The sequence below is a fragment of the Conger conger genome, chromosome 3, assembly GCF_963514075.1.
Source record: "Conger conger chromosome 3, fConCon1.1, whole genome shotgun sequence".
Classification (NCBI taxonomy): domain Eukaryota; kingdom Metazoa; phylum Chordata; class Actinopteri; order Anguilliformes; family Congridae; genus Conger; species Conger conger.
Window position 1 is genome coordinate 51,734,784 of NC_083762.1, and position 144,179 is coordinate 51,878,962.

The 144,179-nt window shown below is 41.5% G+C and overlaps 4 protein-coding genes across 9 annotated transcripts in view; 2 read left to right on the forward strand and 2 right to left on the reverse strand.

The window, feature by feature from the left end:
• rpgrb (retinitis pigmentosa GTPase regulator b) overlaps positions 1–17,058 on the forward strand; it is a 25,592-nt gene extending 8,534 nt beyond the window's left edge. The window contains exons 5-17 of one of the 3 annotated variants that reach the window (XM_061235762.1): positions 1–115; positions 662–811; positions 1,547–1,705; positions 2,800–2,955; positions 3,766–3,890; positions 4,309–4,500; positions 7,559–7,745; positions 8,287–8,405; positions 10,723–10,788; positions 13,034–13,291; positions 14,506–14,554; positions 14,861–14,979; positions 16,058–17,058. The exon at positions 1–115 is cut by the window's left edge and continues 44 nt beyond it. In XM_061235762.1, the coding sequence (XP_061091746.1) occupies positions 1–115; positions 662–811; positions 1,547–1,705; positions 2,800–2,955; positions 3,766–3,890; positions 4,309–4,500; positions 7,559–7,745; positions 8,287–8,405; positions 10,723–10,788; positions 13,034–13,291; positions 14,506–14,554; positions 14,861–14,979; positions 16,058–16,291 (1,929 nt within the window). In that variant the 3' untranslated portion in view covers positions 16,292–17,058. The remainder of the gene's footprint in view (positions 116–661; positions 812–1,546; positions 1,706–2,799; positions 2,956–3,765; positions 3,891–4,308; positions 4,501–7,558; positions 7,746–8,286; positions 8,406–10,722; positions 10,789–13,033; positions 13,292–14,505; positions 14,555–14,860; positions 14,980–16,057) is intronic. The other 2 variants (XM_061235764.1, XM_061235765.1) reach the window with 2 other exon arrangements.
• Positions 17,059–30,309: 13,251 nt separating this feature from the next.
• Positions 30,310–58,145, reverse strand: LOC133124230 (synaptotagmin-like protein 5). Of its 2 annotated transcripts, XM_061235230.1 has the most exons (18): positions 58,025–58,145; positions 53,784–54,203; positions 51,327–51,539; positions 49,701–49,816; positions 48,433–48,553; positions 47,582–47,731; positions 44,631–44,760; positions 44,099–44,228; positions 43,223–43,326; positions 42,026–42,121; positions 40,974–41,039; positions 38,613–38,791; positions 37,295–37,397; positions 35,756–35,917; positions 35,061–35,169; positions 34,841–34,976; positions 34,234–34,442; positions 30,310–33,602 (listed from the first exon to the last, which is right to left on the reverse strand). In XM_061235230.1, exons 2-18 carry the CDS (start codon positions 53,912–53,914, stop codon positions 33,460–33,462), a joined length of 2,298 nt encoding a protein of 765 aa, XP_061091214.1. In that variant the 5' UTR covers positions 53,915–54,203; positions 58,025–58,145; the 3' UTR covers positions 30,310–33,459. The 2 variants fall into 2 exon arrangements, with proteins under 2 accessions (XP_061091214.1, XP_061091215.1); XM_061235231.1 differs by lacking the exon at positions 40,974–41,039.
• Positions 58,146–90,733: 32,588 nt separating this feature from the next.
• dynlt3 (dynein light chain Tctex-type 3) lies at positions 90,734–96,731 on the forward strand. 2 transcript variants are annotated; one of them, XM_061236930.1, is made up of 5 exons: positions 90,734–90,890; positions 91,744–91,785; positions 92,115–92,238; positions 92,642–92,719; positions 93,654–96,731. In XM_061236930.1, the coding sequence occupies exons 1-5, from the start codon at positions 90,864–90,866 to the stop codon at positions 93,728–93,730; spliced, it is 348 nt and encodes a 115-aa protein (XP_061092914.1). In that variant the 5' UTR covers positions 90,734–90,863; the 3' UTR covers positions 93,731–96,731. The 2 variants fall into 2 exon arrangements, with proteins under 2 accessions (XP_061092914.1, XP_061092915.1); XM_061236931.1 differs by having other exon boundaries at positions 90,777–90,910.
• A 5,606-nt stretch (positions 96,732–102,337) lies between these two features.
• Positions 102,338–119,621, reverse strand: LOC133125323 (endoplasmic reticulum membrane adapter protein XK-like). Of its 2 annotated transcripts, XM_061237154.1 has the most exons (4): positions 119,241–119,621; positions 111,291–111,409; positions 109,235–109,497; positions 102,338–104,896 (listed from the first exon to the last, which is right to left on the reverse strand). In XM_061237154.1, the coding sequence occupies exons 1-4, from the start codon at positions 119,483–119,485 to the stop codon at positions 104,345–104,347; spliced, it is 1,179 nt and encodes a 392-aa protein (XP_061093138.1). In that variant the 5' UTR covers positions 119,486–119,621; the 3' UTR covers positions 102,338–104,344. The 2 variants fall into 2 exon arrangements, with proteins under 2 accessions (XP_061093138.1, XP_061093137.1); XM_061237153.1 differs by lacking the exon at positions 111,291–111,409 and having other exon boundaries at positions 102,338–105,162.
• Between the last annotated feature and the right edge of the window lie 24,558 nt (positions 119,622–144,179).

The following is a 144,179-nucleotide window of genomic DNA, read 5'->3' on the forward strand; positions in this document are numbered from 1 at the left end:
CTGGGCCTTGGGGACTGCGAGGAGAGGACGTCCTTCCAGCGGTTAGACTTCTTCAGCAGCCGCAGTCCTATTAAAATGCTAGCAGCAGGATCCAACACCTCTGCGGCTCTCACAGGTAAGACCTTGTCTCTTGCCTTGGGCTCTTCTTAGATTGGAAAAAGGAAATGCTAGCCACCCACCACATTTGCTGCTTCCTAAACCAGCGGCTTATTAGTCGTCACAGCAACATGATCAAGGTTTCGACCAGCACCCGGGTCTTCATTAGGACCAACAAACTGTGGTTTCCTTTCCCCTGCCTTGCAAAGCAACATTATCTTTTTATGTAAAACCTACACGTTGCCAAGAGACCTTGGAGAAGCAGGAAATGTGGATTTAAAAAAACATGAAAACATATTGCTCGCTAAGTTGTTTCTCTTTACTATTATTTTATGATATTGTCTTAGGTTGCTGTTATGACTACAGGCTTTATTGTTTTGTATTGTGTTTTATTTATCACTGGGATCTGACTACCTCACACCTGCCATGTTTCTTTATGTACTTTGTCTCTGAAAGCACTTAGGACTGGAGTATATTGCATGAAAGATGTCACTTGTTATTATTATTAGGGGTATGAATATGATGTGGATTGATTGTTATTATTTTATTCTGATTTGTTCTCCAGAGGAAGGGAGACTGTACATGTGGGGTGATAACTCAGAGGGTCAGATTGGCCTGGGGACTGAGGGTGGTGCTCTGACCCCTCAGGAGGTGACAGTGGGGAGACCTGTGTCCTGGGTGTCCTGTGGATACTACCACTCTGCCTTTGTCACCGGTGCGTCCCTCCGCTTTCGCCCATCTCCGCCGCCTCCGTCAGGCCCTGCAACATTGTTTTACGTGCCATAGTAGAGCTGCTTGTTACGTGCATGTGGGAAATTGATGAGTATAGTGTTATACCTTTTCCGGGGAGAATATGGATCTACCCACACACTCTGTAAATGTCCCCAGTGATTTATTGACTCTAGGAGTGTTATTGAAGGAAACTTAACAGCCTTCAGATACATTCTTTATCCTCACCTGGCACTATAATTTACCCTGCCGTTACCATGCATGCTGCTGGATGTGTGTCATTGTTTAGTGGCCTAATGGATTATAAGCACACTACAGCAGTGTTTGAGTTAAGCCTTGTCCTGGATCCCTGTGTATGCTGGCTTTCATTTTGACCTTTATTGCAATTCCTCAAGTGTAAAGTGTCGTTAGCTGATTTTGAAATCAGTTTCAAATATCTAATGAGGTATTATTTACCACCTTAATTCCACATTCTGCCAGACACAGATACTTGTATTGCAAAAATGAATAGTGCATATTCTTTGAAAGACTCCCATCAGTTCAGTGTAATCAGATCATCTGAGGATTACATTTCATGTAATATGCTGTGGCAAATGACGCCTTTTGTGCAGATTAAATGTCTTTGATTAGTCCTGAGATCGTTTGGTAGCAAAGCCAGCATACATGTGGCTCCTGCTGTACCAGGGTTGAATCCCTGTTTCCGTTTCCTGTCACGCTGCAGCTGATGGGGACCTGTACACGTTTGGAGAATGCGACAACGGGAAGCTCGGCCTACCTCCTGAATTGCTGGACAGCCACAGGGTCCCGCAGATGGTGCCTGCGATTTCAGACAGGGTCATCCAGGTGGCCTGTGGAGGCGGGCACACTGTGGTGCTCACAGGTAGAGTAAAGGCCGGTAAAAATGAGCTTAAATTTTTTTTGGCTGCTTCTGTGGTCTCCAAGATTCAGCTTGTCAAATTTTGAGTCAAGGTTAAAAAAGATGGATCTGCTTGGCCATCTCGTATTTCATTGTTAGAGAGTTATTTGAGGGGCGGCACAGATGGTGCAGTGGGTAGCACTGCCGCCTCACAGCAAGGAGGTTCAAATCCTGGTCGGCCGGGGCCTCTCTGTGTGGAGTTTGCATGTTCTCCCTGGTTTGCGTGGGTTTCCTCTGGGTACGCCGGTTTCCTCCCACAGTCCAAAGACATGCAGGTTAGGCTGATTGGAGAGTCTAAATTGCCCATGGGTATGAGTGTGTGAGTGAATGGTGTGTGTGCCCTGCGATGGACTGGCGACCTGTCCAGGGTGTATTCCTGCCTTTCGCCCAATGTATGCTGGGATAGGCTCCAGCCCCCCTGCATCCCTGTTCAGGATAAGCGGGTTAAGATAATGGATGGTTGGATGGATCGGAGTTATTTGATTGGCTTACTGCTGCTTTAATGCCTTTCATGCATTCATAATGGCTTTAAACCCTCTGAACAGCTTTTAAACGGATCCTTACTGCAAAACTAATTAAGGTTCCCAGCACGTGCTGGAACACTATTGTAAAAGTATCTGGGTCACTGAAAGGAATAGCGCTATTACATTTGGTTAGATGACTTGCAAATGTTACTCACTCCTCCGGCAATAAAAATGATACCAGTTGGCCAGTTCGTGGTGCTATAACGGCTAGTTTGCATTCATAAGAGTCAGAGTCCGGTGTTTTGTGTCATTCATTGCATCGAGACATTTGAAATGTAAGATTTTGTGCCTCATTTCACCAGTAGTGCATGTAAGGTCCTAGCAGCGAAAATAATGTGCTGCATAAGTGTACGTAATCTACATAATGGTACATAATGACATGACCAGGCCTTTCTCCCATCCAAGCTTGTCAATAACCGATGGACCAGAGAGTATCCAGCACTGTGCCAGGCTGGAAGCGAGCAGCCCAAGGGGTATACAGTAATTAACAAAACCCTTGACCAATCCCAGGTTTCTGCTAATTTTCTGTTCCAGAGGATGACGTGTACTCGTTTGGGCTCGGTCAGTTCGGGCAGCTGGGCCACGGGACCTTCACCTTCGAGTCCCCGCTGCCCAGAGTGGTGGAGCACTTCCGGAAGGGCCGCGTCAAGCACGCGGTCTGCGGAGAGAACCACACTGCGGTGATCACAGGCAAGCAGCCGCCCTACACCGCTGTGCTTCGGACCGTGGCTGTCATACGGTCTGAAGTCAATCACTATACACTATTTTGGGTCATTGTCTTGCTGACAGGTGAACCGTCACCCCAGTCTGAGGTCGCGTGGACTCTGGAGCACCGTTTAAAATTAAGTCCGCAATGTACATAAGGCGGCTTTAGTGTACAAGTAATTTTAACTACGTTCTGCTGAGCTTAGTTAAAGGTAGTACTCGCATTTAAATTGTTCATTTCTTTCCCTGCATTGATTTGAACAGCACCCTCCTGCTTGTCAGGGTTGTGACCTAGCACAATACACTGTTGTACCAGTGTAGTGACCAGTGTTCGCATGCTATGACATTTCACTGAATCTAGTGTGATATCCGGGCAATTTTAACACACTATTTTATGCAGCTATTGTTTTGGACTAAATGGAAAACTAGCTTGTGATTTCGGACGCAGTGGGTGCCTCTCGGTGCCGTCTAATCTACGACTCCCCTACATTTACCCAGCTTGCATACCCCAGAGAGACATTCAAATTGAATTAATTACCGTAATTGCTGATTCAATTACTGTTGGCAGTTAAGAATACAGGTAACGGGGGGCAGTGCCGGGGAAGCTCTCTCGTTGCTCCATTAGTGAGCGTTTAGTGGCGTGGAAAACCAATCTGTGGCGTTTAACTGTTATTGAAAACAATCATTCTAGAGTCATTTGCCAAATGAAAGAGAAGGAGTGGCAGGTGCATGTAAGACTTACTGACGGTTTGGGTAAATTTTCGTCTTATTTTCATCTTGTGATCCTGGTTGCAGACAAAGGCCTTCTCTACACGTTTGGGGATGGACGGCATGGAAAACTGGGTTTGGGGGAAGAGAATTTTACCAACCAGTTTAAGCCAACGCTTTGCACACGTTTCCTGAGATACTATGTGCAGATGGTAAGAGTCTCTCTTTCCCAACTGCCAGCAAAATCTTTATTATTTATACTATTTATTATTAATTTGGCCTTCCAGAATCAGAAGTAGAATTCTGACTCTTTTACAGGTTAGCTCAGTGTAAAGAATATGTACACACTATAGTGGACATTGATGATAAACATCTAAACCATAATAGTTGCATGCTTTCTGCAGTGGTTCCAGGGTTATTGATTTAAGTGAAATGAAGGTAACTGTGCCTAAGCAAACAGATCTGTTCTTGGCAGCTTTTAAACATTCTGGGCGGTGTTCAGAACAATGTACTCTGGGTAGCCAGTAAGCTCCACTGCAATTCATGCAGGTCGTTTTATGGTAAGAACCATCGGTTACCATGCTGACTGGTGTGTGTTTCGTTTCTGTGTGTGTGGCACACGCGCTCCAGGTGACGTGCGGTGGCTGTCACATGCTGGTGCTGGCCACGCCCAGGCCCAAAGACGCGCAGGACTTGTCTCTAGAGGAGGACGATGTAACTGAGAGCTACCTGGAGAAGTCTTACACGGAGGTCCTGGGGGACAGCACTGTCTCCAGCACCCTCAACCGGAGCCTGTCCGCACGGGTCAGGCGTAGGGAGAGGGTGGGTCCCGTTCCCGGTCCTGCCCCGCTTGGGTCTCTGTCGGTATCTTCACTTGTCATCACAGCAGACCACAATTTGCTATGAGCAGACCATGATACACATACCCAGAGTATGATACATTAACATCCCCTTAACGCTTGGGCTAACTGTGGTCCTGGGCCCTATTTCATATAAGTTGCTTACTCGGGTCACCCGATTAGATTGTTGATGTTTTGGTAAAGTCAGGATGTTCAATTTCATTAAGGGATTTCACAATTTAGATGGGCTTGTTGCTAAGACAACCGTGTCTTAAGCACAAGTTTGGAATTGCACTCAGATGGCAGAAATGAGCTCAACTTTTGCAGGTGAGGTTCTAAAGAGCATTTAGAAGGGGACATGTTTTTTTCAGACGGAGAACTTTTAAGGCTGTCTTTACGAGTCAGTTTAGTTGTGAAGGAATCATTTACCAGATACTGTTTTACATAATGACACATTTTACATAATAAACTTTATTTGTCCACTTGTTTCATAGATGACTGAAATGCACAATGTAGGTAAAAAAGTACAATGATGAAGCCAAAGCTGACAGCAAAAAAAGTATTAGTGAAGTTAACAGGCGAGTCCCAGATAGCAAGGTCCAAGAGCCGGTCCGGAGTTGCTTGCTATCTGGGCCTGAAACTGAACCATATCCTGGAATGAATTTGATGACACTGACTTTTCTATTGGGTGTGGCACGGCACTTCAATGTAATAGCCTACGGTGGGGTGTAAAAATGTGGCCACCCCTGGTTTAAATGTCTGTTACAATGAATCTGTATTTGATCAAAAGCAAACCTGAACTCTAAATTGTAGTTAAACATGAGACTGTTCTGCAAATTTTAAAGCTTTTTATTTAAAATTTTTACCGTTTATAAATCGTAAAAAACAGGGCCCTGTGCAAAAGTTTGCAAACTCTTTTGGATTATTCTTTGTTACTTTTTAAAAAGATGATTACTAAGGCCCAGACACCGATGATTTACTCATTAGGGCTTCAATGAGTCAGGTGAGTATAATTCCTGGGCTGAACTTTTTATTATGAAGTAACTTTTTATTCTGAAGTAACAACCATGGGTTCCTCTAAACAATTGTCAAAATAAAGATGGTTAATTTCCACCAAGAAGGAGAAGGCTACAAAAACTCAATGTTCCAAACTACCCATTTCCACTGTCAGAAACATTATTTGAAAATTTAAGATAAATGGAACAGTTGAAGTCAAGGAAGACTCAGTCTGGAAGACCAAGAAAGATTTCAGACCGAATGGCCGAGACCTGGTGAGAAGATAATGATCCAAAGCATACCTCGAAATCAACCATGAAGTACCTCCAGGAATGTTTGATGAAGGTTTTGGAATGGCCATCGCAGTCCCCAGGCTTCAATATTATTGAAAATCTGTGGAGAGATCTCAAACATGTCGTACATGCAAGGAGACCGAAGAATATTTCTGAGCTAGAGAAATTCTGCCAGGAGGAACAGGGGAAAATTCCAAAAGCAATAATTAAAAGAAAGACTCTTTACAAGCTGTTATAGCTGCCAGAGGAGGAGTTACAAAGTACTAACTGACAGGGTTCCCAGACCTTTTGCACAGGGCCTTTGTCCTTTTTTTAAAATTTAAGATAAAAAATACTTTTTGGAACTTTGTGGGCTCCAGAGCCTACTTTTATCAGTTGTGACATGGACACCCCCCGCACCTCCCTGTGTTCATATAGGGTGTATGATCTAGTTTTTGGCATGCCATTCATCTACCCTTTGTAGCAGAGCAGGGGCACATAGTTATCCGAGATAATTCAATGCTAGGTTCACTAAACAAATCGTAGTTTACATGAATGAAATGGAATAAGGCTGAATTTAATTAATCAAATGATTTCACACAAGGCGCATTAAAGTATCCTAGATTGTTCAAGCGGGGCCCTGGTCTAGCTAGCTTTCTTTAACCCTGGGCTAACCAGCAGGTTAGTCTCGTAAGCAGGGGAGCACAGGGAGGTAGTTTCATTTTGGGATTTCATGCTGGCCGCCATTTAAAATTTTTCATTAGGCCTGTCATTGAATCAATCTGCCATTTTTAATAAAATCTACATTTAATGAAATGCAGCTGCAGACTGAATATGTATGCTTGGTGAAAACAATTCACTGTAGTTTGGTATAGGAGTGATTAGCATAGTAAAATTAGCATAAACATCTGTTTAGGTCCTTAAGTCCAAGTAACTGCATAAATAAAAAGTATGCCCTTGCCCTCCATGACTGGAGTTGTGTTCCCCTGCTCTTAAACATTTTGTAAGTTTTCACCAAAAAGTTCAGATCACCCCAGGGTAAGGTCAGTGGGATACAATTTTGCATTGAAGATTAGGAGCTAATGGCTCCTGTAGCCCAGGGCCATGAATGTTCTGGAATACTCATACCCCAGGGTTAGATTCATAGACATAGACATAGACAGGGTGTGAAAACCCTGTCTGTTACCTGATTCTGTATGTGATGGTCCTGGATGTTTGGGGAATGTGGCAGGGAATCGAGAGTGAGGGCGTTATTGAAGAAGGGCTCTGGCATTGAGAATAATCTGACAGTCACTGTGCGAAATGACTTCAATTCATTTTTTTCCACAAGGGGTCAGTATTCCATCACTCTAGTCATTCCATTGGCAGGTGCACTGTTCTGTGAATTGCTGCACCGCATGACCTCAGACCTCAAAACTACACATTTATAGAACTATGTTCATGCATTTTGGTTAGTATTTTAGTTAATACACTCATGTAATATTGTAATAAGTCTAGGTAAGTGTTCTGTGAATGTGCTTCTAAGTCTTCTATTTAGTTGTTTTGGGTATTCTTTAAGGGTGAGATTTGTGCAAAAATTGGTTGTGCTGTGCGATTACACTCTTACCATATCTTTCAGTTGGTGCTTATTTTCTATGTTGCTAAACATTGCAGGGAAAGTTCTTGTTGTTCTTGTCAAGCCTCCAAAACGGCTCTGGTCTAAAATGGCTGGCCGATGATGATGAGAATAATAATAGTAATAATGATTATTACAATGCTGTAATGTGTTTTCAGGAGCGATCTCCAGAGCAGCATACGATGATGTTCCGAACCTTGCCACCTCTGACCTCCACCAACCTGAATTCCTCCCTGCCCACGGCCAGCCGGACCATCCCCCCCAGACGCCTCCCTCGGGACCTGCCTGATGGAAAGATCCGGAATGGCATTCACCGCATAAAGGACCTCGTGTCTACTAAGAATGGTACTGCATTTGTCACCAATGTTGGAGTTAGCTTGGTTCTCATTTGTTTAAGTATCACGTTGCAGGTATCCTGAGGAAAGCTTGTTTGTTGACACACGTAGGTGTGCTCCTACAGCTGTTGAATAAAAGCTTTTTAAACTTTTGTGACAGCGACCTGAGTGCCATGTATTTTTTGTTGTGCTTTTCCTGCCTACAATGTGTTTTATTTTTATTTTATTGATATTCATTTAAACCAGACAAGTAGGCTTCTATGTTCTTATTAGGTGGCCAGTATGTTCTGGATCCTACCCGAGATTCATGCCTGTGTGTTTGTTTCAAATTTCAGGGTCGATTTCATGTCAAGTCAGTGAGTTGAGGAAATTCATTTAAATGTAATTCATGCATTGGAAATCCCCTTAATATTGTAGAATTTTCTTTGAGAACCGTTGACTCAAGCTAATCTGATTTCACATGAAATTTTGCCCACCCGGTTAAAATAATCTGTTGTCTCACTGCTGTGTCGTTGGTGCCTGTTACCAGAAATACATTATTCCAATTACAGAAAAGTTGGAAAACTTGCGTCTTGTAAAAGCCACAAGTGAGAAGCCCCCTGTTGGTGAAAATGCAGAAAACAATGAGAGCTTGAAAGATTTCGGGAACACCACTGACCTGCTTAACATGGTAAGCACTGTATCTGCTTTGATTTTTCATTTTATCTAGTAGACACAAGATTCCTAATGGCTAAGTAGGCTTCTCTAAATTAGTGTGTTTCCTGTGGATTTGCATGAACATGGCTGAGACTTGCCAATGAGGCAGCGGGCTTGTACAATTTCAAAGTAATAAAAAAATTGCAAAATGTAAATCTCGGCTATTTGTGGGCAAATGTTGTGGCTCACAATAAAAATGTGGTGGATTTAGGCGCACCTTACTGTAAAGTGTATCGTTTAGCACGTCATTTTCAACTGCAGATATTTTCATTATCACAACCAGGCAAGTCAACCAGGCAAGTCAACCTGAATGTTGAAGGCTTATCAAGGATTATTTTTATTTGTTTATTTGTTTATTTTTTCTTACAATTGATAAGGTTAGGATATGGACAGGGGAAAACTGAGGAGTTGATGTTATATTGACTTATTCACTGCCACCTGAGCCCCCATTCATTTTTTTAAAGTTTTTTTTTGAGAGAAATAAGTCATTCTTATTAATTGGAAAAACTTTCTTAACCATATCTATCTAACAAACCTGAAGTCAATTTGCAATATTTGTGGCAGGTTTTTAATCGAACCGACACTCTCAGTCTTTAGCTCACTTGGTTTATCGCCTAATGATCAGTTAAGTGGCCAGGATGCTCCGAAATTGCTGTACTAAGGAGAACATGATTTAATGATTTAAAAATGTGCTTCTGCTGAGGAAAGTCATTTCTTTGCCCAGGAGTACTCTTAACTGTCAGTAACCATGGCGTTCAATACTTAATCCCCCCCAATAGGGGGTGGCTTATACCAGTTGTTCGGTTTCTTTCTTCATTGATTTCCGGAGGGATTATATACGTCATCAGACTCCATGTCCACTTACTAGTCAAAAACCTTTAAAAAAATATTTTATATTTCATCTTTTTATTTTATTATTTACATTTTTTCTCCCCTCTTCTGGCCGGGCAGTGGAATCTCAGAAACCACAAGGCCCTGGAACTAGTCCTTGTACATCAGAGATGTATGTTTAATTAAGTTGTGGAACATCTATTTGTTTTGTAATGTGCTGACATTAAGTAGGGTGTGTTATTTAAAAAAAGATACATATTTTGATATAATATTATTTATGTAGAGTTTAGTAAAACATTTTTATGTAATACTAGGCGTTGGATTTCAAATTCAGCAATTACCTATCCTAATTTTTAAGCATCATTAAAAATGTACATTTTTTTAATGCATATTACCTGTAGAAAGGCCGCACTTCCTCGATCCCCCAAATCTGATGCACAGGGCCGTAAATACCAGGAAATACAAGTTCAGAATTTCAGCTTTTGTCTTGTGTTCATCTTTTTATCTGAACCCCAAATGTAACCCCACTATGTTTCACAGGGGAAACTTTGGTTCTTGGGCAGTTCCCTTTGGACTCCACACTTTGCTCTTGGCATCACTTGCCCACCCTGTTCTTGCAGCTAACTAGTGGTTTGCATCTTGCAGTGTAGACTTATATGGAGAGTTGTCACTCACGCATCCATGTCTACCTCCTGAAGAGTGTTTATAGTCTCTCGGACAGGTGTTTTCATCATTATGGTGAGAATTGTCATCAACTGTAGAGGTCTTCTTTGGCCCACTAGCCCCTTTGAAATTACTGAGCTAATCAGTGCTCTCTTTCTTCTTTATGATGTTCCAAACTGTCTATTTTCTTAAGCCTATTGTTTGGCCTATGTCTCTGACTTAGCACTTATAACAGACTCCAAAGGCAATCAAAAGACTGGATACTGAAAGCTTTCCTATACATGCGCTAAGGAAGCAAATTAATACACGACTAGAAGTCAACTGTCCAATTACTTTTGGTCCCATAAAATGGGGGACAGGATGTAATTCCCACAAGGATCACCTGATTTGGATGTAAATACACTCAATTTAAAGGTGACAGTCTGTACTTTAATCTATTCATTGTTTCATTTCAAATCCAATCTGCCAGAGTGCTGAGCCAAAAGAACACAAATTGTACCACTATCCAAATACTTATGGACTGCACTGTATATCTGACAAAATCTATTTTAGCTACTTTACTGTGTGATATAGAAATGTTTAATTTAAAGATTACAATGCTTCATTTCTTTCACAGCAGTTTATTAAATAAAATGAATGAATGCATCCATTTGTATATTTGTAATGTGATTATTGTCATGATGTACTTTAGTTCAGTATCTTGTTGTGCATTCTATTTAGGTAAATTACAGAAATTGACTATGGTTCTTAGCCATTGACAGTGATTCTAAATTCCAATTACCACTGTGTTGGGACAGACCCATGTGAGGAAGATCGACCCCAGGGACAATACTGCGACCTTCTCTCCTGTTCGCAAGGAGAAGGTGAGTCTGAATATCTGTGCTGCTGATACTGTTGCTGTGATTTGTACAACCAGACCGGATTGGTATTGCAGACTATATACTCTTCGTTAAACCCATGATGAACAATGGTTGTGTTGATTCAACTGGTTGCTTGGTACTCAGTTTGCTGTTTGTATTGAGGAAAGATTTTTAGTGTCTTATGAAGTCATACACTTATATACACTTTACTGCAATGTATACACCATACACTGTCAGCATAGCCGGTTAAAAACATATAAACATTAGATTATATAATGACAAGAAAATTCCTTTTAACCCATCTAGGCTCATCACTTGCCTACATATGTGGTGGATTGAACTTGGTGGATGTAACTTATCCTGTAAATCCTGTTGCAGTTTTGTTGTCAGGCGTTTCAACCAAAGGCATGCATCTGACCCAGCTCAGTGACATGAAAAGCATGCCTGTAAAAGCTAAGAAACTTAGGGAAGTCCAGAAGTGAAAGTGAAAAGCAGATCAAAAGAAGCAAAGTGAAAGCCCACAGATGCCTGTACAGACAGAAAGTGAACAGTTCAAGTACAACGCACAGCTGGAAGACTTTTAGAAGTTAAATGTACGTCAGTAAGACAAGCATCCAAAAGTCTATGACCACCAGTGAAAATGCTTCTATTTTGTACTTGACTAGATTGACAGAGCCACCAGTGGGTGAAATATTGGTTAAAGATGAGATTGTAGCTGGGGCTGCAACAATAACTGCCGCATCGCCACACATCGCGGCGATGGGAAGGCTTACCGCGGGTTTGGGCACTTGACCACCATTAAATCTATTGGCACTGCAGTATGGGAAATTCCATATAATTACAGCCCTTATTGTAGCAGAGGATGGTGCAAAAGATAAAGATGGTGATGATTTGATACCAGGTGGAATAAGAAATTGAAGGATTATGATGGGACCATGGATAAACTGGAGAGTGGGAGAAGAAGAGAAGGACAGAAGTAGGAGAGAAAGATGGGAGTGAGTTTGAGGCTAGATGAAAGGGGAATGAGGAAGATGTAAATGTGGCAGAATGAGAGGAAGGGAAACGTGTTTCAGAGGAGGAGAAAGGTAGATGAAGTAGAGGGAGGTGGAGAAGAGCATGCAGACAATGGAGACAGTGAGGAAGAGGGGGAGGAAGCAGAAGATAAAAGAGGCTTTCCACCCAGACCTCGCATATTTACGAGGCCACTGAAATGAAAATTCACTTTAATCCAGTTTGTTTCATTGAAATCTAGCTCATTAAGGTTTTACTGGATAAATGCACACAAATATCAGTTTTCCCTTTATTTTACTGTTAATGGTATTTTTCTTCTCTTTTGGCAGTGTGTAGTTTAAACCTGCTGTTCTTTCAAGTTTCAAGCCTACCCATCAATCTTCATAACGAGGAATATGTATACTGCTGTTTTGAACTTGCAGTTTGTAAAGAATGAACCCTTTAGTGGAAGCAACTGCTTAATGCAAACATTAACCAATGTACTCGGGTCTACTCTTTTTTGAATGAGGGTATTGTTCAACACTGGTGAGTGATACTGGACTGGGTCCACTGAGAAGAGCAGGGAGTGATATAGTGGGGAATCCAAACTCTTGGGGTCTGGGGACTAGACTAAATTCAATTTTGAATGTAGATTATCCAAACAAAACTCAATTTAGTCTAAGGGTAAGCTTAATTTTTGTCTGTGGTCCGGCCCCATATCTAGTTTTATGTCAAGTCGTATTTTTCCTTCCTGTGTGACCTGTGCAATACCCCATGAAGGATCTGCCCTTCTATTTGTTCTCATTTGTCTTCTTTGGCAGCCAGCTCCCAGTGCAAGATGCATGTAATTTATTAGAGTTCCTTAAAGTACTAATTACTTGTGATGATATTGGTGAGAAGAACTCTCCTCTTATTTAATATGAAAAGTAGAATAATATATACTTATAATTATAGCCTGCTCTTGTGGCTGTTTGTCATTATTTTCACAATTTCGAAAATTGTTTATACATTAGCATTGTGCATACATGCAAATATTTGTTAGTCGAGCAGGTTGGCGTTTCAGTAGTGTTCCTATGAAGTATGTTGTTGTTCAAGGGTGTACACCAGCTGTGCTCTTTGTCAAACCTCCCAGGTCTCTCACCATTAAACCACAATGAACTTAAGTAACAGTATGCATCTAGTAAAATGAGTGTTTCCTTTTTCCTTTTGGTTGTTGCTGTTGTCTGTAGTGACCAATGATTGCTGCTGCTTTAAACAGGATATTAGGCACAGGACAACTGAGGAGAGTGAGGAAAATGAAGAGGTTGAGGAAGATAGAGAGGAAGAAGAAAAGGCGGAAGAAGAAGAAGAAGAAGAGGAGGAGGAGGATGAGGATGAGGATGAGGAAGAAGATGTAGATGATGAGGTGGCGGAGAAGGAAAATGAGAAGGAAACCAAGGCACCTCAGGATAAATCTAGAGATACGGGCACACGACCAGTTCAGGACGGGGACCGTTCTCTCGGAACTAAAACCCAGGTACAGGGCACAGCTCCCCTCTCCAAGTGTTCTTCTCAATGTGTACACCAGGGTGATGCCTTCTCTTACACTGTCATACCAACTTCCAATAATAGTTCATGATCTCAAACAATAAAGTTTTCTTCAGCTGGCAACACAGATATGGTGTCTGTTAAATGTTAAGCAAAAACAAGTGGTTCACCCGTACAAACCCACAAGGAAATGGTTGACTAGTCAATCGCAATGTTTTCGTTGATGATATAACTGCTGATGGTACAAGCAAAATGAATGAATTCTGAAGTGTATTGACACATCCTATCTGCTCAAGCTCAAGCTAATGCCGCAAAACTCATTGGCTGGCGGTTCATTCTACAGCAAGACAATGATACCAAACATACTACTAAACCAACAGAGGAGTTTGAGCAGTGGCCTGTAGCGTGCGTAGTGGTTAAGGTACAGGGGGTGTAGCTGCATAGCCACTGGGCCCTTGAGCAAGGCCCTTAACCCTGCATTGCTCAAGGAATGTCTCCTGCTTAGTCTAATCTAATGTACGTCGCTCTGGATAAGACGTCTGGACATCTCTGGATAAGACGTCTGCCATTAATGTAATGTAAATATAATGTAATGAGTTTTTCAAAGCTAAGAAAATGATAAATTACCCCCCATCACCCGATCCCCAATTGTGCATGCCTATCATATGCTGAAGAGAACTTAAGGGGACATGCCAGGTAGAGTATCACAGAGAAGAGACCCAGCAACTGCTGATGTTCATGAATCGCAGACTTCAAGCAGTCATTGCATGCAAAGGATATGCAACAAAATACTAAACATGGCTACTTTCATTTACATAACATTGCTGTGTCCCAAACATCATGGTGCCCTGAAATGGAGGGGGGGGGGGGGGCAATGTATGTACGCTGCTGTAATTTCTACATGGTGAAACCAAAATGTATTAAAATGGCGTTTATTAAAATCAGGCAATGTCCAATGTAACCACATGTGATCTGAAATTGTGGAGTACAGAGGCAAATAAATAAATAATGGTTTTTTGTCCCAAACATGAAGGGCACTGTATGTGTGATGTCCATATGAGAATAATGGATACTGTACATGTAAATGGCTACATTTTCCCCATTCAACCTGGCATTACATTTAAATATTAACACAAGGCCTGATCATGACAGTTCCTGTTTTGATTTATTTGAGTTTCTACAAATGTATCATCTTTTCGTTAGGAATCTGAAGTCATAAAAGAGGAAACAGTTGTGGATGGTGTGCAGAAAGGTAAGCTGTATGATATTTGTGTATTTTTGTATAACATTTTTATACATTTAGCAATTTGTCAACTTGAAGGGAAGGTCAAGTTTCATCACATTGTGTGTCTCAGAATGAGGGCAACATGAGAATTTAGGACTTACGTCACTGTGAATGAGTTTCTGGCTTTCCTTTCCGAAAATGAAATTCACTGAAATTTAAAAATATGTTGAAATAAAATATTACAGTCTCTGTAAACCTGTTGTTGGAATATCATCAGCATTTTACAGCCCCATCATTGTGAGATCAAAATGGTAATGTATCCCTTTTTTGTAGCATCTGAAGTTGAAGAGAATAGTGCTTCACAAACACAAGTAAAGCCAAACTCCAATAACAGATCGGATAATGGGACAAAAGAGGGGAAATCACTGGGCCTTTTTGGGACTACTCGAAAGGTTGGTTTTTCTAAATTATATAGTACAAACAGTTGATTCATTTGGCTTATGTTCATTTCCTTCCTCGGAAATTGAGAAGAATTGTATTTCGCATGATCCTATTAATTACCCCCTTCCAAAAATGTCATTAATATTGCAGCACAAAAAAATAATTTTGTGAACCATTTTGTCTCTTGCAATAATTTTATTTTTGAAATGCTTTGCTGTGATATATACACTCACTGAGCACTTTATTAGGGACACTATACTAATACTTTAAATACTTTAATACTGCTCTAAAAACGGTCTCAATTCTTAGCCATTACAAAATAAGTACATTGTGGCCATGAAGGGATGCTCAGCAACAATTCTCAAATCGGCTGTGGCATTCAAGGGATGATTGATTGGTATTAACGGGTCCAAAGTGTGCTAAGAAAACATTCTCCACACCATTACTCCACCGCCACCAGTCAGGACTGTTAACAGAGCAGGCTGGGTCCATGGATTCATGCTGTTGGTGTCCAATTCTGACCCTACCATCTGTATGCCTCAGCGGAAATCGAGATTCATCAGAACAGGCTACGTTTTTCTGGTCTTCCACTATCCAGTTTTGGTGAGCCTGTGCTTACTGCAGCCTCAGCTTTCTGCTCTTGGCTGACAAAAGTTTTTTGTTTTTCGCACCATTCTGAGTAAACTCTAGAGACTGTTGTGCGTGAAAATCTCAGACGATCAGCAGTTACCAAACTACTCAAACCAACTTGTCTGGCACCAACAATCATGCCACGGTCGAAATCACTGAGATGACACTTTTTCCCCCATTCTGATGGTTAAGGTGAATATTAACTGAAGCTCCTGACCCATATCTGCATGATTTTATGCATTGCACTTCTGCCACATGATTGGCTAATTAGATAATCACATGAATAAGTAGGTATACAGGTGTTCCTAATAGTGCTCAGTGAGTCATTATACTTTCCAAAAAGTCAATTTATTTGGTGTTTATTGCAGCATATTGCGTTCTGCGAGGGAGTGTGTCAGGGACATAACCACTGGTCATGGAGCTTTCCTCTCAGTCTCCTCTCTCCTCTCTCTGGGGCAGATCGCTCTGTTCAAACGGCCATCAGCGTCCATGCGAGGCAAGCGGGAGGGTGAGACTACGGTTGGGGGTGACGGTCAGGAGAGGAGACCAGCTGATGGCCCGTCCGGCCAGGAGAAGAGCGAGGAGCTGCTGGGGAAGACTGGCCGCAGTGACACTCAGCTTCTGCCTAGAGGGCAGCAGAGAGCACCGGGTGGCAGGCCAGGCTCCCACTCCGCAACCTGCGCTCTGCTCTGACCAGAGGAGCCACGGACCCACGTATTCAACTCCATGTGCCTTGTGGGGAAAGAGTAAAACAAAAAGCCACTTTCCTGGACTGTTCATGACTACAATGTAATTATTACAATCGGTGGTGCTGTTTCAACGATTGAAAGCATAAGATCGTCCTGCTAAATCCTGCAAAGTCCTTAAGTTTGTAAGCAGTTGCACATTAGTCATTCACAAAACTGAAGACATTCTGGAAGATCATAAAATCCAACCATAATTCAATGGTGACCAGTACCCATTACCCACAGAAAAATGCACTACTCTTTTAATGCTTTTTTTGTTTTGTTTGATATGGGTTTGTGTAAACTGTATATATGTACAATACCCAAGAACAGTGGTCATTGTATAGGTTAGTGACTCGTGTATGCTGTATTTTTTTAATTGTGAAACTTTTCAAGAGGACAGATTTATTTATACTGGATTTGAACAATCTTGATGCACAATGGCACTTTATACTTTGTATTTGATCCTTTTTCAGGGAAACATAATTAGAATTTTTGCTTTTGTTTGTGACCAGTCAAAAAGTATTTTTGATTAATCATCTCACAAATTTATTTATTCCGTTTGGATGCGTTTCATTGTGGTAACAGTAAAATACTTAATACTCAATTCACACCATGCTTGTTCTATTTTATTCTGCTCTTGAACTCGACACACAGTGAGTGATATCGATACACAGTGAATGCTAGGCTAGGTACAGGCATGCGGTTATCCCTTTTTATTTTTCTCTCAAATTTTCACAGAATCGGTTCAGTATACTGCTCGCTTTACCAAAGGAATTGAAAACTCAATACTACCTAATTAATTTGTTCAAATAAAAAGTTGATGAAAGATTCTTTACATTGGGTGTGACTCCTCTGCTGACCTTTTTGTCCTTTGGAGCCCCCTAGTGGTAAGCCTGCAGTACATACAGGTTTCTAGGATGGTTGGCATTTATATAGCGCCTTTATCCAGAGCGCTGTACAATTGATGCTTCTCATTCACCCATTCATACACTCACACACCGACGGCGATTGGCTGCCATGCAAGGCGCCGACCAGCTCGTCAGGAGCATTTGGGGGTTAGGTGTTTTGCTCAGGGACACTTCGACACAGCCCGGGCGGGGGATCGAACCGGTAACCCTCCAACTGCCAGACGACTGCTCTTACTGCCTGAGCCATGTCGCCCCCATAGGATGATTTCTAACAAAGGGCAAATTTGAATGCTCTCAAGGTTGTTCTCACAATTGCATGGCTACAAGCTTGGAAAACCCTTGGAGTAACTTAATGGCTTCAGCTGGACAGTGGCTACCTTTTCTGTGCCCATGGAAGAAATTCTAATGGGCAAGGCACTGTTAACTAAGAACAAGTCATGCTTCACAGTCCATTACTGTATGAAGGCAATTCCCTTCTAGTCAAGGGCCTCTTGAGAGTACAGTGTAGGAAGTTACAGGTGTTTTATGAATTCCACTTGCCTGTGGAGGTCTTTGGTGCACAAGATCCGGCAGCAGATCTGATGGCTGCATTTCAGAAGGTCTTGTGCGGGGTCCACAGGCCTGGCTCTACCTTCAACAACAAAGTTAACCGTGCCATTAGAATTATTCCCCAGGGGAAATGGATAGGGGAATGGATAGGGGTGGCCTGTAGTGTAGTGGTTAAGGTAAATGACTGGGACACGCAAGGTTGGTGGTTCTAATCCCGGTGTGTCCACAATAAGAATCACACAGCCGTTGGGCCCTTAACCAAGGCCCTTAACCCTGCATTGCTCCAGGGGAGTATTGTCTCCTGCTTAGTCTATTCAACTGTACGTCGCTCTGGATAAGAGCGTCTGCCAAATGCCAATAATTTAATGTAATGTAATGTAATGTAATGTAATGCCATGAGAAGAGAAATCGGCTTTTGGGAAATGCTTTCAGTCAATGATTAGTTATTCCTCATGTTGAAATGAAGTGCAGAGTGGTTTAGTATTGTGTTGATGAGAAATGTGCACTGTGCATAAACTATGTCCCATTGTGTACTCTAATCCCAAGATATGTCCTAAGACAGGTATCCCCATTCAATTCTACATGATTAAATATTTCAGTGGTATAGATGAGCAGGCTTCCAAGCTTCATTGCTACTGTGGGTTTGCTGCAATAGCTGTGTTGTTATGTTGTCTTTTGTTTGCTTCTGGGATAGCTGTGAGATTACAGTTTAATTTCAGTTTGATTAAGAGGTGCTAAAAACCATCTCACACGAGGCTTCTGTCTACAGCACTAGTCCTGGCTGGCAGGCCACAGCTTTTGTTGTAGGAGGAGCCAATACTTTGCACCCTGCTCAGGGTATAATTACTGGCTCACCTGAACTCACTTCAGTGTGCATTAGTGTTCTGCAGTGGGTTGGTTGCATTTTCTGTATTCAGTGTCAGTGTTATTTAAGCAGTTGTGTAGCGCACCAGCGGCAGCTGTGTGCGGCAGCCTCGGCTACTTGCCTCGGCGTACGAAGTCGCAGGTGTACAAAGTCGGGGGTGTCTACCTACGGGTGTCCATCGAGGCTGTCCGAGAGCCTGATGTTTGATTTTGTTTTTGCTGCCTGCCCTCATTCCACTGTGTAGTATTCCTCTTGTCCTCCCTAGTTCCCTCCATGTGTTTCCTTCCCATCCCTGTCCTCTCTCCTCTCCCCAGGTCCCAGTCAGGTAGGAGGTTCGCCTCCCGCCAACATGGGCAGAATATCTCTAACCTCATCTTCCCTCCCAGATCCCCTGGTATTGATCTCTGTGTGGCTGGTGGCCTCTGGAACTGCCAGTCCGCCGTCCAGAAAGCAGACTTCATATCTGCCTATGCCTCCCACCTCAACCTTGACTTTCTTGCTTTAACTGAAACGTGGCTCTCACCAGAGAACACGGCCACCCCGGCTGCCCTTTCCTCTGCCTTCTCTTTTTCCCACACACCCAGATCCTCTGGCAGAGGAGGTGGCACAGGTCTCCTAATCTCATCCTCATGGAGATCTAGTGTCTTCTCCTCATCCCTCTCCTTCTCCTCTTTCATGCGGTTTCTGTTACTTTGCCGTGCAAACTGTTTATTATTGTTGTTTATCGCCCCCCGGGTCCTCTGGGGAACTTCTTGGATGAGATGGACATCCTCCTCAGCTCCTCACCAGTCAATGACACCCCCCTGGTCCTCCTGGGTGACTTCAACCTCAACTCAGAGTCCACCCAGTCTACCTTTCTCTCCCTCCTCTCTTCTTTTGACCTTACCCTCACTCTTTCCCCTCCCACCCACAAAGCAGGCAACCTTCTTGACCTCATCTTCACAAGGAGCTGCACAACAACCAACCACTCTGTAACACCACTCCATATATCTGACCACTCCTTCATCTCTTTCTCTCTTCCACTCTCCTCTTACACCCATCCATCTCTCTCAACATCCACTGTCACCTGTCGACGGAACCTACGCCACCTGTCTTCCTCCACCCTCTCATCTACAATCCTCTCCTCCCTACCATCCGCGGAGTCTTTCTCTCGACTGTCTCCCGATGATGCGGCTACAACTCTCATGTCCTCCCTCTCATCTTCCTTTGACTCTCTGTGTCCCCTCACCACCAAACTAGCTCGGGCCTCCCCCCCCAGTCCTTGGCTTTCTGATGCTCTACGAGCTGTCCGAACCGAACTGCGGGCAGCAGAGAGAAAATGGAAAAGGTCCTGTCTCCCCAGTGATATGGCTTCCTTCCATGCCCTCTTATCATCATTGGTTTTCCTCCTACCTCTCTGGTCGCTCCTACCAGGTGACTTGGAGGGGCTCAGTCTCCGACCCTCACCCCCTATGAACTGGAGTCCCGCAGGGCTCGGTTCTTAGGCCTCTCCTCTTCTCGCTATACACCATGTCTCTTGGTTCTGTTATCTCTTCCCATGGCTTTTCTTATCATTCCTACGCTGATGACACCCAACTCTTCATTTCCTTCCCCCCCGACACCCAAGTCACCACACGGATCTCTGCCTGCTTGGCTGATATCTCTGCGTGGATGACTTCCCATCACCTGAAGCTCAACCTTGCCAAAACTGAGCTTCTCTACATCCCTGCTAAGTCCTCTCCGTCAATCGACCTCTCATTAACTGCTGAGGACTTTTTAGTTTCCTCCTCCCGCACGGCAAAGAATCTTGGGGTGACCCTTGATAACTGCCTCACCCTGGCTCCACAAGTATCCTCCACTGCCAGAACCTGCAGGTTCTTTCTGTATAATATACGCTGTATCCATCATCTCCTGACTGAGAAAGCCGCCCAGCTCCTAGTCCAGGCGCTCGTCATTTCTCCCTCCTAGCCGGTCTCCCAGCGTGTGCCATCAAGCCCCTCCAGCTGGTCCAGAATGCTGCAGCCCGCCTGATCACCAGTCAGCCCAGGTCGGCTCATGTCACCCCGCTTCTCATTGGCCTCCACTGGCTTCCTATTGCCGCACGCATCCGTTTCAAGGCCCTAGTGTTGGCATTTCAGGCTGCTAAGGGGACTGCCCCACCTTACATACAATCCCTGATCACTCCCTACTCCCCAGCTAGACCACTCCGGTCTGCCAGCTCTGGTCGCCTTACGGTTCCCTCTCTACGTGCACCTAGCGGTCGAGCTGCACGTTCACGCCTGTTTTCCGTTCTGGTTCCTCAGTGGTGAAATGACTTGCCTACCACTGTCAGAACAGCAGAATCCCTCCCCCTATTTCGACGCAGACTCCAGGAATACACCCTGGACAGGTCGCCAGTCCATCGCAGGGCACACACACCATTCACTCACACACTCATACCTACGGGCAATTTAGACTCTCCAATCAGCCTAACCTGCATGTCTTTGGACTGTGGGAGGAAACCGGAGTACTCGGAGGAAACCCACGCAGACACGGGGAGAACATGCAAACTCCACGCAGAGAGACCCCGGCCGACGGGGATTCGAACCCAGGACCTCCTTGCTGTGAGGCGGCAGTGCTACCCACTGCACCATCCGTGCCGCCTCAGTTGCAGTACATGCAGGTAATATTTGAATAGCTCTTTGAAGCAGCTCCTTTGCAGTCAGAACGGGTAGTTGGTAGTCAAATTTACCCTTTCAAGCACTGTTAAATGGCAGTAGAGCTGCTAGCGAGGTGATAATACTTAGACTGACTGTCCTTCACACTCTGTAAAGCAGGTCAGAAAAGCTGCAGGCAATCGGATATTCAACAATGGTGTGAAGACAAGCTGTCAGGCAGAAGTTGACAGTGTATTGAATTTTTGCAATCTCTTGCTGGCAAGCTCATTCTTGGTGACAGTGTCTCTCAGTAAAATGCAAGCAATTTCTGTGCTGTTCCCTGCTGGGAGATGCACATGTCAATCTGTATGGCAATGAACTTTCACTTTTCTTTTCCTGAGAAATTAGTACCAGAGGACTAAAGGAATAAATTAAATAAAGGACTAAAGAATAATTAATTGGAAATTACTTGCCTTGTACTTGTGTCATCTTTAGAAAGTGACAGATACAAAATACAAAGCATTATATTATTGTTAAGACTTTATCATTTTATATCAGCTATACAGTAAGGAATCCATTTAAGGTATTGATAGATATTCTTGAGAGAGAGAGAGCGCAGGGAGAGGGAAAGGGAGAGAAAGATCAAGAATGTCTGTCAGACACTGTGATATTACTGGGTTGACAGCATTTGCAGCCTGATATTATATCTTGCGTATGTCAATAAAATTTATGATCTCAAGTTAACAGAAAAGAGAACCATCAGTAAAAGCGCATGTACATTAACCTCTACCAAAGTGATGGAAAGACCAAAGTGTGAGCATGCATTTCACCTCCTGAAGAGGAGACTGAAGGGAAAACCCCCCCAAAACAAACAACAACAGTAACAGTAAAGGCCTGGAAAAGCCTGGAATGCAACAATTTGGTGATGTCAATGGGTCACAGGCTTGATGCAGTTATTGCAAGCGAGGGATTTGCTACCAAATATTAATTGCTATTACCTTTCATTTGCTTAAATACTCTCTGTTCCAAAGCTTTTGCTCACTGAAAGATTGGGTGGTCTGATACCAAAGGTGCTACATTTTAAGTAGTTTAACACATCTAGGTGTAAATACCAGGAAATAAAAGCTGAAATTCTGAACTCTTGTCTCATTTTTATCTCAACCCCAAATGTATTCAGTTTATTGCAAAAACAAAGGAACTGGCCTTGCTGTTCCAATACAGGAACATAGGAATTTATGTCAATTAAAGCAATCATGTTTAGAATTTTACTGCATATCCTTTGCATGCCATGACTTCCTGATGTCTGTGACTATAAAAAAACATTTACACAAAGTTTGAGCAAAAATTGAGTGGTCAGCACCCACACATCTGGTTAATTTTAAACCAAATGACCTTTTGGATTTTCTTGGGTTAATAGAGAGTGGATGACTACTCAAGGCCTGGAAAGGCAGCTACGGCACGGATGCCAAGAGCTGAACCCAAAGCTGACAGGTCAGTTTTTACAGAACTGCTTGTTGTGAAAAGCAATCATTTAATTGTTTTGCTGAGTGTGTAAAAAAAGGGAAAAAAATTCTAATTGGGAAAAGTGTTTGTGAAAAAAGTTGTTTTCCTTTCGGTTAATTTGTATGAGCCCCTGCAGACAGATCACAAAACGCATACAGATGGTACAACATACTAACTTCATTCAGTGGCTTCAGAAAGTATTCAGGCCCCTTCAATTTTTGCACACTTTATTGTGTTGTCAATTCAATTTTAAATGGATAAAATTGCCATTTTTGCCTAAACATGTTTTGATATTTGTTTTCTAAAGAATTACAGTTTCGATTCTTCTTGGGTATGTCTCAATAAGCTCCAAACCTGTATTTTGGCAGTTTCTCCCAGTCTTCCTGGCAGGTCCTCTCAAGCTGCATCAGATTTTGATGGGAACTGCCATCTTCGGGTCTCTCCACAGATTTTCTATGGGGTTTAAGTCTGGGCTCAGAACCACCCCAGAGTCTGTGTCAGAGACTCAGAACCGCCCCAGAGTCTGTGTCAGAGACTCAGAACCACCCCAGAATCCTGAGGCTTCCACATTTTCTCATATATTCAGGCCACTGTGCTCCTGGGAATACTCAAAGCTTTAGAAATGGTTTTATACCCATGCCCTGATCTATGCCTCGCCACAATTTTATCTACAGAGAGTTCCCTGGACTTCATGGCTTAGTTTTTTTCCTGATATGTAGTGTGAATTGTGGGACCTTATATAGACTGGTGTGTGCCTTTCTAAACTATGTCCAATCAATTCAATTTGCCATAGGTGTACTCCAATCAAGTTCTATCTCTAGGATAATTAAAGCAAACGGAATGTACCTGACCGCAATTTTGAGGGCCATAGCAAAGGATCTGAATACTTATGTCAATGAAAGAGTTTTTTTATTTTGAATAAATTAGCAAAAATGTCTAAAAATAAGTTTTCACTTTGCAATCATGGGTTATTAAGAGTAAATTGATGGGCAAATATGGCAATTTTCCCCATTTAAAATTAAATCTTCAACACAATAAAGCAAAAAGTGAAAGGCTCTGAATACTTTCTGAAGCTACTGTCTGTATGTACTGTATGTGTCTGTGTGTATATGTGCATGCATGTGTTTGTGTGCTTGTATGTGCATCTGTGTGTTTGCTTGTGTGCTGATCAGTATAAAATATTGGTATATAGAAAAGAGCAGTCGCGTGACACTTTCCTATCAAAAAAGAAAATCAAACTGTGGTTCTCATCTCTTTTCTCAGCATCTTTCGTATTTACACCTGGTCTGAAGTTTTTCAGTCAAAACCTGATGTGCTAAATGTGTATAATGAGTGCACTGAGTTTCCAGCTAAAGCATTTCGATTCTGAACTCTTCTGTTCCTATTATCCGCTGAGAAAACAAAGTCTTCAGTTTGCAGCTGATCTAATTGTCTTAATAATTCATTTCTAACTGCGTAGAAGTTCTTCTGCTCTGTTTCATGTCACACTGATTAGATTTCAATAAAGGATGGTTTTCAAAAAGCACAGCACGATCACTTTCATCGCTTATCTTCAGCACACTGTGAGATACCGCCTGCCGAGAGCTCTTTCAGCACTAACTTGCTGAATTTAGATTTAGAATTTCCTCCATCGTTTCTACGTTGCTCAAGCTGTTGTGTGTATACTTCAACATAACTTCAATGTTTCCACTGGACCTCTCTTAAATATGAACATGTCCACATACTTAAATTCCCATAAGAACAGGAATATGTAAGAAATATATCTCTGGATTCCCTGTGCCTGTTATTGCATGTGAATGAAATTAGGAGCAGGCAGTACTCCCAGACCAACAGAAACCTTGCTGTACAATTCATTATTGGAGAAGGTCAAAACCAGTTACGTTGCTAATATTGTTTTGTCTCAGTTATCCTTCCTCAGAGTTTCCTTGCAGCCAACTTTAATTAAATAAAGTTGAGGGCAATAGACAGATTTAATAAAAATGTGGGGTAATGATCTTTACTCTGTCAGCATCATACACCGGCATAGTTTTGTTCATTAACCACTTGACAAATGTAGCTGTTTTGTCTATTTTTATCAGCCTTACCGCAGTTATTATGCAAAACACTAAGTGGCAGGGGTTTGATGGCAGGAAGGCCAGCAAGGAGAGGGTTACAGTAGTCTAGATAGGAAATGAGCGGTCCCTGGGCAAGAGCTGTGTTGAGTAGGTGGTGAAGTAGTGCTGGTTCTCCAGATGTTTTACACAAATCTACATGTCCAACATGCAACATCAATTTACCTTGATGTTCTTTGAGAGGGACAGTTTGTTGTCTTGTTCCACTCCAAGATTGAAGGAGATGAAGAGGGCAGCACAGTAGTGCCATCAGATGGGGGTGAAAGGTCAAACGGGGAGAACCTGGCTGGGCAGTTTTCAAGTTGAGCTTGAGGCAATATTTTGACATTTGGCTTGTAGAGGAGAAATATACAGTACTGTGCAAAAGTTTTAGGCAGGTGTGAAAAAATGCTGTAAAGTAAGAATGCTTTCAAAAATAGAAATGTTAATACTTTATTTTTTATCAATTAACAAATTGCAAAGTGAGTGAACAGAAGAAAAATCTAAATCAAATCAATATTTGGTGTGAACATCCTTGGCCTTCAAACCAGCATAAATTCTTCTAGGTACACTTGCACAAAGTCAGGGATTTTGTAGGCATATAGTCAGGGGGGAAACGGTAGCAAAACTACCTAAACTGGACAGCTTTTTGAAAAAATAATCGCTCAACTGCTACCATTTTCCCAGTACCCAACGGCAAAAGCTTGCAGGTAGGATAGCAACCTAGATACGTTAGTCTACTTTACTTTTTCAGGAGAAAATTTGGCTACATTTGGCTGAAAAGTGAAAGTTTTCTAGCAACTAGCCATGCTACATCCAGGTAAACCCTGAGCTGTATTGGGGTTAACCTAGTCCGACTATATGTCAAAATGTCTCTCAACCTTTATTTCCCACCCCTAGACATCTAGATTCCAGTTTTGTTCAACGCAGTAATGTTAATGTTAGCTAACTTCATTCTTACATTGCTCAATCTTGTAATCATGAATTAACATCAGTCAAAGTCTGTAAATGTACTTCACTCACATTCCATTCAAAGTAGCCAAGCTGCTAATTCTCCCTGCAGTTACCGTGAATTAGATTTGATTATTCAATTGCTGGACTGGTTTTCTGCGGTAAACTCAGCATTCCACCAATGTTAAGTCAGGGGGCTTTTTTTTAAAACCATACGTCCATAACAAGAATAAGTACCTGCAATAAATATAATTAATTTTTAAATAATAATGACAAGTTGAAAGATAAAACAAAAGCTAATAAAGCAACTGATTTTCATACATTAATTCATATTTTATTGTAAAAAATGCATTCAGTGAATTAGGCATAAGAACACAGTGAACAATGCATTCAGTGAATTTATTGTATTGTACTTTTCCTCTGATACTGACATGAGTATCGTATAGGCCTAAGCTTTAGTTATGTAAACATATGAGTGGAACAGTTACAAACAGGAACAGCACCTGGTTGTGAATGCTTCACTGGAGGTGAAAATGAACACTATTGAAGCCAGACGAGAGTGGTGCTAATCCATCAATGTGTTCCACAGGATCAATATCAGGCTTTCAGCCACATGGCATTACGCCTAGCAGACCTCTCGTCTGGGCAATAAGCAATAAAAATGGCTACATTATTCTGTTACTTTAAGCTGAATTTATATGAGGAACAACATTAGACAATGTTTTATAAACTAATAACATGAAAATATGGGCTTAAAATAGTGTAAAATTGGGCTTTAAATAAGAAGATAGGAATAAAAGTATTTGCTATTATGGAGAGAACCTTTTTTGGTATTTTGCATATTTCTTCAGTCAACATCATAGGCAGTGCCAGGAGGTGGCGTACAGTAGCTATATCCAGCCCTGGAAACCTCCTGGCCACTTCTAGAATATCCATCACAATGAAACTGGCACTCAGTAGAGGTAATTAACCATTAGCAAATGTATGATTGACACTGCAGTCCACCAATCGCTGCTTAGAAATGGTTATATACAACAACTCCAACACTAGGCACATCCCGATACTACATGCGTCCCAATACTAAAACGTATCCTCCTTTCCTCCACTTGATAGGGGAAGGAAACGAGTGGATGATTTATTAATTCCATTCCCCGAGGCGAAGACAAGCTTGCAAAAGTCTTGTGGATAGACGTCTCATGCAGCTTTGTCAATACATTACCGTAGACGGACTGAGATACTGTACATTTGCTCAAGGGATAATACCCTATGGATGAGTCGTTCACGTCAGGGCAATTATTTCCTCATAAATCACTCTTTCATAGAGTATTATCCCGCTTCTAGTACGGGTAAGGACAACTTATTTTTAGTTTAGAAACAAATGTATTCATTAAAACGCAGTGGGAAAGAGAGAAAATTGTCCCACTGAGAAAAAACTTCTACACGCTGCCTAAAAATGCCTGTTGCAACTAAAAGCCAACTGCATCATCGCCAAAGAAAAGTTCACCAGCTCATCATCGCCGAAAGGAAATACAATGTTAGGCTATTAACTTATATTAGCTCGCAAAATAATACAAAAATTAACAGTGAGTTATTCTGGGTAATTCATATTAATTTCGTTGAGTAGTACAGCACAGCTGTCAAAATCAGCTGACATGTCTCGTTCTTGGAGCCAGTCCCACAAAACAACATATTAAATTATTACGGACTTCACGCTATATGTACCTGGATAACAGAGAATATCTGTAACGTAAACTCACCGTGTTCCGAACACCAAGTTACAGTAGCTCAGTTTCATGACGAATAAAAAAAAAAAACACTTCCAGATCAGCTTCGGATTTTGTGTGTGTATAAAGTAAAATTCCTTCCGTTTTCATTAAAACTAGGTCGGAGTCACATACCCGATACTTTTCAGCATACAGAGACATGGTAATGGTGATCTACTGAGGCATTGTGGTGGGAAAGCTGTTGCTAACCAGAGACTATGAACCGGGCAGGCTTATACAGCTCAGGCTCCTAAGTGAAAAGAAGAACATCAGAACAAAAACACATTGGATACAAAACTGTTTCAACTGAAAAAGAAATTATAAAATGGATTCAATCATGGCTCTCTCCTGACAGTTCTTATGCAAAGCACCAAAATCCAGAAGAGAAGAACAGGGCTGAAAAGGTTTTTGTCAAATAGGCCCATTATCAAATGGGGCTGATCCAACTACCAGCTTTCTTCATGTATTCATGTATCCTTTGATCTCAAATTTAACAGTTCATGTAATGCATATATTGATTCTTGGTACAGTAATATGCCAACTCATTGGTTGGAAAATTGCATTACGTGATAAACAAGCATGAGTCAGTGGTGTACACTTTCCATTTTTTGCATTTCCTTAGTAATACCAAGCAGAGAATCAATGGTGCGAGAGCAATCGCTTTACAGGCAATGGCTGTGCCTGATTTGGATGTAGTATGTTGGCATGAGCCCGTGCATTGTTTTTCTTCTGTGTGTTCATGCTTGTGTAAATATAGTGTGTGCCTTAGACTGTGTGTTCATTTGCAGATGTCTCTGTACAGTGGTGTGAAAAAGTGTTTGCCCCCTTCCTGATTTCTTATTTTTTTGCATGTTTGTCACACTTAAATGTTTCAGATCATCAAACAAACTTAAATATTAGTCAAAGACAACACAAGTAAACTCAAAATGCAGTTTTCAAATGAAGGTTTTCATTATTAAAGGAGGAAAAAAATCCAAACCATGGCCCTGTGTGAAAAAGTGATTGCCCCCTAAACCTAATAACTGGTTGGGCCACCCTTAGCAGCAACAACTGCAATCAAGCGTTTGCGATAACTTGCAATGAGTCTCTTACAGCGCTGTGGAGGAATTTTGGCCCACTCATCTTTGCAGAATTGTTGTAATTCAGCCACATTGGAGGGTTTTCGAGCATGAACCGCCTTTTTAAGGTCATGCCACAGCATCTCAATAGGATTCAGGTCAGGGCTTTGACTAGGCCACTCCAAAGTCTTCATTTTGTTTTTCTTCAGCCATTCAGAGGTGGACTTGCTGGTGTGTTTTGGATCATTGTCCTCCTGCAGAACCCAAGTTCGTTTCAGCTTGAGGTCACGAACAGATGGCCGGACATTCTCCTTCAGGATTTTTTGGTAGACAGCAGAATTCATGGTTCTATTTATCACAGCACAGTCTTCCAGGTCCTGAAGCAGAAAACAGCCCCAGACCATCACACTACCACCACCATATTTTACTGTTGGTATGATGTTCTTTTTCTGAAATGCGGTGTTACTTTTACGCCAGATGTAATGGGACACACACCTTCCAAAAAGTTCAACTTTTGTCTCGTCAGACCACAGAGTATTTTCCCAAAAGTCTTGGGGATCATCAAGATGTTTTCTGGCAAAATTGAGACAAGCCTTAATCTTCTTTTTGCTCAGCAGTGGTTTTCGTCTTGGAACTCTGCCATGCAGGCCATTTTTGCCCAGTCTCTTTCTTATGGTGGAGTCATGAACACTGACCTTAACTGAGGCAAGTGAGGCCTGCAGTTCTTTGGATGTTGTTGTGGGGTCTTTTGTGACCTCTTGGATGAGTCGTCGCTGCGCTCTTGGGGTAATTTTGGTCGGCCGGCCACTCCTGGGAAGGTTCACCACTGTTCCATGTTTTCGCCATTTGTGGATAATGGCTCTCACTGTGGTTCGCTGGAGTCCCAAAGCTTTAGAAATGGCTTTATAACCTTTTCCAGACTGATAGATCTCAATTACTTTCTTTCTCATTTGTTCCTGAATTTCTTTAGATCTCGGCATGATGTCTAGCTTTTGAGGATCATTTGGTCTACTTCACTTTGTCAGGCAGGTCCTATTTAAGTGATTTCTTGATTGAGAACAGGTGTGGCAGTAATCAGGCCTGGGTGTGGCTAGAGAAATTGAAATCAGGTTTGATAAACCACAGTTATGTTTTAACAGGGGGGGCAATCACTTTTTCACACAGGGCCATGTAGGTTTGGATTTTTTTTCTCCCTTAATAATAAAAACCTTAATTTAAAAACTGCATTTTGTGTTTACTTGTGTTGTCTTTAGCTAATATTTAAATTTGTTTGATGATCTGAAACATTTAAGTGTGACAAACATAAAAAAAAAAAAAAAAGAAATCAGGAAGGGGGCAAACACTTTTTCACACCACTGTATATGTTATGCATATTTATGTGTTTGTGCAAATATGCAACTGTAGACAGATGTATAAGTGTTGTAAAGTTTAGGAACTGTTACTAGTTGGAGGTCCTCTCAAAATGGTTTATTTGACTGTACTCTCATGAATATGTACAGTGTATATGTATATGTGTCTTTTGGTTCTTCGTGTTTGCATGTGTGCATGTTTGTGTAAATATGCTACTTATGTATGCTCACACAGTGTGGAGTGTGCATGGGAATATCCTATAGTACTGTTCCCAGACTGTGTACATGTATGTGAGTGTGGCTGTTTGTATAAATATAGCTACACAATAATATTTGAATAATGAAATAATTTATTATCATTTTGTTAAAAAAAAACCTTGACAGGTGAATATTTATACTTTTCAATTGCATTTATAATATATTTCTGTATATAAAGCAGAAATCAAACAGCATCACAAGACAAACACAACATAAGCTGATGCTCTGAGGTACAATATGTGCAGTTTATTCTGTTACATTTTTTCTAAGAATATTCTGATTACAAAAACTTTGTAGAACACAATTGACATTATGTTAATTTTATGATAACTGACTCCTGGTTTCAACTCAAAGCACTTAACAGAGCCATTTCATGATGTTAAAAGGTGCATCTTTTTGGAGAGGTGAAATTGCACATAAGACATTTGAAAAGTTGGACAACATAATGGACCCAAAAGCCCAAAGTTATAAAATAAAGGCTGAGAAATGCTAATGTGACATTTGAAAGTAAAATTCACAAAAGTAGGATGACACAAATAATCAGTTCCTGCTGTAAACCCTCCTATTAAATCTCTTTGCTTCAATGCAATTTGTAAACACACAATGTTTGAAGTACATTAAGTTCTTTCTTATTAGCTTCTTATTATAGCCTTAGGAAGCACAACATTGATAAAAGGATCCAGCATTTCAAACTAGCAAAAGGTCAGTGCAAAAAAAAGAAACATTCTTAAAAGCAACTGGATAGTTTAGAGAAATGGCATTGTGAGTTGTGATTACTGAAATTTAATTAAGTTAAAGTAAAATTAAGAAAGTAAAAACTTGCAAAACTGATGTCATTGTTTCTGATCTATGTGCTTTTTTTCACTAACCCAGCAAGCAAACACCTATTGGATCACCATTTGGTGCCAGTTGTTGGTCCACCTGCATAAAAAAAGGGCATTACTCCAGTCATAACTCTTTACCTTTGCGGTTCTAAAATCATGACACTAACTGAATCCAGGTTGGTTTATGTGACTTGAGTGGAAGGAGTGGTCTCCCCTGCTGGTTGTGGGGGATCTGGGGCCTCTGTCGCATGATAGCACAGCTCAGCACATTTCTCCTTCTGTGACTTTTTATTATATTATTTTCCTACTAAAACTAAACACAATGTACACACTGAGGGCCCAACATCATACCACCACTGTGTTTGAGTCCAGTTGGCCACAGCTGTTCTGCAGACCACAATGGCCAGCCATTGATAAGTGAGTGATGCCAATTTCACCCATCTCTGAACCCAACCATAGCTCATTCATTTACGGTGCGTTTGGCAAAGAAATGTTTTTTATCGGAATCACTCGTCATCCCCTTGACTTTTGTATGAGCAAATGTAACGTCTTAGAGTATGTAACATTTTTTGAAAGGTCTTTATTTAGCAAGAGCAGTGCAGATCTATGATACACAGGTTGACCAATAGGGGGCACTGTACATTTTCTGGCTGTGATCTGACATCCTCCTCATAGATCATCCTACTGCATGTGCTTGTTGACACCTGAGACATTTATACAGTGATGTGTCCCTCTCTATCACAGTCACATATTTAGTTCCCAGAGCCACATAGTATATACAATAGCCTATGAAATATCCAGCTTCATTATAAAAATATAAATGCTCCTTATTGGAGAAATGTATACTTAAACTAAGTAACTATCTAACAAAATTTCTTATTACAAAAAGGATGTCTTTCAACATGTTGCAAATAAAAAATGAGCATATTGGTATACATTGTAACATTCATAACAATTAATGCAGAACACACACACACAAATGTTAGCTAACGGTACTGAAGAAATTAAAACTAATTTGCTAATGTTAGCCAACGTTAGCTAACAATCTGACAAACTAAAGCGCAGTATTAAAGGGGAAATTGAAAAAAGATCAAGTTTGCTGACAATCATTTGGCTGTTAGAATTAATTTAAACTTTCACAAAAAGATTTGGGAGTAACTACATGGAGTAACTACATGGTGTAACTACATGGAGTAACTACATGGAGTAACTAAATGGTGTAACTACATGGAGTAACTACATGGTGTAACTACATGGAGTAACTACATGGTGTAACTACATGGTGAAAATGGCTGTCATTGCTGCAGCATCCATCGACATTGGAAAAAAACAAAATGACCTTTGAATACATTTTAAATTATTTAACAAGGAATTGTGGCTCTCTGTGAATATTTTCCTTGTTGAACACACATACATTCTGCAGCCGAGGAAACGTTATGACCACCATGTTATGACCATGTGGCAGCATGCAGCATCTACTTACTGCTATCCAATCTGCAGGCTACACATAGTGCATAAAGTGAAATCCTACATGATGCGTCAGTCATATCTCTTTAGAGTTGCAGCGCTAGGTCTTCAGTGGAAAATAAAGTCTTGAAGCTCAGTGGCATGCAATATTTGGGGTTTTTTCATAGTTTTTTCATCAACTTCTTAAAACACAGTATAGGTTGCTTGTTGCAGTTTTCTTTGTTTTTGAACTCATCTTTTTTGAAAATTATAATTCAGTGACCAGTTGTCGACACTTCCATTAATGAAGACCCCACTATTTTTACCTATAATCTACTGTCACTCTAGAATTGAATGAATTTAAAAAATGTATCCTCTTCATAAAGGAATGATTACATAACAAAAAATGAAACAATTTGTTTCAATGTAGATGTGAATATGGGGACATTTATGTATCATGGCATGCATTGCTATTTCTGCGATTTTGAACTATAGATGTATCTAATTCACACCTGCTGTTGCGGTTGGAATAAAAACCAGGGTACACAGCATCACATTACATTATTGGCATTTGGCAGACGCTCTTATCCAGAGCGACGTACAGTTGATTAGACTAAGCAGGAGACAATCCTCCCCTGGAGCAATGCAGGGTTAAGGGCCTTGCTCAAGGGCCCAACGGCTGTGCGGATCTTATTGTGGCTAGACTGGGATTAGAACCACTGACCTTGCGTGTCCCAGTCATTTACCTTAACCACTACGCTACAGGCCACCCACATTAGAGTGTAGAGGGCATACAGGATAGATGGGGCTTGTGTAAGATGGGTTACGGCTAATTAAGTTTTCCAGAAAAGACCTTGACAGGACAGAGCTGCATCAAGGCCAGATCATGCCTGAGTTTGGGGACGCGGTTGTCGTCACAGGTAGTGGAATGGGAGGTTCATGGATCAGCATCTCTCATGTGCTGCGTTTGCCCATGCTGGACCTCAACATGAGGGTACACTCCTGAGGGACCTCTGGGTTGTCCATCATGCGTTGCCATAACCGCTGCTCCTCCCCTTGGGAATCCATCCAATCAACTTCGTTCCCATAGCTCTGACCTGTGGGAAGCCCCAAAGGTGCAGCACAAATACTTATGTAATGTACCTTGCTTAGGAACCCCTGTACTACCTGTACTACTACCTGTAGACTTCTCAGCAAGTCACAGCCATTCATATGCCAATGCTATCGTACACAGTATATACCTTCATTTCTAAATGACTCATTTCTATGATAATTGTTTAACGACAGTCTTACAATACTGAGAACAATAAGCCTCTATGGATATTGAATATCCAACATCCTTTCACCAGACCCAGACCATAGCAGGGGGCACCTATCCTTCCCCCCGTAATCCCCAAGCCCCCGGTCCTCCAGATAAATTAAATTATCTACCCTGAAGCCCATTAGGACCCCCTTTCCCCATCCTCCAAAGACTCCTTCCCCCCATGTGTTTTTAAAAAATCAAATCAAATTGGCATCCCCAACATGTTGAGCTTAGTGGGCCAAACTGTCAACAGTGATCCCAGGGAAAAATATTCAATTCAATGGTTATGCCATACATATGATTATATCATGGCCTTGGGCCTTGCACAGATTATATTCTTGCGAATATGGCCACAGACAGTAGTGTATGATCAGTATTACGATTCCCCAGCCGCCGTGCCTCCCACAAGGAACCCCCGTGCTCACCGGTCCCTGCTCCGAGCCGCACCCCCCCTAGGAAGACGTTGCTGGAGAGGGGCTCCTTGTCCCAAATCGTGAGCTCCAGGCACACATTGTGGAGGTCCTGGGGCTGCAGGCCACAGTAGGTGAAGGTGTGGTTCCACTGTGGGTTCACACTCTTCTTCACCACGTCGGTCTTGTGCTTTGTGGACTTATTGTTGTCAGGGAGGAGGTACCTGGGATTGAGGTACATCATATCACCATTAAGGTCACCATCAGTAAAGGCTCAAATGAAAACAAAACAAAACATTTGTATGTGCTTGCATGTAAAAACAACTCAGTCAATGCAATGACATCAAGTATTTAAACGTAAAAGTGGTGTTGACCAAGGGTCTTCCATTATGCATTCTGGGTTACAAATTCTCTTTTTAATGCCTCCCCCATTTTAGAATGTCTATCTTTATTCATCAGATGGTCTTATTACTATAACCTCTACTATAAATTCCTGACAGGAAAGATGAGCACATAAGGATGGAGATGGAGGAAAAAACCCTTTCTGTTAGATTCTTTGTAAAAATGGAGCATAAAGGCCAGACATATCTACACAGTATATACTATGTCCTTTCTACTGTACCCTTTAACAAAAGGATCCGATGTCCCTGTCGACTTGACCGCTGTCAGATTCTCAGCTTTTTTGATAAGCAGCTCCACCATGCCTCCTTTTGGCAATTTGATGCTGGACTTCTTACTCTTCAGAAATCCTTTCTTTGCTGGGGAAAAAAGAATTATGCAATAAAATCACATGCAAAGACTCCATTTCCCACTATTCCCAAGGGCGGTATACAGTGTAGCACCTTGCACTTGGTCTAGAGGCAACATGAGGTTCTTCTCAGCCGGGATATATTTGAGCACCACAGTCAGCTCCCCTTTGTACTGCAGCATGGAGTCCATGCTGCTCTCCACCTGCACAGTGCAACACATTTACTTAGACCTGCGTCAAATACATAATTACTTTGGATTAAAATGCTTTTCTATGCTTTACTGAGCTTGTCTTATATATTGGAACTAATTGAAATACTCTCAAAATGTGCAACCCCCCACCTTCTGGTTCTCTTGGTCGGCTCAATTGCACTAGGTAAAATCAATCGAGCACAGAAAATTATTTGAATCCAGAATCTATCTAGGCGCACAGACAGACAGACACACACACACACACACACACACACACACACACACACACACACACACACACACACACACACACACATGCATACTGAATTCACTATTGTGACTTTCACCTTGTTTTCTTGAGTTCGGTGGATACCTGTAACTTTGGTCTCTTGACCAAGCAAACAGAGTAGGTTGTGGAATGTTTCTAAATTTTAGTTCAAAAACACAATTTCATTGTCATTTATTTTATTTTAAAAAGCGCAATGTCACCTATAATTTTAAAAAGGAAAAGTCTATGGTTCACCATATAAAAACTACAAAACAAGAGTAAATCATGCTACCACACATAGTGGTCTGCTTCTGAGGAGCAAATCTGTACCTTTGGCTGCAGTGAGAACCACTCTTCTGACTGCTTCTCAAACTCCCAGGAGTCGAAGGCAACCTCCACCTCCCCCAGGAAGCTGTTGTGGCCAAAGCGGTCGTTGTGCCACACGGACAGCTGGAGGGTTCGAGTCTCCAGCTGAGAGTGGCTCATTACGTACTGAAGAGCAACAGATATGTTCTCAGCCAGGGGACATTTCCATTGATATGTTGTTCCTCCTCCAACATATCAACACACTGAAAGCTTATCATGCACAAGGACACAGGAAATGGGAGAGAGACCGCCTGGGTCAACCCGACTTATTTTCTCCAAGAGGTACATAGTGACACCAGAACACGAGGGGTAGCCTTCTAAATGTATTTTTAAGCAGAACTATTTTCCTTGACTTTGTGAATAAATATTTATAGGATAAGGGAGGAAAAATAAGGTAACCTAATGTATAATCTATGACAGAACAGGAAGCCACAAGCAGTTTCTGGGCAATGTAGGACTGGCACGTTGGAACAACTGGTCACTTTCTCACAGCCTCAAAAACAGTAAGCAAAATGAAGCCATGTACACACATAAAGGCTCTGTGCATGCAAGGTAATTCCAGATCCTAAATAATTTGCTAACATACTTACATCCATCCATCCATCCATCCATTATCCTAACCCGCTTATCCTGAACAGGGTCGCAGGGGGGCTGGAGCCTATCCCAGCATACATTGGGCGAAAGGCAGGAATACACCCTGGACAGGTCGCCAGTCCATCGCAGGGCACACACACCATTCACGCACACACTCATACCTATGGGCAATTTTGACTCTCCAATCAGCCTAACCTGCATGTCTTTGGACTGTGGGAGGAAACCGGAGTACCCGGAGGTACTCCCACGCAGACACGGGGAGAACATGCAAATTCCGCACAGAGAGACCCCGGCCGACGGGGATTCGGACCCAGGACCTCCTTGCTGTGAGGCGGCAGTGCTACCCACTGCACCATCCGTGCCGCCCTAACATACTTACAGAACAGTTTATATCTGTCACCCGTAGTGTGAGGGTATGTACATCCATATTGGATGATCTGTGTAGGAATTATATCCCTTTTAATACATAGTCCCCCCAATTTAGGGGACCAAAAATAATTGGACAATTGGCTTCACAGGTGTTTCTGATTAGTCAGGTTTTCAATTGCTTCCTTAGTGTAGGTATGAGAGGCTTCAGTATCTAGTCTCCCCACATGGATGTACAGCCTCAAATTAAAGGTTACAGTCTTTTACCTCATGATGAACAATGAAATTTTACCTCATGTTCATTTGAAATCCAATCCCAAAAATGTTACTACTGTCCAAATACTTATGGACCTCACTGTATGCTCTTATCCAGAGCAAATAACACAGTTTTCCCTATCTTATTACAATCCATATAATATACACCTGGGAGTGTGAAGAAACTGTGATAACTTGCTCAAGGACACAGCAGCAGTGCCCCTGGGAAATGAACCCCTGTATAAGGAACACAGCTTCCTCACTGTTACACTGCTGCCAGTATCTCACCTTCAGGGTCTCGTTGAACACAGGGTTAGTAGTGTTTGTCTTGATAGTGGTTTTCCGCTTGCACTGGCGAGATTTGTCAGGTAGGAGGTATGCCTTGACATAGCTGCCGATGCCAACAAAACACACACAAGATGGTTATCAAAAGCAGAAAACCCACAATAACAAACACCAGTGGTGAAATTAAATGATATTTTTCTATCAGCAATCAGTGAATTCCGTTTTTTGAGGAATGTTGATTCATCCCTTGACAACTTTGTTTGTACATGTGGCTTTCTTGCCAGGAAGTCAATTGCACTACAATCCATTTCATTTTACAGAGACATTTTTGTATTTAATTTAAAAAGGAGCAAGGAGCCAGTCTGCAGGAGAACTGTGGAAAGTTCTCCAACATGCTTAGAACAACCTCCCTGCTGATTGTCTTATAGAACTGCAGGACAGCATCTCAGAGAAGTGATGCAGTTTTAATGCCGAAGGGTGGTGACAAAAAAATATTGATTTGACTCAGTATTGAACTATTCTGCCAAATTACTAAAATGTATAGTTTATTTAGGACCTTTCATTGAATTATTTCTAAAAGAATCTTATCTGTACAGAATGTTATACAGGTGCCTAAGACTTTTGCACAGAACTGTATATGGAGGCATTTGGTTGAGCTTATTTGAATTAGATGCTTAAATTATGTGTGTAGGCCTTTTTAAAATCGCCATCAGTGTAGCCGTTTGCTAAATATGGGGCAAAACTTGAACAAACACAATCACAATCTCCAGCCTGCCTTTCCCAGAAGGTAACGGAAGGTAGTAGAGAGACTGTTTTATGGGCGGCCACCCATCCAGGCGACACTCCCAGAAAATGTGGTAACGTTTGCAACCTACCTTGGCTAGCCTGAGCGATATGACGGACAGCTCTGACTTAGAGTTCAGCTAGATATTTACTTACTCATCGCTTAGTTGCCCTCCTGGGAAACATACTTTTGTTGAAGTATGCAACAGCGAAATGGACAACAATGTTAATTCCTCCAGATAATTTAAATTTAATTAAAAGTGAACAATGGACATTCTATGCTTTCAAATGTTATATCCTGTTACCATAGAGATTGAAAATTGCACAGTTGAAAAAAAATTAATGCAAAAAAAACCCCAACACCGGCCCAGTCCTGGACTGCTGAGACTTAAGGGGTTAAATTAGTAACAAAACAGCCTTTTTAGCAAAAAATTGCAAATCAAGAATGATAATATGTATCCACATATGGGAACAAAAAAAAGATTTCTTGGTGCGAGCGACTGTTTCATAATGATGGGCCAATCATGGGTGGGCTTACGGGTCAGTACGCTGCCTCTTCTCATCTCCTATGGCCAGGTTCCGGCACTCCTTTACCACGACATTGAGGGCGCCGGTCTTGTAGCTGTAGGAGATGTTGAGCAGGATCTCCCCACTGACGCTGGCATAACCGTAATCGCCCATCTCACTGTACACACTCATCATGCTGTTCAGACTACTCTGAGGGTAGAAACAAAGCAGTACGAGTGTGTGCATACAGTGACCTCAAAAATTATTCACAAAATGATAAAAAATGACTAAGATAACAATACATTACAATACAATACATTATAACAATACAATAATAATATACAATATTTTTATATACACTCGTAGAGCACGTAGTTAGGTGTTTATTAGACTAATTTTTTAGACTTATTACGTCTTCTGCTGCTGTACTTAGAGGTTGTGTGTTCAGAGATGCTCTTCTGCATACCAATGTTGTAAACATTGTAAACCAATGTCGTGATTATTTGCATTATGTGTGTGAATATTAACTGCCCATTTTTCCCCTTTCAAGCTAATTACTCAATTCATTCTAAGTTAGCCATGCTATTGTTGTGATTCAATCGTATGTTATACACTTCATTTCATTACACAGTCATATTACTGCTGTTAATGGGATCATTGGCATTGTTATGATTTAATCATACATTATGATTTATTTCTTTCATTTGAGCAACAGTTCATAACTAAGTAAGTTGCTTTACTTATCGCTTTGTTATGATCTTCCCTGGCTTTATTTTGCTTCAAGATACTGTTGTTTGTATTTCTTAGTTATAACACAGCATGTTTAAACTATGGGTTTAATGGGAAATTAAAACTTGCTCATAATAAATATTAAACGTTTTATTGAAATTCTGTACAAATTTAAATGGATTTCTGTTATTTATGAGATTCATTAGAACTCAAAGTCTTTGACCCAACTTTCCACCTCTCCCAAAATAATGTATTAGGAGAAAGATCTGGTTAGTAGCTTTATCCATATCCTCATTTTCCATTGCTTCCAATGACTACAAAGATTGACAGTACGCCCTGTGCAATGTGCGCAGCTCTAAAAGGGAATTAAAAGAGGAAATTTGATTGCCTATGAATTAATTCAGCATAATCCAGCCCACTTGCCATCTCCACAGCACATTTCAGTCTGTGCGTCTTTGAAAACACCAACATTCAGCAGCCACGTCTAGTGCGCCCATCCCATGCAACATTGATTCTGGAAAATAGAGCCCCATGTTTCTAGTCGGCAGCCCTGATTGCATTGAACAGCAAAGCATTTTTCCAATTCAGGATTGAATCAAACGGCCTGCCAATTAACATGGTTAATGACAAAGGGTCCTAAAGCTAGCATTGGATCCAAGATCAATTTATATTCATATTTAATTATCATGTATAATTTATACAGTAATTCAACTAATGGGAAACAAGTAAACAACTCATTCTTAAAATGCAGGCAAATTTAATAGCAATTTGCTCAGAAAAATAATTCTGTTCAAGGATTTTATTTTACATGTCACCCCAGTTTCCAGTATTCTGTTTGATTGGTGAATGTATAGGATCCATACAGAATGTCCTTTGGATCATTTTGTCTGTGCCTGTGTACTTTCTTAAATTCAAGCCTTAAATCCTTTAAGGCTTGAGTCCTTGACTTAGAAATTGAGATTCAATGTTACACTATAAAAACATTAGACGTATTTTTATGTATATTTTGTGTACATTTGTACACTGTATGTACATGCTCTGACATACATTTGTTCTGTCTCAAATTCATGAACTCATGACAGCTTCTTCTTTAATTTAAGTTCTCAACCATGTGTGTGTAGTAAATATTTATGTTGTTATGATGTTGACACTTTTATAGGGCCAGTACAAAATATGCTGAAATTGCCTTCTTGGGGGCCAAAGTGGAAAGGGTTAATTAGATTAATGTCTAGAGACTGAAATGGCCATTGCAAACCCATAATTTTGTCATCAGTTAACCACTTCTTGGATAATTCTGAGGTATGCTTGGAATAACAGTCTTGCTGAAACCCCCAGGTTGGAACTTCCAAGTTCATGATTCCACTGGCCTCAGCAAGAGCAGTATCAAAACAACCTCATGACATCATATCCACCACCATATTTCACCACACTGGGCTCGTCTACACACAGCACTTGATTCTAATCATAATTTCAATCTAATACAAGGTCTGATGAAGGAGCGCTTTTTTAAAAAGTTTTTTTGTTGCTTCAGAGACAGGGGAATGGATATTGTAACAGCACAAACATCATGAACATCAAGCAACATTTCCAGCACGGTCTGGAAGTGCAGCAGTGAAAAGCAGGGTCAGAGGTTGCAAGAGTAAGCACAGTACACAACACTCACAGTCTCAGCATCCGAGTCGGGAACATTGAGATAGCCCCACTTTCTCTCTGAGCCAGCTGGTGAGGACTGCCAGCCAGATGAGGAGGAGGAGGAGGAGGAGGAAGATAAAGAGAAAGGCCAGAGAGAAAGAAGGATGCATGAGAAGAAACACGAAAGAAAAGTATGAAAACACAGACAGACCAACTCACAGCAAGATAATACAGGCCATCTTTGTGCAAACCCAGCATGCAGTAAAAGACCCTTATCGGCAAGCACCAAAGCTACTAAGCAAGAGGGCACGGTCAAGGTTGCCATGACGATGCATTGTTGGCAGAGGAATATTGGTGGAGCGGACTCACAATAATAATAGAGACATTCACAATGCAAAGGACATGAGTGAATACATTCCACTGTTCCATTTATTTATAAGTAGGAATGAGACAACAGGCCCCATGGCACCACAGGAGAAGTACTGCAACTATCTGTCACAGATGGCAGTGTGTAACCTGCTGTTGGAAGGAAATAACACAGTGGCAACCCAAGGAACCCTGGCCAGCTTAAGCCCTCATTAAGTGACATCATCTTCTCTCTCACTGATTTGGTTTCATTAATCTTGTTGCTATTAATATAGCCTCCTTACATAAAATTGTACCATTTTTTCTCGTCTTAATGGATTGGATATATTACCACATCAATGATGATGGCAGTATGCAAAATGCTTGAATATGTTAGTAGTCTTAACTGAAAATCTAGGAATGTAGTGATGTAATCATGTAGTCTCACAGCCTGTTGTCTCAGTGAGGTTTTGCTGAACACAACCAACTTCAACTTATGAAAAATGGTGTTTCTCTATTTGTCACCGATCGGTATTAAACAGGCCTTAGGCCCCGTCCTTTGATTTCATGAGAAGCAGTGAAGAAACAAGTGAAGACAGCAACATACATGTGGATGACTCACAGGCTATAGATCAAATAAAAACAAACAGGATGAAGCAGGCGCTTCTCTCAACTGTGTGAACAGGCATTATCACCTATGGAACAGTGATGCACATATCTCCATTCACTGAAGCTTACCATTGACAGTGCACTGGTCACATTTCTGTCCATGGCCAAGACATGTGCTGACATAACGGCATCAATGTCTTCATCCCTGTCGTCATCAAATAATTCCTACGGATCAAACCATTTTCTTTAATATGGGGGATATCATGCAATTACTGTCAAAATTGACACAAATGTGAGAAAAATGTACAGAAATGGAATATGCCAAAAAAATATTTAAATAAAATATATTGCCAAGATATTTGACCAAGATTCTGTCCTTTTTATGATGATGATTGTGATAAATATATTATCTTACTGGAGCCATGTAGTCTACAAACTGCATTTACCCTCAGTATTATTAATTAAGTCACGACTCAGGCATATAATTCTTAAAGAAGCAGCCCTGAACAGGAGTGACTACATTTCCAGCCATACTGAATAACCACTCTGATGGAGTGCATGCTGAGCAAATGCACAAAGGCTATCCTCACTTGATTTCTAAAAAAAAAGAAAAGTAACTATATCTAAACACGTTAACTTAAGAATCTGAGTGTTTAGATTCTTCTAGGATAAATAACAAACAGGCTATTTTCTAAATCTGTATAGCCTGTGTCTTTAAATTTTGATTAGTTGTCTTTGTACCATCATAAAAAAGATTAATCACATTCAGATCTCAACAATTGTCATTGTTTGCCGTCTCTCCTACTAGTGTAGGCTACAACTCCTGTTGTATGAAGATTATGCTTTACTACTGTACATGCACAGCTATCAACTATCAAATAATTCACTTTCATCATTTCAAAAGTTCACCTTTAAAGGTTGGTAGCAAACCATGCCAACCATTTGCAGTCAACAGTCTGCAGCCTGTAGTCTAGTGTCTAGTGGGACGACCACTAACTGGAAGGTTAGAGGTTGTACCTGCTTAGTTATTGTAATGTGTAATAATTGCAATGAACTGTAATTTGCTTTGGATAAAAGCATCTGCTAAAGTAGAAATTATATTATTACATACTGCCCTTTTGTCAGAGAAGACTGCCGTTCTAGATGAATTAGCATGTTAACATAATTTGGGTCAGCCACATTACACTGAACTCCCCACAGTCCCATAGGTCCTGTCAGCGAGTATAGGCCTAAAGGAAGAGCAATTAAATTAAGGGGGCTCCATATAATACCATAGGGGTGAGGTTTAATTTCCTTTGAACAATCTCTGTCTGGTGGTGTACTCACTGGGTCATTCAGCTCCCCTGGAACGGACCGTGACCTCACGCTCAGCATGTCGTCGTTGCCCTCATTCTCAGAAGTGCTCAGGTCCATCTCTGACCGACTGCGGTCTGAAGCAGAGAAATAAAATCACCACTGTTGTCACCCTGGCAACACACTAGGGGGATTATTGATGACCATTGATCCACCAGGTTCCTGAACCCTGACCCAACATTCCTTGGAAGGGTAAAGGGAGACATACTGTAATTAACTCTCCATATGTAATGGCATTATTAAGCATTTTGACAGCCTGCGTGGTGACAATTAGTTCCCCAGGGGAACAAAGCACACTGCTGTGCGCTAAATCCAATAATTCCATAAATGGTGACAGAGAAGAAAAGGGCATGACACATCAATCCTCTGTGAGGCCGGTGTCCATCCCCCTTCTGAAAAACACACTGGATTTGCGTAAAGCCTGTGTCAAAGAGTACTGGCCCAGGTTGCCCAAATGCATCGTTATTGTTTATGTCATCCTCTCATTTGAAATATTTTTAAAATGTATTTAATATATGCGTTAGTGGCATATCAAAAAAGCATTTTTGCAAAGTCAAAAACAAGATCACTGCTAACTTTCACCATTTTACATCAAGGTAGCTGTCATAAGGACCATGACCATACCCCTTTAACCATTACGCCCTGGCCATACGAGGATATGAGGACGAAAGACTGAAGACAGTGAGAGTGAGACAAAGCAATGTTGGCAATACTTTCATTGAAACAACATTTAGCAAACTGGCACTACAGTTTTGTATTCTAGCATAAAACAGTGCAGGGATTAAAAAAAAAAAGCTGGTAAATGGAGGACTTTGGAGCCTAGAGATCATTTCTGACTCAACGTGATACCTGACGATAAAGATGCTTTGGACACAGCAATGGTGGGTGGGCTGGAGTCCCTGCCATGATTTCCAGCAGCCATCTTCTCAGGGACGCTCTCACTGCTGTGGAAACTCGCCACGCTCTCTGCACCGTCCGGCTGGAGGGAGGGGATAGTACATTAAAAACCACCCGCTGCTGACAGGTAAAAACTAACCATACTGCCATGTTCCATTAATAACCACAACAGCAACTACATGATTTGTAGAAGAGGAAAAGCAAAGCATTCTGGGAATGGATGCAGAAGCCTCTGTAATGTACAGATCAGTTATTTCCTTATAAATAAATTCACTATTTATGTCCTATTCTTCATCAGCTACTAGCACCACAGATTGCACTCATCACAATTGAAATTGCTGCAATAATGTTCTGCTTCAGCTAGATTACAGTACCACAATAACATAACATGATGGCATAACATAATGCTGCATTACATAATGGCAATGACAGCTATGCAATTTGTAGGGAAAGCATGCTGGGAAGGAAAGGCCCAGTGACATACTCTCCGGCTGTCCTTGGAGCCTGCACTCAGGTTGCTGGGCGTGGGGGTGGGGGATCTCCCGATGGTTTGAGAGCGTAGGTTGTTGGGTATTGTGGGTGACCCTGAGGACTCCAAAGCCATTGCACTTCCCCTGTAGGTCAAAGGTCATAGGTGCCCATGATTTGCAGGTGTAGGTTTTTTTATTTATACAGGACCAACTTGGATAGAGATCTGTTTTTCACAGACGCCCTGACCAAGAGGTTGCAGTAAAAACAATCACTCAGCATAAAATATAATACAGACCAGTACAACAGAAAACATTAAACAATAAAACAAAACATATTTCAGTTTCTATAGTTCTTGGAACTCTAAAAAGCTCTGTTTGTTGGATTGGACTGAGTGACATGCCCTGCTCTGACCTGTTTGTCTTCCATTTCCATTTGTGAAAACAAGAGCTGCTTGGCCCCGGGGATTTTTCTAACAGGCACAGAGAAACATTGGAGTTTGCCTTTTGTGACTTTAATGGATGTCTCTCCCTAACCAGTGCACAACAAGAAAAAAACAAATCTGCCGTATTCTGTTTGCCCTATTTTCTCATTATTGGGAGATAATCTCAGTGCCTGAAGGTAAAGCATTCAAAATTAGATAAGGGCATTCAGAAAGTGCACCATACACACAGTGCTCTCCTGTAATTATAGTACTTCAAATCTGATATGTACTATCTGCCTAATGACAGGGATGGAAAATGTGGTAATGGACCATAATGACATTCCCTGAAGTGTTCCATTTTAAAATAAAGTGATATCTTGTGAGCACAGAGATATTTTTTCGATATTATCCGAAACAGTATAAATCCTGTAATTCTTCCTCACTGGGGAATCAATGAGTGCAGGTAGAGGTGAGGTGTGATAAGTTTTTATTTATTTTATTTACCTTTTTGTTGTGTTGGGTCTGGGGGGTTCATTTCTGTTCTTGTTTTTTTTCTTTTTTTCTTTTGTGTTATTGAACTTTGTTTGACCCTTCTGGCCTAGCCTGTTCTTCTGTTTTGTGATTGTTTTTTGTTACTATTATGAACAGGTGTCTGGGTTTTTAATTAAAGTCTGAGTTTGGAGGTTTCATTTTGTTTTTTGTAGGTCAAGTAGAGAGTTGGAGAAGGGACTGGTGACAATGCAGACACTGCAGATACATAACCAGCGGGTGAGTTTACAGCTGAAAGTTCTAGAATTTGGAGGAGGGAGAATCATGTTCAGATTTTCTGCAGACCCATTAGGCAAGTTCACAGCTGAGATACTGGGTTTGAGAGACTGTACAGCGAGTGAGTGCATCACTGAATGTCTACCATGTGTCAGGGAAGGGTAAGTTTGATTGAATGGACTGAGCTTGAAACCCTGGGGGGAAACTAGGCCTACATGGAATTGTTGACTAGCTCATACCCAGCTAACCAGCCATCGATTCTGTAGCATTAATATGGTGAATACATTTAAGTTGGTTTATTTAAATTTCAGCTTCAGAAAAAAAAAACAGTTACCGGAAAATCTTTTTTTTTAAACGTTTAAGCATTTAATTGTTCACACCTATAGTGAGTACACAAACCACAGAGCTCCAACGGAAGCGTGGCAATTATTTTCTTTATTATATGTTTTATGGCCATTTTGTATTTTTTTTAAACAAAATGTTTAAAATTATTCCTAAATTAACTGTGGTTTGTCTTATGTTATTGTACAGTATGTGTATGGTGGTTTGAGTATCGTTTTATCGTCACCAGGTTTACTCACCAGAGTATCTAGCTAACCGCCTATTTCACAATCTGCATTGCATGGTCCCTAGATTTTAGTTATAAATGAGTACAGTTTGAATGTTGCAGTCCTGTTTTGTAATCCGGGCAAGAATTCCTCTGCTAGTTCCTAGACTCCCATCGAGATTTGTATTGTATACTATATAAAATGTGTGCTGAATTACCTTGCTTTCCGCCTGCCTGTCACCCTCCCCCTCCCTCTCCCCCTCACTCTACTTGCTCTCCCCTTGCCACCTCTGGCAGCAGGTCTGGAAATTGTTAGCTATCTAATTTATCTAGCTATCTAGCTATCTATTGTTAGCTATCTAGATATCTGCTAGCTATCTAGCTATGTTTTGACAGAGGTTCAGCTCACCCCATCACCATGTCAAATACATCCCACAGTTAAACCACAAACACACAGAAGTGTGTTTTTTGTAACCACCACACAGGTTACAAAAGAAAAATAGATAGAACTGTGAGTTTTAATACACAGCCTATTGTGTGACCAGATTGATTGAAAATGTCACTGTAAAAAATGGAATGAATGCAAATAAACCTGCTCTTAAGGGGTTTAAGCAGGTTGTTCAAATGAGAACTCAAGTATCTATTGCAGTGGTAACTGCAGGAATCAAAGTATGTACTGTAGGAAGTATATGTGACTGTGTAGCCAGGAGTAGGGGATGATTAGGTCGCTAATTGAGTGGGAGCTTTACACTGTGGTTACCATCCATACTCTTTCCATGAAAGTCCCATGGCCACAGTCAGTAGGGACCTTGGCATAGTATCTCATCCAACCTGTTCCCATTCCCAACTCCCAATATATGGATGCTATATAGTGTCACTACACAATGCAAAAGGAGTGGCACTTCTACACACCTTTAGTATCCCTATAGACTATTCTCAGCCCCAATAGAAAAGCTATAGGGTAAACTTCAACATAAAAATTAAACATTTATTTATTTGTATGATTCATGGACTAAAAAGATATACGTTTCCAGCATTATTTTTCCCCTTGGCATCAAATAAAGACACGTGGGTTTCTACTGAAGTCTATGCAGATATAATTAGTGTCTAGAAGTGATGCCAAAGGACTTCTTTTACACTGTATAGTGATGGCAAGGGCTTCTGCCCAAGGTTCAATATATGATGATTTGAGAATGAGAACAGATAGGCTCGTGACATTACGAGGCGTCACCTGTGGAAGTGAGGAGTGGACCGGCCACTGCAGATGCTTCGCGCATCGGGCTCAGGAGTTGGAACCAGGCCCCTGGGATCCTCAGGCCTGTGGTCCAGCCCATTCTCTCCCTTTTGAGCTGGTCGATTGTTCTTCTTGTCCAAACGCATCCTGCGCCATGACCAACCAGACCTAATCACTGCTGCTGCCTGCTATCATCTTCACCATGTCTACATGATTTTATGCATTTAGTTGGCTGATTGGCTGATATTTGCAGTAACAAGCTGGTGTACAGGTCTACCTAATAAAGTGCTCACTGAGTCTATATCTAATGCATGGAATACAGTACAATCACACATATGCCTCAACATCTATAGCATAATGAGGACATAAATAAAACAATGTATTTCATCTGATAATAAAACAGAATAGAGTTACACATATCCCTGAAGATATTGTATAATGTTTCCACCAATAAGAATCTATTTTGGGTAATGTGATAATGTCATGAAATCTCTGTCCTAGTGGTGCTCTGTGTTGTCACACAGGCAGAAAGGGCAAGATTGCTTCAGATAGTAATGTATATCATAATGTACTGTGCGAGCATGAAGTAATTTAAGTTCATCCAAATGCAATAGTAGATATCCCCCACATGACTACAAGACAGATTACTGCTGTTTCTATTACTGGACTGCACCCACCCATGCAAACACAAACTATGGGCTGGTTTCACAGACACAGATAGAGTTTTGTATGGAGAATCTCCATTGAAACTGAATTTAATCTAGGACTAGGCTTAATCTATGTCTGTGAAACTGGCCCTATATCTCTTAAGAACCTGTTTCCCTCACAGGAACCTGACATGCTCTCACCCTTTTCGCCGGGCCCCAGCCAGCACATTTTGGAGGGCGCTCCTGCCCACCTTGGGCACGACAAACCTTTCCGGACCTTTCTCATTGGACTGTGGCTTGTCATGTTCAGTGCTGCTGTCACCTGCAAAACAAAAGGACAAATTCAATTGGGCCAAATCAAATAACTAAAAACCACAATTCACAGTCAAATGGACAAATGCAATAAGTAAAATGATAGACAGTACACATTATAATGCAACAGAAAAAATCTCACACATACTGGCTTGAGAATAAATATTCCAAAAATAAATTGAGATGTTTTCTTGTCACTTTTTGTTGTGCCGGTCTTTCTTTTACTGTTTTTTTCCTGAAAGAGGCCCTTAGGCTGAGCCCAGGTGCAATTTCATTTGGCAGCATACACAAAATCTGCCAATGTGTTAATGACTGCTTCTGTTGCATGGGGAATTTCCCCACCCCCTTCTTTTCCTTTCCCCTTGTGAGACGAGCTTCTCCCTGGAGACGGCTAGTTAATCACCTGCAGTCATTCGCTGCCACTTCAAACACCCACAATAATACTGGCAATAAGTGCATTTCCTGCATACGAAACAGCAAATATGGCATGCTGCTTTTCTTCTTGGAAGATTAGCCATCCTTGTTTTCTTTCAAAAAAATTCTGTACATTTATTTAAAGACCACAATCGCTCTAAAGTGGAGGAACATTACAGAGAAATAAGAAAAATTGAGCAGCGTGTTCTGGCTGATAACTGCAGCGGAGGTTTGAGGGTAATTAGCTGGTGAGAGTAGAAGTGTGTTTAACTTGTACAATTGTGAGACCGTGAATAGACTACAGATGCACTGCAGAGAGGAATACACCCCCTAGGCCCTTTGGTGTGCTTTCGATACTGAGCTGAGATTTGGGTGTCTGCTGTGTATATACACAGTCTTGCTGAACGATACTGCTTACCTCTTACCTGGTGGACTGCCATTGTTTGACTGTCTCCTGACTTGCTCTTAAGTATTATTAGGATAATTTCAATGTAATGTGCTGAATGTGTGAGTTTACCTTTTACAAATATCGTCTTCCTCCATTGTTTTATGAAACCCAGAGGCTCCCCAACAAGCAAGCACATATTGGACCGCTATCGGTGTCAGCTGTTAGTACATCCGGAATTTCACTACTCAGAACTACAGGAGTCCACCAGCAACCATTATACAGAACTGCTGCCCTACATACATTATTCATTTCTTTCACTGAACCACAAGTGTAGCTGAGATTGCTTAATCCTCACCTGGAGGGTTGGTGAGGATGATCTGCTTGACTATGTCGCTGCTGGGCTTGCTTTCCTGGGAGAACCGTTTTGACCGCTCCTCCATAAACCACTCGCCTGTGACCACCTTTAGCTCCCTGCCAGAAAGAGCACCATCATAAGCAGGCTGGGAAGACACGAGGGTATGCTGGCAGTCTACAGCACAAAATATATACATATATATATATTGTATATAAAAGAATATATATGTAAAGCATGTACATACAGTATATACACTCAGTGAGCACTTTATTAGGTAGACCTGTACATCAGCTTATTAATGCAAATATTTAATCATCCAATCTTGTGGCAGCAACTAAATGCATAAAAGCATGCAGACATGTTGAAGTGGTTCAGCTGTTTTTTTAGACCAAATGTCAGAATGGGGTATACATATGTGGTTGGAGTATCTCAGTGTTTGGAGTGGTTGGAGTATCTCAGAAACTGCTGATCGCCTGAGATTTTCATGCACAACAGTCTCTAGTGTTTGAAGAGAATGGTGCAAAAAACAAAAAACATCCAGGGAGCAGCAGTTCTGCAGGCAGAAATGTGTTGTTAATGAGAGAGGTCAGAGGAAAAGGGTCAGACTGGTTAAAGCTGACAGGAAGGTGACAGTAAGTCCAATAACAACGCATAAGCACGGTGGTAGGCAGAAGAGCATCCCTGAACACACAATGCGTCAAACCTCTAAGTGGATAGGTTACAGCAACAGAAGAGTCTAAAAAATAAGTCTATAAATACCTAATAAAGTGCTTACTGAGTGTAGAACAAGCCAAACCTGCAATGTATCAAAATAAGCACAAAACCACTGAATGCAGCAACTTAAATGCATGCTTTTATTCATTTTAATTAATCAAGCAGCAGACCATGCAATTACTGTAATCATCTGGCTTACTGCTGTTGTGCACAGCTGCAATCTACACCAACAATGTTTCCAAACATTATTTGTGTATTTGTGTACAAATCATTTGGAAACAAGGGTGCTGTGACATATTTCCTACAGTCTTATTTATTTGGTATTATTAGATTTGCAGTTTTTTTTTTTTTTTTTTTTTAGATATTTTTTAGGCCTTTTTTCAGCTTTATTGGACAGTATAGTATAGAGAGACAGGAAGAATGGGAGCGAGAGAGGGGGAAAGACATGCGACAATTGTCAGACGGTCCGATTCGAACCGCCGATGTCGCGGCTCGCAATGAGCATGCGGTCAGTGCCCTGCAGGCTGCGCCACCGAGACAGCCCGATTTGCAGTTTTAAATCAATGTTTGTACAAGAGAAACAAGTCAATACATGGACATGATGATGATTGTTCAGACAGCTATTTGAAGCCCAATGTATTGTTAATACAAATATATTTAAAACATTAATATTAAAATAAAATGCATATACAGTAAAGATTTTGCAATGCTTCAAAATATGTAGGTAAATATACAAATATACAAATTATTTCTGCTTTCAGATACTGCAATACAGTCTAAAAAAGTACACCACTGTGAAATATTTAGACTATATTTTAAATGAAGTTCACATATTTAGGATACATTGCAGGCCCACCTTTTACACGGGCACCAGGCGGAACCTGACTGGGTCCAGATTGAGAAGGGACTTACAGGATTTTGGCACAGACGATGCATCTCCAATGGCCTCGCGCTAGTGAGACGCGGCATTGGCAGCAGACGCGCTGGTTGCAGTCATCACATGGCTCACCACGGTTAAATATCAAGCCCAGGGTCCTCTGGCAGTGCGGGCACAGGCGGTCTCCCGGCTCTCGGGGGTGGCGTAGGCCCTTACTTCTCATGTCCAGCAGCTCATTCTTCAGCTTCCTGCAGAGGCCAGTAAGGCAGCAAAGAATAGTACTGTACATACACCAGCACTGAGAAGTGCAGCAGAAACTGTACTTACATAGAAACACACACATGTTCAAAGACATGCACACGAACATGCACACAAACACAGACAAACACTACTGTGCAAAAGTCTTAGGTACCCTAGATTTCACATTATAGGTCTTCAATATTTTTATATCTGCCGAAGAACTGTGGCAAGTTCTCCAGTATGTTTGGTACAACCTACCAGCTGATTTTCTTAGGTACACTGTCCTGCAGTTTTCTGAATTAATGCAGTTTTAAAGGCGTGGTCACAACAAAAGGTGGTCACAACAAATATTGATTTTGTTGAGTTTTTCTGTTCACTGCTCTTCATAGCACATTTTCATTTTAATACATTTTTTTTATAAATGTATTCCTGATTTTTCCCTTTTTCTCCCAATTTGGTAGCCAATTGTACCCCTTCTACATCAATTAGAGTTAGTGTTAGATAAACTGTCCACACCCCACCCCTTGGTGGCCCGAAGGAGAGCGACAAGCCTTCTTCAAGCCGTCTCGTTTCATGCTCGTGACCGTGATTCCGAGGCATCCGAGGTGCTTTATTGTGCGGCGATCTACTAACCCTGCCAAGTCATATCTGAGCCATGACATATTTCTTCAAATTTTAAAGCAATTCTTCAAGACTTTTTATTTAACATTTTTTACAGTTAAAAAAAAAAAAAAAAAAGGAAAAACGAAAGTTTAGTTCCGTGAGTACCGTTTACCACCTCTTCGTGCAACTATAACAGCTATTCCCGCTTTTGGAATTTTTCCTCATTCTTCCTGGCAGAACACCTCTAACTCAGAAATATTCTTCAGCCCCCTTGCATGTATGGCATGTTTCAGATCTCTCCACAGATTTTCTATAATATTCAAGTCTGGGGAATGTGGTGGCCCAAATCTTAATCTGTCTTTCCTGGAGGTACTTCATGCTTCAATTTGAGGTATGCTTTGGATAATTGTCTTGCTGGCATACCCAATAATTGTTTTGCTCCAGACCTTGCCTTGACTTCAACTGTTCCATTTACCATCCATTTTCTGATAATGTTTCTGACAATGGAAATAGGTAGTTTGAAACATTGAGAGAGTTCTTGCAGCCTTCTCCTTCTTGATGGAAATGAACCATCTTCATTCTGATATCCTCAGACAACTGTTTAGAGGAACCCATGGTTGTTAACACCAAACGGTGCATTTGGATACTTTCCAAGGCATGGAGTTAATTCAGTAAAAAGTCTAGCCCTGGAATTATACTGACCTGACTCATTGCAGCCCTAACGAGTAAATCACTTGGGTCTGGGCCTTAGTAATGATCTTTTTTTTAAAAGTATCATCCAAAAGAATAATTTATAAAGAGTATAAAATGAAAATAAAAAGAAATCTTTGCAGAGAGGTTTCATATTTAATTCATGGTTCAGGTTTGCTTTCGATCACATACAAATTGATTGTAAAACACATTTAAACCAGGGGTGCCCAAATTTTTGCACTCCAGTGTACATGTGCCTAGGACTTTTGCACAGTACTGTACATATATAAAATTATGTGTATGGGCATATGCATACACACAAATTCATACATATGCACATATACATGGCCATACACATACAAACATACATACATACACTTGAAAACCCTAACTCACCACCATGATTAGCCTTATATATGCCATAGACCAGGGGTCGGCAACCCTGGTCCTGGAGAGCCGCAGGGTGTGCTGGCTTTCGTTGCTGCTTGGCATTAATTGATCAATGAAAGCCGTTGATTACACAGTTAACTCACCTCACCTGGTTTCTTGGGTCTGAGTCGCTTGCTTATTTTAAGGTGGAGACGAAAGCCAGCACACCGTGCGGCTCTCCAGGACCAGGGTTGCCGACCCCTGCCATAGACTGTAATGGCACTTATATAGTTATATAGATGTTGTTTTTTGTATTAGTTATTGTATTGTTGTACTCGGGGTATTCTAGCTGCCAACTGTGGTATGCTAGTTTGGAAGTTGATGTATTCCCCAAGGGTTCCGATTATATCTGTATGGTTACACTAGGACTCTGAACTGTACTGTCCTCTCAGGTCCTCTTTGCACTTGTACTTGTGTTTGACCTGCACTTCGTTGTACGTTGCTCTGGATAAGAGCGTCTGCTAAATGCCATGTAATGTGATGTAATGTAATGAATGGACACACACAAACACACAAACACAAAAATGTACCTTATCCTTTTATCCTCAAGTTTACGCAGTTTCTCGTCCTTTTGCAGAACGGTCAGGATCATCTCCCTCTCGTTTTCCAGGAGAAAGGAGAGGTTGAGAGCCTCTGGAGTTTGAGCCATTTTCTCACTCATTTACCTGCTCAAACCCCAGCTGTCACTGAGAGGCAGTTCAGGGGGTGCTGTCATAAGAAATGGTTTGTTTTGGTGTGACTTCCAGCTACATTGCTCTAGCGTTCCAAGGAAGTTGCAGTGCTCTGTCAGACTGTCTCTGTTTGACACATCTGATTACGTGGCCCACTGTTTTGGGCAGGTAATACTCCAGGTTGTTCGGTCATCCAGTTGTCCACCTGCTCACAGTGAGTCTCAACATTGTCATCTGTTGCTGGAGTGCATAGGATACGTCTCCCCTCAGTCCCTCATTCTGTGAAACACAATATACACAGTATATCAACAATATACAACATCTACTTTGAGGAAACTGCAGAAAATTCCTGAAAATGGTGGATTAGCTTTAAATGTGTTCTTTTGCCAGACTGAATAAAGCTGAATAAAGCATCAATCAAATGCGTAAATATGCCAATGTTAAATACTAAATTACGCTATCAATTGAAGTCCAATTCTTCAATATAAGGCAAATGTTCATATCTGGCCTTAGCAATGAATAACAAAAATGTGCTATTGCATGACTTTTAAATATAAGCAGAGCCAGTAACAACACACATCCATTGCCTGTTAAAGACTAAATCACTCAAAGCCAAAACCCCTTGGATCCATCCATCCAAGCAATTAGATTCCCTGTGAAGAGTGTTTTAAATTCTACATTATAAATGCCAACCACCTCCTCATGCTGCTTGAAAAATGAATGTTAATTAGTTCATAAGTGTATGACATTTGAATGAGCTGACATGCTCACTGTCATGAAAAACAGAGCCTTCTGTTGGTTACATCAAACCTTCTTATTTAGAAAAGAAGAGCACAAGACACATAAACTGGGATTCCTCTGCAAGAATGTGAACACCATCTTTCAGGCGTGTTGTGCTACTCCATTCGTGGATTTGGTTTAACTTTTTAAAAATGTTTTGCCTCACATGTTGGACAGGTCAAATTCATCACCCCTTACAGAAAACTGCTGTGGAAGCATGAGCAAAATTTTGATCAGCAATGGGCAAGCTCTGCTCTGGCACTGCATGTGCTTAATATGCACACTGCAAGTGTCTACAAGTGTTTCTCCACCTAGGCAACAATTTTCTCTTCCCGCATTTATTGTTTCATCTATTTTTTCCTCACATTGCTGTGTAAATAAGTGTTAATTAAAACATTTATATTAATTTAATTCATTATATGCACTAAAAGCCTTTAACCATAACATATTATTACAACCAGCACACAGTTGTTTTGCATAATATAAACATTCAAATACTTGAACAAAAAGTCAATTAATGTATTTGTCCTACAATGAAAACAGTGGTTTCATGAAAGTGTGCAACTGTAGTGTTTATTACTTATGTAACAACCAAACAATAATCAACACAGTTGGGTCTCTGGTACAGAGGTTTTGCAGCTGCTTGCCAACAGGGTAAAAATAAAATGAGAAAACAGAATTTAGTCTAAAAAATTAATCTACTCCACAATACCGTAATGCTTCTTCCATTGGACCCCATCAAATCAGAGTGTTCCCTCAATGAGTACACAGCAAATTTGCTAATTCATATGATAAACAGTATGTTGTATTACATGTGTCTTTGTGAATCCAGTCCGCGTTTTCGTTTCCCCCTCGTTATTGTGTTATTACCATTTCACGTGTCTCACCTGATGTTTATTTGTTAGACCGCCCTCAGTCCCATGCCCCGCCCAGTTTGTCTCCCTGTGTATTTATACCTGTCTTTTCATTTGTACCTTGCTAGTTTGTCTTGTCCTGTTTTTGAATTCCTTCCCCCAGTTCTAGCCTTCTTGTTCCTGAGCCCTTGCGCCATTCTGTCCCTGTGGTTTTTGTTTTCTGAATTCCTGTTTATGACCCCTGCCTGCTTCTCTGGACTCTTTTCTTGTTTTGTGGAACTCTGTACCTCTGCCTTTCTTTGGACTGACCTCCTGGTTTTTTAACTTTGCCTGTTTTGGATTACGCTCTGTCTGCCCCTTCATCTGCCTTCATTAAACCTGCCATTTCTTCGACATCCCAGCATCTGTTATTGGTTCCTCTGTCGTCACCCCCCATGACAGCACAGCTACATTGTGCCAATGTCAGTGCAATGTCTGTGGGAGGTAGTTGCGATGTAGCCCGGAGGTAATTTGTTCATTACTAAGATTTAGCAGCAGCATCGCTTACATCACTTTTGTCAACATGATCAAAGAAAGAAATCATACTTTTGATACAGATTCATCATGGTGTGTCAAATGCAACATAAAATGTGATTATTTTACTGTGCATTGTTCCTACATTTAAACAAAATATTTATTTATTTAACAAAATAAATGTCCAATTTGTCCTACATCTATGATCTTTGAAATGACACGTATACATGTCAAAAGTCTCTTGATTTCAAGAAGAAACAAAAAATATATATATTACAGAATACTGCAAGTACGCTCAGACAAGCAAGTTGAAACTGAATTAATCTTCTTTTAACTTTGGCGAATAAACTTTTATACATTTAGCCAAATGTTTTATGCATTTAGATAGTTGTTTATTTTATTTTAGTTTCAATTTGTATTCTTTGCTCTCAATCAGAAATGTTTTGCTTGATCATTTAGATTTATGACTAATCTGTGACATAAAACACAGGTCTGATTCCATGGTAAGCAACGTAGCCACAACATCATTGTAATGGGCAAACTACGGAGTGTGACATCGCGCAATATGTCAGTCCTATTATGTACTGTACCTGTGCTGTCAGGGTCGTAACGATCTGATATAGTTAACCTTCATAAAATCCTAAACCTACTGCAATGGCTGATTATTTGTCGGACAATTATAAATACGTTGAGGGGTGTGTCCCAATTAAAAAAAAAAAAAAAACATATAAATATATAATATATAAATATATACATATTCAGAAGTATATTGGGGAGGAGACATGGGGAGGAGACGAGTGGATGAAAGGGCAATGCATTTGTTGAGGACTGGGGTGCACTCCTTGAGTCTCTCTTCACAATCACCCATATTTATTTGAACTGAAATACACATTCAAGGAGCTAGATTAAATTGGTGTGTGCACAGAATAGTGTATGTAGTACAGTATGTTGATTTATGTAAATTATTCATTAGAATTATTAAGAGTATTTGTAATTTTTTATTCTGGCTAATACATTTTAACTTTCACAAGGTTTAGATAAATGGGACTTGTTTGAGGCAAAGTGAACCTGTATCTTGATATGCCCCATAGATGCGGTTACTGAAAAAACATGACAATGAAGCAGCTGTGTAAAATATTATCAGAACCAATAGTGATGCTAGTGCTAAAATGTTTTAAGTTAAGTCTTGGTTTAGTAGCACTGTAATAGTGTTATATATTCATAACGTGTTTATCAAGCCCTTTCTGGTGGTTTCCATATAATGGGAAGGTGTTTAAATTCAATCTGAGGGTGTTAAAATTAACTGTGAGGGATTTTCTAATTTCAAATTTGAACACTATTTTGGTTTTGGGATTGAAGACTTATTTTCATGAAGATGTGGACAAACCAGCTACCAACAACAGTTCCATGGCGTGACATTCATCTTTACTGAAGGCACCAGCGTGTGTGTACACAGCCAGGAGGTGCATGTTTAATTGCACATATATCAGGAGCAGTCTGACGTGTTTTTATAGTGACTCATAAGGACGTGAAAGACACACGATATTCATTAGACCTTACTTGCTGTGTGTCCGCTGGAAACGGATAGTTCCCAACATTGTGTAGCCAGGAAACACAAACGCATTTCATCATTTAAAAAAAGTTTGAATATTGCGATTAAAAGTTAAATCATAACTATGAAATGATAAAACATTCATGTTGTACTATTTCCACATTCCAACATGGCAGGTCCTTTTAAAATTTACTCAGAAGGTAATATACAAGCTTTAAAGATTGCTTCAGTTATGTAAAATTCCATTTTTCACTGGGTTCTTAAGGAACCTACGCAAGTCATATACAGCAATGAAAGATAAGCAACAAAGATTCCATTCAAGCAACATCAAGTAACACTGATGAGCCTGAAACAGGAGGACACAAAAACAAAGAACGTATCACGCAAAACATTTTTCTTACCCGACAGTTATTTTGCTGCTGAACGCACCGGAGCTGTTTCACAAATACACTTCCTTTACAGATCCCACAACACCTCTGTCTTCTATTACTCGCATGGTGGCGTATGACACAGGTAGTCCACGGAACACAACGCATAAGTATCTGTGTTCAGCCCAGCGACCTACTATCCGCTGTCGCTCTGTCCTGCCCACTGGTGACGGGGGAATACTTCGTGCTTCAGGTGTGCAAACACAGGCGCAGCTCCAGAGAGCGTTTCAGTACACTCAATGTGCAGTCAACTCAAGATCAGGAGACAAAACCAGTTCAACGAGACGGCTGGCACGTTATAAAACTCCATAGACAATCTATATCGTAGCCTTAGCCGCGAAAATACGCGCTCATCCTTGTAGAGATAAGGACATAACATCAATATTTTGTCATCCAAAGAGCCTCGTTAAATATTCTGTGTAAAGTAGGGTTCTATGCTTTTGCTTTAAGCCGTAATTATAAGTGAGAATTGAAGAAAAAAAAAAGCTGTAGCATTTCTTTTTTTTGTATTTCTCCTTTATTTAACCAGACGAGTCCCATTGAGATTGTTATCTCTTTTACAAGGGAGCCCTGGCCAAGGGAAGAGCAAGCAGAGATTACAACATAAAATACAATACAAAAGCACAACACAATGAGCATTTAAAATTGCACAATAAATAAATAAATCCTCAAGCATCAAAGTCCCTCTTGCACCTACAGTAGGCTACTCAGGCATTTATGTAGGTTTATTTAATGACTAGACTACCATTGATTGTGAATTTCTGACACTTATACAGTAACTTGGTGTTATCAATGCTCTTTTCCTGAACCTTGGTGTATGCACTTCTGAAAGTCGATCTGGATAAAAGAATGTGCTGAATGCATAATTGTACATTCAATGCATTGCAAGGAAAAAAACTTGACAGTCATTGAAAAAAAAAGCCTTTATTCAAAATGTATTTATTCAAAATGGGAAGGGTTATCTGAATCTATAGGTTTACCAATTTGCTTCTATGTAATTACGCCAGTAAAGCACATTTACACTGGTATTATAATATTATTATTATACTTATTTTTTTACTTATTGATTTTCTGTAGCTGTAGCTTATCCACTTAAGAGGTTTGACGCGTTGCGTGTTCAGAGATGCTCTTCTGCCTACCACTTCTGTGCTACTGTCAGCTTTGACCAATCTGGCCTTTCTCCACTCACATCTCTCATTGACAAGGTGTTTTAGTCCACAGAACTGCTGCTCGGTGGATGTTTTTTGTTTTTCGAACCATTCTCCGCAAAATTCAGAGACCATTACGCATGAAAATTGCAGGAGATGAGCAGTTTCTGAAATACTCAAACTACCCTGTCTGGCACCAACAATCAATCCAAATTTCAAAGACATTTGATCGGAAAAACATCTGAAACTCTTGACCATGTCTGCATACTTTTATGCATTCAGTTGCTGCCACATGATTGCATGATTAAATATTTGCATTAACAAGCTGGTGTACAGGTCACAAGTGCTCAGTGAGTGTATACAGGGTTAATGGAACAATGAAACACAAGAAAATGGTAAAGATGTTGCCTCAATTAGCCTACTTGAAGCCTGATATTGGTAGTAGGTACTGCAAATGTTTCCACAAAAATGTTTTACTTAAACTTAATTTGACGCATTCATCTCCCCTTGAAAGTTTGATTACTTTCAGTCTTGGGAGCATGGATTTGTTTCTTTGAAAACAAAGAAAAAAAAAGTGAAAATATCAATGAATTAAAATTACCCTAGATGGTGATAGGCTTTTGAGGGCTGATATGGAGGATATTGTAATATACACAAAGGGATAAAGACATTTACATTCAGCTTCTCTTTATAGGGTTGCAACCTGCAACTCAAACAGCGGACCCTCTCCGAAGGGATTTCCTTCATAGTGTGAAAAAACAGTCTTCAATAAAAGCATATCTACAACTCTGACCAACAGATCTAATATATTAGACAACAAAACATAGATGTATGTAAATAACTGACAAAGGAATTATTATATTATTATAATAATAATTATTCTCACAAAGACGAGACACAACAAGACCTAAGTGAATCATTTCATTGATATAATAACAATAACTGTGCAACTGTCATTGGGCTAAGTTTATGACCCGCCCTATTGTTTTTACAAGTTTGTATCAACATGCGGGCTAAGGGGTACAAGACATAACCGCCAGGCTAGCTTGACATCTAGCCAAAGAAATACACACAGCAATGCATCTCAAGAAATAACTGAATGGCAATACTGGTTAACATTTACAAATCCAAACAGTTTACAGGTACAACGTTACAGCACAGTTGCAGGTTTGGCTCCTTGTCAGAAAAGCATTGAAATAAAATTAAATGCTCACAAAATAAACGTTTTTATGTTGTATTAGCTAGAGCTTAAATTAAGCTACATGTAGTTACGACAGCACCAAGGATTTATTTTAAAGAATGTGAGTGCGTATTCCATGTAGCATTCTTTGTTAGCATACATTCTCCGTGATTAGAGTAGTCCTTGTCAACTCTGTGTTTGTAGTTTTGCTCAATAAATTATCTTATTAAACCTAATAAGACTACATAATTGGCTCCCACGTGAGGACTGAGTTGTATACGTTTCATCCTCACTATCTCGTAGAGCATAAAAACCCAACATTAATGTCACAGTGGCATAACCTAATGAGCATCCACCTCACACAACTCAACTCAAGCCACTGATGGTAAATTATCCAAACAAGCCAGCCAGCCTGGCTGCCATTGTGGAGTGCATCTTATAAACTGTGAGCAGAATTATTCCTTTATTTTATCATTTCTAGTATTTCTCCAAATGTGTTGTCCCTCTAATGTATGTAATTGTACAACAATAATGTATACTAATGCATAGCATATTAAATCGATGAAATTGCAATTATGGATAGGTATTTTGTCTTTTAAATAATCTAATATTATTTTTATTTTCAAAAATGTCTATACAGTACACTTTCCTCTAATAAGAGTACAGTCATAAAACATTAGCAATGAGGAGCAGATTATCTGAAGATTCCAATCCCTGCAACCTATAATTTGCAGGCAAACGTCCTCTAAAATCAGTTATTGCACTCAGACCAAATGTCTTTGCGAAAAAAGAGACTCCAGGTCATAAATGCAATGCTGAGTTATTAAATAAACAAAGTAAAACTGGCTTCCCCTTTATCAGCAGTGTACCTGCAGAGGGCCTTAGGTGTGGTGCTGTGGAGGAGTCCTCCTTGAGTACACATCTAAAATTCCCACATTAATCTGCCCTTTCCGGAGCAAACACACTGTCTTTTTAACCTCAGCCTTGGTATGGACTGCAGTAAAAAAAAAGGGTAATGAAAGGAAAGCATATGTAAGAGGAAAGAGTATGCTGTATGACTCAGAGGAGCGATACAACTTGTCTCACTCCACAGTGGTGGTTTAGTATATGTTTTTTTACAGGCATCTGATGGATAAATATGCTATCAAATGAATTAAGGAGGTACATATTTTTATGTACAGTACCCATGTCATAATCTTGTTTCCCTTTCATTTGTAATTGCAGGATGGCTTAGAATTTTGGAGGTGAATAAGCACATTCACCTGACTAATATGAGCAATGCTTTCTGGAACTGTTTTTAAATGGTTTGATGCATCTGGCTGGAAGGATTCTCTTTGTTGCCTAGGGACATTCTGCACCAGAAAATGATTTTATATTGGATTTCCACAGGGATTTATTCCAAAAACAAACAAACAAACAAACAAACAAATTGATTGGCTGCAAGAATCCACAGATCACGCCTGTACATGAATCTTTGAATTGGTTCCCTTTGAGATTCCAAATTGATAAGGCAGTCAGATGAACATTAGACTGGGCAATGCATCACTCAGAGATTCAGGGAGGTTGCAGAATTGAGAGGTCTGACTGGGGTGTACGGTTTCAATATTGGAGGAATTGGAGGTATTGTACTGTTCAATTCCTTGCCTGGTGGGAGAGTACCACGGGGTTAAAGTTAATATGAGCTGACAGGTAGCCTGTGAACTAAGATGAGGAGGGGTTTCAACGATTCCTTCTCAGCCTTGCATTTTCTTACTTCCTGCTTTCTCGCTAGCTCATGTTGTATAGAACTAAACTAACTAATAACGACTAATATAGATATTGTACAGTACTAATTATATTAACTCACTGTCTGTCTAACTAATTAACTAACAGTCACTAGTTTTGGGTAATTTAGATTTAAGCATGTAACTAACTAACGCCAGTTTCGATTCTGCTCTATTCTATCACTGATTATATTATTATTATATATATGAATATTATAATTATTATTTAATTATTCTAATATCAGGACAAATGAAAGCCAGGGGCACACTGAAGACATGATAACATGTCCTGACCAATGCACTTAGTCAAACTTTGAAAGTCCATTTAACCTCATAAAAATTCGGTTATAATTTATATGCTATTAATTGCTTGCATTGTGTTAGTTATTTATTTGCTAAATTAATTACAGTGAAGGCATTGTACTGTAAGGCATTTTCTTGAATTGGCTCTGTACTCTGTTAAAGTGCAGTTTTTCACTATTTTATTTTTATATATACTCTATTTTAGTTTCACCATATATAAATTACACCCCATTTCAGGGTGCAATTACATTTGGAACATATGGTTTCATAGATGTCAGGCGTGTTCCATCACTTCAGGTATAAGAGAGCTTTCAGTATGTACTCCTGATTGTAGGCTTTTGATTGCTGTGGTCTGTGGTTAGCATTTTCCAACATGAGAAACAGAGCTGTGGCAATGAAAGTCAAGGAAACCAATATCAGGCTGATAATAATAATACAAAAAACAGTCACAGAGACACAGGCCTAACAATAGGCTTAACAAAACAAACTGTTTAGAACATGACTACTCAGAAACATCTGTGATTCTGATATGCTGCATGACAGGGGTTTGGAGAGAAATGGGAGTATGGAGACTGACCACTGATTCTTGGCAGCAAAAGGGTATGTTTCTGAAACAGGGTTATCACTTGGCCCTACTTGAAGACTGCGGGCACACTGCTTGCAGACATTGATGAGTTCATCATGGAAGGGGTGAGTGGGAGTATGGTGGGTGAGATGGTCTGGAGAAGAGGTGAGTGAATTAGGCCCAGGGAACAGACGGTTGGATAACATGATGGCAGCTGTCCAGTTCAGTTCAGACAGTCAAGATGGGGATCAGCTGCTAAGAGCAAAATATTTGGTCAATGGTCATGCTGCTATAGCAGATTGCTGTAGTGCTGATTTGCAAAATGCTGGCAAACTGACAGGTGACAATAATATTAATCTGATATTGCTGGCTTGTTGGGCTATGTTTCACCTCTCAACAGTGATGGGAAACTGGCTCAATATACTAATATATTTCTACAGTATGCCTGCTTTGTCAATACTAACTGCACCAATGGTACAGGATTTATGTTTTGGTGTATAAATTACTGTGTGGGCATTGTCACAATAAATTGTTAAGCCTAATGTTTGGCTTGTCTCTCAAGACTGTTTTTGTTATTTCTTACCTGAAATGTTGACACATAAAATTTGGTAGAAGGCTTGGTGGCATGCTTAGTTGCCAAAAACATAAAAAAGATATAGATGTATATTCCATCCATCCATCCATTACCTTAACCCGCGTACCCTGAACAGGGTCGCAGGGGGGCTGGAGCCTATCCCAGCATACATTGGGCGAAAGGCAGGAATACACCCTGGCCAAGTCGGCAGTCAACTGCAGGGTACACACACCATTCACTCACACACTCATACCCACAGGCAATATAGACTCCCTAACCTGCATCTTTTTGGACTGTGGGAGGAAACCGGCGTACCCGGAGGAAACCCACACGAACACGGGGAAAACATGCAAACTCCACACAGAGAGGCCCCAGCCGACCAGGATTTGCTACCCACTGCACCATCCGTGCCACCCTAGATGTTAAAAAACAGGTTTTGTCCATTTTCTTTAGTGTTTAGAAAACAAAGAAATACTGGAGGAAGGAACAAACAGCTGCATCTCCTCTCCACTCCACTGTCACACTTTTTTCACCTGAGCTTATTTGGATTAAATGCTTAAATCATGTGTGTAGGCATTTTTAAAATCACCATCAGTGTAGCTGTTTCCTAGATATGATGCACAACTTCTCAAAACATAACAAGCTGCTAGAAAGCTGTTAGCTTCAGCTGCCTCATCCTCCACTGTCTGTCTCTCTCACTCATACAATTCTTTCTCTGTAAATTCCGGCTCACAACTGTGAAGTTGTATTTCTTCAATAAAATTGAAAAGCTCTTCCTCGGCTCCACCAACAGCCATCAACGTTAGCAATCGGCATCAGTCGTCGAATGCTGAGGGAAAGAATCCATTGTAATTAATGACAGCAGCTCTACTGTAGCCATTGCGTCACGTTCGATGGCAGCGTCAAAGTTAGAGAATCGCAGAGGTTCATTTCGAGATGGTTGACGCGCGTTCATTCCCATATAGTGAATTGATTTTAATGTTTAATGTTAATGTTTTTTCTTATTTAACTAGAAACAAATTAGAAAGTGGACAGCTATTCATGTTGGCTATGTCATCAGCTAGCTAGCTAAATTAGCTGCTTACAACCGAACCAGAGTATCGTTGCTTAATCTAATGAGTGAAAACATCATAGCTGTTGACATCCAATGTAAAGTGAGCTAGCAAAACACGACAGAAGGCTGTCAGTTTTTTTGATGATGGCGATTGCTGCAATAGAGCCGGTAGAATATCAAATTGATAGCTGATGCTGATTGCTGATGTTGATGGCTGCAGTGGAGCCATGCCGTAACTTGGCGAAGTCAGAGCTGTCCGTCATATCACTCAGGCTAGCCAAGTTAGGTTCCATGATATTTGTAGGCTAACGGGAGTGTCATGTGATCGCCTGGATGGGTGACTGTCAATAAACCAGTCTCTGCATTCAAGGGTGGAGTTTGAGTGCCTGTTACATTCTGGGAAACACTGGCTGGAGAGTCAAGCAATTGCTTTTCTGGACGTGTAGGTTTTGAGAAGTTTTGCCCCATATCTAGGAAACGGCTACACTGACGGTGATTTTATAGATGCCTATATATAATTTAAGCATTTAATCAAAATAAGTTCAACTGAAAAAAGCGTTATAGTCCTCCTTTAAAATATAAAACTATAATGGAATCACTGGCACTCTCTTGTGTGTGGTAATTTCCAAATCACTCATCAGCCCATCTCCCCCTTTCATACATATTCAGATGCCTGAAATTGATGGATTGACTACAATACAAGATGCAGCACACTACCTAAAGGCTTCAGGCAATAGGCAAGATGATTGGGCCAATGTCTCTCTCCAATCTTCAGAACACCAATTGCCTGTTTCTTGTAATAAATGCACAGAAAGAACATTCTGCTGGGTGGTAGGCTATACCTCATGAATTGTGAAAAATTGCATACTGTTGATGTAGAGTAAAATTCCACCACTAAAGGTTAAATCAGCTGTCCCCAATAAAGTGTTTATAATTGGTATTGCCATGGTAGTTAATATGTAATTTGTGCTCTATGAAGGTCTCGCACTAATCAGTTGTGCTCAAGTTAAAATTCATGCCAGTTATCAAGTCACGTTGGCACCACAGCTCACAACCATCACTGACACTTTCCTTGTTGCTATGCAGCTGCGCAGAGTGCCATTTGTCTTTAGAATCAAAATGTGGCAGACCAAATATCTAATAAAATATGCTTATTGACAGAACAATAAGCATGTCCTCATTATTCACTTTCTTTGGCAGAACTATCTACCCAATTTGAAGAAGATTAATCACTGCAGGAGTTTAAGAAGATTAAATTCCTGCCAAGATAAAAGAAAGACTGAATGATTTTCCAACAGGATGGAGATCAGTGGTGAGATAAAATGAGGCACTAACAAACAACTTCATATCAAATTAAGTATTTCAAAACAGGAGACATTGCTTTTATATTGATTCAATGTGCAGCAACCCCTTTTATCTCTAGTACAGAGTGTAAATGTACAGACGAAATATCAGAATGGGGAAGAAATGTGAAATACACAAGTCACTTTGACCGTGGAATGAATGGTAATGCCAGATGGGGTGGTTTGAGTATCTTAGAAACTGCTGATTTTCACGAACAAGAGTATCTAGAGTTTACAGACAATTGCAAAAAGCAATAAAGTACAGTGAGTGGAAGTTCCATGGGTGAAAATGTCTTGTTAATGAGTGATCTGGGAATGGTCAGACATGTTCAAGGTGCCAGGCAACAGTAACGCAAATAAGGCAGCCTGTAGCTAAGGTACATGACTGTGACCCAGAATGATGGTTCAAGCCTCAGGACAGCCATGATAAGATCTGCACGTCCTTAACCCCACACTGCCCCAGAGGGGATTGTCCCCTGCTTAGTTTAATCAACTGCTTACTTTTCTTCCCCCTTACAGACTCTGATGTTTATCAACTCCTGCTCTCCCACCGCCCTACAACCTGTGCCCTTGACCCTATCCCCTCTTCTCTTCTCCAGACTATCATACCTGACATTCTCCCATTTGTCACCTCCCTTGTCAACTCCTCCCTGTCTTCTGGCTGTTGTCCAGCATCCTCCAAGAGGGCCCACATCACTCCACTGCTAAAAAAGCCTACCCTGGATCCCTCCATCATCCAGAACTACCGCCCGGTAACGAGTCGCTTCTACTCAACTTTCTTCTTTCTTTTCTAACAACAACCTGCTAGACCCCCATCAGTCTGGCTTCAGATCGGGCCACTCGACAGAGACCGCGCTCCTCTCCATCAGTCAGAATCACTCCATGCCGCATGAGCAGCCTCCCTCTCCTCTGTCCTCATTCTTCTAGATCTCTCTGCTGCCTTCGACACTGTGGATCACTCCATCCTCCTGTCCGCCCTGTCAGCAACGGGCATCTGTGGCACAGCCCTGGACTGGATTGAGTCCTACCTCTCTGATCGCTTCTTCCAGGTTGCCTGGGCTGGTACGGTATCGACACCTCGGCCCCTTGCCACAGGAGTTCCCCAGGGCTCAGTCCTAGGCCCGCTTCTTTTTTCTCTTTACACTCGGTCCCTTGGCCCTGTGATCACTGAACATGGGCTATCCTACCACTGCTATGCGGACAATACCCAACTCTTCATCTTGTTCCCACCATCTGATACACAGGTTTCAGCCCGTATCTCTGCTTGCCTGAGTGACATCCAGAGCTGGATGGACAACCACCATCTAAAGCTCAACCCAAGTAAGACTGAAATGATATTCATCCCTGCTAATACCTCTCCCCATCTGGATCTCTCCATTTCCCTCGGGGATACCACACTCACGCCATCACCCAGTGCAAGGAACCTCGGCGTGGTGATGGACAGCAGACTGTCCCTCTCCGAGAACATTGCAGCGGTGACCCGGTCATGCAGGTTCTTCCTATACAACATACGGAGAATCTGCCCCTTTCTCACCCCGTACTCGACCCAGCTCCTGGTCCAAGCGATGGTTCTGTCCCGCCTGGACTACTGCAATTCTCTCTTGGCTGGCCTTCCAGCGTCCGCCATCAGACCCCTCCAACTTATCCAGAATGCAGCAGCTCGTCTGGTCTTCAACCTTCCCAAATACTCACATGTCACCCCCCTGCTTACTTCCCTCCACTGGCTGCCTGTCATGGCTCGCATCAAATTCAAAACATTGGTGCTAGCCTTCCAAGCAGTTAAGGGGTCTTCCCCAGCTTATCTACAAAAAATCATCAGACCCTACACCCCTGCCAGACCTCTTCGTTCAGCCTCCACAGGCCGCTTGGCACCTCCCCCTCTCCAAACCTCCACCTCACGCTCATGACTAATGTCTGTTCTGGCTCCACAGTGGTGGAATGAACTCCCCGTTGAGATCAGAACAGTAGAATCTCTCCCCACCTTCAAGCGCAAACTGAAGACGCCCTTCTTCAAGCAGCACCTCTCCCCGTCCCTCCCTACCTCCCTGTGAACTTTAATTGTTGTCTTTCTGTGATTTACTTTGTGTATCGGTATTTTAGTTGGCTAGGTAAGCAGTGTTTGGATAGTTATGTTTGGTCTGTAAAAAAAAAATAAAATAATAATAATTAAATAGGCCCTGGTCCTTAACTTTGTTGTACAGGTAGCAGTTGAAATTGTACTTCCCTCTAGGGTCTTTCAGCGCACTTATCCCTGGTTATGGGTATGCACTTTGTTGTACGCCACTCTGGATAAGAGCGTCTGCCAAATGACCATTAATGTAATGTAACTGTAAGTCGCATTGGATAAAGCTTCAGCTAAATAGCAATTATTTGTTTATTCTAGTTATTTACAAATAACCACACATTACAATGCATCTCTGAACACACAACACATTGGACATTAAAGTGGATGGGCTACAGCAAAAGCCAATAAGTAATAAACTAGCATAAGTCTAATAAATACTTAATAAAGTGGTCACAGTGCATTGTATACAGTGCAGTCCTCAAGTATTTGGACAGTAACCTTTTTTTTTCAATAATAATGTGGTTAAAGTCCAGACTTTTAGCTTTAATTGGGTGAAAAGTGTAGTAATCAAAGATGTTGTCATACACAGTTCCCCCAATTTTAGGGGACCTAAAGCAATTGGTTCTCTAAAATTCCAGCAGTAGAAGAATTAATTATCTGTGTATTCTCTGTGTATTCTCTGTGTATTCTCTATGTATTCTCTGTGTGTTCTCTGTGTGTTCTCTGTGTGTTCTCTGTTGATCTTTGTGAGTAAATGTAGTGTAGGGACTACAACTTCCACATTCCCACAGGAAAATTCTGCGACGTCCACCACGAATGACGTCTAACTTGGTTCAGCCAATCCCGTAATGGCGGGAGCAATAAACGGTCCCATATAAGAGCAAGACACGTTCTTGGGATCTCTCTTCTGCTTTTTCTGCTTCCTCTTCTGCTTCTTCTGCTTCTTCTCTTCGACGCACCCTTTTTGGCCATTCGCTTCAGCTCATCTGCTCCGAGACGGGAACACCCCAGCCTGCGCATCTCTCCCGGACACCATTCACAGCACCATCGCCGCTTCTACAAGGACAGCATGTCTTTTGGATCCAGCAATGCGTATGGACTCAGTAAGAAAACAAACATTCAGGCATAGCCAGTGTTTAGTTTAGTCTTAACTGTTTTTGTGAATCTGTGTTTCAATATTTACCATCCAACCATTGTAATGTGTTTGGTTAGCTGCATATATATGTACGTGAATTGATTCGCCGTCTTTTGCGCATATATAGAGTAAAACTACGCAAGTAGTCCCTTCTCACAGCTGACTCTAACTCATTACCACACCCAGAACTCTAGCTTACTCAAGCCAGCTACTCCCACCTTTCCTTTGTTCAAGCGACACGCGCGCGCCACACACACACGCACACACACATACCCAACTAAATGTCCCTACTAATTCCCGTTCGTTTATCTGTTATGTGTTTGTATGTTTGTTTAATAAATATATTTTATTAAACCCCGGTGTCCGTTTTGGAATCGCATAGACATGAGAGCCGAGTTAAAGCAGTCTTTCGAAGAACTTCCAACCTTCAGGTCATCGGTATGTTCAATCATTAATATTGGTTATTTTAATTAATTAAAATATTATACTTGCCAGAAAACAAGCACAGAGGTCCATATCACTGCCAACTACATCTAAAAAAGTCTAGAAAATATGTAACATCTCAGTGAATCTGGGGGTGCATAGATAAGTAGAAACATACTTTAATTTAATTTAATGGTGAACTGCCCCTTTAAAGTAACACTGAACATTTCACTGTGTAAGGCTTCCTTTAAAATAATAGATAAAGTACAAAGGGACCCAGTTAAGGGTGAGGTGAGGACATTCTGATGGATGACTATGGGACCAGCATTGAAGAGCAGAGGGAGCCTGGGATTTATCTATGTTTTATTCATGCTGGCTGAAAATCTTGTGCTCATACCAAACCGCCATATACTGTATCTCTGCACCATCTGTACATCAGTCTCACACAGGCCTCAGCAGTAACTGTCCATCATATTACTGGTTTGCTCCTCACCAAGGTCAAATACTTACCATTTTAAATACCTTAAGCCTGTATATACAGTAATAATTATGTTTTCTAAAAACAAAAACTCTATTTCCCCTAGTATTCCAAAGAAATGTCTTATTTTCTATGATTGTACTTTTGGTTTGTCCTCTAAAAAGTAAGTTCTTCAAATATGTATTTGACCCCAGTTTCGGTTCAATCATGTAGCCTGCTGTATGAATGGATATACGGTGAGTCTGTGTTCAAATGAATACGATGAGGTGTTGTCAATAAATAAAAATCAATCGAGGCACAGCAGGCGATTCCAGATTCCAGAGAGTAAATACTTGGTCTAATTTTCTTCATATTCTTGTTCCTGCCTCTGTTGTGGCCAAGTTTTTCTAATGGTAAATTAATAGCAGCTTTAATTTACCATTAAAAAATGGGTCTATTAAGAGCAGCTTTATTCAAGAGAAGTAATGAACTATGAAACCAAACAACCAACCAAAACAACATTTAATGACCCCCATCATTAAGATTCAGACATCATCGTAATAAGGTTGCATCTCTGCTACTTTAAGCATGAATATGAATGCAGCTTAATTATGATATGGCTTGTATGTTGAATGTTAGATTTATCTCCAGGAAAAAGAGGTCTGAAATAACTATGGTCATACACTGTTTAAATGAACACCATAACATACAGCCAGGGGATTCTTGGAAAGGACAGTACATTTAAATGATATAGTGACTCCTGCTAAACACCAGTGGGACAGTTTTGAACATACACTCACTGAGCACTTTATTAGAAACACTATACTAATACTGGGTAGGAGTCAAAACAGCCTCAATTCTTTGTGGCATGTATTCCACAAGATGTTGAAAACATTCCTTTGAGATTCTGTTCCATGTTGACATGATTGCATCACACAATTCCTGTAGATTTGTCAGCTACAATCTTACTGCCAAGACTCCTGTTCTACCACATCCCAAAGGTGTTTTTGTAATGTTTCTGTATCTGTCCTGTTTATTAATGTTTATTCTTGTTATTTATTCATTTTCATACATCCTTGGCTATTGTTTTCCATTACAGTTTCTCATTTGTTATCCCCTGTTATGTCTGCAACAAGAAACACCTGTCAGTCATATGTTCCAATACTTTTGCCCACCTAAAAACTGGGTGCTCTGATACAAAAGGTGGTATGTTCTAAGTTGTTTAACAAATCTAGATGAAAATACCAGGAAATTAAAGCTGAAATTCAGATCTGTCATCTCTTGTACATCTTTTGACCTCAAACTCAACTGTCTTCAGTGTATAGCAAAAACAAAGGAATTTGCCCTGCTGTTCCAATACTTTGGGATGGGACTGTACATCTAATAATGTTCTAGAATTTCTGATGCAAGATCAGGCAGGTATCATCAGGTATATCTGTCCTATGCCTATGAAATACTATATATAATTTATAATATATAATCATATACCACATATTATGTTCGCTCTGATAAAGAAAACATTCGGCCACCCCCAGGATCAAACCCCAGGCTTCCTGCTTCGAAAATAGTGAGTAATGCAAATCATTTCTGTACATTACTCTAGCTAACCCTGTTTGTACCTGCACTGTCATTTAAAACAATTACATTGAATCTATCTTCCAGTGACACAAGCAGGCAAATTAATGGCAGTAGAGGTACTTCAGAACAAACAGTTCTGCCAGGATTAGATAATAAAGCTCAGTTGGAAGCAAGCGAGATGAGATCTGATGATACAAGACAAGCCCCTCCAAGTGGATCTATTCTCTGAGAATTTACATCACTTTCTACTTTCCCAAACACTGGGTCTGAATACGTTCCTCTGATTTTACCATACCAAAAAAATAAATTTTTTGGGACGATGATTTATTAGTGATGCTAATGTGTATTGAGGGCTTGCCAGATACTCTTTGATTATCACAAATCAAATCATGATTTTGTTAATGGTTTTATTTCTATGCTTGGTATCTAGGCTTACTACATCAGGACTGCAGTACACTAGTTTGAAATGAACCACTATGTGCCAGTTGTAATACCAAAGGTGTTTGCCTGGCCTGACAAGGTTACTGCTTGCATTGTAAAGGTAATGAACAATCATATTTCTTAAGATAACAAAAAAGCTGGTCTTTTATATCATGCCACTTAAACAATACTGGCAGCTTCCTCCAATTTTACTCGCTATGACTGCCAACTTCCAATTACAATGCCTTCCAAACAATACAAACTACAGAACTGGCAGGGTAATACAAAACTGGTAAATGTCCCACTGGTCAACCTGCTCCTGGTATATTCCCTGAAACAAGCCTTTGAGGTTGTGTTCGCATCTTTTTAATGTAGAGTGCAAACAATGCAGAGATGACTATCTCAACCAAATCATGTATTCCTGCTCTTCTCTGTATTGACTAATGGCTGCGGTAAATCTGCAGCTTGTGGCATGAGTTAATCTAAATACAAACTGTCAATCTGAAGAGATGGCAATTAATACAGGGGGACTATATAATCAGACTGATTTCATGACTGAGTTTTCCCAGTGACCTTACATTGTTATAAGAGAGTAAATGTCATACTACATTTCATAGTATAACATTTACACTTCAAACACTCTGTGTTCCCATTTCATAGCGTTTTCTGTTTCCTGCCTTTGTTTTAGTTTTTCTTGTCCTTGTTCGCTTTCTGTAGTCTTTCACTCACCTGTGTGTCCTTACCTGTTTCCCTGCACTCACACCTGTTCATCATCTCAGTTAATTTATCAGTATATTTATACCCACCTAGTTTCCCTGTTTCTTTGCCAGATTTCTTTCACCTCGACTTCTGCCTTTTGGATCTGCCGTCTGTTTTATTTCTGGTTACCTGCTATCAAACTTGGCCTGCCAAAATCTTTGCATTTAGATTTTTGGATTGTGCTTTGTACCATTGCCTGTTTGGATACAAACTTGGTTAACGCTGTTGTACCTGTTTGCCAACATTCAAACCTTGCCTGCCTGACAATAAAGGCTGTTGTGCAATAAAGGCTAGAACTATTCTGCCAAGTTATGGGTTGCGATTGGTTCTTCAGTTCCGGCATCTGATAGAATCAGACAGAAAGGAACAGACCAGAACAGTCATGAAAGCACAGAACTAACCACACACATTATCTGTACTTAAACGTTGACCCTTTGACCTTCAGAGGAACATGCACTGCACAATTTTAGCATCCACGTGATGCTTACATTATATCAATACTCTTTTCCTCAACATTTTTGCAGGTCTTGTGGCTTCTTGCTCGGTCAGTCACATTCATGGAGTGGAAGACAAAACTGAAGAGAGACCCATTCATCACTCTGATTGTAAATGTGTTCAGGGACAGGGTTTAGCTAAATGACAGAGTCTGAGCAGTGGGGCGGCACAAGCACACACAGAGGAAGCCATCTTCTATGAAGCATAGAAATAGATGAGGTGGAGAAAGGCATATGGTGCACCTCAGTTATCATACAGTATGTGGTACATATAGATTACCAATTTCCCCAGGGTCACCAGTATAATTAGCACACTCTAAAACAATCACTCAGCCATTTCCATGTGGCCACCCATATAATTACAGTAAACCTAAATGATAATTGATGCATCTGTTTTCAAGAAAGTAAAATCTGATTTAGCTTTTTTTACAACACTACACTGCAAGGGAGGGAGGAGGGAAAGCTGGTGAGATGCATAAATACTGAATATTGATCAGTCAGCTTCCATGTGAGCATCTGGTGCAAAGTTGTCTGCTGGGAAAAAGGCTTCCATTTGAATCCTGGTGACAACACCAAAGGCCTCAGAGTTAGGCCTCTGTTAGGCAGAGAATCATCTCCCTTATACAAAGGCCCTTGCAGATACTGTAAGACAGTTGGTAATATTATTTCTGCAGGAAGAGTCCAGTCCCACTGGAGTGTACAATACTCTACTAAGGAAATTAGGGAAGCACTAAAGCTCTATTTTAACAGGATGAACAATGTCTATACACCTTTTGTAATAAATATATTGGATTATATTTTCTATCCATCTATCCAACATCAAACCCTCTTATTCCTAGTCAGGGTCACTGGGGTTGTTGGAGTGTATCCCAGAACGCATTGAGCAAGAGGTAGGAATACATCCTCGGCAGGCTGCCAATCCTGGGCACATACACACCATTCAGTCACACACACACTCAAACCTATGGGCATTTTAGACTCTCCAATTAACCTAACTTGCATGTCTTTGGACTGTGTTAGGAAACCAGAATAGCCCGATTAAATCCACATGGACACGTGGAGAACATGCAAACTGCAAATAAAAAGGCCCAGGACCACTGTACCACTGTGCTGCTCATTATACTTTCTAAGACATGCTTTTCTTCTGATCAAATGTTTTTATTCAAACAAATTTTAATACAGAATATTTCAACAGAGTATTTTTACCCCTCCTGTAACTCAATGGCTACACCCATTTATCTTTCTGTAACAAGCACAGGATATCACCTACCCTCCATGCCTACAACTTTCTAAGAGACATATAATTTGTATTTCACAGATACATATTGCATAGTCCAAGTGTGGTTTCTGGGTTGAAGAATACAAGTATCTATAAAATGCAAGTTCTGTGTCTTCTAGAAAGCTGCAGGCAGAGAGTACAAACAGGCATTGCCTCTGTCCTCAGTCAGTTGTCAAGATGTGCTCTGGTGAAAAATGGCTGCCGACGTGAGCTTCCTCCCTTTACTGTAAACAGATCTGATGTTGTGAAAAGTGTGTGAATCTTCTTCTTCTTCTCTTTCCTCTTCTTCTTCTTCTTCTTATTATATATGAGGAGAGCATGATATTTCAGTTGGTTCAAATAAGTCAATGATTGCTCATTACAAGCCTATCCAATACAGGGTTTGTGAAACCTCCCATCTGTATGAAAAATCCAAAACGTCTAGAGGATGCCCCCAAAGGAAACAAGTTTCTTCAGTGGGGAATATTTGTGAGTGTGAGGGCAAGCCACAGCCTTACCAATAAAGAACCCACACTGATAAAGATTATGTAAAATGCCTCCATGTTAGGAACATTACTGGAACTCAGTTTCAATGGGGGAAGTGGAACCATGTTTTCCTAAACTGACCAATCTATGAATCTACTTTTTAGTTTCCAATGGTTGCCTCTAGGGAATTGTAATTTTTTGCCATAATCGCCCACTCGTAGGGAATGGCAGGCCTTTTCGTAATATACTGTAGAAGTGGCAATTCATTGCAGTGTACCTGACTTTCCCTGTCACGCTGTACCAATATGGCTTTTGTATCTGTGGTGCTGAACTCGCACACAATTATACTCCTAATTATACAGCTCATTCGGCACTCGGGTGGGCTGGAGCCACACCCCTGGCTTGTGAGGGGTGGATTTTCTTGTCTGTACAGGATGTACTACAAACAAGCACCAGGGTGTGTAAACATGGTAGCTGGGCTGTGTATCAAAGCAGTAATCCTTAGGTAATCATAAATACACCACTATGCACTGGACATATGGTAAATGTACTGCATTCACAGTATATAGAGCTTTTATCCAAAGTGCTTTACAATTAATGCCTCTCATTCACCCACACACACCAACAGCGATAGGCTTCCATCCAAGGCAGCGACCAGCTCATCAAGAGCAATTGAGGGTTAGGCACCTTGCTGAAGAACACCAATACACCCAGGGAGGGGGATCGAACCAGCATCAATCCAACTGCCAGACAACACTCTTACCTCCTGAGCTAATGGCACCCCATATATAAATACAATATACTGTATATATGCTATAAACACTGCAAATATGTATATATTGTCAACACATCACAATATATGGGATAATATTGAAATGTATAACATAAAAAGGTTGTTTCGCCTCAAATTGTTTTTAAACATAGTACAGTAAAATCTTTCAATAGTTTTTGGTATGTTGAAGTGAATTATAATGTAAATGGAAAAAAAATAATTCCAGCACATAAAAATCACATAAGACTGATATCTAGAGTCTGTTACAAATGATTCATATGACAGCACAATTATAATTATAATAGCTATATTAACATTTATAACAGAATTAAATCCCCACAACCAACCAAAGCTAATTATGATGAGTCTTTTCACATTTTATCTCCCATTAATCTGTATTGTAGCTCTCATTTACTGTATAATGACAATAGCACAGAGATTCTGCAGTCATCAAGGAAATAGCTTTTGCCATCATTTGCTAGGACTGCAAGTAGAGACAAATGAGCATGGTGAAGATTTACAGGCCCAAACTATTAAACTTAAAGATTTTAAATCCCAAAAGCACACAGCCATTCATTCTCTACTCCTCTGCTCCCTCTGTTTTTCAATAATAAACACTGGGTTATTGATATTATTGTGGCAAAATGTATGAAATGTGTCGATGGAACAGAAAATTATAAGATAATGACTGTAATTTCCTTCTGATGAATCATTTTTATGACAGCACTGCTTTTTGAGAACCTTATTCTGAGCAGGTTTCACTGCATACTGTACAATAGTAATCAATATGGAAAGATATATTATAAGATACCCCTGGGGTCAGGTGAGAGCAGGGGAGGATGATCGACCCACAGGACAGACCATTGTTCTGTCCAACTATGACAGACAATCGACTACAGAACAGCTAAGTTATTTATCCTGGGTCTGCAGATCTGGGATTGTGTTCTGCAGATTCTGTTCTGGCTCCACAGTGGTGGAACGAACTCCCTGTGGAGGTCAGAACAGTAGAATCTCTTGCCATCTTGAAGCGTAAACTGAAGACGCACTTCTTCAAGCTGCACCTCTCCCTGTCCCTCCCTACCTCCCTGTAAACCTTAATTGTTGTCTTTCTGTGATATTTACTTGTGTATTAGGATGTTTAGCTTGGCTAGGTAAGCAGTGTTTGGCTAGGTAAGCGGTTTGTTCATACATTTGTGTGTTGCTGCATTACGATAAAAAGAAATCATCTGATGATGAAATAGGCCCTGGTCCTTATCTTTGTTGTGCAAGTAGCAGTTGAAATTGTACTTCCCACTAGGGTCTTTCAGCGCACTTATCCCTGGTTATGGGTATGCACTTTGCACTTTGTTGTACATCGCTCTGGATAAGAGCGTCTACCAAATGCCATTAATGCAATGTAATGTAATGTGGGAAGATATGCAAAAACGAGAGGGGTCTGATGATATACCAGACAAAGATGAAGTGCTGACAACCTGCCAGTAATGTGCAGTGCGCAGGGCAACCTGGTGAGAAGGAGGGGAGGCCGGGGCAGGAGTCAAATCACAGTCCCCAGAATCTCCAGGCATGTGACAAAGAGGGGGGCAGGAACAGCATTGCTGATGTATCATAGGAGACAAGGCACCAGAGGGAGAGTGAAGACATTCAGGGCAACCTGGACAGAACACCTACGCAGGAGATGCCCGAAAAGAGCCAGTGAACTTGGAATACCGCAGCAGCAAAGAAGGAATGGGAGATGTTTGATCACAATGTGGACCAGGTGCTGGAAGCAGCGATTGCAGGAGATGTGGGGAAGCGCTAGGCTATGTCTTCAATCATCTGGAGCATAGGGGCTGATCGTTTGGAAAGAAGAAGCTGAAAGCCAGATCAAGCCAAAGGAAAACAGATGACTGAAGGAGATAGCAATCCTAAGAGACAATCTGCGGAGGCTGAAAAAGGCTTTTCGTGACACGTCAGAGGATGAGAAACCAGCATTCACCGAAATCCAAGACATCTGATGGAGGCTTCGTCAGTCAATTGCCTTTTTTTTTTTTTTTTACCTGCTCAGGTCAGCATTCAAGGCAGTCTTCCGGGGGGGGGGGGGGGGGGATTTGTGGTGGATTCTTCAAGCACTTGAAAGCTGCATCCTTGTGGCCAATGTAATGATCTGTCCACTCAGACACTTTACTGAACAAATAACGCATATTGCAGTTGCAGGTTATTGCTTAACTTGATGCCCGGTTGATGCTAATCAATTCTAGACCACACAAAGGACTCTGGGAACCGACATCATACCTTCTTAAAGGTGTATTCCACTACATTACAAAAGGGTTTTGGAAGACTTGGTTGACCAATTGGGCAAGGATGGAGTTTAAACCTACAAAATCCAGAAGCCTGGTACTGTGGAGGGGGAGTGTCCAGGATCGGTTTTGCTTTAAGATTGGAGAGGACATCATTTACATTTACATTTACATTTTAGTCATTTGGCAGACGCTTTTAATCCAAAGCGACTTACAAGTGCATAGGTTCTACCACAAGTCAAAGCATCACATCCAGAACTAGAAAAATACACCTGGACTGCTGTTCTAAACATATAGTCGTCATCATAAGTGCAATTTTTTTTTTTTTTTTTTTTTTTGAAGGGGGGGGGGGGGTTAGACAGGGATAGGGGTATCAGAAGGGGGGGGCGGGGTAAATCAGGAGGGAGGACTAAGGTAGAGTTTGAAGAGGTGTGTTTTGAGTCTGCGTCGAAATAGGGGGAGGGATTCTGCTGTCCTGACAGTGGTAGGCAAGTCATTCCACCACTGAGGAACCAGAACGGAAAACAGGCGTGAACGTGCAGCTCGACCACCAGGTGCCCGTAGAGAGGGAATCGTAAGGCGACCAGAGCTGGCAGACCGGAGTGGTCTAGCTGGGGAGTAGGGAGTGATCAGGGATTGTATGTAATGTGGGGCAGTCCCCTTAGCAGCCTGAAATGCCAACACTAGGGCCTTGAATCGGATGCGTGCGGCAATAGGAAGCCAGTGGAGGCCAATGAGAAGCGGGGTGACATGAGCCGACCTGGGCTGACTGGTGATCAAGCGGGCTGCAGCATTCTGGACCAGCTGGAGGGGCTTGATGGCGCACGCTGGGAGACCGGCTAGGAGGGAGTTCCAGTAATCCAGGCGGGAAATGACGAGCGCCTGGACTAGGAGCTGGGTGGCTTTCTCCGTCAGGAGATGACGGATGCGGCGTATATTAAACAGAAAGAACCTGCAGGTTCTGGCAGTGGAGGATACTTGTGGAGCCAGGGAGAGGCAGTTATCAAGAGTCACCCCAAGATTCTTTGCCGTACGGGAGGAGGAAACTACAAAGTCCTCCACAGTCAGTGAGAGGTCGATTGACGGAGAGGACTTAGCAGGGATGTAGAGAAGCTCAGTTTTGGCAAGGTTGAGCTTCAGGTGATGGGAAGTCATCCATGCAGAGATATCAGCCAAGCAGGCAGAGATCTGTGTGGTGATTTGGGTGTCAGGGGGGAAGGAAATGAAGAGTTGGGTGTCATCAGCGTAGGAGTGATAAGAGAAGCCGTGGGAAGAGATAACAGAACCAAGAGACATGGTGTATAGCGAGAAGAGGAGAGGCCCAAGAACCGAGCCCTGCGGGACTCCAGTTCGTAGGGGTTGAGGGTCGGAGAGTGCGCCCCTCCAAGTCACCTGGTAGGAGCGACCAGAGAGGTAGGAGGAAAACCAAGCGAGTGCAGAACCTGTGACACCCATCCCAGACAGCGATGAGAGCAGAATCTCATGGTTGACTGTATCGAAGGCGGCCGACAGGTCGAGGAAGATGAGGACAGAGGAGAGGGATTTTGCTTTAGCAGAGTGGAGTGCCTCAGTGACCGCGAGCAGGGCGGTTTCAGTGGAGTGGCCACTCTTGAAGCCAGACTGGTTGGGGTCATGGAGATTGTTGTGGAGAAGATAAGTGGACAGTTGGGAGCAGACCGCCCGTTCCAGGGTTTTAGCAAGAAAGGGAAGAAGAGAGACAGGCCGGTAGTTGTTCAGGGCAGAGGGATCGAGAGTAGGTTTTTTGAGGAGGGGAGTGACTCTGGCCCTCTTCAGGGAAGAGGGCATGGTGCCGGAAGAGAGGCAGGTGTTGATTAGAGAGGAGAGAAAAGGAAGAATGTCCTCAGATATAGATTGTAGGAGGGGAGAGGGGATGGGGTCAAGAGGACAGGTGGTTGGGCGGTGGGAAGTAAGGAGTTTCAGCGTGTCGGCGTCAGAGAGGGGAGAAAAGGAGGTTAGGGAGTTGGGGAGGGTAGGAGGGTCAGCAGGGGTGGAGGGTTGGGAGAAGGAATTGCGAATAGCATCGACCTTCTTTTCAAAGAAGGAGACAAAGTCATCAGGTGTGAGTGATGAGGGGGGTGGGGGGGGAGGGGGGGCCAGAAGAGAGGAGAAAGTTGAAAACAGTTTGCGGGGATTAGAGGCGGCCGCGTTAATTTTCGAGTGAAAGAAGGAAGATTTAGCTAGAGAGACAGAGGAATGGAAAGATGATAAGAGGGCATGGAAGGAAGCCATATCACTGGGGAGACAGGACCTTTTCCATTTTCTCTCCGCCGCCCGCAGTTCGGTTCGGACAGCTCGTAGAGCATCAGAAAGCCAGGGACTGGGGGGGGAGGCCCGAGCTAGTTTGGTGGTGAGGGGACACAGAGAGTCAAAGGAAGATGAGAGGGAGGACATGAGAGTTGTAGCCGCATCATCGGTAGACAGTCGAGAGAAAGACTCCGCAGATGGTAGGGAGGAGAGGATTGTAGATGAGAGGGTGGAGGAAGACAGGTGGCGTAGGTTCCGTCGACAGGTGACAGTGGATGGTGAGAGAGATGGATGGGTGTTAGAGGAGAGTGGAAGAGAGAAAGAGATGAAGGAGTGGTCAGATATATGGAGTGGTGTTACAGAGAGGTTGGTTGTTGTGCAGCTCCTTGTGAAGATGAGGTCAAGAAGGTTGCCTGCTTTGTGGGTGGGAGGGGAAAGAGTGAGGGTAAGGTCAAAAGAAGAGAGGAGGGAGAGAAAGGTAGACTGGGTGGACTCTGAGTTGAGGTTGAAGTCACCCAGGAGGATCAGGGGGGTGTCATTGACAGGTGAGGAGCTGAGGAGGATGTCCATCTCATCCAAAAAGTTCCCCAGAGGACCCGGGGGGCGATAAACAACAACGATAAACAGTTTGCACGGCAGAGTAACAGAAACCGCATGAAATTCAAAAGAGGAGAAGGAGAGGGATGAGGAGAAGACACTAGATCTCCATGAGGATGAGATTAGGAGACCTGTGCCACCTCCTCTGCCAGAGGATCTGGGTGTGTGGGAAAAAGAGAAGGCAGAGGAAAGGGCAGCCGGGGTGGCCGTGTTCTCAGGTGAAAGTCCAAGAGAAACCAGTGAAGAGCTTGGGGAAGAGATACACCTCAATGACAAGCAGAGTGTGAAGGAGATGCCCATTCAAGCTGAAATCTGGATGACATCTCTGGAGAAGAGCGGTCTATCCGGCAAGTACAAGGCCTAGGGATACCAACACGGGGCGCTTCCCACACTGCTCTGCCCACTGCTCGTTTATGAGGTACCCGTCTCCACTGTTGAGGGGCTGGAGAGAACGATGAACACCTACCTGAGGAGATGGTTGGGCATCCTGAGAAACTTCTGCTCCATTGGCCTGTACAGCACAGGCAGTAAGCTACAACTGCCAGTAACATCCATGGTCAAGGAGTGCCAGGCAACAACAACATGCCAGGCCATGATGCTGCATGACAGTAAAGATGCAAGAGTACACCAGGCAGACATTAAGGTCAGAACAGGTCACAAGTGGTCGTCAAGTCAGTAGCCCAGGGCAGGCTACGTCTGGATTGTTCCACCAGGGCAAGCTGGAACAAGGCTAACTCAAAGGTGCGGCATGGCATGGTGCAGAGGGAGGTTTGCAAGGTAGAGAAGGAAAGCCGACATGTCATGGCTGTAGTCATGAATAAGCAGGCCAGCTGGAGGAGGGAGAGTGTATGAGAGAGGACATTGACCTAGCAGGACTTCTGGAGCATGGAAGGACACAGGATCAAGTTTCTGTTGTGTTCCATGTGTGATGTCCTGCCTACTCCATCAAACCTCCACACATTCATTTTATACTGTTTATAAATGATAAAAAAGGAAAAGGGCCCTGTACAAAAGTTTGGGAACCCTTTTAGATTATTCTCTGTTACTCTCTGTTACTCTCTGTTACTTTTTAAAAAGATGATAAGGCCTAGATCCAGGTTATTTACTTGTTAGGGCTTCAATGAGTCAGGTGAATACAATTCTAGGGCTGCAATTTTTATTCTGAAGTAACTGCCTTCTATCCAACTGCAGTGGCTATTGTGTCTGGTGTTAACAGCCATGGGTTCCTCTAAACAGTTGTCCAAGGATGTCAGGATGAATTTGGTTCATTTCACCAAGAAGGAGAAGGCTACAATAAATTCTCTCAATGTTTCAAACGACCTATTCAGAAACATTATTAAAAGATGGAAGATAAAAGGAACAGTTGAAGTCAACGTAAGGTCTGGAAGACCAAGACAAATTTCATATTTTAATGGCCCGAGACTTGGTGAGAAATGCTCAGAAGAATCCACACATCACTACAAGAGACTCACTGCTCACAGGACAATGATACAGTGTACTTTAAGCAACCTACATGGCAGAGTTGCCAGAAGGAAGCCTTTCCAATGACCTCAACACAAAATTAAGCATGTGAAGTATGCAAAAGAAAACATTGAGAAGTCTGAAGCCTTTTGGAACAATGTGCTTTCGTCTGACGAGACCAAGATTGACCTTTTTGCCACCACCAAAGAAGGTATGTTTGGAGAAAAAAGGTTGAAGCCTTCGTAGAGAAAGACACCTTGCCAACTGTTAAGCTTGGAGGTGGATCCATTATGCTTTGGGGTTGTGTGGCAGCTGGGGGCACAGGAATTATCATGCGAGTGGAAGGAAGAATGGATTCCACCAAATATAAAGGCTAATATTCAAAGGTCAGTCCAGACATTGAAGTTGAAGAGAGGTTTGGTATGCCAGAAAGACAATGATCCAAAGCATACCTCGAAATCAACCATGAAGTACCTCCAGGAAAGATGGATGAAGTTTTTGGAATGGCCATCACAGTCCCCAGTCTTCTGTGGAGAGATCTCAAACATACCATACATGCAAGGAGGCCAAATAATATTTCTGAATTAGAGGTGTTCAGAATGGGGAAAAATTCCAAAAGCGAGAATTGAAAGACTCTTAGTACTAACTGGGTTCACAGGGTATGAGGTTGAGGAATGGCGGAGAGCCAGGCGCGACTAAGGGTAATCCCTTGTAAGTGGACATGTGAACGTGTCCGCCACTAAACCCTGGGAGGTTGAGGAAACGAAAACAACTCGGAGACAGCTCCGATCAAATAAAGAAAATAGCCCCAAAAAACGGCTAATGAAAATAAAGCAACCCTTAAAAACCAGGGCGAATAACACAACCAAAATGAGGGCTAAAAGGCGAGCCCTGTAACCCCGGACCGGGGATCCCCAAAATAAAAGTACAACCTAGTATAAAAGACTAGGTAAACAAAATAAACAACCGTGAGTCGCAGCTCCGGAAAACGCACAAACCAAAATACATACCGAGGACAACGTCCCTCACCCACATACTCACATGAGCCGAAAACAAAAGAGAAAAAGACAAAAGAACCTACAGGAAGGTGTTCGCAGTGTACACACACAACGAGCAGAACACCTTCCTTACCTCTTTTGTTTTTCTTTTAAATTCAAAACCCAGAACCAGCACAATACTTGACTCATTTAACAGTGAGTCTACCGTGTGCTTAGCAGCTTGGTGGCAGAGCGAACGGTGACAACAAAGCGTCGACCGATGGTCAAAGAGGGCTTTAAATACCTTCTGGAGGTAGACACCGCGTTGGCACTAATGAGCACCAGGTGAAATTAATAAACCACAACCGGTACTACCTCCCAACCCAGACACAGGGCCTTTTCCCTTCTTTTTATTATTTTGAAACTGTAAAAAAATTATAATAATAAAGTAATCTTACTTTAAAATGTGTTTAACTTCTGTACCATTTAGAGGTCAGGTTCCCTTCTCTTCCCTTTTGATATTAATTGTATATTCATTGTAAAAGGCTTTTTGACCAGGGGTGCGCATATTTTTGCATACAACTGTACATGAAAAGTAGCTACACATTATATTAAAATAATTATACCATACATTGATAAAGACTGAACCTCAGATCAGGCAAACTGTTGCTTAACCTGTGAATCATTCAAACAGCTCTGCATGACATATGAAAAGTTGTTTGAGACTCAGGCCTTGCAGAATGATGAAACTGAAATGCTAAAATGGCTATGAAGATGGGTAACTTCATTACCATTCTGACAACAAATCTTCACTCAAAGGTTCCCTCAGGCAGAGCTCCAGCAGCTCTAATTGGAAAGAAGGTTTTTGTTGTTCTGCAAAAAATAATAGGGGATGCAGAAGGGCATCCTGCTCACCTAATGAGATGTCAGTGCAAGGGAGGAACTCCTTGGCAAAGAACCAGACCCTCTTTTAAGGACATCTCTCTGTGACTGCTAATCTTTTTTCTCTCATTGACTGATCCTTCCCCTTGTTGTGTGAGAATGATTATCCTTCCTTGCAGCACTGACTGATACGTTTTGTAGCAGTTCTTCAGCTGCCAGTGAGAGGGACGTGGAAAATCTTTGAATAAGTACATTGCTGAATAAGAGCAGTGCAAGCTCAACATGCAGGGTCTAAAAACGTGGCAAACTGAAAAGAGCTTTCAAGTGCAGCAGATTGCTGAGAGAGATTTTTCAAAGCCTACGCATTAGGTTAGGATGTCGAAATCTACCCTGCCTCTCCCACATGGCTCCAAACATAAAGCACGTACCAACAGTTAAATTTCAGTATCTCTTTTCCAGTTGAAAATATAATGAAAAATATATTACACTTCAGGAATTTGTATTTATTCGCTCATATATAGCAAAGTGTTGCAGTATCTTCATAATATATTTCATTTTATAAATCCCTCTGATTGGCTAATACTATGGTCCACTTCCTGTTTTCCAGGCTTCCGTTTTAATCAATCTGTAAGAGGCAAGTTATTCTTTGGAATGGGTAATAAATGATCTGACCTCATTATGTCACCCAATTGACGTGATATATCTTTTCAGATATATCAATACCTTTTCATGCACACTGAGTAGTGGCCCACTGGTGCTTTGAGAACTGATGTGCTAATGTCTGTACCTAAGGTTTCCATGTCAGTGAAAGTGAGCAATGTGTGAATCTGCATGTATGTCATTCAATATCCACTTTAGCAATCAAACTCCCAGCTAGCATTTACAGCTTTTAAGCTAAACAAACTTGCATACCACTGTTGTAATGTGTGGTTAACCTTCCTGTCAGCTTTGACCAGTATAGCCCTTCTCCTCTGACCTCTCCCATTAACAACATTTTTTCCCGCAGAACTGCTGTTCACTGGATGTTATTTGTTTTCTGCATCATTCTCTGCAAACTCTAGAGGAGTTTAAATCCCAGGAGATCAGCAGTTTCTGAGATAATCAACCCACCCTGTCTGGCACCAACAATCATTAATCAAACTCACTTAAATCACATTCACATTCTGATGGTTCATGTGAACATTCAATGAAGCTCCTGACCCATGTCTGCATGATTTTATGCATTGTACTGCCGTCACATGATTGGCTGATTAGATAACCACATGAATAAGTAGGTGTACAGGTGATACATTTGGTTGGTTATATTCAGATATCCCACTGTATTTACAGTATATCTCAATTTACAATCCAGCACTGTAACCATGAAACACTGTTGAATTACAATAGACCTGAAATCATTTTGCTGGTGATATAGTATAGGTGAGGTTTCCCATAACTAATGGACTATAGTTTGCAAGGCTAAGAACCTATGGCTTTTATACACTCAAGTTGTCCCTCGGGGCTGAAGTCTTGGGCAAAGGTTTCTTACATCCTTCCTCTTTGTCAGACTTTATGGCCATGGCAAAGTCATTTTCAGCACTAAGGTCATTAATGCCCTACCCACCCCACTTTTACAAGACATTAAAGTTGGATGCATTACACGCTTCATATCCTTCACTGTGACATGTTAAAGGTACAATAGGTAATTTCGGACTTCTTACAGTGAAAAGAGGAATTGCGGCAACAAACACCCTCAAACCACAATATTGTTTATCCCCCCCCCCCACGCCATTGGCTGTGGCAGTTAGTATACATTTTCAACCAATGACCTTGAATTACTGTACAGCTATACTAATGTTTTGGTACAGAGTGTCGGTCCAACAACTGCATACTTTTAAACCCGAATTTAAGGACTATAAACACATTGTAACAATGTTTTAACACATACATTTGACCTATTGTACCTTTAAGGGCCTTGGGTCAGACAATCACAATGTTCCTGACTGTAATTAACTGCCAACTAATGTTAGGTCAATCAGGTTTGAAGCACTTCAAATGAATTCAATGAAAGCCAGTTTTCAGTTTTAATAGTTTTATACCATGTGAAGGTCAGGTAATTGCCATGAAGTGTCCAGTCTAATACTGTGTGCACGGCACTATCTGCTTGTCTGGAATTTGCCTTCAGGGGGAACATTGGCTCAGGTTCATTGGCTCATTGCGGGTTTGATCCCACCCTGGGTGTGTCGAAGTGTCCCTGAGCAAGACACATATCCCTAAACTGCTTCTGATGAGCTGGTTGGTGCCTTGCAAGGCAGCCAATCGCCGTGTGTGTGTGTGAATGGGTGTATGAGAAGCATAAATTGTACAGTGCTTTGGCGAAAGGTGCTATATAAATTCCAACCATTTACATCAGCTACCCCAACTTCCTGTAAGATATGGCATGTATGGATCAGTTCAACAGTTGATGGAGGCTATAGTAAACCTTGAATGAATTATCCCCAAACCTGAGAGATCATTAATTCAATGGTCTCTTCAAATCCTCGAGGTCAATTTCTATTTATTTGTAATAAACACGTCAGGTGCCAGTCTGGTAGACTACCTACAAATGGCTTTGAGCCGCAGACAACTTTTCATTCACTAGCCAGCGGTCTTAACTAAAAATATTATCAGAAAACGTATGCATCAGTTAAAATAGGAAGATAAAGTCGTTTGGTGCATTGCACCGATTTGCACGGCAACGTAAGTAGGACTAAATTACCTTCAAATAGTCACAGATTACCATATTCCCTGTACTTCTCAGTTAGTCAACTGTTAGACAGTAATTCGTCTATATTGTAGGCTACGGCACATATCGCCAACTTGGAGGAAAATGAAAAGCCCACACAGGACGTCGCCACACTGGCAAATATATGATCCTAAATAAGGACACGAAATGACAACTACAAAAGTCGTGGCTAACATTGCCCAGAAAATGTATAACGTTGGATAGCGCCCGCGTGATTCACTCATCAATAGCGGTGTGGGGCAGCTTGTAGGCTATGCGACCTTATTTTGTTTTGCAACCCCATGAAGAATAACCATAGCCAATAATATCTGTTATAATGGAAAAATCTTACCCGTTTCGACGAACCATGGGAACGCAATATATCTGAAAGGCTGAAACTAATAGGCCTATAATAGTAGAAAACGTCCTCCTCCGGCTTTTGATTTACTGTGTCTCAGCGTTTGTATCCAGGATTTATGCTGTAGAAGCAGAGCAGCTCTGATTTTGCACGGGGGCGTGGTTAGAGCTGCAACCAGATCAAAGGGGACATCTGGGTTCTCTACCACCAGCAAGCACATCTGCAGAGAAAACTGCGCTACTAGCCTAAACGACAAACCGACACTTAAATATGCTGAACGAAACGAGTAGGCAGGCTACCGTTTATTCGCGTAAAGTTGCTATAACGAGCTCGCATCCTGGACTGACCGACAGTTTCCTCATAGGCCACCTCGGTTAAAGACGATTGCCAGTTAAGATAACAATAACTAGTCTACTTTAGAATGTAACGTAAAGATCGCTAGAAATATTTAGTTTATTATTTAATGTAGGCTAGCCTATTAACTTTATGGATGGAGACAGTCGAATGAAAACACAGCTAATTAATCATTATAAATATTTAGATTAATTGATTAGGTTCATTCGCTTGGAGCTTAACTTTCATTCGTTTTCATGACCATCGGACTATCTTTCAGCAAAATGTTAAAACATTCATCTAGTTCTATTTTGATTAATTAAGAGTATGATGGGTTATTAAATTACTACTTTCGTGGTCTTGTCATTCCAAAAATAACAATTCATATTTCCAAATTGAATTTCGCACACGTGCAACTACATGGATCTAATAGCCTAGGTTACAGTAATTAGGCAATTTACTTAGGCTATCACCGGATATGATCAGAATCTAAAAATTAGAAAATGAAAAAAAAAGGTATTGGATTTAATGAAATCCAATCGGCCTGTTTTGTTTTGTCTCAGATAGGCTAACGTAGATTCACTACGTTCCGAACAAACACCAGAATTTAACGTCCATTCAATAGTAGATTTTTAATGTGGTTTATGGTTATGGATGACTGGCTATCCCAAACAGTAAAACACTATGATTGATCTTAATTGCAGCAATAATTATAGAGAAAACGACAAATAACTACACTTCCCCGTGTTCGGAAGACAGTGTTAGCTGACGATGTTCCGAACGGCACATGAAGCATAACTACTACAGTTTTAGATTCTGTTATTATGGCAGAGTCGTATTCCTACCCGGTTCGTAATCTCTCGTTGGCAACAGTAGACCCCACACACGCACTGTCACAGGGGAGCAGCATTACCTGCTGAAACGGATCGCGTAACTTACGTGCGTCGTTTTTGCGGAAACGGAGTTAGATTTTACACACACAAACCAAAGCTGATGTGGAAGCAATTTATTATTTATTCGTCATGAAAGTTGCACTGTTCAGAAGATCGTGAGCGAACTTGGTGTTCGGAGCATGGCGAGTCTACATTACAATTTAGTAAACTCACATTGTGTGAATAATTCAGGCTCTTCTTCTTCATCTTCTTCTTCTTAAGCAATTATTCATATTATGATTTTTGTTGTTGTTGCTGTTATTATTATTATTATTATTATTATTATTATTATTATTATTATTATTATTATAACAACAACAACAACAACAACAACAATACTAATGATGTTAATAATAATATAATAACCTTATAATAGTCTTATAATAATCATATTCATTTCTTAAAGGTACAATAGGTACGGTCAAACCACAACACTATTTATCCCACCCCTTCTCTTTGAACACGCTGAAGTTGAAACGCCATTGGATGTGGCAATTAGAAGCAATTTTCAACCAATGAGCTTGAATTATATTGTACAGCTATAGATGTTTTGGTACAGAGTGCCGGCCCGTCAACTGCATATCTTGAAACCCGAATTTAAGGACTATAAACACAGGTAGTCAACATGTCAGTGAGCCTTTTTCAATGATAGGAAGGCATTTACAATGGTCTTGTAACAACATTTTAACACAAAATTCTTACCTATTGTACCTTTAAATTGTAACACCGCGGTTTTGGTATATGCCCCCATCTAGTGTTCATTTAAAGTTACTACATTAAGTAGAGACGTATCAAAAAGTTTCATTCGTTTCTGGGAAGAGAAATCCCTGCGCTCTCCTCCCTTTGCTTCTCCACCAATTTGTCTGAATTAAGGCAGTTATGCAAAGAAGAATTCAGTAAAAATTCCTCCACAGCAATGTGAAATACTGATATCAAATTATTGGAAGCGTTTGGTAGCAATTATTGCTGCTTAAAGGTGGTGCAGCCACTTATTAAGCTTAATGGGGCCATTGCTTTTTCAGATGGGTGATATGACTGTTTTTTGTTTTGTGTTTTGTTTTTCAATAAGTTTCCCCTTCTCTAATATTACATTTTGTCTGAAGATCTGAAAGCATTAAGTATGACAATTATGCAACAATAGATCAGAAAGGGGGCCACATACTTTGTAATTGATTGATTTTCATTGATTGATTTCATTCATTTCATGTCATGCATTATAAAAATGTCCTGCCCACATGGGCTTATAAGACACCACTATTTGATAAGTTAATTACAGGTATACATAAATCAAAGAACAGAGACAAATACTAAAACAACAGCATTACATGGACCTCTAGAAAGTGCCAAAAGAACAAAATCTAAGGAGTCAATCACAGAAAAGTGGGTTACTGTTAAATGTGTTACTATTCATACAAAGATGTGTTCTTGCCTTTTCTTTCAGGCCTTTGTAATAAAACTACCTAACTTGAACAACCATTGTAATGGCATTGTAATGTTTTCATGGCAATTATTTTGTTGTAGGCTAGCCTAGATCAGTGGTTTACAAACTTGGTCCTGGGGGACCCCTGTGTATGCTGGTTGTTGGTGCAGCCAATATCTTGATTGATTAAGGTGCTTTACCACATGGGATTCAATTCTTTCATATTTCTTCCTCAATCTTATTAACAGAATGCTGATTTGGTTCATTATCTTTCCTAATTCATTTTCATTTCAACTAATTCATAGTTTTAGTTTTTGGCCAGGTGCTTTTTTTTTTTACACCAATTAGGGGCATATAGATTCACCTCTGTCTGTAATTTGATCAGTTGATTTTTTAACCTCTATGTATTTGTTTGCAATATAGCACAATAAGCAAAATGTGTATATCTGTTCATGGCATAAAGATATTTCTGACATAACGTGACTAAAGAGGGTAAATAATCCCTCAAAACATGAAGAGAGTAATTAAGAACATTAATATTTATAACATTGTAATATTTGCAACTGTGGTTGGAATGAAATATCTGACCACTAGGTGGCAGTAACAAAGTATAAGGTTCCATTTTCCTTTTGTGAACTTCTCTTGTTTTGCAGTCCTTTACCACCAGTTGTGACAGCAAAACAGGAACGCAGTATTACAAACAAGGGAGTGTCTGTCGAAGCTGATTCCACTTCTGTTTATCATATTTAATTTGGAAACCACATTTCGTTGTCAGATTTAATATTGAAACAATGGAGGAATACCACTCCGGTGAAGAGGTAAAACGAGTATTCTAATGGTAATCAGAATAAGCTAACGAAACATGCCTGTGTTTGGCCTGAGTTTGCGAGCTATGATTCGCTTGGTAGATTAACTAAATAACGCTATTACCACACGCTAGCTAGCTAGCTAGATTATGTAATGCCTTGCTGATGTATTAGCTAACTGTTTTGTAGGTTTACATTAGACGTTTATCTCCGTCTACAGCACAGAGTTCATATTCAATCAAGGTGTCTTCACGAGTTGAAATACATCCCATCAGGTACCTATTGCACAGCTAGTTGTCATCCTCCGTGATGTCACTGTCTGTTGGATAATTCGATCTCCAGGGGTGTGGTCAAGCATGACTGACACGACGATGCAACATTATCGTCTTAATCGCTAGACAACTGTTGAATCACTAACTAAGCTGATGTTATATGCGTTGTAACCGTGGCTGCGTCCGGCGTCTCGTGATCTATGGAGCTCAAAAATGTGGCACGAGACAATGCAGTGTAGAAATCTACAAGCTGTTTATCATGCATTCGAAACTAAACGTTGAAGTCCTGTCAATTATTAATTTTATAAAGCTTCACACCAAAGTATCACACCATTGCACCGGGCAGGGAATTGTGTTTCTTGTTAAAGAAGGCCAATTTAAATCTTGACACATATGGGTCCTGAAACTGGAAGTTGAAAGCCATGAAATGAAGATACTCTGAGCTTTATGTTTTAGTCTGTCATTGTGTTTGACAGACTGAGAAGGGGTCTGAAGTTATCTGTATAGGAGAGGTTCCATTCATTCCTTTGTCGATGTGGCTGCGTTTTTCAGTGCCTATAATTACCCTTTTTCCATTTTAAACATTTTGACAGGTACCCTTCAATCCAGATGAAGCAAGTAACCATGTTAAAGAGGTAAACTGATTTTAAATGCTAAAACATCAGTTATGGTATTGATTCTTTAAGCATGTGGTGTTTTTGCATAGGCCAGAGACAATTCTGTATAATCATGCTTATTGAACTTGAGTTCTTCTGACTCCATGTGCTTGCTTAGACAGAACTGGACAGTAATTGTTACAGTATCTGTACTGTCTTTGCCTCACTAAGTGCACTTCTCTGTGGCTACAACACATGGATTGCTGATAACGCACAAGAATGAGCTACTGTCTTCTGTGCTGAATCTCATGATCCACAAATGCCCCGGGGTTGCACTCTGTCTAAAGGAGAATTGCTTTTCTCTTTAGTGCATTGAAGGGATCATCGGGGGCATGGACTACAACCAGAACAAAGTGAACCAATGGACAGCAAGCATTGTGGAACACTCTCTCACCCAGTTGGTCAAGCAAGGGAAGCCCTTCAAATACATAGGTATGCCATTTTATATGGACGGGCAGGCCAATGTGACCCCATTGCAACATATTTTTTAAATAACCAGCAAGGTCTAGGTCAGGTGTTACATTTTCTGGATTGATTGCTAATGAAATCTATTGAGTTGAATGAATCTAGCTTTTTAATTTGATTCTTTATATGTTTACTTTTTCATGAGTCGAATATAGTAATTTTTTGTCACATATGCACTATGTTGAGCACATTGTTTTCTAAGATAAAATGACTCCAGCATTTCTGTAGGCAAATTACATTAATAATCAGCCTTAAAATTTTTAAAAAAAAAATCTGACATAGATGTTTTTATGTTGGTTGGCACTTATTTTTTACTGGCAGGTTAGCCCCTATTTGATTAGCCACTTAACCCTGTTTCTGTGCCCTCCAGTGAATTGTGCTGTGATGCAGAAGAGTGGAGCTGGTCTACACACAGCTAATTCCTGTTACTGGGATACAGCCACTGATGGTAAGACCTAACGGGCACACCCTGGGGAGTAATGGATGATAGTAATTGGTAGATATATTCTAATAGACTGAACAAGGATTGTCAATAAAGACTGATGTATCGTAAACTTTCTTGATTTCACTTGGACTGTCCTTGTGAGGCTCTCTCTGTGTACATCGCTGATTGGACCTGCTCTGGCCGCCTGATGTCAGCGTTCTGTTCCTGGGGGCTTTTCTTCAAAATTCAGAGTGTCTGGCGTGTAATTTGCATTTGCTAAATAACCATTGCACTGTCCAAGATAAATGTTCCACAATAATCTGCACAGGTATCTAAAGCAACAGTACAGTGCTCAAGTTGCAGTTGAAAATAAAACATGCCCTTTTACAAGTAGTGTTCTGCACCTAATTTCTTTCTGTAATCTTAGCCTTCCCTTCTACACCACTAAATCCAAACCTTGACCTCAATGTTTTACCCTTTATTTAGCCTGGAGTGCTCTTTCTCTCTCTCAAAGTGTGTGGATACAGTACACAAGATTGATTTATGTGTTCTGTGTAAGTCATTTGTGGGCTGTTTTATGTAGCAGGTCTGCTTTGGCTTGAATCTCTGCCTCACCACAATTGGGCACCTCACCTAAGCAAGAACACGATTCATCTGAAGTGACTGGCCCTCGTTTTATTTGCAAAACACATCCCCCAATTTGGACAGCCCACCATGAGTGTGACCAGCACTGACATCTCATGTCAGTGTCAACCTGGTCACACTCGTGGTACCAGAACATTACCTTTTATTTAGCCAGGCATGTGAGTTGAGTAAGCTCTCATTCACAGTAATTTCTTGGCTGTTATTATTATTATTATTATTATTATTATTATTATGTGGAATGAAAATGAAAATCAATCACAGTAATAGTGCTGTGCAGAGGGTGGGTCGTGACTCAGCGTGTTGTCATCTGCAGGGAGCTGCACAGTGAGATGGGAGAACCGCACCATGTACTGCGTGGTCAGCGTGTTTGCTGTGGCTGTGGCTGTCTGACCAAGGAGTACAAGAAAGGGTGTAAGACCCAGTAGAAATGTGGACTTACATGAAAGTGGTGGAGAACAGCCAAAGCCTTTGAAGATCTAATGCTGAAATCTAACAACATGAAATGTGTTTAAGAAAAAAAGATAAGAAAAAAAAACCTCACTGCCACCATGGATTGGCTAAAATATTGGAACGCTTGTGGAGAGCACTGTGCATGACTTTTCATGCAGAGGTACTGTATGCTACAATAATCATTGTCTGTATAGTACTGAGGTCAGTGCCGTATACAGTGTTTGCTTTTCCCAGAGAAAATGGATACCTGGCAAAACATGACCAGATAAGGAAATTATTCTCTGCAACTTTTTTTATTTCATTCTAAACTAGTTTATGAAATATAGCTAAAACATTAAATAACTAAACCATAGAAAGTCATTTAGCGGTAAAAAAAGCCTGTTTTTGGACTGAAATGAGAGAAGTAATTTGTGTATTTTATTCTTTATGATGCTGAAGAATGAATTGACTAAATAGAACAGTATGAGTGTGATTTATTATTTCTTTGGTTTAATTCCTCCCATGGGTCGGAAGGGTTGTTTAAGAAAATATTTGCTTGCATGGAAGAACTGTTTGTGTGTGTTTTTAACCACAGTTGAGAGAATGTGCTTAGTACAGTTGGAACAAGTCGGAGGTTTACGTACACCTTAGACAAATCCATTTAAACTCAGTTTTTCACAATTCCTGATATTTAATCCTAGTAAACATTCCCTGTCTTAGGTCAGTTAGGATCACAATTTAAGAATGTGAAATGTCAAAATAATAGTAGAGAGAATTATTTATTTCAAATTGTATTTCTTTCATCACATTCCCGGTGGGTCAGAAGTTTACATACACTCTTATTATTTGGTAGCATTACCTTTATATCTTTTAATTTGGGTCAAACATTTCGGGTAGCCTTCCACAGGGCTGGACTTTTGGCCCATTCCGTCTGACCAAGCTGCTGTAACTGAGTCAGGTTTGTCAGCCTCCGTGCACACGCTTCTTTAGTTCTGCCAACAAATTGTTGATTAGATTGAGGTCAGGACTTTGTGATGGCCACTCCCAATACCTTGACTTTGTTGTCCTTAAACCATTTTGCCACAACTTTGGAAGTAAGCTTTGGGTCATTGTCCATTTGGAATAGCCATTTGCGTCCAAGCTTTAACTTCCTGGCCGATGTCTTGAGATGTTGCTTCAATATATCCTCATAATGCCATCTATTTTATGAAGTGCACCAGTTCTTCCTGCTGCAAAGCAACCCCACAAGATGATGCTGCCACCCCCGTGCACAGTCAACTTATTGTATGAACTTCTGACCCACTGGATTGTAATAACGTGAATTAAAAGCTAAATAATAGTGTGAATAGTCTGTAAACAATTGTTGTTGGAAAAATTACTTGTGTCATGCGCAAAGTAGATGTTCTTGCCAACACTATAGTTTTCTAACATGAAATCTGGAGTGATTAAAAATGAGTTTAATGACTACAACCTAAGTGTATGTAAACTTCCGACTCTGTACATAGAGAATTGGTTCAAGAAGCCCTGTCTGTCCTGTCACAAGGTTCTTGTTTGGCCTTCTGACAGGATTGTTGTAGATTCAATGATCATTTCAAAAACCATCTGACACGAGTTCACCTGTTCCTTTAAAAATATTTATGGTGCTAATTTTAAGGTGCAATGTTAAAAAAAACTGTAAAATATTTTCCTGATAATTTATTGTTATTTTAAAGAGAGTGGTTGGCAGTAATAAAACAAGATTGAGCTTCATAAAACAGATAAAATGATAGCATTGTGCTTGTATTGTGAATCAAGGAATAACTGAAAGACTGGTTGACATGAAACATATACACTCAGTGAACACTTCATTATGTATTTATTAAACTTATTTGACTTTGGCTACTGTAGCCTATCCTCTTAGAGGTTTGATCTGTTGTGTGTTTCGAGATGCTAATCTGCATACCACTGTTGTAATGTGTGGTTATTTGCGTTACTGTCACCTTCCTCTCAGCTTTAACCAGTCTGGCCATTGTCCTCGGACAGCTCTCATTTACAATGCGTTTCTGCCTGCAGAACTGCTGCTCATTAGATGTTTTTAGATTTCCATTCTCTGCAAACTCTAGAGACAGTTGTGTGTGAAGATCCCAGGAGATCAGCAGTTTCTGAGATAACCCTGTCTGGCACCAACAATCATTCCATGGTCGAAGTCACTTAGATCCCATTTTTTCTCCATTTTGATGGTTGATGTGAACATTAACTGAAGCTCCTGACCCGTATCTGCATGATTCTATGCATTGCACAGCTACCACACAATTGGATGATTAGATAATCGCATGAATAATTAGGTGTACAGGTATTTCTAATAAAGTGCTCAGAGACTTAATAATCTAGGCCTAATTTATATTTGGTAATTGCACATTAGCGTACACATTCCCCCATCTGCTGTTCAAACTTACTACTGAATGGATATTCTTAAAATAAGTTTATTTTTATTTCATGAATGATTGCTAGTATTGTGTTTGTGGTTAAAAACAGAACTCTCAATCAGCGGTCCATGTACAGGTGGGCAGTTTTATTTTAATAGAGTGACCCACCCTTGACTGGTAAAGCCTTCGATATCTAATCTGTCTGACTTTCAGAAAGGCAGCATTTATAGAACTGCATGCACACACAAACAGGGATGTCCATTGTTTGGTATGGAAAGTCTGAATATTTCCGGCGAACTGCCTTGTACAGTGTTGAAATGTAACGTACGATTGTGTTGCCTCAGAGTGACAATTGATTGTGTTATAACAGATGAGCATGTCTTGAACAGGGGGAGATTTGTTTGTGATGTGCTGAGCTGCAGTTGTGCAGAATGTGCGGTCAGTCTGGGTTGGTTCCTGGCCGGGTGGTCTGCCTTGTGTTGCACCACGAAAGGCCAAAGACCAGAGCAGGGAAATACTCCAGTGCTGTAAATAAACATTATTAATCTCTTCTCTCAGTTGGGTGTGTATTTTATAAAGCTTACCATAATACAGGATAGTTTAGTTCCACTGAAACCGCATCTTTGGTTTTACAGATCATTTCAGAGGTACATACTTCAGTAAGATGAATTCCGAAATAAGACATAACAAAATAGTTTTGAGCTTTTTTTTCATCAGCAATTCCCAATAGTCATTTTTCTAGAAATGTCTGATTTTTGATGAAGAAAAATAATGACATTTCAGGATGTCACAATGTGATTTGTGGTGATGTACCTGCCCCTAAATCTTATGACAAGAAAAAAGTCCTGTAATATCGTCCAAAATCAGAAATGGTAGATAAATATACAAATTTCACCATACACATGGCGTAATCATTCAAAAGGTGGTATTATCCTGAAAGTTGAATAGTTGAGGGATAATTTGCAGCAGTAAACAGAAAAAGATCAATTGTGTTATTTTTGTATATACGTTTTATAAAGCTTGTACTGTTGTACACATTATGGCATGCAGTCAATGAAGTCTATACTGTTATAATTCTTTCACAATTTATTTAGAATAATTTTATATTTTGGTGAATATTAACATTAACATTAACAGTATACATTGGTACAATTTCTGTTCTTTTGGCCTAACTCCAGCACATTGGATTTGAAATGAAACTATGAATAAGTTTAAAGTGAAGACTCTCACCTTTGAGGGTATCCTGGTCCTCGTGTTGACAAATGCCAATAACCAATTCCAAAGGCGATCAGAAGCCAAGAATCAAAGCTAGATAGTGAATGGTTTGTTATACCTGCGCTAAGAAAGCAATCGAATACACCTGAATAGACATCTAATTCGATTTGGTTCCCTAAAATACGGGGACCATGTTTAAAAAAGGATGTAATTCTTACATGGACGACCTGATTTGGATATTTATACTCCCAAATTAAAGAAGACAGACTGCACTTCAGCCTCATATTCATTGTTGCATTTCAAATCCAGTCACTTACAGACCTCACTGTATTTTATTCATTTTAAATTGTAACACATTTGACATTGTACATCACATGTAGATATAGGGCCTATAGGGCTCCTCTCAGCCTGTTTTTATTTCTGGAACCAGGGATGGATGAACCTGCTACCTCAGGCAAAAAAAGATATTTTCCTTAAACAAAGAATGATCTGCATAGCACTACCTTTTAAAGAATCTATCTTTATTAGGTATTTAATAGACTTACTGGTCTTCTGCTTAACCATGGTACGCATGGTTATTTCCTCTGACCTCTCATTAACAGGGCATATTCACCCAATAAACTGCTGCTCACTGGATGTTTATTTGTTTTTCGCATCATTTTCTGTGAACCATAGAGACTGTTGTGCATGAAAATCCCCGATCAGTGGTTTCTGAGATACTCAAACCACCCCATCTCGCTTGAACAATCATTCCAAGTTCAAAGTCACTTAGATACAGTGGCTTCAGAAAGTATTCAGACCCCTTCACTTTTTTGCACACATTAATTGCCATTTAATAACCCATAATTGCAAAGTGAAAACATGTTTTTAGACATTTTTGTCAATGTATTAATCCATCCATTATCTTAACCCGCTTATAATGAACAGGGTCACAGGGGGGCTGGAGACCATCCCAGCATACATTGGGCGAAAGGCAGGAATACACCCTGGACAGGTCGTCAGTCCATCACAGGGCACACACACCATTCACTCACACACTCCTATGGGCAATTTAGACTCTCCAATCAGCCTGACCTGCATGTCTTTGGACTGTGGGAGGAAACCGGAGTAACCGGAGGAAACCCACGCAGACACGGGGAGAACATGCAAACTCCGACGGGGATTCGAACCCAGGACCTCCTTGCTGTGAGGCGGCAGTGCTACCCACTGCACCATCCGTGCCCCCCAATGTATTAATAATAAAAAAATAAAATTGTGCTCAGGCACATTCTGTTTGCTTTAATTATCCTAGAGATGTGTCTATAACTTGATTGGAGTAAACCTATGGCAAATTGAATTTATTGGACGTAGTTTAGAAAAGCACACACTTGTGTATATAAGGTCCCACAAATCAGACTGCATGTCCGGACAAAAACCAACCAATCAAGTCCAAGGAACTCTCTGGACCTCTGCGATAAAATTGTGGGCAGGTATAGACCAGGGCAAGGGTATAAAACCATTTCTAAAGCTTTGAGTGTTTCCAGGAAGACAGTGGCCTCAATAATTATAATCCACCAGGACTCTTCCTAGAGTTGGCCGTTTGGCCAAACTCAGTGACTAGGCAAGAAGGGCCTTGGTCAGGGAGGTGCCCAAGAACCCAATGGTCACTCTAACAGAGCTTCAGAAGTCCTCTGCAGAGGTGGGAGAACCTGCTGGAAGGATGACTATCTCAGCAGCACTCCCATCAATCAGGCCTTTATAGTAGAGTGGCTAGATGGACACCACTCTTGAATAAAAGGCATATGACAGCCTACTTGGAGTTTTCCAAACAGCATTTAAAGGAAAAGCATGAGGAAAAAGATTCTCTGGTCTGATGAGACAAAAATTGGGCAGAACTCCAAGCAATTTGTCAGGCGAACATCAGGCACTGCTCATCACCTGGCTAATACCATCCCTATGCATGGCCGGGTTCAACCAATGGGCAACATAGGCTGGAGCCCAAGGTCTCCCCTGCTGACAGGGCCTCCCCAGGATGTCCTCAATAATCTTTTCATCAATCATAGTCTTGCGTCTAATGTTAAATACAGTACAACAAATACATGTTCATGTAGTATATAATACACACTAAGCTTAATAAAATGAACTTTACGCAAAATGTATTTGCATGCCCTCCTCCACCTCACCGCATTGGCCTACTAACTCTATTCTAGCTGGTGATTCATTATGGGCTTTTAGTGGATGTATTTGGACTGCCTTAACTGGGTTTTTTCTTTGATATGTATTGCTCTCCAAAAATTGACTTGGCATGACATAAAGTATTTTTCTGTTATAACCTTATAATTTACGGAGTCATTTATTCCTGTACTCAGAGAGAGAATGTCAGTTTTTTTCTGTAGCCAATCTCAGTTCACAAAAGCACAAGTGCATGTCAATGTCATCATATAAATGGAATATGCTGCTAGCTTACAGTCCCCTCCAAAAGTATTGGAACCTCAAGGCCAATTCCTTTGTTTCTGCAATAAACTGAATACAGTTGAGGTTGAGATAAAGATTAACATGAGACAAGAGTTCAGAATTTCTGCTTTTATTTCCTGGTATTTACCTAGATGTGTCAAACTACTTAGAACATAGAACCTATGGTATCAGACCACCCAATCTTTAGTTCAGCAAAAGTATTGGAACAGAGAGTATTTGAGTAAATGAAAGAATATTTGGTAGAATATCCCTTGCTTGCATCAAGCCTGCAACCCATTGGCATCACCAAATATGCATGCTGAATTGGGTTAAGGTCTGGTTATTGACTTGGAGGGTCTAAAACCTTCCACTTTTCCACTCCAGAAGTAGCCATGCAAGCCCAAGCCATGCCACTTCCTCTACCGGGTTTCACAGATGAGCTTGTATGTTTTGGATCATGAGCAGATCCCTTCTTTTTCCACACTTTGGCCTTTCCATCACTTTGTTAGGGGTTCATCTTGGTCTCATCAGTCCATAAAACAGAGTGTTTGTAGCTCATCCCTGTACTTCTTTACAAATTGTAATCTGACCTTCTGATGCTTACTACTGATGAGTGGCTTGCATCTTGTGATATAGCCTCTATATTGCTGCTCTCTAAGTTTTCTTTGAACGGTAGATTGAGATTCCTTCACCCCTGCCCTGTGGAGATGACATTGTGATGACATTGACTGGTGTTTTGGGGTTTTTCTTCACACCTCTCAGAATGTTTTAGTCATCAACTGCTGGTCTACCTTAGAAAAGGGGGAATCGATCAGTGCCATTGCACAAGCATTGAGGATAGCTTGCACTTGGTTTCTTTCTTTTCCAGGACATGTCAACGGCTGTTTTAGGAATGACTTCACACATAGTAGATGTAAATGATATGTTTTATCATAGCTGTGTCGGAACTACAAAAGTTGGTGCAACTGGTGCAACTTTTACTGGTGCAACAGGCTGCTGGACTTTACAGACATTATTGAGGAATTTGCAATTATCAAAAGAAAAAATATTTTAACGTGGTAAGTCCAGAGAAGCACGTGATGTTAATATAAATGTATCTCTACATTTTACACAGTAATGTGCTTGAATAATTATTGTGATATGTGGTATAGTAGCATATAAGGCAGCATTGATTGTACAGTGGGTCGCTGTCTTGTGGCCACACGTGTGTCAGCCCAGGGCCTACAGAGAGATCCTGGAAGAAAACCTGCTCCAGAGTGCACGTGACCTCAGACTGGGCTGACAGTTCACCTTTCAGCAAGACAATGGCCTGAAACATACAGACAAGACAATGCTGAGGTGGCTTCGGGTCATGTCTCTGACTGTCCTTGAGTAGCGCAGTCAAAGCCCAGACTTAAATCCCATAGAACACCTGTGGAGAGACCTGAAGATTGCAGTTCACAGACGCTTCCCATCCAATTTAACAGAGCTTAAAAGGATCTGCCAGGAAGAATGGGATAAACTGGCCAAATCCAGATGTACAAAGCTTGTCAAGACTTACCCAAGAATATTGAAGCTGTAATTGCTGCCAAGTGTGTATTGATGGGCAAAAATGGCAATTTTATCCATTTAAATCTACAACACAATAAAGTTTGCAAAAGGTGAAGGGGTCTAAATATTTTCTGATGCCACTGTAGATCACATTTCTTCACCAATCCAATGTTTGGTCTGAGCAACAACTAAACTTCTTGACCGTGCCTGCATGTTTTTATGCATTTATGCATGAGTTGCTACCACATGATTGGCTGATTTGTTATTTGCATTATTAGGTATTTATTAACTTCTTTTTTAGACTTCTACTGCTGTTTTTGCACCATTCTTTGCAAACTCTATAGACTGTTGTGCAAGAAAATCCCAGGAGATCAGCAGTTTATGAAATAATCAAACCACCCTGTTTGCCACCAACAATCATTCCACGGTCAAAGTCTCTTCGATCACATTTTCCCCCCATTCTGATGGTTGATGTGAACATTATCTGAAGCTCCTGACCCTTATCTACATGATTGTATGCATTGCACTGCTGCCACACAATTGGCTGATTAGATAATCACATTAATAAGTAGGTGTACCAATAAAGTGCTGAGTGAGCAGTTCCTACTACTGCTGAAAGTAGTATTAAAACACTTCCCTGTCCTTTCAAACAGCATGTCTGGAGGCCATATTTTGTATGGAACGCATGTATGAAAAGAGTCTTGTGACTAAATCTATCACCTGTATAATCTGCCCACTGCAAGCAGGTCATCATGATTCCATGGCAACAGCATGTGGCGTCTGGTGTACACAAGAAATTCAGTAATTAATGCGGTTACATAATGTTTGTTATACATAACTGTCCTTTAAGGTTCAATAAATGTGTTTTGCTGAGAAACATTGGACAGGGACAGTAGCTCGCCTATTTTTCAAATTGATTTGTAGAAATACTGCATATGTGTGACCCTTATTCAATTTGGTTATATGCATACACACAGGAAGAACATCATTTCAGTTTTGTTTTATTATGAATTTCACATTAAGGCAAACGTTGAATGTGACAAAAAGCATAAACTAAATACTTGAAATTGTGCAATGGTACATTCAATACCAAACAGTGAACAAATGAATGACAAACATGTAAAATACATTAGGTTCTGTTCAAAAACAGCTGAGACAGCAACGTACTGTGCAATACAATGAGATTGTCAGGAAACTTTTCTATCTGCTGTTTAGAAAAGCTCAATTTTATGTCAAACTAATCTGTTCAGTCACATATAGCAAAGGTAATGGGGAAAAGGGTGTTCATGTAATACACTATGATATTTGAATACAGCTAAATTTACATTGTATATGCACTATGACAGTGCAGTAAAGATCTGACAAATTATGAACAAATCATTTTGCAAAACTAGGTTTTGTCATTTTCGGGGTCCCCAATCTCTATCTGTCATTAAAGGGTTGAAAACACCTGGTCAATGGAATTGTGTAGCAATGGCTGAGATTGGAATGAACATAATTTCTTTGGCCACTTGAGGTCAGTACAATACAAATACATGACTGGGAAACAATTCCTCCTGAACTAATTTAAGTGAAAATAATGAAATATTCTAAATACATACACATTTGGCAAATATAAGTTACGGCTCCATCCCTCAGAAATGCTTTTTTAACCATTTTACTTATAAGCTGACTCCAATACCGGTAGGATTTTGTGTTTATACTGTGTGCACAGGCCTTTTCTTTTTCTTTTTTGGGGGGGGTTGGGGGGTGGGGGTGTTTGGTTCACTGAAAAAATAGTGCAAAAAAAGAAAACATAAAACACAAGTATGCATTTTTAAGAATTTCACAAATCAGAGACACATTTACATCCAACATTCCAACTTACAAACACTCTCTAGTAGATATATAGCAGGCACGTATAGCATAACTAGCATAATGTGACATACCGGGACGCCCAGGAAAGTGAAAAACAGTACATGAGAAATGCAAATCATTGAAGCCTTACGGAAATTGCTTCAATGATTTGCATTTCTCATGGTTCAGTTCAGTTCATTAAGCATCTAAATTGGATGTGAGCATGCTGGAATGTTCTGGCATATGACACTTCAGAGTCACTATTAATGGAAATGTCACACAGCAGCTATACAGTCATAGAATTCTGAGGCACTCATCCTACCTGGCAGTCTGAGCTTTAAGAAATGCTACACTGTGAATGAGAGATAGGCCATGAGAGTTTTGTTATATAAAATACGCAAAATGTTTTGCCTATGAGAATAGAAGTTATTTTAAACCTTGAAATGAAATAGGTAAAAATTAATTATCAAAAAACCCTAGAGCCCTTCATCTAAAAAAATAAAACATTTGTTGAGGGTACTCCCTCCCTTCTACGATGTGCAAAGTAGATAATTTAGCATCATTTTAAGCATATGATTGTTTATATCTGTGCTTCAGAAAACTATTTCTACGGACAAAAATAATTTCAAATAATGCATCACTGAAAAAGGTATGTATAAACGTATGTAAACATATACAATATATAAGCTATAAGATGGAATTGATTTGTCTTATGCATCATAACACTGTAGTGGGCAAAGTATATAGTGAGCAGAGTGCACAGCCAAGACAGGCAGAGTCATGTCACTCATGATGCAAAAATGTACTCTGGCATTCAGGGCAGGGCTGACCTTCAGTCATCAGGAGTCGAATGCTGATGTTTGGTGAAGAAAAAAAAACTGTAGAGCAATTAACTGTAGATCTTTTCCAAGGTTCACTGCTTCAGAGAAGGGATAGGGATCTTTTTGTCAGTGTCCCGTATGTCAGATAAAGCGATTAATACTGTGTCATAAATAACTGCATGCGTGCAAAAACAAAATAAAGCATAATTCCGATTTGCTGTTTTGTGCACAATAGTGGCCATGCTCCCTCCCAGCCCTTCCCTCTTCCTGATTGCAGCATATTGGGACAATATCATTGCTCTATTTTCTGAAAATGGACACCCACTCTCCAAGGCTCATGGGTTACTAGACAGGCTCTGGCTGAGGTTCCCATTAATCTCTGCAGTGTCGTTGGCAATGTCTTTGTCTGAGGGGGGCATCTCTAGCGCCGCCTTTTCTGCTGGCCCCTCTCCCCTATGGATGGCACAGAGCAGGCACAGGAAGTTGAAGCACTCCCACAGGCCCTGGGAGATGTTAGCGGAGAACAGCTTCTTGCAGGGGTGGCATAACTGGTAGAAGACCAGCATGAAGAAGATACCGATGGCATAGCCGACCAGCAGCTGCAGGACCAGCAGTGGTGCGTAGATGAAGCGGTAGAAATCGGTCTGGAACACATACCAGAGCAGGATGAGGGTTGCGTTCTCAACAAAGCGTAGCATGTAGTACACCGCCATGCGGTACCAGTTCTGTGACTTGTTGATCAGGTCCGGGTCATTGAGCTTGAGCTGCACAGCTGACCAGCAGAACATGTTGACACCGGCGTAGAGGAACGTCAGCAGGCACAGGACAATGGTAGTGCCCACCCGCGTCAGTGTCTTCTCAATATTCTCTGGGAAAGGTGACCCGCTCTGCCAAAACAGGATCCAGGGGTAGGAGAAGAAGATGAAGAAGTTGACCAACACCACGGGCAGGACCCAGATCTGCAGTACAGAGCTAAAGAGCACTAGCACCACCACCCGTGTGGCGATCTCAAAGCTCCTCCACAGGAAGATACAAAGATAAGCTGTAGGCTTCACTTCCACCTCATAGTCGTCGTACTTGATCTTAATAGCCAGGATATTGCACCGCAAGGCACCATATACAATTGACAGAAGTGATATTACCATCAGTGTACCTGTGGGTGGAGGGGAAACAGGAAACAGCAGCGATTAAAGCAACAGCACAGCTTTGCTGATTCAACTGATTCATTTGAGATGTAAGTCAACAAACATGCACACCAATGTTTAACCATTTACACATGACAGAATTTAGAGAAAACAATAATTGTAAGTAATGTCTGCATTCTGGAGCAGGGGTGTAGCTAGGAATACTGGGCCTCCTGAAAGAATATTCTTCTGGGCCGCCATCCTACTGGAAGTTTTGTGGGAACTCTCCAGCTGTCGGCCCCTATAATCGTCAAACACCTTCACCCTACTAGTGATGGCCCTGTCCAGGAGTGCGGTTTTCTGTTTTCATCGTAGAATGACTTTATAGCGAATAAACCCAGATGAGTTAAATGTATAATTTAACTTATTTTTATTTTTTTGCAAAGGGGCTGGTAGGCCAAGAAGAATTCTTGCCATACTGAAGAAAAACCCCCACACCTGTCTTACAGATCACTCTTCAGGAGGCAGGTATGTGGATATCTCTCCACAGAAGACTAGACTTCACAAACAGTTCATTAAGTTGTACCTAAAAGAGGAAAATGCCTGCACCAATCAGCCGATATATGTTAAAAACCGTGGAATTAAAGGTGACAGTCAACAGCACTTTAACCTGATATTGAGTGTTTAATTTCAAATCCAATGTGCTGGAATACAGAGACAAAAGAACAAAAATTGTACCACCGTCCAAATACTTATGGACTGCACTGTATCTCAACACAAACTAGGGAGCTGACCTTTGATCAAGGCCATCTGACAAATAAGTCCCACACACTGCTTTCAGTGCAGCCAATGTGGACTGTTTCATCAATGTTTTCTAGCCATATCAAACCCACTCTCAGTGTTGCATGAACAGAGGCAGACACAGAATTCCGGTCTCTTCCTGTGCTGAGCACTGCCCCAGTATCAGTGCTAGTGTGCACCTCCAGAGATAGCAAGCGAGGGAATGCAGTTTGGTGTCTCTGCCTCAGAGACCCCAATGAGGTGCTGGGGGATGCCTGCCTGTGGAATGCATCACTAATGAAGCAGCGCTGGCTAATTTTAGAACTTGAGTGCTACACAAACTCTTTCTAGAAGGTATCACCATTTCTTGTGTAGTGGGTATGGCCTGCCCGCTGATTCAAATCTCTTTAAATACAAGCCACTATTGAACCACTGGAATTTATAGAATATATCACTAAGGAACAGTTGTTGAACTGTGGCTGTTTTTCTTTTTTCTTGTTTTTTTTTTATTGGGGGTGGGGGTGGGGGGTGGGGGGTGGGGGGGGGGCTGTCATTGTATTCCCCGCAGTATGTCACATTCAACCTTCTAATCTTGTTCTTTTGACACAAGGGTTGGGTAAAAACACCCATTTCTTTTTTTAACTTGTGCTGATAAGTTTCACATCCTGCCCAGTGAGGCATTATGCTGGTTGATAGTGAGACCATTCAGGTCATGACTCAGAACTGACACCAAACAACTTTATGTGGGGATTGTACAGTGACATGTACAGTGTTCATTTAACACTCATATAGTTTACATAACCCAAGAGGGATCAATTGTACTCTACCAGAGTTGATTTAACATTTCACTGTGTGCACAAATCCTCTCTGGTCAGATAATAGTTGTAGCAGAAAAAAGTTTTTTTTTTGACAGAAACATATGCATTCCTCTCCGGTGATTAAGTCAATGGACAATTAGTCTCATTCAAATTTGAGAAAGTATACAACCATGATATATAAAGTACAAAGTATGCATGTCTAAATTGGCGGACAGAATGAGGGGTTTTTTTCGTTGGGATCTGTTGGATTTAAATGTAGTCAAACTTTTTATTCACAGCATAGTAATGGCATAACGTACAGTCAGGTCCAGAATTATTGGCACCCTTGATGAAAATGAGCAAAAAAGGCTGTATAAAATAAACAACACAGATAATGAGTTATATTTCCAAACATATGGGAAAACGATATACTTTTATCCTAACACAATTATTATAATTCTTATTTGCTTTTTATTGAGTAATCCTATTTTTTATGAAAAATATAGGTGTCAAAATTATAGGCACCCTTAAAGACAATTTTTAATAAAACCAAACAAAGTTATATCTGCAGTAAAATTCTACATATTTAAGTTAATCTCAGTCTTAAAGAACTGTATTGTGGCCTTCCATCACTTCCTGTTTCCCTAGGGTATAAAAATTAGGTAACACACATGTAAAATCCCTTTGTCATCCATCACCATGGGGAAAGTCAAAGAACTGTCAAATCAAAAGAGACAGATTGTTGTTGACCAACAAAAGTCAGGTAATGGGTACAAAAAAAATACATAAACGGTTAAACATACCACTCACTATTGTTAGGGCAATAATGAAAAAGTTTCAAACATCTGGAACAGTTGCAAACTTGCCAGGAAGAGGACGCAAGTGCATGTTGCCCCCACGCACAGTGAGGAAGATGGTGAGGGAGGCAAAGAAGAACCCAAGGACCACAGTTCAAGAACTGCAGACTTTAGTCTTGGGGTCACAAAGTCTCAAAATCAACCATAAGACGCCACCTTTAAAAGGGTTGCACGAAGAAAGCCCTTACTGAGAGCAACCAACAAATTCAAGCGTCTGGAGTTTGCGAAACGTCATTGGAACTATGACTGGAACAGGGTGCTATGGTCAGATGAGACATGTACACCGTCAGCATGTTTGGCGTCAAAAAAGGGATGCATACAAGGAAAAGCACCTCATACCTACCGTCAAATATGGTGGTGGATCATTGATGTTTTGGGGCTGTTTTGCTGCCAGTGGTCCAGGGCTCTTGTTAAGATCAATGGCATAATGAATTCCACCAAGTACCAGGACATTTTAGTCAAAAACCTGGTTGCCTCTGCCAGGAAGCTGAGACTTGGCCGTAGGTGGACCTTCCAACAAGACAGTGAGCCCAAACATACTTCAAAATCAACACAGAAATGGTTCCGTGAAAACAAAATCAATGTTTTGTAACGGCCATCTCAGTCTCCGGACTTAAACCCTATCGAAAACATGTGGTCTCAATTGAAGAGGGCAGTCCTAAGGTTATGAAGGATCTTGAAAGGTTCTGCATGGAGGAATGGTCCAAGATCCCTCCAAATGTGTTCTCCAACCTTATTAAACATTATAGAAATAGGCTCAGTGCCATTATCCTTGCCATGGGAGGCTGCACCAAGTATTAAAAACAGGGGTGCCAGTAATTGTGAAACCTTTTTTTTATAGTTTATAATTCGATTCCATTTAATTATTAATAAAGTTAAATATTTTCCACATGTTGGAAAATTACCTTATACCTGAGTAATGGTATTATTTGTTTTCTACAGTCTTTTTTGCAAATTTTCGTCAAGGGTGCCAATAATTCTGGACCTGACTGCAGCTATACCAAAATCTGTATTTGGTGAGGCCATGGGGATTATAGTCGACTTGCAAAATGCCATTGATTTTAGATTTGAAGTTCATGCGCAGACCATACAATGTGGACTACCTATGTGTTTGTTTTGGCATAGCCATTTAGCCTGCTACCGCTAGCATCTGAGTGGCATAGATACAGCTTTATGCACTGTATCAATGGCTGATAATGTTATACATTCAAATTCATGAGAAGATGAAGTTAAATATAGCCACATTGCAGTCATAGTTTACATCCCTTACTTCTTACATAGATCTACTGAGGTAGATAAGCTTTTACTTTCAATTCATCACTTTGTTTATAATGTATAATGTATATACTGTATATGGCTTTATTTTCAGAACCACGCCCTCAAATATAGTAAGAATCCCAGATTATGCTCATGTGTTCTGTGTGTCATTAAAATATAAACTGGATGTCTGGATGTAACTTTACCATTATCCCATTGTGACTGCAAGAGATCCTGCAAATAACCCTACAGTCCTTTAAAGCAGCAATCCTTAACTTTTCTTTTTCTTTTTCCATATATGGGACCTTTTTAATAGTTTAGAGATGGGTGAATTGAGACATGAAAGGTGGATGGGTGGACACAGGCACACAAGGCAGGAGAAGGAGAAGGAGAGGGCCTGAGTCCAGTACCTCGCCCGATGGACACTCGCTGCTGCAGGATGCAGATGTAGAGCTGCAGGGTGAGCTGGGGGGCTGAGCCCAGGAAGGCCTGGATGACGGAGGTGCGGGCGAAGGCCGCGCGGTGGGTGAACAGCTTCCCCTCCGCCTGGCCCACCTGCTTCTCCACCTCCTCTGAGAGCCCGTCTTTCGGCATCTGCTTCTTGCGCGTGATGCTGACATAGGGCTCCTCCACCCTCCCCACACTCCCATAGATACAAAATGCCTCCAGGCATCTGAGAGAATGATGGAAACAACAAAGAAAAATCTCACACCTTCAGACTTCATTACACTGCTCTCATATTACAACAGTATGTTCAGTATAGGCGGCATGGATGGTGCAGTGGGTAGCACTGCCGCCTCACAGCAAGGAGGTCCTGGGTTCGAATGCCCGTCGGCCAGGGCCTCTCTGTGCGGAGTTTGCATGTTCTCCCCGTGTCTGCGTGGGTTTCCTCCGGGTACTCCGGTTTCCTCCCACAGTCCAAAGACATGCAGGTTAGGCTGATTGGAGAGTCTAAATTGCCCGTAGGTGTGAGTGTGTGAGTGTGTGAGTGAATGGTGTGTGTGCCCTGCGATGGACTGGCGACCTGTCCAGAGTGTATTCCTGCCTTTCGCCCAATGTATGCTGGGATAGGCTCCAGCCCCCCTGCGACCCTGTTCAGGATAAGCGGGTTCAGATAATGGATGGATGGATGGATGGATGTTCAGTATAAAATCAACTTTAGAACTACTTTCAGAGTTCATTTAACATGAAGGGCCAGATTTACTAAGCCTTTTGCAACGATTTTCAGGCACGCATATGACGCATTCTGCCCAGGAAAAATCTGTATGTATTAAACTGGTGCATTGGGGCTGGAACTGCAGTATGTGTGTGATCTAGGCAAGTCATCACAAGCTGCGCTTCTCTCCTTAATGCATATGCAAATAAAGGGACTTGCTATTACAAGTGTGGCTGATTATGTATTCCGTTGAATTTTCTAAAGTTCACAAAATTAACATGGGTCGTTTTGTGCCCAAAATGTATCCGCCTATATAGCAGGTGTAAACTGAGGAGCAAGCAAGAGAAGAGAAGCAAGCAAGAGACACAGGCTCCAGATCTTGAAATAACAAATCACACTATTTTAACTCCAAGGCTTTTGATTGCAGATTATTAATATTAAATATTAATTAATGATTGCAGCCATGCAATAATTAAGGCTGGGTGTTTGTCACAGAAAATATTTAGAAAATAATTTATTAAATTAACCAATATCTCAGTGGGAAATTACTGAAATACTGTGCTCAACCATAGGGACAGTAACAAGTGCTTGAAAAAATGATTGCCGCTACTAAAAAATCGATATGTTGCTTTTAATCACTTTTGTCCATCACGGAAAGACATGTTTTTTGCCTTTAACAGAACATTCTTAGAAACACGTTCAACTGGCACTGTTAAAGTAATAAAAACATGGTTGTGTGTTTGTTTGTATTAGTTATCCTCCAAACAAATCACAAAAAAGGCTCCCATCCTGGATTACCCCAACCCCAGCCAGATGTTCATCATAAACACTGATGGCAGCAATGCAGGGATCGTGAGCACCTGGCTGCAGTGGAAGCCCTGCGCCACTTCAGGCCCTACCTGTACGGGAAGCGATTCCTGTTGCAGACTGACCACACCTCCCTCACCTGGCGTCAGGGAGCCAGAGAAGTAGGTGGCTCAGTGGATCGAGGTGCTACAGGGCTAGTACAGGGCTACTCACTGAGCGGGTCGACTCCATGGCAAAGCCGATGCCCTCTCTCGAAGACCCTGCAAGGCCTTAGAGTGTTGCTATTGCCAGTGACAAGAGGAGGGCAGCCAGGCACTCCCCAGGGTGGCAACCCTCCGAGCTGACAACAATCCCGAGACTTCCCTGGGCCTTGCCAGAGCGCAGCAACAGGGGTGGCTGGAGGCAGGGAGGCGGCCGGCATGGACCGAGGTGTCCATGCTTGATGCAGAAACCAAGGCATACTATTCCCAGTGGACCATGCTTGTTCTGAGGGACTACTGTACCAGAGATGGAAGACCGGCCTGCTGCAGCCGCTGCCCCAGGTGCTCCAGTCCCTGGCCTTGCAGCTTGTCCATGGGACAATGGGTGCCGGGTACTTTGGAGTCTCGAAGATGTCCACTGCCTACAGGGAAGCCGAGATGTCAAGCTACATGAGCACTGCTGCGACGCCTGTGCACCACACAGAAGGGGCCAAAGCAACGCTCCCACACCCCCCTACAGCATACCTAGTGGGAGCCTCAATGGAGCGTGTTGGGTTTGATGTCCTGGGCCCCTTCCTCACCACCACCGACTCTGGAAACTTCACTAAGTGGCCAGAGGGCCTATGACACCTGCTGTCAATGGTGGGACTTCACACCCCGTGCTGCAAAAAGGAAGGCTGTGTACTGAACTAGGGCTGTTGAGGTCGACAAGTCCCTCAGGTGGGGGTAATGTAGCTGTTCTGGCCAGCATGCTTTGTCCAGGGGACACTCTACCGAGTGTTAAACAGCATAACTATGGCCTGTACAAACATAACTGAGCTACAAGGTGTAGCCACGATAAGATCTGCACAGCTACTAATTATTATTATTACTAGCTAATGATCATCCATCCATCCATTATCTTAACCCGCTTATCCTGAACAGGGTTGCAGGGGGGCTACACAGAGAGTAGGCCGACCTGGCCGACCAGGATTTGAACCCAGGACCTCCTTGCTGTGAGGCGGCAGTGCTACCCACTGTACCATCTGTGCTGCCCACAGCTAATAATCATCTTACAATAAAATCTACCTTTTATCGCCTTGATTTTCGCTTTTCCCGATTTCAAACATTCAGAAACTATGTGTGTACTACAATGTACAAGGACATCCCCCAATCTAACGTTACGAAACAACTGATAAAAGCATGAAACAATGCATCTGGATTAATTTACATTATCCTTCATATAAGTTTCTTGGTCAGGGCTTACTGTTAGCATGTAAAACACAATTGTTCATACCCACAGCGGCAGGTAGTTATGGATCCCAACCATATAGACTGTAGAAATCCCAACAAGTAGACATTCAAATTTCACGCCCTATTCAAGCCCTAGCTGTCACTTTTCCTGGTTACACTCTGCTTCCAGTCCTTTGACTCCTGTTCTGTCCGCCAAGGAAGTCCTGAGCCAGCTCTCTACTATTCATCCCAGGCCATGGAGGAGTACGTCTTTCGCTTCCAGCCTCATCCACCCCCATCTTCTTACGCCAGAGTGGGGTTCTTAGTTGAGAAGAAGGACAAGTCCCTGCAACCTTGCATCAACTACTGCAGCCTGAATGACATCACCATCAAGAACCACTATCCGATCCCACTCATCTCCTCGCCATTGTCTTCACTCCAAAGCAGCAAGTTCTTTACTAAACTCAACCGTAATGCTTACCAGCTGGTCTGCATCAGTGAAGGGCACAAGTGGAAAATGGCATTCAACGGTAATCACTATGAGTATCTGGTTATGCCATTTGGGTTGATCAACGCGCTGGCTATCTTCCAGGCAATGGTTAATGACATCTTACGGGGCATGATCTCCAGGTCTTTGTTTACCTTGAGAATATCTTTATCTTATCCTCCTCCCTTGAAGAGCCCATCCAGCACGTTTGACAAGTCTGTTGGAGAACCAGTTATTCATTAAGCTGGAGAACTGTGAGTTTTACCAGTCAACCGTTCAGTTTCTGGGATTTGTGGTCTCCCGAGGCCAATTGGAGATTGGGACAAAAAAGAACAAAGCAGTCGTGGACTGGCATCCTCCCATCAACCACAAGGAACTACAACATTTCCTGGGCTTTGCCAACTTTAACAGACATTTCATGCTGGACTCAAGAAGCTGAACAGGCTTCTCAATACAACAGCCAATAAAAAACAACAATATCTATACAAGTAACAATATCTATACAATCTATACATAAGTGCCATTACAGTCTAAGGCTAATCATGGTGGTGAGTTAGGGAGGGAAAGGTGTAGCCTGAAGAGATGAGTCTTCAGTCTGCGCTTGGAGGTGGTCAGAGACTGTGCTGTTCTGACATCCACCGGGAGGTCATTCCACCACCGTGGGACCAGGACAGACAGCAGTTGTGAGCGTGAAGTGCAGGTGTGGCGAGGGGGAGGCGCCAGATGGCACGAAGTGGCAGAACGTAGAGGTCTAGGTCTTGATAAGGGATTGAATATATACAGGGGCTGATCCCTTAACTGCCTGGTATGTGAGCACCAAAGTTTTAAATTTGATGCGAGCCATAACAGGCAGCCAGTGGAGGTTGCTGAGCAGGGGGGTGACATGTGAATGTCTGGGAACATTGAATACCAGACAGGCTGCAGCATTCTGGATCAGTTGTAGGGGTCTGATGGCAGATGCTGGAAGGCCAGCCAGCAGAGAATTGCAATAGTCCAGGGGGGACAGGACTATTGTTTGAACAAGGAGCTGAGTGGAGTAAGTGGTGAGAAAGGGTCGGATTCTCCGGATGTTGTACAGGAAGAACCTGCACGCCCGGGTCACCGTAGCGATGTTCTCGGAGAAGGACAGCCTGTTGTCCATCACCACTCCAAGGTTTCTTGCACTAGGGGATGAGGTCACTGTGGTATCCCCGAGTAAGATGGAAAAATCAGAGAAGGGAGAGGTTAGAGCAGGGATGAAGATTACCTCCGTCTTACCTGGGTTGAGCTTTAGATGGTGGTTGCCCATCCAGCTCTGGATGTCTCTCAGGCAGGCAGAGATACGGGTAGAGACCTGTGTGTCTGATGGGGGAAAGGAGAGAAAGAGTTGGGTGTCATCGGCATAACAATGATATGAGATGCCATGAGCAGAGATAACGGGGCCAAGGGATCTCGTGTAAATGGAGAAGAGGAGGGGTCCGAGGACTGAGCCCTGGGGGACTCCTGTAACAAGGGGGCAAGGGGTTGACACTCTTCCAGCCCAGGACACCTGGGAGGACCGGCCAGAGAGATAATATTTAATCCAAGGCTGTGCCACAGATCCCTGTAGATGCCAGGGAGGCTAAGAGGATGGAGTGGTTGACTGTGTCGAACGCTGCTCGTGCAGCCTGAAGGGACTCATTGACGGAGAGGAGTGCGGTCTCCGTCGAGTGCCAGGTCTGAAGCCGGACTGGTGGGGGTCCAGCAGGTTATTCTGTGAGAGGAAGGAAGAGAGTTGGTTGGAGGCAGCTTGTTCAATGGATTTGGATAGAAAAGGAAGGAGAGATACCGGATGGTAGTTTTGAATGCAGGAGGGGTCTAGAGTGGGTTTCTTTAGGAGTGGGTGATGTAGGCCCTCTTTAATGATGAGGGAAGAGTTGTGCTTGAGTTGTGCCAGACTTGAATAATTAGAGAAGAGTCTGTGCTACCTGGTGGAGAAGTCCCCCACGTCCTGGGTCAACTCGCTTCCCTGGGTTGAATATGCCCACAATTCCTCTATATGGCTTTCTACATTCACCTGCTGCCTTGGCTATCAACCGCCACTCTTCCTGGAAGAAGAGGAAGAGCATAGCTCTTGGTCTGTCACACACACCGGGCGTGGAGAAGAGCTTGTGCCAGACTGCTGCACCACGTCACTTCAATGAAGAGATTTTCTGATTACCACCGATGCCCCGCTCCCCAGTACACCATAGGACAAAAGGTCTGGCTATCATCTCGGGATATACCTTCTTTCTGTCCCACTGCCATCCGGCTACAAAAACTCACCCAATGTTTCAAACTACTAACTTCCACTGTCAAAAACATTATTAGAAACGGGAAGATAAATCCAGGCAGGGTCTGGAAAACCAAGAAAGATCTCAGATAGAATGGCCCGAAACCTGCTGAGAGATGCTCAGAAGAACCCACACATGACTGCAAAAGAGCTGCAAAAAAGAGTAGCCAACACAGGTCTAGCTGTTCACAGGACAACATACAACGTACTTTCAACAACAAAGACCTACATGGCAGAGTTGCCAGTTGTAAAAGGAAAAGGATTGAGAAGCCTGAAGCCTTCTGGAACAATGTGCTTTGGACTGACAAAACCAAAATTTGTTTGAAAAAAGGGTGAAGGCTTTGTAGAGGACACCATGGAGGTGGATCCATTATGCTTTGAGGTTGTGTGGCAGGGGCACAGGAAATATTGTACGAGTGGAAGCAAGAATGGATTCCCCAAAATATCAAGAAATTCTGGAGGCTAACGTTCAAAGGTCAGTCCAGACATTGAAGTTGAAGAGAGGTTGGGTATTCCAGCAAGACAATGATCCAAAGTATACCTTGAAATGAACCTTGAATACCTCCAGGAAAGACAAATGAAGGTTTTGGAATGGCCACCACAGTCCCCAGACTTGAATATTATTGAAAATCTGTGGAGAGATCTCAATGCATGCAGGGAGGCATGTATGGCATGTAAGGAGGCATGTATACATATATATATATTTCTGAGCTAGAGGTGTTCTGAAAATTCCAAAAGCGAGAATTAAAATGTTTGACTATATTACTTTCATATTAATTGTAAAAGACTTTTTGACCAGGGGTGCCCAATTTTTTGAACACTACTGTATAAACACAACCCTATCCTCATATGTAAATACAACCTTATCCTCATACAGTATGTAAACACAACCTTATACTCCAATGTAAACACAAACCTATCCTCATATGTTAACACAGCCCAGTCCTCAAATATAAACACAACCCTATCCTCATATGTAAGCACAACCCTATCCACATATGTACACACAACCCTATCCTCATATATACACACATCCCTATCCACATATGTAAACACAACCTTGTCCTCATATGTAAAAACAACCCTAACCTGATATGTAAATACAGCTCTATCCTCATGTGCTCTGCATTAGGACTTAATGGCCTTATGTTGGGCAATGTGCCAGATTACACTTCATTTGCAGAGGGGACTTTGCCCACAGAGAAAAATAAAATGCATTAGACCTGCCAAAGTAGGACAGCACAGACTGCTCATGTACAGATCAGTTACAGCCCAGGGGGAAGGAACTCACAAACACAGTATAACGTCTTGAACACTGACACACCTATACATCTCTCACTACTCCAAATTGGTAATTGATGGTTACATAAACATATTTCTCACACCAAAACAAAAATTGGTAACACTTTGGTTACATGAACTGGCATTAACTAATTCAGTTGATAACTACGTAACTACGTAACTGCAGCTTTGTTTATGTATTTGCACAGCAACTACATTAATAGTTAATGCCTATTCATATTGGGAAAAAACAGGTAATGAATGTTTCATTAAATATAAATTTATCATATGGTTCGCTAATGTAAATCGTCGCTTCCGAAAGTCTTCAAACAATTTATTGTCTTTGGCTGTATGGTTTGGGTAATCGTCATTCAGGAGCAGGTTTTCTTCAAGGACCTCTTTGTATTTGGCTGCATTCATCCTTCCCTCAATTATGACCAGTCTCCCTGTCCCTGACGCTGAGTAGCACCCCTATAGCATGATGCTGCCACCACCATGCTTCAATGTAGGGATGGTATTAGCCAGGTGAAGAGCGGGGCCTAGTGTTCGCCATGCATATTGCTTGGAGTTCTGCCCAAAGAGTCTCATCCAGACCAGAGAATCGTTTGGCAAACTCCATAAGCCTTATACTCAAGAGCTTCCATCTAGCCGCTCTACCATAAAGGCCTGATTGATGGTGTGCTGCTGAGATGGTGTCCTTCCGGCAGGTTCTCCCTTCTCTGCAGAGGACTGCTGAGGCTCTGTTAGAGGGACCAATGGGTTCTTGGTCACCTCCCTGACCAAGGCCCTTATTGCCCGGTTACTCAGTTTGGCTGGATGTCCAACTCTAGGAAGATGGTTCTTCCATTTAATGATTATTGTGGCCACTTTGCTCCTGGGAACACTCAAAGCTTTAGAATTGTCCTGATTTATTATTATTTAAACACAGGTCAACAGAGAGTTCCTTGGACTTTTTGTCCTGACATGCAGTGTGAATTGTGGGACATTATAAACGCAGGTATATGTCTTTCTATGTCCAATCAATTCAATTTGCCACAGGTGGACTCCAATCAAGTTCAAGGATAATTAAAGCAAATAGGATGCATCTGACCACTACTTGGAATGCCACAGCAAAGGGTCTGAATACTTATGGAAATGAGATATTTCAGTTTTTGATTTTGTATAAGTTAACAAAATTTGTAAAGACATGTTTTGACTTTCTCTTGACTCATCTCATTATGGGTTATTGAGTTGCCAAAAATGGCAATTTTCACCATTTAATATTAAAACACAATAAAGTGTGCAAAAAGTAAAGTGGTCTAAATATTTTCTGAAGACACTGTAAATATTCCTGAAACTAAAGTATTTCTACAATTCATGTACAGTACCTTATTATAAAGTGTGACTGAAAAAATAAAAAGATGCTGCAATGCTGATGACTATATGACTATATCTTACTTACAGTCAATACCATTCCAAACAACAATTTCTTTGCCTTTTTGTGATCTTAAATAGGAGATAAAATTAAAAATGGACGGACATTATTCATTTACGCAGACAAAAATCAACTCATAATTCTATGCTAAAGCAAGCGATTGTTATACTATGGTGGGACAGGCTAAGGGAACACGCAGAATTGATAAGTTTTTAGCCAAACCATTATTGTTCAGACTCAGGGGGGCAGTTGTAACTGGCAGGCATTTGAATATTTAGGTGCATTTGGAAAACATAACGGACAACCAGAAATTGCTGCATGTTTCTTTGTGTAAAAACACACAGTCCTTTTACAGTGCTTGAGGAAATGTTAGGGACATCGTCTCTGGGTGACTCTGCCTTCCGTTTGTCTTTGCCAGAAGCCAACTTCATTGCTTAATCACAGCCAGCAGAAGACTGCAAAGTCACTGCCTGTCTGTTCTTTTTAACCTAGGAGTAGGTGGAGGGGTACCCTGAAAGTGACTACCTAGTTTGTCCCATGTCACCCATTATTAGCTCAGGAGGAAGGAGCAATATGGGTTTAATAGCAAGAGCAAGACCAGCAGTGGAGAATAATTATTTTGGTCCAGGAATTAATCTCCCAGAATAGCTTCACCCTGGCCTCACTCATGGCCTTCCTCTGGTGAGTGAAATTAATCGCTAGACCTTCTCATTGCTATACAAGGCAAAACAAATCTTTCTGATCACGGTTTATTCCTAGCAGAGACCATAACTTAATTCTGAACAGAATTTAATTTACAGCCAGAAACAGTCGTAATGCAAAGAAAAGAGAGATATAGCACCATGCTCTGAGAGCATAAGATTTAACAGTAAGAAAGACCTGACGTAGACTACAGCATCAGTACTGAAACATGAATTATGTCATTATTTAATATCCATCCCTGCAAAACAGCATATGGTGCGTCTAGGGAACTTGAGTCAGCCTCCGCGGCGAAGAAGACGTAAAATCTCACCAGCCCAGTTAGATGCGGCAGTGTGGGTGGGCTACTGCATAAAACACTATTGACGGAAATGCTGACCAGTTTTAGATTTGTTTACCACAAATGTACCGTACTTAATTGCTTTTTTAATCAGGTCAGTGATAAACAAAATAAGGAGGACAAAAATAAAACGGCATTCCATATGCAAAATGCCTTAATCGGTTAAGCAGCTTTAACAGAATACAGCCTACACTCGATGGATAATACATGACAACAGATGCATATTAATTGTACAGCATTCTAATCTGACAACCCTGCTAGCAAGAAATCAAATCTCATACGACAATATTTTAATATTTCAACGCGGCACTATTTTGATAATAAACATAGGAGACTATTTACTACGGTCTTCGACAAACTAGCGATGATTTCTACCAGACCCAGTTTACATTCTATCGCAGTGCTTCGCTGTGCTTGCTCATTGATGTTAGCAAACGGAGTGCCTTGGAGACATCAAGCGACAGCAAGTTACAAGAAGAGAGACGCAGTCAAACTTAAAGGATCTGTATTTAGCCCTAGATATAGCATACCTGACAATCGGTCCTAGCTGAAGAATGTGCAGCAGTAGTACGAGGGGTCTATCCCTGCTGAGGTCCCTATGGATAAAGGTAAGGGTGAGCTGCACCAGCACAGATGGCACGAGCGTAAAAAGGAGCGTTAGTCCCTGCCAGATCTGGTCCCCAGCAGAGCGGTATGTGGAGCTTAGGTAGAGAGCAGCCGTGGTCTCGGCGGTGAAAAGAGAGACCGACACAAATATAGAGCTGGGCAGTCGCATCCTCACACAGCCATCGGGAAGAGAGGGATTTTCCCTCTTACACCACACTCTCCTCCATCTCACGGGAAGCAAGAGACGACTCCCAGATGGAGATGTGCTCCGCCGACGAATGATTGCGGCAGCCCAGCTCCCAGGAAAGCTGTTTTCAGATGAAATGTCATATTACACCAATGACTCACTAGATGGCGCAGTATACAGCTACGAACGGTACATCGCATCGCCTACACATTTTATAAGTATAGCTTATGTTGTAAACATTGGACCTAGGAATCCTTTAAGGAATCTCTCGTCTGAGTAAGTATTTCTGAAGAAGACAGTGAAAACACCGTTGACAACACTATAAGAGGGCATTTTCAGTAATGTGACCCCCTTTGAGAATCTAAATGCATTCTCAAAATATTGTATTATTATTCAGTATGCTTATAAGTAATACATTGAATAATAAATAGCATGTGAAATTATGGAATGTGTTTGACTTGTTGATGGGGGTTGGGTATTTGACAAAAACATCCATAAATGGACTTCAATGAATACATTAGTATATAAGATGGTATTATTGTGATTATTGTTCTTATTTTTTAATGATCTTCTCGACCTGTAGCTGTCTGAGGAGAGCTGCAAGGAGAGTGAAGTTGAGATAGAGAGGTGGGTGACAGGCCAGGGGAAGTTTTCAGGATAAAAAGTGTTCTAAAATGCAGTATTTTACACACTCATAAGACTCATAATATCATTTAGTTTCCATGCATCTTTTTGGAGTCTCCATTTTGCAAAACTGCCTAGACATAGATTACCAAAAAAAACCCCAACTATGCTGGATGTTAATGATTTTTGGTGATATTGTCCTCAAATTTGAAAGTGGATTTGTGTAGTGTTGTCACCTGTTGTGTTGCTAAGCTCACCAGCCACAGCTATAATAAATTGTATCCAGTCAAAAATCAGTAAGGAAAAAACTTCCATTTTTACTGTGTTTCAGCTTCTGTAACTTTGTTTCAGAAGATACCATGCCTGTCGTCAAAAAGGTTCAAAAACATTTGATTTTGGGTGTGACATTTCCAAGCTTGTGTCAAGAAAAGGGGCCATACTTAAGGGGTTAAGTAGTAGTTAACTATTATTTGGACCATGTAGGAATCAACTGGAACAGTAGGGGATGACAACTGCAAGGCAATAATGGTCACAAACAAATCAAATTGTTAACCCCACATACACTTAGTGAGCAATTTATTAGGTATACATATACACCAGCTTGTTAATGCATATATTAAGCAATCATGTGGCAGCAACTAAATGCATAAAAGCATGCAAATGTGGTTAACAGGTTCAGCTGTTGTTTAGACTAAATGTCAGAATGGGGAAGAAATGTGATCAAAGGGACTTTGACCGTGGAATGATTGTCGATGCCAGAGAGGGTGGTTTGAGTATCTCAAACTGCTGATCTCCTGTTATTTTCATGCACAACAGTCTTTGCAGAGAATGGTTCAAAAAACAAAAAAACATCCAGTGAGCAGCAGTTCTGCGGGCTAAAATATGTTGTTAATGACAGAGGTCAGAGGAGAAGGGCCAGACTGGTCAAAGCTGACAGGAAGGTGACAGTAACCAAGTAACCATGCATTACAACAGTAATGGAAAAGAGCTTCTCTGAACACAGGTCAAACCTTTAAGTGGATAGGCCACAGCAGCAGAAAACATAATAAATAAATAAAAAGGCGGCACTGATGGTGCAGTGGGTAGCACTGCCGCCTCACAGCAAGGAGGTCATGGGTTCGAATCCCGGTCGGCCGGGGCCCTCTCTGTGTGGAGTTTGCATGTTCTCCCCGTGTTTGCGTGGGTTTTCTCCCACAGTCCAGAGGCATACAGGTTAGGCTGATTGGAGAGTCTAAATTGCCCATAGGTGTGTGTGCCCTGCAGTGGACTGGCAACCTGTCCAGGGTGTATTCCTGCCTTTCGCCCAATGTATGCTGGCATAGGCTCCAGCCCCCCAGCAACCCTGTTCAGGATAAGCGGGTTAGGATAATGAATGAATGAATGAATATATATAAATAAATATATTAAAATAATTACCTAACCTAATAAAGTGCTCACTGAGTGTATACTGTCTCTTTTTAGAATAAGCAAGCAACCCTGTGTTGATTAATTTATTAGTTATCTCCCTTAAAAATGCTTCAAATGTTGAATTAAATTCAATTTTATTAAATGGTAAATGGTTGGAATTTATATAGTGCCTTTATCCAAAGTGCTGTACAACTGATGCTTCTCATTTACCCATTCACACACAAACTCACACACTGGTGATTGGCTGCTATGCAAGGCACCAACCACGTTGTCAGGAGCAACTGGGGTTTAGATGTCTTGATCAGGAACACTTCGACACACCCAGGATGAGATCGAAACGGCAACCTTACGACTACCAAATGACTGCTCTTACCTCCTGAGCCAGAGTCGCTAAACGAAGCACACTGAAGCTGAATTGCAGTAAACTCCAGTGCTGTAGAAATGATTGTAATACTTACTAAGAAACCAGAAGGTGGTGGTGTATACAGTACATGGATATTCTATATACTGACTAAGAAGTCCATTCAAGAAAAAACATTGATTGGTATTACTTGCAGTAACACCACACAGAACACATTTTAGACGCCTGCATTACTTTCATTAGTGTCAGTACTAGGCTTAAGACTAGGAAATACAGGCATTTGGAACTTTGATATGAAGTTGTTTGGAGGCGAAAAGATGAAGAAGGTTGCAAATGGGAAATAATTATGCAGACATACGCAGGAAGGCTCACAAAAAGCGACCAAAAGCCTTTTCCGCAAAGTATTACTGAATGCTTTCAGAATACCTTTATAAATTATAAATGTCAGTCTTAAATATACAGTGGGTTGAAGAATTATTGCCACCCCTGACTGGCAATGCAAAAAAAGAAACAAAAAATAAATAATTATTGAGATTAACTTTTGTTGTGACGGAACCATTTCTGTGCGGATTTTGAGCCATATTTGGGAAATTCGGCAGCCAGACAACATGTCTCAATCGGAGACTGGCCCGCCGAGAAACAGCCACAGCATTCAAGTACCGCACTATCTTTCGCACCAAGAGCTTTTCCAGTTTCGGAGAGCATGTTTCATGTCTGCCAGAGATTATATCTTCCCCTACAGCCACTTGGCGGAAAGCAACCACCAAAAGATTCCTGTTCCTCAGCACCAGCCTCCAAACAGCCTAGGGTCCACCGCAACAGCAAACCGACTTCTCAGCCCCCAACCAGTGTGTGCCTTTTCTTCCATCTGCAGCTGACATCACTCCTCAATCAAGAGCGCAGAATCTGGCAGGTAATGGCATTAATTTGGTCAGAATTCTGATACATTCTGAGTCTAACGACAGACGCATTATAGATTGCGGTTTGATGTTTAAGGAAAGGTTCACCAGGCTTACAAAAGCGCAATTGTCCCGTTAGGTCACTTGTTGCTTGGTACCATAGTACTCTGAAAATGTTGATATGATCAGCAGCTACTGGCTAAATGCGCCTGGTATTGCTTGTTATATCAACATTTTGACAGTAGCTACAAAGGTAATTTCCCTCTTTACTAATGTATAATCGGAATTACCCTAATAAATATTTTTGTTCATAGTCATATGCGAGAAAAGTAATACTAGGCATCTGTAGATAATCGTGCTGCTTTGGATAATGTCAGTGATCAATGAAGTCATTGTTTTGTAAACAATCGTGTCCTTTATTTTTGTGCTGTTTACCAGCTCGTGAACAACTGGTTACCAGTTAAGATGGAGAAACGGAGCCGGTATTATTTCCTGTGGCTATGCTACTCATTATGGGGTGCTATTTGTCCTACGAAATGGTGAAAAATTGGTCTGACGATAGAAGACGACAACGAATTATAATGGAAACTGGAATCAAAAGAAGGCAGCTGATCCGGAGAGCTGCAACAAGAAGGAGGGCAGTACTTCGCAGGACAATTGCACTTGTCGGCACTGGTGTAGGTAGTCCAGCCCGTATAGCCAGCGAGCTAGCTACAATGGTTAGCATTACATTAAATCATATTATATATGCTTAAACAAACCCCCCCCCCCCCCAAAAAAAAAACAGCTGTTATTTTACATAACAGATTGTGTTATTAATTCACACTGCACCACTTTATACAGTCAGGTCCATAAATATTGGGACATCGACACAATTCTCATCTTTTTGGCTCTATACACCACCACAATGGATTTGAAATGAAACGAACAAGATGTGCTTTAACTGCAGACTTTCAGCTTTAATTTGAGGGTATTTACATCTGAATCAGGTGAACGGTGTAGGAATTACAACAGTTTGTATATGTGCCTCCCATTTTTTAAGGGACCAAAAGTAATGGGACAAACTAACAATCATAAATCAAACTTTCACTTTTTAATACTTGGTTTCAAATCCTTTGCAGTCAATTACAGCCTGAAGTCTGGAACGCATAGACATCACCAGACGCTGGGTTTCATCCCTCATGCTCTGCCAGGCCTCTACTGCAACTGTCTTCAGTTCCTGCTTGTTCTTGGGGCATTTTCCCTTCAGTTTTGTCTTCAGCAAGTGAAATGCATGTTCAATCGGATTCAGGTCAGGTGATTGACTTGGCCATTGCATAACATTCCACTTCTTTGCCTTAAAAAACTCTTTGGTTGCTTTCGCAGTATGCTTCGGGTCATTGTCCATCTGCACTGTGAAGCGCTGTCCAATGAGTTCTGAAGCATTTGGCTGAATATGAGCAGATAATATTGCCCAAAACACTTCAGAATTCATCCTGCTGCTTTTGTCAGCAGTCACATCATCAATAAATACAAGGGAACCAGTTCCATTGGCAACCATACATGCCCACACCATAACACTACCACCACCATGCTTCACTGATGAGGTGGTATGTTTTGGATCATGAGCAGTTCCTTTCCTTCACCATACTCTTCTCTTCCCATCATTCTGGTACAAGTTGATCTTTGTCTCATCTGTCCATAGGATGTTGTTCCAGAACTGTAAAGGCTTTTTTAGATGTTCTTTGGCAAACTCTAATCTGGTCTTCCTGTTTTTGAGGCTCACCAATGGTTTACATCTTGTGGTGAACCCTCTGTATTCACTCTGGTGAAGTCTTCTCTTGACTGTTGACTTTGACACACATACACCTACCTCCTGGAGAGTGTTCTTGATCTGGCCAACTGTTGTGAAGGGGTTTTTCTTCACCAGGGAAAGAATTCTTCTGTCATCCACCACTTCTGTTTTCCGTGGTCTTCCGGGTCTTTTGGTGTTGCTGAGCTCACCGGTGCGTTCTTTCTTTTTAAGAATGTTCCAAACAGTTGATTTGGCCACACCTAATGTTTTTGCTATCTCTCTGATGGGTTTGTTTTGATTTTTCAGCCTAATGATGGCTTGCTTCACTGATAGTGACAGCTCTTTGGATCTCATATTGAGAGTTGACAGCAACAGATTCCGAATGCAAATAGCACACTTGAAATGAACTCTAGACCTTTTATCTGCTCCTTGTAAATGAGATAATGAGGGAATAACACACACCTGGCCATGGAACAGCTGAGCAGCCAATTCTCCCATTACTTTTGGTCCCTTTAAAAAGTGGGAGGCACATATAGAAACTGTTGCAATTCCTACACCGTTCACCTGATTTGGATGTAAATACCCTAAATTAAAGCTGAAAGTCTGCAGTTAAAGCCTATCTTGTTCGTTTCATTTCAAATCAAATAGAGCCAAAAAGAGGAGAATTGTGTCGATGTCCCAATATTTATGGATCTGACTGTAAATATACCAACTCACCATGTACCATTTCCCCCTTGACATAATTTCAGTTTACAATTTGAAGCAAAAGGTGTCAGTACTAAGCTCTAAGGAAATAAAGACAGGCGCCATTACGTTATGGAAAGTATTAATTTACCCAAATTTTGTCCCCATTCTTGCCAAGTTCTTTGATGAGACGAGCAGTCCACATGCTCATCGGGATGCTCCCTAACATAAGACCTGTGGGACATCCTACAGAGTTGCGTCAGAGGTGTTTGCAGCACAGTACATAGGATGGTCCATACCATTGCAGAGGACATGATGGTCATCGTGCCAAGTCATTCACCTCCCCAAAAGAGAAGCCCTGGAAGCCACTGGAGAGAGGTTCTGTCGGCTGGCAGGACATGAAGCATTCAGGAAAGCTGTGGGAGCCATTGATGGGTGCCACATTCGAATGAAGCCACCTGGAGGGGTCACAAGACAGTGCTATGTCAACAGGAAGTTATTTCCTTCTATTATAATGCAGGCAGTCTGCGACTCCTCTGGGTCTGTCCATGATTCACACGTCCTGCAGAACAGCCCCATTTATGTTCAGTAGCTGTAGCCTCCCCGTGGGTACATGTTGCTGAGCGACGGAGGGTGCCCATGTCTGGAGGATCCAATCCAGATCATCACCCCATACAGGGAGCCTGTCCAGGGGGCGGTGGAGACCTACATCAACCACCATCATTCAAAGGCTCGCTCCATAATTGAGCGAGCCTTTGGACTCATGAATACGAGGTGGCAGAGCATCTTCCTGTCAGCACTGGAGGTGCACCCAACCTTTGCACCAAAGGTCGCAGCAGTTAGTGCTATCCTCCATGACCAGGTAGCCATCCTTACTCAGGAGACGCCAGGACTGAACCTAAGGGCAAGGATGGCAGAGGAGGTGTCAGCCCCAGATGTGTGCCCTACTGGTTTGCAGTGTAGTGCAGTTTTCAGTGTAGTACATCACAGTAAACTGTTGTCTGGTTAGATTGATTTTTGTGTTCATGTTGTTTGTTCAGGCGTGTTGCATTATTTTCGATGTAAATATTTTTTTTGCCAACATTCTAATTCCTATTTGAATTCACAAATGTTGTTCCATCTTTTTCTGTTTATATTATAATTAAATTAACACAACAGTTGTGACCAACTGCATACATCAACTGTATATAAAGTATATTCATCTGTTCATTTCCATTGCTTCTCAAGTTGCATGTTAATGGATAAACACTATGCTTGCATGACATCAAAAAGAGAATAACATTGTAGGAACTACATTTCCCACAATCCCACAGGACAATTCCATGACGTCCACCCCGCATGACGTCTAGCTCGGTTCAGCCAATCCCGTAATAGTGAGAGCAATAAACTTTCCCCGTATAATAGCAAGGAATGTTCTCGGGAAACGCCCCTTCTTCCCACTACCTGCAAAGCTCACCAACGAACAACAGCAACAAGCTTTTACAAAGAACCAGCGGACAAATTTTCTCAGAACCGAACGCACCAGACGGCAACGCGCAGTCCACGGGAACATCCCAGCTCTGCGCATCTGCCTAGGACAACAGTTCACATTACCATCGCCGCTCCTACAAGGACAGCACGTCTTTTTGATCCAGAAATGCGTTTGGACTCAGTAAGACAACAAAAATTCAGGCATAGCCAGTGTTTAGTTTAGTCTTAGCTGATATTGTGAATCTGTGTATCTATATTTGCTGTCTTATTGTTTGAATGTATTCTGTTCGCCGTATATATGTATATGTACGTGAATTGATTCGCCGTCTTTTGCACATATATAGAGTAAACTATGCAAGTAGTCTCTTTTCACAGCTAACACTAACACTAACAACGCCCACTTTTACCTTTCCTTTGTTCAAGGGACACGCGCGCTTGCGCGCACACACACACATGCCCTACTAACTTACCCTACTAACTTCCCTTAGTTCAACCCCATATGTTCTGTGTTTGTACGTTTCTTTAAAAAATATATTTTATTAAACCCGGTGTCTGTTTTGGCGTCACATAGACATGAGAGCCAAGTTAAAGCAGTCTTTCAAAGAACTTTAAACCTTCAGGTTATCGGTATGTTTAATCATTGATATTGGTTATTTTAATTATTAATTAAAATACTAGATTTGTAGTTTGATATTTCTGATAACAGTAATTTTATGAGACTACATTAATTGGCGCCCCGGTTTCGTAGAGAGAGAAATCCTTTATTTGGCGGCCCATGCGAGGACCCTACATATTTTGGTGCCCCGTGTGAGGAAGACTAGCTTTGGCTCAAAATTTAATGTCTTGTGACTTAAGAACAAATTCTCGGCATTCTTTGGCTTTCTCAGCTAAATAGTCACAAGTGCAATGTTTTAAAAAGACCACTAGATGTCACCCTTGTACCATTTTTGAAAGCCTGAACGTTTTAAATTCTTTATCCTTCAAGAGTACCCTCTTAAGTTACTGATTCAGCTTTTAGCTTTATTTGGCTTGAGATATGGAACCCATATCTATCTTTCCTTTTTAGCCCACGGTTTAGCACCTGGCTACATATCTTTCCTGAATCAGATGAACCTCACTGATTGTAGGAAATAAATATTCTCCTTAATCAACAAGAAAGGTCAATCCCCCAGCCATTCAAAAGACCCAATTCTAAGTTGTCTGTTCTTGTATTTTGCCAGACAGATTAGGCTTGCTCTACAGAGCAACAAAACTTTAGAATCAGAGATGGCATACCTCAAAGGACAAATTTGTGGTTAGATATTTATGATAACAGAATTTTATGAGACTGATTACTTTTTGCAGTTATACTGCTACACTACATTAATTGGTGCCCCGGTTTCATAGAGAGTAAAATCCCTACGTTATTTGGCGGCTGATGCGAGGACCCTACAACATTAACATGATATGCTACTTGTTAGGGGACAGGGATTTACAGCAAGTAGACTACATATTAACCTTGTGCAACAGGGTAGAGGTTGCCTCTTTCCCTGTTGTTTCTCTCTGCCGTTCACGTGTACTCTCTCTCTCTCTGGCCCTCCCCTTTTTCTCCTGTTGCACTGCTTTGAGTAGTGTTTTGGTAGCCTAATTAGCATACGTGATTGGCACGTTTTAGTATTTTGTTTATAAAAGTCCCACGCAAACCTCACCTGAATGTATGCCTTGCGAGTGCCTCCCTGTTTGCCACCTGACTTCTGCTGTTTGAGAGCTTGTCTTGGGAAGCTGTCTTGTCTGTGTTGCTCGACACCGATAGTTCAGCCCAATGTCCTCCTGGTAGCATCCCTAGCCAGCACATTGTTTTATTTGCACAACCTCACTGCTGATATGTAAACATAGCCACGTAAGAAACGTTCTTAGGCTGTACACTTCCGGGTTGTAATCTTGTCGCCTTATCTTGCAGGGAGCTGGAGGCCATTGCTTGTCAGGCAATGATGAGTGGGAACGCTGCTGTTTTGTCTCTAGTTTGAATTGTTCATTTCCTGTGTTGGCCTATCCAATGGGAAATAAGTGTATGTTTTACTTATTCTGCTTCTTATTTTTTTGGTATTGCTTCTTTAATATTGTCCCTTTAGGCATTTTCTGTGTACATGGTTTACTTATAGCAGGCTAATTAGTATTGATTGGAATTGTTTTTTTTATTTCTGTGCATGTGTAACAGTGATGATTTGGTTTCTTCCACTTGCAAGCTTTCTGTATAATTTTCTATACTACTATCTAGACATATAACACTGTTGGGAGAATACTGGCCCCTAGGGGATAAACAGGTAGAACTGCGTGGCTCTCGTCCCAGTTCAAAAGGATTAGAGCCACGGTAAGTTGTGTTAAAAAGCGCTCCTGGAATATTATTTAACAATTTTACAACTGAACGTTCTAAGTTAACACTAACTACTAAAATGTGTTCTACATGCGTCCCTTATGTAAACAGTGTATTTTGTGTTACACTTTTGCACATTGAGAGCTATTTTTTATCGAAGTTTATAACAACACGTGTGAATAGCTAATATTTCATCTCCTTTTCATATTAGCATGCTGTGTTGATCCATGCCGCCTTGCTACGGAATCCAACGTATTGTCTTTTGCGCCAGGTACATGTTATGTATTTCATTTGGATATTCTTGCTGTATTTTTATTCAACTTATAAAAATAGCGAGCCCAGTTCAAAAGGATTAGAGCCACGCATGCTGTGTTGATCCATGCCACCTTGCTACGGAATCCAACGTATTGTCTTTTGCGCCAGGCTAATAAACTGACGAACTGGTCCCACGTCTCCTGCCTTTCATTGAGACACAACGCAGACGAATATATGAGGTTACACATGGTTAAGTTTCCCTTTGGAGCATGGTACCAACTGGTATATTTTGATGTGGTTTTGATGTTTGCCCTTTGTGTTTGGTTCTGTGCTCATTATTTCCCCCCTTTTTCTTTAGCCCCAGAGGAGGCTAGACACCTGGTGGTGGTTCCCTGCACTGCATGTGATGTACGAGCACGTAGGTTGATTGATCTCACCTTTTTCTTATAACTTGCTGTGTGCATGTGTGTCTGTCTGGATCCTGAAACACACCTCCGCTAGTCTGCCTCTTCTGTGTAAGCCTCAGCCGTGCTCCTGTACTGTTGTAAACCCCTTTTTCCCTTGTGGTCATGTGTAGTGGCAACTATAGTGTCTGCTGTCTGTGAAGTGGAACTGACTTTTAAACTTGTAACTTATTAAATTATTATTGTGCTGTACTTGGAGTACCATTTTGTAATAAAGAAAGTGTAAATAACCCAAGTACATTTGTTGATGCTGTTTTAATATCTAATTTACGTTTTAAGCTTATACTGCTTTATTTTCCTGAGTATAAGGGCTTTTTATATTTGAGTCTTGCGACAGTAGAACTGGAATTGCGCAATACCAGGCAGCGGTGGTCTCAGCCCCCTCAATGCTGACAGTCAGAGGGCTCTTCAGCTCCCACATATATGAGCAATGGTACACTCACCACACGTCTTTCAGTTTTTAACAACAAAGTAAATAAGTGAATGTAGATTAAAACTACATATAATCAATCATTATTTCTCCATGAAAGTTACTGAAACAGATTCTCTTTTGAAATAATGAAATGTTCAAATTTTTACAACTACGTACCTTGCACTTCTTTAAATGTTCCCTTTTTTTTTGCGGTTGAGCTGCTGTCACTGTGCCTTGCAGCCCACTGTCACTGATAAACTGTCTGTAACATAAACATATCCAGGAATAAAATAAATTAACAAAAACCCCCCCCAAAAAAAATTGTATATGATCTTGCAGTCCCATCCACTCTTGGCAGTGTTGCACTTCCCTGTGAAGAGGGCCTCTTTGTCCCTCCTCCACAGGATCAGGGCTTTTGTGTCATCTGTCCCTCATGTCGCAAACCAGCTGGTCAGAATATATCACATATTATTAACCAACACCAGATAGCAATACATTACATAATTATTTTTTTTCTAATAATACCGTAACACGCAAATGTATTAATAAACTGCTTACTGCTTAGGGAGGGATGGGGAGAGGTGCAGCTTGAAGAGATGCGTCTTCAGTTTGTGCTTGAAGGTGGCAAGAGATTCTGCTGTTCTGACCTCCACGGGGAGTTCGTTCCACCACCGTGGAGCCAGAACAGACTGTAGTCATGAGCAGGAGGTGGAAGTGTGGAGAAGGGGAGGCGCCAGGTGTCCTGTGGTGACCGAACGAAGAGGTCTGGCAGGCGTGTAGGATCTGATGATCTTTTGGAGGTAAGCTGGGGCTGACCCCTTAACTGCTTGGAAGGCTAGTGCCAATTTTTGGAATTTGATGTGAGTCATGACAGGCAGCCAGTGGAGGGAAGTAAGCAGGGGGGTGACATGAGAGTGTTTGGGAAGGTTGAAGACCAGACGACATGGATCAGAGGTACTGTGAATGTCAAACAAAATGTATGTATTGAAAAATCCTGTATGACCTAATAAAGTCATTTCTCTGCATTACATTCATTCGGGACAGATGAGACTGCATGCAAAATCTAGCAAGGTTTCTGTTGCAGCACTTACGTTTTGACAAAAGCAAATATGGTATTTCACAATATAATCACGCTGCCGTGGAAACATTTCTATGCATACAGGTCAGACACACTGCAAGACATGTCGGCATTGCTTGTGTTGAAAGTGCAGTGACAGCAACTTAAATTGATAGATTTTACTTGCAATCACATTTCTCCACAATGTAAACGATTCCTTGGGGTCTGACAATGTTAGCTACAGTACTGCAGATATTTTCTAGCTAACATGCAAAGATTAGAGGGTCTGTGAGTAACTTACTGACTGTAAGAGGCAAACGTAGCCTATACATTAGCTAATCAAGTTATCTAGCGTTACCTAATGTAACGCTAGCTAACTGGGTTGATATTCACCTAGTTAGGAAGCTTAAAACATATGGGAATACATTTGTAGGCCCCATGACTGTCCTGCCCAGCGAAGAGGGGGGCAGCAGTTATAGTGTGGGTCCCCTGGAGCAAGGGGCAGGTGGCGCAGTCGTAGGGGGCTCACAATGCCCGTTGTCGTGGGGGGGGGGGGGGGGGGGGGGGGGGTTAACTGCATTAAGAGATGAGGACCGCAGCAAACCCAGACGGGATCATTCAAGCACCTTGCTGCAGTCCCTCATAGATGATTTCTCCCTCTGGCTCCTCCTCTTCCAAAGTTGACATGTTTCTGCTCTCCCCGGGCCTGAGGGTGCACGCCTATTCCACCAGGGCAGTGCACTTCTCAGACCACCACATGGTGACCATGTCCCTGGTCTGGGAAAGATCTATAACCGTGGGTAAGGGGCTCTGGCGAATGAACACCAGCCATCTCCGAGACCCCGAGGTACGACTCTCCTTTTAGAGAAGATACCTGGAGTGGGTGAGATTGAAACATCTATTTGACTCCTCAGTGGAGTGGTGGGAGATGGTGAAGGAGGCCAGTTTTTGAACGCCACAATGCTGCCCTCCAAAGATTAAACCTCCTCCAGTGCCAAGGCCTGTGCGAAATAGCACAAGCTCAGCAATGCCTCACCACCAGACCTTCCAGGGCCTCAAGGAGGCACGGACCAAAACTAATAACATCTTGTCTCTCTATAACAGCAGAGGTGTGGTGGTGTCTGAAGAGGCCGAGGAGGTGGCCAGGGAGTTCTATGAGGGCTTTTATAGCGAGAGGCCCTCAGATGGGGCTCTCATGGACACCTTCCTGGGCTGCCTGGACAGATGTCTGGATGATGAGCAGATGGAAGAGGAGTTGGCCATCAAGGAGCTCACCAGGGCCGTGCACTCCCTCAATAAACACAAAGCTCCGGGCCCTGATGGAATCCCAGCTGAGTTTTACCAGGCTTACTGGGATTTCCTGAAGGAGGACATGGCGGAAGTGTTTTATCCCAAAGAAGGGGGACCTGAAGGACTGCCGTAACTGGTGGCCAATCAACCTCCTCTCAGTTGACTATAAGATCATGGCGAAGGCGCTGATGAGGAGGTTCCAAGGCCTGATAACATTGGTGATAGGACCGGACCAAACCTGCAGTTGGAGAGAGTGGTAGAGAAAATGTGCACTGGACAAAAATTTGTCTGACAGAAATAACGGGCAGAGTGGTTGTCAATCAGCAGCCCTCTGCCCCGTTTGCCGTCAGGCCTGGTGTCAGCCAGGGGTGCCCTCTAGCATCTCTCCTGTACATCATCTATCTGGAACCGTTCCTTCAGGTCATCTGGGCTACCCACTACCTGGAGCTAGGGGGGAACGGCTAAAGGTGATGGCATACATGGATGAGGTTGTCATCGTTGCCACAGATAGTCGTTCCATCACTTGTGCCACCAAGGTGTTGGACAACTTCTGTGTGGCCACTGGCGCCCTGGTCAACAGAAACAAGAGTGAACTTTTTCTGAGTGAGGAGCTGACCGTTTCCTTCCCTGTATGTAGGAATAACATCAAGCTTCTGGCGGTGACCTTCCAGGCTGATGGAGGAGGGAGAACCAGCTAGGAGGGAGCCAAATGGGAAACCTGGAGCTGGAGTGCGTGGCCCTTGACCATGGTGGGTAAGATTCTCGTCCTGACGGCAATTGTCCCACCCATTCTGCTCTATGTGGGGAGGGTTTTCCACCCAGACAAAGCCACTGGTAGGTTGGGGGAGTAATATGGACAAGTTAAAATTGGTCTCCCTCCTCAAAGACATCGTTACCATCATAATGGTGCAGAGTCTGGCCACCCTTGTCCAGAACACAGGGAAGGTGGGTAAGGCCTCCGGTACCTTTGCCAGGTAATATGCCACCCCCTTCCTAAGAGCAATGGACTTGGGTATGCTGGATCTCACCATCCAATACAGCTGGGACCCCCCTTATGTCTGTCAGGCCCTGAAGGACTTTGCCTACAGGGCAGGCCTGCCCAGGGCTGGCCTAACCTTGTGGAGATACAAAATGATTATGGCTCATTTAAGATCTGGCCAAACTGTTACGCTCCTGAGGGGCGGTCCAGACAGGGACCGATAAGTCATCTGGGCAAATGTGACACATAAGTGTCTTGGCAACAAACAAAAAGACATTGCCTGGATGACCCCAGAAGAACATTTATGTATCGCCAGCACTTGGCCCTGACTGAACGCTGCCCCACTGATGCACTGACTTGGAACACATACACCACCTGTTCTGGGAGTGCTCTGTGGCCAGGCAGGTCTGGGGCTTTGTTTGTTCCTCTGTCTCCCTGAGCAGGTGCCTGCTGAGATCCTCCCTGACAGCTGAGGGCGTCCTCTATGGTCCACCAGGGGGGAAGCAAGACCATCGAGCTCCAGCATCAGTGGGGGATCATCAACACTACCAAGCAGGTCCTGTGGGAGACGAGGAACATCAAGGACTACCAAAAAAAAAAGTGAAACCCAATAAAACCAACCAACGGTGTATAATGTTTACAACAGACGTTGAGGTATGTTTGCTCCCATTTTGTGGGTGTCAGCCAGTCCGCTAATGGTTTGCAACAGGATGTTCCTGTTTAAATAAACGTTTTGCTCTCTCTCCATTTCAAGGGGCAGTGCCTCTTTGCTGGTCTATGCTGAGGCAGCGCCTCTACCCATGGGCTGAACGTGGCCCTGATCTTTGCACAAAATAAACTTTAATAAACTTGGCACGCCACTTTCAGAAAAGAAAACGCTAGGGCCTACTCAGTGTCTAGAATTCTTAGGTATTACTCTAGACTCCGTGAAAAAAGCCTCCCAATAAACTATCTTGCATCAGTTACTTTTCTCAAATGCAATCAGACACTAAAAGAGAGCTACTGTCTCTGCTACGGCATCTGAATTTTGCTATGCATTATACGTCAAGGCTGATCTGTTAATTCCAGGTTACTTGACCTCTCTAAATCCACAGAGACTCTACACCAAGTAATCCTTCTAGATGAGGGATGCAGATGAGATTAAAATTCTGGTTGTCCTTGTTAAATATGTGGAATGGTATTTCCTTTTTCTACAATTGATTGCGTAGAAAGAGTTAAATTTGAATTTTTCACTGAAGTAGCCCCCTAGACAGGCCTTTAAAACCTTTAAAAACCAATGGTTGTCTGGCCAAGAGAATTAGAAGTTTTACCAGGCAATATTAGATCCTCAGCATTGCTTGAATTATATCCTACAGTGGTAGCTTCCATTCTTTGGGGAAAGCAATGGTCCAGGAAGAAATCATGGTGATTTGTGACAATAAATCTACCGTTATCATAATCTAAAGGTCGCTCTTCAATCCCTTTAATTAACAGATTGATGAGGCATGTGTGTCATGAGGAATTAATTCAGAATAAAAAATAAATAAAGAAAAAAGCCTGGATGCTGCCCCAATAGGTGTATCCTGCCCCCCCTTCAGCCTAACAGTGCTAGATTAACAGTGTAAGATAATCTGCAACGGCATCTGCATACAGCCTCTCACTACATGAGAGCAGGCTTGGCAACATTAAAACCTCTGACTCAGCCTGATCATACTTTTCACATTTTTGTCAAGCCTTTTCAGTAGCTACTTTCCCAGTAGATCCCAACAGAGTACATGCCTTTATAGTCTACTGTTTTATGGCGATTACAGCCTGCATCTATTAAATCACTGGTCTTGTTGGAGTTGTCCGGACCATTCAGATCAGTCTAGTTGGGAATCCTTCAATCAATCTTCTACTGAAAGGCATTAAAAAGGAAAGTCTCCTTGTTAATTCATATTAAACAATCTAAAATGGGCAAAATAAAAATTAATAGATTAATAAATAATTATAATAACACAGATAAAAACATTCATTAAATAAATAAAGAAATAAAGAAATAAAGGTGTTCCAGTTATAATATCGCAAAAAAACACAAGTTCTGTCCCCTCTTTTTCCATGACCTGCTTCCCGCACCAGCACCCACACACAAACCCAAGCGAGCCTCTGTTCTGAAATGAACCTGGCAGCAATAGAGCTGCTGGTCCTTCTCCTGAGAGAATTGCGCATTTCTCTTCTTTTGAGAGGAAAATTAAGTTATTTATAATTCATGATAGTTTGTGGGATTTGTAAATATTTTATGCATATAAGAAGGAAGTGCATCTCTGTTTTTACCTCTCCTGTCTTACAGTGACAACATATTTGCTCTTCTTTTGGTAACTGCAAGTGTGTGGTCACTGAAACGTGTGGTACCCTCTCTCTCTCTCTCCATTTCGAGGGGCAGTGCCTCTGTGCTGATATATTGAAGACACAGTGCATCTTTGCTGGTCTACGTAGAGGGAGCGTCTCTACTCTCTCTCTTTGTTTCAAGGGGCAGCGCCCCTATTAGGAGATACCTCTTTTTTAAATGGTGAGCTACTTGCCTTGGCCTTCAACCCTTGGCCTTCTCTTACCACCTTTGGGGGTAAGAGCATTCATAATGTTCTTACAAATGCTATTGTACCAGACGAGAATGGTCCTGACTGAAATGTTCACTTTTGTCTCACCTGACCACATCATCTTTGTTCAATCCTCCTTTAAATTACCAAATGAGGCCAAATGAGACCAAATATAGTGTAATGAGCAGTAGTGCAAGATGCGTCTCACCACATTCTTACATCTGAAAGTCGTCTATGGAAGGACGCAATATTACTAAAGGTATAGTGCAAGATAACTATGCTGACTTGCTCTAGTGCGTCAGAATTAGTATTTTGAATACATGCAGATTAAATCCATAACAAATCATAGGAAGACAATCCCAAAGCCATGAAAATATAACCTAAAATGAAATATAACCTGGATTAGAACAAATTATTGGTGGTAGGGCTAGGGGTGGCGATGGGCGGGAAACCCAATTTGCAGTCTGAAAAGATGTGTCTTCAGTTTGCATCAGATGATCTACTCTACTGACCACTGAAGTTCTTCCCACCTCTGAGGGGCCACATGCACCTTCTGAACATGCACATTTGCTCATATATAACTGATAAGGAAGATGACAGCTACAGCACCATGAAAAAGTATTTGCCCCTCTCTGATTTATGCTATTATTGCATATTTGTCACACCAAATGGTTTCAGATTTTTAGACAAAATGTAATATTGGCGAAGGGAACCTGAGTAAACACAAAACACATTTCTAAAATTATTATTATGATTATTGTTATTATTAAGTTATCAAACACCCATATCACCCTTGTAAAAAAGTTGTTGCACCACGTCTAGCAAAAATAATTGCAACCAAATTCGTCCTATAATTTTCAGTCCTTCACATTTCTCTGAACAAATTTTAGCCGACTCTTCTTTGCAGAGTTGCTTTAATTCTGACAAATTGGTAGGTGTTTTTTTTATTGACTGCTCAGGTCCTGCCAAATCATCTCTATTGAGTCCAAGTAAAGATTGACTCGGCCACTACAAAGCCATTTGGGCTCTGGGACCACAGTGAAAGACATTATCTGCAGGCATCTCTTGCCTTCTCTAAGGTCAGTGTTAATGGCGTGGAATCATTAAGGAATAAGAAAAAGACTGGGAGAATATGGGATTCATGGGAGAATAGCAAGGTGGAAACCATGGATATCCTAAAGAAACATTAATAAAAAAAGTGGGACCCATTATGTCTGGCGTAAAGCAAATGCGCATTTCACAGTTAGACCATCATACTATTGGTCAAACATGGTGATGGTAGTGTGACGGTGTGAAGATGCTTTGCTGCCTCGGGACCTCAACAACTTGTCATTATTGAAGGAACCATGAATTCGGCTCTGGACAACAAAATTCTTGAGGAGAATGTCCAGTCATCTCTCCATGAGCTACAGCTGAAAGCAGACAATGATCCAAACTATAAAAGCAAGTGTAACATGGTTAGCTCAGCTAGTTCGCTAGTAAGCACGGATCGTGCAGTGAAAGCGAAGGCTGGTAGCAGGTTACCGTGACAACACTCCCCGATGACGTAACCCTCAAATTCAAAAGAACGTTGTTGCCCTTGGCTAAAGGCGAGTTTGTCTTTAGCTGACTGGTAACGCGTTCGTTCAACAAATAATTTGGACAAGTGAGAGGCCGGGGTTCAAATCCCACCTCGGACTCAGGCAATTTCTTCACCTGTTACACAAGTCCATATCTGAATGGCTGAAAAGAAACAAAATCAAACTGGGCTAGTCAAAATCCAATAGAGATGCCCTGGCAGAACCATGAAGCAGTTCATGTTTCTCAGCTCGAAAACCTACTAATGAAATTAGTCCAGCAAAGAGGAGTGGGCTAAAATCCCTCGACAGTGATGAGAAAGACTGATTATAGGAGTAATTGTACTGCAATAAGGTGATATGGATGTTTGATAGCTTTTTTCATGAAATGAATTAAATCATTTTTAAAATGTGTTTTGTGTACTCAGGTTCCCTTTGTATAATATCACATTGTGTTTAAAGATCTGAAACCATTCAATGTGACAAAATGCAATAATATAGGGAATCAGAAAGAAAAAATATTTTTCATGGCACCGTACCGTATATCACCTACCAAGATAAATGTCCATCCATCCATTATCTTATCCTGCTTATCCTGAACAGGGTTGCAGGGGGACTGCACTATCGCAGCATACATTGGGCGAAAGGCAGGAATACACCCTGGACAGTTCACCAGTCCATTGCAGGGCACACACCATTCACTCACACACTCATACCCACAGGCAATTTAAACTCTCCAATCAGCCTAACTTGCATGTCTTTGGACTGTGGGAGGAAATCGGAGAATCCTGGAGGAAACCCATGTGAACACGGGGAGAACAGGCAAACTCCACACAGAGAGGCCCCAGCCGACGGGGATTCGAACCCAGGACCTCCTTGCTGTGAGACGGCAGTGCTACCCACTGCACCATCCTTCATATTGATATGACCATATTAATATTACCAACCCAGAGAATATGCTGTATGTTCTCAATGGCTCCAGAGGGATCTTTTTGTTCAAAATCCCATTTGTCGAGGACCCGGCCCTAGGCCCCCCTGATGAGAGATTGACGGGGGATGGGTTAGAAAGGAATGCATTGTTAACCCCTCGCACACGCCATCGAGGTGGTAGTAAGAACGCCCGTAAGAAGAAAAATATGTGGTTCAGAGAATGAGCAGCCATACTTGTCAGTAGAGGAGTCTGAAGTCGGGGGACTTAGATTTAGGGTTTTAAGGAGCAAGGTTAAAGTTCTGACTGAGAATACCCCAACCCTACAGGGGAGGGGCACAATGCCTGGCTAAAGAAAAACAAAAATAAGGAAAACGGAAGGGATGTCAATACCGAAAGAAAATTAATGATTAATGGCGGATGATTTACACTCAGCTATTGGCTGGATGTCCTTTGTAGATCCCTTAAGGCGCCACAAAAAGGGGCACCTGAAGAGGGTGTTGAGATGGTGGCAGGCTTTAACGTCTGGCTTGCATGAGATCAAAGTTTGGAGGAAGTCAAGGAGAGATTATGAAACTGACACAGACACCAGTGATGAATAGGTTCATTAAAAACAACATAAGGGCTAGTGTTTTTCCACTCATATATTAAGATGGTGGAAATTCCCAAACCAGAGGGGCCCATGAAATAAAATATTGGGGACAGTTCTTTTGAGGTATGAGAAAATGACAATTGGAAAAACAGAAATAATTAATATGGTCATTAAAAAACAGGTTATATAAAAGATAAATGTCTTCCCGCTTGACATAATGGGGGCATTTCTTATCAAAAAAGGTACACTTTTGTATGCAAAAAAGATATATAAGGAATAAGCTTTTAGACCTTAGAGCAGGATCCCAGAATTTGGCTTCAGAAGATATCTACGAGCTGGTGAAGAGAGAGCAACACAAGACAGCTGTAGTCAAGCTGGAGTGGCGCGCTCCCTCTGCGCGCCACTCCAGGATATGGATATGGAGAGAGGAGTGACTCAGCCCAAGAGTTGTGACAGCAGGACTGATGTCGAAGAGGTGTTCACGCGCATCCCTCATCATACAGAAAAGCTGGTGAAAGAGTTAAAGGGCTTTTACAACATGCTTGGAGCCGTGAACTGCACCTGGAGGCCAACAGACGGGACGCGGGGTTCCTCCACGCTACAGAACACCTTCCTGCTGGACCCACGCAAGAACCTGAAGCCTCCCCCCCTAACCTCTGTGTCAGTGAGGAGAGGCATATGCTGCGGCTGCACTGCAAAACCCCCGACGTGTTCGAAGAAATACCAGTGCACATCCCAGACAACAGGCAGGAGAAGTACGAAGTGCAAAGTCACGTCTTTCGAAAGTCTGGGTCCTGATCCTGCCCCAGATTCCCAAACCAATGCAGCTGTTCAAAGAGCTCATCAACAGCAAGGAGGAGGGATCAAATCCCGCAGAAAACGAGATGGCTATATTTAGGGCATGAGTGGTAATTATAATCTATATTACTTGTAGAAGTAGGAAAAGTAATACATAGAAGTAATACATTATAAGTTTCCCTTTATTTTTATGTCTTTTATTTTTTAGAAAGATACTATATACGATATAAATAAGTAGTAGACTTTAGGGGTGTTCGTACCCATTGTATTAATGGAAGTTCAGTAGCTTTTATCTCCGTGAAGGGGGAGCCATAAGATAAGGTAAAGGCCAAAGAGGAGGATGGATAAAGGAAGGGTGTACCTTGATTTTTAAGCATCGTGGTGGAAAGGTAATTTAGAAAGAGCTAAGAGGGGTATATGTAACTTGCATGTGATTAGCAAACTGCAAAAGATGATATGTACACTGTAATCTGTACAACTCTATTCTTTTGATTGATTATAATAAAGTATATCTTACTATAATCATATGTGATAAAGATTCTTTAGAGGAATACATTGAATACAGGACATCGATTACCAGATTTGCATCACACCCTTCACTTCGAGACTGGGCTGGAAGTTCAGTAGAACTTACCAGGGCTCCAGGACGTTCGGAGTACTTGAGTTCGTCCCCGAGACACCTCATTGTGAGGTACTGCTCGTTGGAACGTGAGGTCTGAGCTCGGCAAGGGGTCCGTGGCTCACGACACATTGATGTGTCCACTTCAAGCTCAGTGCTCCTTCAGAAGGATTATTTATGACAACAGGGGATGGAGAGTATCATCAAGAGTTGGGCAGAGAGTGTGAATCAGCTACCACAATTAAATGAAAGCAAGAAAGAGAAAAGAGAGATTGAATGGCAGGATTAAGCTTACAAAGGAACATCATATAGATAAATGAAATGTCTTTTTCCTTGACGTCAGGGGATCTCTTCCTAAATAAATTACTAAGTGTAATTTAACCAAGAAGAAATGCTGCAAAAGGCAGGGGGTGATGAGTCCTGAGAATTGTTTTTCCATGGAACTCTCTTTAACAACTGACTGATGCTTCTCAAGGTGCTTCACTCATAGGTTAATCAAATCTTCACTTTATTTCCTTATTCATGCAGTTTTCTATTCAAGAGTTTTGATAAAATTCCATAAGCGAAAAACTAATTTCAGATAACACAATGTCACATACACTGTCCATATTACTATGGCATGAAAACAGTAACATAACAAAATATAACCTTATTGAAAATTTACGTCTCATTAAAGATTCTGTAAAAACTCTAAAAAACTGTGTTCTCTGGGATAGTCATGCAAAACCATGAAACCTGATTATTTTCGCAATATATTTAAGGCATTTGGATTTGAGGTCAATGGGTGAATATGAGACAAAAGAACAAGCAATCAGTTTTATTCCATGCTATTTGGGTTGCCAACTTTGCTCAACTGGCTAAAGTGTGATTTTTATGATAAAAATTAAGAAGCAAGACAATATTTAATAAACAACACAGATACTAATCTATATATTATGCTCAAACATATAGGAAAACTATATACTTTTATTTCAATACATTTACTCTCATGTTTCAATGTTTTTTTAATAAGGCTAAGTAATCTATTTTTTCCTGAAAACCTAAATTATTGGCACACATGGTTTAATACCGTACTTTGTGCAAACACCCATGGCAAAGATTACCTATAATTTGATGACTTAATAATTGAAACATGAAACTAAATGTATTGAAATGTTTGAACATTATCATCTGTGTTGCCTTTTTCTTACAGCCTTTTTTCTTATTTTTATTAAGGGTGCCAATACTCTATTAATTTAATACTTTTGCCCACTGTAATTGTTTATTAATGTTCAACAAACTATAATTGTTCAGAGACAATAAGCAACAAGGTAAGCTTCACTATTGAAGTTGTCTTCTTCTCTTCTTCCCTACAGTGGGACAACTCGGAACTTAGATAATCAGTAATAACATCAGTATTTTATACCCGGCTGTCCACTCTCTCTCTCCTTCTCTGACCACAGAGGCCGTTGCTAACATACGTAACCAATCGAAAAACCTTACTGTAATGTTTGTGAACCAATCTCAGTTTGCTATGCTGAAAAAAAATCATCAGGGAGCAGAATCGTATTTAGTTAAGCTGTTTAATTGGTATGAGATGTGTTTGGGTAGCGTGAGAGCATGATACAGAGGCAGAGCCTGAAAGAATGAAAGAATCCCACTGAACTCTATTCGGAGAGTTGGAAACTCTGATTTACATACGAAGGCTCTAGGTTTCACATTTCACAGAAATGGTTATCTTTGACCCCCACTTTCAGTAACGTACACATGCACTTCATTGCTTATTGGCGGCAGCTGCAAATTAAGGTAAGTCAGTACATTTACATGCATAGTCTGAATAAAACAATAGTCCGAACAAGATATTGGTAATGTAAACAGTAGGCTATTTTCTGGTTGAATACCTCAAATAAGTCCTTATATTCTGATTAACACATGTGGCATATGCCAATATTCATTGGGTTATTAGAGCACTATGTGGGAATGTATACAGCTTATTCAGAATAACCATCTCATTTAGGGTTTTCATTACAATTTGCAACACAGTCTCAGGGGGTCGTCACTAGAAGGCAACGCAATGAGACACTGTCCAATCAGTAGTGAGCACAGAACCGTGTGGTAGTGATAGCCTAACATGAATGTTTCAATCACAATCACAAATGCAATTCTATGTTCAATACCAGGAGGAGCTATCCAACAAAACATCCTCATCACATCACAAAAAGCAAACAAACAGGCTAAAGTTAGCACCGTCTCATTTGCTTTGGCAATATGCAGTGATGCCTGCTATTGTAACTCTCAAACAGCAAGAATGCTAGTGAGCAATTTGCAGGGCACAAGGATGGAAGACACAACAGGAGATGTTTTTTTGCATTCATTCTTTTTTTCAGGGTGCAATTTCCAATCGCTACGGTAGCAGGATATACCGAATTGAAAGCGTTAAAACTCATGGTTCTATCGGAATAATCTATTTTAAGATGCCATGGCTTTAGCAACAACAGTTCCTTATTTTGTAACATGTGGGTGATAAAATGTTTTGGAAATATTTTGGAAGTATTTTGGAAATCTGCATCCTACAAGAAATAAGGTAATGTCAGTGTCCTTTTCACAACAAGGGTCCAGTGGAAATGTGCTAACTTGGAGAAACATCGATAGAATGTTAATTATTAACTTAGAATTTCTCTGGAGGAATTATCATTGTTGTCATTGTTGTATACTTCTACAAACGTACTTGTACACAGAAATGCTATTATCTAAATGGTAAATGGTTGGCATTTATATAGCACCTTTTTCCAAAGCGCTGTACAATTGATGCTTCTCATTCACCCATTCATACACACACTCACACACCGACGGCGATTGGCTGCCATGCAAGGCGCCAACCAGCTCGTCAGGAGCAAATGGGGGTTAGGTGTCTTGCTCAGGGACACTTCGACACAGCCTGGGCCAGGGATCGAACCGGCAACCCTCCGACAGCCAGACGACTGCTCCTACTGCCTGAGCCATGTCGCCCCACAGACAGACTGACAGAGAGGATCACAAGCAGACTTTACAGAGAGAATCACAGACAGACTGACAGAGAATCACAGATGTTTACAGAGAGAATCACAGGCAGACTTTACAAAGTGAATCATAGATGTTTAGAAAGTGAATCACAGACAGACTGACAGAAAGGATCACAGACAGATTGACAGAGAGGATCACAGATGTTTACAGAGAGAATCACAGACAGACTGACAGAGAGGATCACAGATGTTCACAGAGAGAATCACAGACAGACTGACAGAGAGGATCACAGATGTTCACAGAGAGGATCACAGACAGACTTTGACTCTATCTGTCCTTGGATCCCGACTTCTCGATCAGGTCCTGCAGTGGGGCCAGCTCCCTCCGATCGATCAGGCTGAACTGCTGTATGAAGTAGATGAAGTGTTTGAAGGAGGTATTGAGGTGGGCCTCCTCCTGCAGCTGCATGACAGAGTCAAAGTTTTAGAAGTGCTACAAAGTTCTAGAGGTGCTAGGTTTTAGATAACCAAAAAGGGTTACCTTTCAGAAGAGACCAGGATAATGCCTGTAGTCAAAAGAGTTAAAGAATAGTAACTATTTTATTTTTGGTATGTCAT

What these genes read in the sequence shown, in the direction of transcription:
- dynlt3 (XM_061236930.1), top strand. Translation starts at nt 90,864, where the DNA reads ATGGAGGAATACCACTCCGGTGAAGAG. An exon ending in AATACCACTCCGGTGAAGAG is followed by an intron (nt 90,891 to 91,743) that starts GTAAAACGAGTA and finishes ACATTTTGACAG; the next exon opens with GTACCCTTCAATCCAGATGA. An exon ending in GAAGCCCTTCAAATACATAG is followed by an intron (nt 92,239 to 92,641) that starts GTATGCCATTTT and finishes TGTGCCCTCCAG; the next exon opens with TGAATTGTGCTGTGATGCAG.
- LOC133125323 (XM_061237153.1), bottom strand. Translation starts at nt 119,485, where the DNA reads ATGCGACTGCCCAGCTCTATATTTGTGTCGGTCTCTCTTTTCACCGCC. An exon ending in CAGCTAGGACCGATTGTCAG is followed by an intron (nt 109,498 to 119,240) that starts GTATGCTATATC and finishes TCATTCTCTCAG; the next exon opens with ATGCCTGGAGGCATTTTGTA. An exon ending in GCGAGTGTCCATCGGGCGAG is followed by an intron (nt 105,163 to 109,234) that starts GTACTGGACTCA and finishes CTCCACCCACAG; the next exon opens with GTACACTGATGGTAATATCA.
- LOC133124230 (XM_061235230.1), bottom strand. Translation starts at nt 53,914, where the DNA reads ATGAGTGAGAAAATGGCTCAAACTCCAGAGGCTCTCAACCTCTCCTTT. An exon ending in TGACCAGTGCACTGTCAATG is followed by an intron (nt 41,040 to 42,025) that starts GTAAGCTTCAGT and finishes TCTGGCTGGCAG; the next exon opens with TCCTCACCAGCTGGCTCAGA. An exon ending in TCGGATCCTTTTGTTAAAGG is followed by an intron (nt 34,443 to 34,840) that starts GTACAGTAGAAA and finishes CCTCAATCCCAG; the next exon opens with GTACCTCCTCCCTGACAACA.